This window comes from Tasmannia lanceolata, unplaced genomic scaffold (genome assembly GCF_043159265.1).
Source record: "Tasmannia lanceolata isolate RefF3 unplaced genomic scaffold, GAP_Taslan_0.1 ptg000012l, whole genome shotgun sequence".
Lineage (NCBI taxonomy): Eukaryota > Viridiplantae > Streptophyta > Magnoliopsida > Canellales > Winteraceae > Tasmannia > Tasmannia lanceolata.
Genome location: NW_027518689.1, coordinates 21,533,307 through 21,659,532, shown reverse-complemented (window position 1 = coordinate 21,659,532; position 126,226 = coordinate 21,533,307). Strand labels below are relative to the sequence as shown.

At 38.7% G+C, this 126,226-nt stretch overlaps 4 protein-coding genes, 1 long non-coding RNA gene and 1 pseudogene across 7 annotated transcripts in view; 1 reads left to right on the top strand and 5 right to left on the bottom strand.

The window, feature by feature from the left end:
- Positions 1 to 18,351: 18,351 nt before the first annotated feature.
- LOC143887114 (uncharacterized) lies at positions 18,352 to 25,945 on the bottom strand. Its single transcript, XM_077391222.1, has 3 exons — positions 25,751 to 25,945; positions 18,651 to 21,898; positions 18,352 to 18,538 (listed from the first exon to the last, which is right to left on the bottom strand). The coding sequence occupies exons 2-3, from the start codon at positions 21,726 to 21,728 to the stop codon at positions 18,530 to 18,532; spliced, it is 3,087 nt and encodes a 1,028-aa protein (XP_077247337.1). The 5' UTR covers positions 21,729 to 21,898; positions 25,751 to 25,945; the 3' UTR covers positions 18,352 to 18,529.
- An 8,101-nt stretch (positions 25,946 to 34,046) lies between these two features.
- Positions 34,047 to 41,640, bottom strand: LOC143887113 (uncharacterized). The gene is made up of 3 exons (XM_077391221.1): positions 41,446 to 41,640; positions 34,346 to 37,593; positions 34,047 to 34,233 (listed from the first exon to the last, which is right to left on the bottom strand). The coding sequence occupies exons 2-3, from the start codon at positions 37,421 to 37,423 to the stop codon at positions 34,225 to 34,227; spliced, it is 3,087 nt and encodes a 1,028-aa protein (XP_077247336.1). The 5' UTR covers positions 37,424 to 37,593; positions 41,446 to 41,640; the 3' UTR covers positions 34,047 to 34,224.
- Positions 41,641 to 45,619: 3,979 nt separating this feature from the next.
- On the bottom strand, positions 45,620 to 61,616 carry LOC143887111 (uncharacterized). 2 transcript variants are annotated; one of them, XR_013254047.1, is made up of 7 exons: positions 61,582 to 61,616; positions 61,274 to 61,430; positions 59,461 to 59,697; positions 58,867 to 59,342; positions 53,759 to 53,858; positions 50,785 to 50,933; positions 45,620 to 45,859 (listed from the first exon to the last, which is right to left on the bottom strand). It is a non-coding gene; the product is annotated as an uncharacterized LOC143887111 (long non-coding RNA). The 2 variants fall into 2 exon arrangements; XR_013254046.1 differs by lacking the exon at positions 53,759 to 53,858.
- On the bottom strand, positions 55,086 to 57,559 carry LOC143887888 (tubulin beta-1 chain pseudogene; annotated as a pseudogene).
- A 13,699-nt stretch (positions 61,617 to 75,315) lies between the features above and the next one.
- Positions 75,316 to 76,851, bottom strand: LOC143888625 (uncharacterized). Its single transcript, XM_077393064.1, has 2 exons — positions 75,733 to 76,851; positions 75,316 to 75,621 (listed from the first exon to the last, which is right to left on the bottom strand). The coding sequence occupies exons 1-2, from the start codon at positions 76,849 to 76,851 to the stop codon at positions 75,316 to 75,318; spliced, it is 1,425 nt and encodes a 474-aa protein (XP_077249179.1).
- Positions 76,852 to 110,418: 33,567 nt separating this feature from the next.
- Positions 110,419 to 126,226, top strand: part of LOC143887711 (serine/threonine-protein kinase VPS15-like) — a 20,731-nt gene continuing 4,923 nt past the window's right edge. Inside the window, exons 1-9 of one of the 2 annotated variants that reach the window (XM_077391861.1) lie at positions 110,419 to 110,746; positions 110,884 to 110,958; positions 111,081 to 111,203; positions 111,482 to 111,527; positions 111,643 to 111,803; positions 114,937 to 115,016; positions 124,326 to 124,431; positions 124,543 to 124,719; positions 125,342 to 126,226. The exon at positions 125,342 to 126,226 is cut by the window's right edge and continues 2,229 nt beyond it. In XM_077391861.1, the coding sequence (XP_077247976.1) occupies positions 110,549 to 110,746; positions 110,884 to 110,958; positions 111,081 to 111,203; positions 111,482 to 111,527; positions 111,643 to 111,803; positions 114,937 to 115,016; positions 124,326 to 124,431; positions 124,543 to 124,719; positions 125,342 to 126,226 (1,851 nt within the window). In that variant the 5' untranslated portion in view covers positions 110,419 to 110,548. Of the gene's footprint in view, positions 110,747 to 110,883; positions 110,959 to 111,080; positions 111,204 to 111,473; positions 111,528 to 111,642; positions 111,804 to 114,936; positions 115,017 to 124,325; positions 124,432 to 124,542; positions 124,720 to 125,341 lie in introns of those variants that run through there. The other variant, XM_077391862.1, reaches the window with a different exon arrangement.

Sequence of the window (126,226 nt, the reverse complement as noted above, 5' to 3'; positions counted from 1 at the left end):
GGATAGGACAATAGTGTAACCAAACATGCGAGGAAGCAAATTAGCTCTAATGACAAGAAAATCTTGAGTAAATGCTCACTTTAGATTTAGGAGATTTAAGAGATTTTGCAGTATCATTGGTGTCTACTTTGTTGCACCTTTGCTCCTCTTCCTACAAGACATGGAAATGAAATTTGGTAAACAAAAAAACAAGAAGCTCAAATTACAAAAAGAAAATGAGGTCATATCCCAAAAACAAGATTTTAGGAGAAAAACAAAAATGCTTAAGTATATAAATCTTAGAACTAGATAATGTATCGGTAGCACTATTTGCTTCTAAACTAGACATTTAAGCTACAAAACCAAGGTTTATGTGTTTGCATGCGAAAAATCAATTAAGCAAAACACAATTTTTATTAACAATTTTCAAAGATAATAATTATCATAGTTGGTGTTGTTGTGCTTGTTGTTAGTACTATGATTGTTGCAATTGTTAGTCATAAGTAATCTGATAATTATCAGTGTCATAGTGAACTTCTTCCAAGGTATCAGGTTTCAAGCATTGAAGGTGTATGGGCACCTCAAAATCGGACACGTATAAATAATACAGAATACATTTTGTCGATACAACTAATAAACTTTCAATACACCTTAATTAAAATACAAAAACATAGATATAGTTATAGCTTAAATCCTAAGATAGGAAAAATAATAGAACAAAAATCCGTCCAAGCAGGTTCCATACATTAGATTCATGAAAGAAATTAAACTAACTAGAAAGAAAATCAGATCTCAAATGCATCTAACATAAATAACAAATCTAAAGAAAAAGGTCTAAACTGGCCCAAATCAATGTCTAAATAGTGGTATAAAGGGGAACATAATAAGGGTGATGGGATCGAGGTATGTTAGTAACGATAACAAAGGGTTATGATCTGCCCAATTCTTTGGGTCTTTCGATATAATCAAACAGGTTAAATTAAAAAAAAGAAAGATATAATCAAACAGGTTATCACAAGGGCACCATATTCTAGGAGCCTATGCAATGCGATCAAATAAATCCTCCTCTATCTATTGCAGGCTGCTGGCTCTTTCTCCCCTTCTTCGAACTCCAAATTCTCAAATGATGTCAGACATTTTTTCAGTCATTGTGTAAATTCTTTTCTCACTGCGATTAGTGTCTCCCCTAGAATAAAAAGAAATAGCAAAATTTCATATATGATCTATTGGCGTCCTTTTTTTCCTTGAAAGATGGTTAGAACTTTATTTGGGTTCAAATCCTATTGAGAGGTCCGCTAGAGATCAGAAATTGTTAAAGAAAAAACAAGATATTTCTTTCAACCCAATTGAAGTTCAATTGCTCAGATACCTCTCTCTCCTATCTAACCTCTACTGTCTCTCTTTCTGTGAAAGAATTGGGAACCGCCCTAATTATGAGTTGCAACCTGGAAAAATGTGGTGTAGATACGATCGGAATAAAAATAAAATAAATAATTTGAGATTGGCTTTCTCGTCCCCATCAAAACATTGAACTAGTAACATGCCTGTAGCTTTTCCTAATACAACCTTGCTTGCTTGCGATTGAATTGGCTTGTATTGTGATTGTTAGAGGTTTTTCCTATAACTTGCATATTTCTGCCTTTTCATTCAGTTTTGTACTATGGAACTTTCTTCTTTTGCAAATTGATATATCAAATTTATGGATTATTAGGCAGCGTGGGTTGCGGGACAGTATGCCCATATCAACTTTTCGGATCAGAACAATTTCCGCAAGGCTTTAAATTGTGTTGTTGCTGGATTGCGTGATCCAGAGCTCCCAGTACGTGTTGATTCTGTCTTTGCATTGCGCTCTTTTGTGGAAGCTTGTAAAGGTATGTCTTTCCTTGTTGTCCTCTGTTCTATACACTAACTTCTTTCAATGCTAAATAATCCTATCTTTTCTTGCAGATTTAAATGAAATCTGTCCTATTCTTCCTCAATTACTCGATGGTATGTGCTTTGTCTTTTATCATCACTACTATTTGTATGTGTTGCCAATTTGTTTTATACACATTTCAATGGCCTATGCACAGAGTTTTTTAAGCTCATGAATGAGGTTGAGAATGAGGACCTTGTGTTCACCCTTGAGACTATTGTGGACAAATTTGGGGAAGAGATGGCACCTATGCTCTTGGATTATGACAAAATCTGGTAAAAATACTTTCATAACCATGACTTTTATCTATTTGGGTACTTGAGTTTATTTTCTTCTAATCTACTCATTGTTTTTTTTTTTTTACTTCCTTCACTTTTAGGCTGCTGCATTTTGGAAGTGTATGATACTTCTGAAGCCGATGATGACACTGATGATCCAGGTGCACTGGCGGCTGTTGGATGTCTGCGTGCCAGAAGCACGATTCTTGAATCTGTGAGCAGGCTACTCCATCTTTTCATTCAGATTGAGCCGACTCTATTACCTATAATGCGTAGAATGTTAACTTCCGATGGACAAGGTATTTATTTTAGTCCGAGGAAGCCTTTTTTACTGATATATGTGAATGCTAAATCTAGATTGTGCTTTCAAATTCTGATTGTGTATTTTTCATACCATTTACTACTACTGAATGCAACATCGACTACTTTGTGGCAGATTTTGTGTTTATTCTTCCAAATGAGCTACATGCCTCACCTATTTTTACCTGTATGCATAGGCATGCACTCTGCATATGCATTTACAAATAAGAATTCAACACGAATCTTAGATTTAGTTGATAAAAGATGGAGATTGAAAAAATAGAATGTTTATTATTTTGGAAACTTTAAAAAATATCAATCTTTTGGACATAGGAGATCCTAGGGATAGTGTCAATGAGCTTTTAGCCGAGTTTTGAGATGAGGATGAGATGGTATTAAATCTTAAATTTAGTTGAAGAATGATGGAGATTGAAAAAATAGAAAGTTTCTTATTTTAAAAACTTTATAAAACATCCATCTTTTAGACATAAGAATTCCTAGAGATGGTGGGAAGGAGCTTTTAGCCAAGTTTGGTGATGAGGTTGCGATGGTAATGAATCTTAGATTTAGTTGATTAAGTTTCTTATTTTAGAAACTTTATAAAACATCCATCTTTTAGACATATGAAACCTTATAGATGGTGTCAATGAGCTTTTAGTCGTGTTTTGAAATGAGGATTTGATGGTATTGAAGCTTAGATTTAGTTAATCAAGGATTAAGATTGAAAAAATAAAAAATTTCTTATTGTAGAAAATTCATAAGACATCAATCTTTTAGACATAGGAAACCCCCCATAGATGGTGTCAAGGAGCTTTTAGCCAAGTTTTGAGATGAGGATTAGATGGTATTGAATATGAGATTTAGTTTCTTATTCAGTTGATAAATGATGGAGATTGAAAAAATAGAAAGGTTCTTATTTTAGAAACTTTATAAAACATCCGTCTTTTAGCCAAGTTTTGAGATGATGATCCGAAACTTTATAAAACATCCATCTTTTAGACAGAGGAAACCCTAGAGATGGTGTGAAGGAGCTTTTAGCAAATTTTTGAGATGATGATAAGATGATATTGAATCTTAGATTTAGTTGATGAATGATGGAAATTTAAAAAATAGAAAGTTTCTTATTTTAGAAACTATATGAGTCATCCATCTTTTAGACATATGAAAACTTAGAGATGGTGTTAAGGAGCTTTTAACCAAGTTTTGAGATGAGGATGAGATGGTATTGAATCTTAGATTTAGTTGATAAAGGGTGGAGATTGAAAAAATTGTAAGTTGCTTATTTTTGAAACTTTATAAAACGTCAATCTTTTAAATATACGAGACCCTAGAGATGGTGTCAAGGATTTTTTAGCCATGTTTTGGGATGAGGATAAGATGATATTGAATCATAGATTTAGTTAAAGAAGTATGGAGATTGAAAAAATAGAATGTTTCATATGTTAGAAATTTTATAAAACATTCATCTTTTAGACATAGGAGACCCTAGAGATGGTGTCAATGACCTTTTAGCCAAGTTTTGGGATGATGATGAGATGGTATAAAATCTTAGATTTAGTTGATTAAGGATGTAGATTGAAAAAATAGAAAGTTTCTTATTTTATAAACTTTATAAAACATCTATCTTTTAAACATAAGAAACACTAGAGATGGTGTCAATGAGCTTTTAGCCAAGTTTTGAGATGAGGATTAAATGATATTGAATCTTAGATTTTGTTGATCAAGGATAAAAAATTGAAAAAACTGAAAGTTTCAAATTTTAGAAACTTTATAAAACATCCACCTTTTAGACATAAAAAACCCTATAGATGGTGTGAAGGAGCTTTTAGCCTTGTTTTGGGATGAAGATGACATGGTATTGAATCATAGATTTGGAATATGAAGGATGGAGATTGAAAATATAGAAAGTTTATTATTTTAGAAACTTTGTAAAACATTAATCTTTTAGACTTAGAAAACCCTACAGATGGTAGCTTTTAGCCAAGTTTTGAGATGAGGATTTGTTGGTATTGAATCTTAAATTTAGTTGATATAGGATGCAGATTGAAAAAAATAAAAAGTTTATTATTTTAGAAACTTTGAAAAATATCCATCTTTTGGACATAAGAGACCCAAGAGACAGTGTCAATGTGCATTTAGCCAAGTTTTGAGATGACGATGAGGTGGTATTGAATCTTAGATTTAGTTGAAGAAGGATGGAGATTTGAAAAGTAGAAAGTTTCTTATTTTAGAAACTTTATGAAACATCCATCTTTTTTACGTAAGAAACCTTAGAGATGCTGTGAAGGGGCTTTTAGCCAAGTTTGGGATGAGGTTGCAATGGTACTGAATCTTAGAATTAGTTGATTAAGTTTCTTATTATAGAAACTTTATAAAACATCCATCTTTTAGATATAGGAAACCCTATAGAAGTTGTCAAGGGGCTTTTAGCCATGTTTTGAAATGAGGATTTGATGGTATTAAAGCTTAGATTTAGTTGATCAAGGATGGAGATTGAAAAAATAAAATATTTCTTATTCTAGAAAATTTATAAGACATCAATCTTTTAGACATAGGAAACCCAATAAATGGTGTCAAGGAGCTTTTAGCAAAGTTTTGAGATGTGGATTAGATGTATTGAATCTTGGATTTAGTTGATCATGGGTGGAGATTGGAAAATCGAAAGTTTCTTATTTTAGAAACTTTATAAAACATACATATTTTAGACATAGGAAACCTTAGATATGGTATGAAAGGGCTTTTAGCCAAGTTTTGAGATGAAGATGAGATGATATTTAATATTAGATTTAGTTGATTGAGGATGGAAATTGAAAAAATTTAAAATTTCTTATGTTGAAAACTTCAAAAGACATCTATCTTTTAGACATAGGAAAACTCGAGATGGTGTTAAAGAGCTTTTAGCCAAGTTTTGAGATAAGGATGAGAACGTATTGAATCTTAGATTTAGTTGATAAAAGATAGAGATTGAAAAAATAGAAAGTTTCTTATTTTAGAAATGTTATAAAACATCCATCTTTTAGACATAGGAAACCCTAGAGATGGCGTCAAGGAGCTTTTAGCTAAGTTTAGGGATGAGAATGAGAGGGTATTGAATCTTAGAATTAATTGATTAATGATAGAGATAGAAAAAAATAGACAGTTTGTTATTTTAGAAACTTTATAAAACATCAATTGTTTAGACTTAGTAAACCTTAGATATGGTATAAAGTTACTATTAATCAAGGTTCTGAAATAAGGATGAGATGATATTGAATCTTATATTTAGTTGATAAAGGATGGAGATTGAAAAAATAGAAAGTTTCTTTTTTTTTCAAACTTTATAAAACATCCATCCTTTAGACGTATGAAACCCTAGAGATGGTGTCAATGAGCTTTTTGCCAAGTTTTGAGATGAGGATGAGATGGTATTTAATCTTAGATTTAGTTGATGAAAGATGGAGGTTGAAACAATAAAAAGTTTGTTATAATAAAAACTTTATAAATTATCAATCTTTTAGACTTAGTAAACCCAAGAAATGGTGTGAATGAGCTTTTAGCCAAGTTTTAAGATGATGATGAGATGGTATTGAATCTTAGATTTAGTGTATGAAGGATGTAGATTGAAAAAATAGAAAGTTTCTTCTTTTAGAAATTTTTTAAAATATCTATCTTTTAGACAGTAAAAACCGTAGAGATAGTGTGAAGGAGCTTTTAGCTAAGTTTTGAGATGAGGATGCGATGGTATTAAATCATAGATTTTGTTGATGAAGGATGGGGATTGTAAAAAAAGAAAGTTTTTGAATTTAAAACTATATAAAACATCCATCTTTTAAATATAGAAAACCCTAGAGATGATTGCAACGAGCTTTTAGCCATATTTTGAGATGAGAATTAGATGGTATTGAATCTTAAATTTAGTTGATTAAGGATGGAGATTGAAAAAATAGAAAGTTTCTTATTTTAGAATATTTCTAAAATATCAATCTTTTAGACTTAGTAAACCCTAGAGATGGTGTGAAGGTGCTTTTAGCCAAATTTTGAGATGATCATGAGAGGGAATTGTATCTTAGATTTAGTTGATTTTTGAGATGATGATGAGAGGGTATTGTATCTTAGATTTAGTTGATTAAAGTTGGACTTTTAAAAAATAGAAAGTTTCTTATTTTAGAATATTTATAAAACATCCATCTTTTAGACATAGGAGACCCTAGGGATGGTGTCAAGGAGCTTTTAGCCAAGTTTTGGGATGACGATGAGATGGTTTTGAATCTTAGATTTAGTTGAAGAATGATGGAGATTGAAAAAATAGAAAGTTTCTTATTTTAGAAACTTTATAAAACATCCATCTTTTAGATATAGGAGACCCTAGGGATGGTGTCAAGGAACTTTTAGCCAAGTTTTGGGATGACGATGAGATGATTTTGAATTTTAGATTTAGTTGATGAATGATGGAGATTGAAAAATAGAAAGTTTCTTATTTTAGAAATTTTATAAAAGATCATTCTTTTAGACTTATTAAACCCTAGAGATAGTGTAAGGGAGCTTTTAACCAAGTTTTAAGATGAGGATGAGATGATATTGAATCTTAGATTTAGTTGATTAAGGATGGAGATTGTAAAAAAAGAAAGTTTTTTATTTTAGAAACTTTACTAAACACCCATCTTTTAACGTAGGAAACCCGAGAGATGATGTCAACGAGCTTTTAGCCTTGTTTTTGGAAGAGGATGAGATGGTATTGAATATTAGATTTAGTTGTTAAAGGATGGTGATTGAAAAAATAGAAAGTTTCTTATTTAAGAAACTTTATAAACATCCATCTTTTAGAAATAGGAAACTCTAGAGCTGTAGTCAAGGAGCTTTTAGCCAAGTTTTGAGATATTAAGAGGGTATTAAATCTTAGATTTAGTTGATTAAAGATGGAGATTGAGAAAATAGAAAGTTTCGTATTTTAGAAAGTTTATAAAACATCCGTCTTTTAGACTTAGAAAACCCTAGAGATGTATCTTGGAGCTTTTAGCCTAGTTTTGAGATGAGGTAGTGTGGGCCCCGATCCCGCGAGAGGGGTGGTGGCGCGAGAGCCGCCACGCACTATCTCTTGGTCTCTCGTACCCACGCGATTGGCGTGTGCCTTTTATTATTAATTTTAATTCATCTTTTATGTGAACTTGGAATCACTAAGGCAATCCGAATTCCACACAAAAGAGACTGACAGAGTCGCCACCTAGATGTGGGATCTAGGACCCATAATTAACCAGAAATCTAGACTCGCTACCTGGTTACAAGAATGGAAGGTATGGGGATTTATCCACCACATGCACCATTCCTGCCCGATAATCGGTCTTCAATTCCAAAAGTTAACTCTTTTAAATTCATTTTAATGGCTCATTCAACTCTCTGTTAATGTGCTATCTATGTGACATGCATCCTAAAATCTAATTTCAATGGGAATCCTAAATGTGTATCTTGATTTATTAATTTGTCTGGGTTCAATCTAAGTGAAAGTTCTCCTAGAATTCTAATTTCATGGAAAGCCCTAAATGATTTGATTAAGCATTTATAAAAAAATTAATATCCAAAACACCACAATTTGTTGTGGTGCCGACTCGCGGGTGGTATGCCGTCAGACATCCAAGCTGCCTACGTACCCAAGCCTCACTGGGATCAGAGTCGACGTAGTTCGGTGCACCTAAGCTAAGCTACTTATGCCTAACTCAACTAGGACACCGACCTAGACAGAACTGACTGTTTCAACAGTTTTGAGAGAAGTTATTTAATTCAAGTTGAGGATTTTATTATCTTAGGATTTCATCTGAGATGCTATATGATTCTTATCTAAATGCAAGTTGTTCCTTAGACTAATGTAAGTTAACCTACACCATAGTTTACTAGGCTCGTCTTAAGGAAAGATTGGGCAACTAGTGTAACGAGACCTATGGCACGGTTGCTATACATAACAAACGTCCGTGATGAGGCTGGACTCCTAACTCTAGGACTCCCTAAAACCTAGGACACGACCTGACACCAGGGTTCCTAAATTGGGCTCTAATGTTTCTTAGATCGGAAACCATGATCCAATGGTTCCGAAAGATACAAGCTGAATCGATTTAAGTTCTTGAGGTTAACGAATTTCAGATTTTAAGGATTTTCAGTTTTTGGGCACTTAAGGAATACCAATGGTTCTAGGGTTCACCAATTTCGGCCCAGAATGGCATCCAAGGGAGGGAATCGTGCGCTCTTTCCTTGTGCAATTTAATACTTAGGTTATAGCATCTTATTGCCTGGCAGATCTCAGGATTTTCGTGGACAGTAACCTCGGAGCCAACAACATGCTATAGCTTAAATATTCAAATTGTCAAAGATCAAGTTGCAATTGGGATACGATTATGGATGCACTGGCCATTTTTCCAGGAAAATCTAAAGATCCTAAAATTTCCGTTTCAATGGATTAAGGAGTGAACATGTGACAGATTTTTAAAGTTCTTTAGGAATTTTTATATGATTTTCAATTAATTTCGAATTTTCCATGGATTTTATCAATTTTAAGCATATGAGTGGTTTTACAAGTGAAATTGTTGCAAACAAATTCGAAATGAGTTGAAATTTTTACAGCAGCAATATGGGAATGTATGTAGCTTACTGTATGAGTTTTGCAGATTTTTACATTAATTTCACATTTAATCTGGATTAAACAATTAAATGACCAGATTGCACAATTAACACAGAAACTAGTAGAAATATAAATCTAAATTCTATGAAATTTCTACAGAAATAAAATATGAATATAAATAGCATGCAGTGAGATTTTCATGAATTTTAGAAATTATTTACTACTGACTTCGGATTTTTCAATTTTCAGCCCAGATTATGAATTAACACTACACCACACATGAAACAAGATCCAAATCACTTGAAACTTTTATAGCAGAAAGAAATGTGAAATATAAGACTTATGTAAAAATGTTATGAATTTTAATGATGATCTGATGTTAGTAAAAATTCTCCTAAAATCTGATAATTTTCAAAGAAAGCATAAAATAATAACCAAACAAAGTCCAAAATTTATGAAAAACTCATGGTAGAATGTATTAGTACCATATTAGTTTTCCATGAAGTTTCATTAATTTTGGAATCCGTTTAATATATATTTTATTTTTCTTGGTCAAAAAGATATTTTTGAAGAGTTTTCTATTTTTAAAACACGCTTTTCGAGAAAATTATGATTTCGGAAAACATCCTCCAACCTTGTTCCGATGTGATGAACACAAGAAAAATTTAAAATTCCAAAAAATAGATCATCCTGAGATGACTATTTTTTCGAATTTCATAATTTCTCAGCCCATATTTTAAATAAAATACCACTCTTCACTCAAACTCGAAAGAACTGTTGATCCAATGCCCGATCTGATCCGATAGTTATGGTACTCTATTTAGATCAAACATTGTATTAACTTTCGGGATGAAACGGATTTGGAAAGCTTACGCAGATCATGACTTTAAGCACACGCAATTAATATTCAATTAAATTCAATTAAATGCTTAAAAATCATGCAAAATACATAAAAAATATCAAACGATCCTGAAAAATCCGAGAACAGTGTACTTACCTCTGATGGAGTCTTCGCCGAATCCGAAAGCCGCGGAGTCCGAAAAACCTCGCCGTTGTACGATTCGCCTTGCTTTCTTCTTCTTCTCTTTTTCTTTGCTTTTTATTAGATGAGCCACACTCCTTTTTTCTCCTCCTTGTTTTTGAGAATACAAGCCATATTTATAGCTGCATATAGGAACACTATTTGAGATAAAAAGACATTTTTAATAGCCATCATAAATGACTAAATTTTAAACATGTGTGGTATTGGTAGCCACCATGGGTGACCATGACCAACCACCATAGATGACCATGACTAGCCATCATTGATGACCAAGGAAAGAAGGGAGAGAGAGAGAGAGGGGCCTCCAAAAAAGATTAAATTTTTTTCTTTTGTTGACTTTGGTGTGGGAACATGAGGTGTGGGAACATGAATGGCAACTTTGGAAACAATATAGTTTCTTCCCTGGTGGGTCCCACTTATATTGCATGTGTATGGTTGTAATAATTAGAAATTACTATTTTCCATATGAGAACACATGGGCTGCTGTTGTGTAGAGAACAAGCTTGCACGTAAATGCAAATCCAAGTGGGTCCCATTTTTCTCAAGCTTGCACGAATTGGTCAAGGCACTCCTCCAAAAATTCCACTTGTCCAATTGATATGTGTAGCCAAATCATTTCCTCAATATAATCCGGATCTTCCAATTAATGGGCCACAATGATAATTGACCATGCTTTCTAATTTATTCCATAATTTGATCCAAACCGTTCATTTAATGGGTAAGGGGGAAAGAGAAAGAAACGACCAAGGGAATCCAACAAGGGAAGTGAACTAACCAAATATGGGGGTGGTTTTACCAAAAATAAATTTCGATTTCCTCCCTCTTGCTTTGTTGATTTCAATCTCAACCATTGAATTTAGGAATTTCACTCTTCTTTGTTCTTTATCTAACCTTTGAAATGCTTGAAACTTTCAAAGAAAAATAACGGTGTGACGTTTTCAACTTGGACCCAAAAAGAATTCTTAAATATTTGGCCTACTAAGATATCTTGAAAATTTTGGATTTTCTTCTTTGATCTTGACCATCCAAATTGGAACCCACACACAATTTTCTACTTAGATTGTTCCACAATTGCAATTTTTCGTAAAATTTCATCCTTTTAGCATATTTTCCTCGGAATTCCCTCAATATAAACCTGAAATACCAGAAACAAAGAAAATACCTTAGTAGTACGGCTTTAAATGAGAAAAATAAATGCGCTCATCAACATGTTCATGGTGGGCCCACTTAGTGGGTACAAACTCTCTCTCGCCTGGCTAATATAACCATTCTCAACACTTGGCGAAAAGAAAATGCGGAACATTGCAGAATAGATCGGAACGATTGAGAAAGCATAAGGGACGAACACGGGAATGAAAAACACTAGACTCCGACAACATCACACTAACTTCTTTGTTGATTAAAACGAATCAAAATGGGGTGTCTACAATAGCGAACTTGGGTCCGATCAAAATGGGGTGTCTACAGATGCCCCTCTTTGGCAGAGCGTGTGTAACACGCGAATGGCAAAGCTGAACAGACGACACATTTTGACTGACCCAAAAGCAAAGCAAATTTTTGGGTTCTCGGGTTCTAAGGGTGGTATTCACAAGGGCACACAACAAAGTAACATTAAGAGACTCATAAACAACAAGCAAATGGGAGATAACCTCTCACCGACCCGTAACTCGGCAATCACGACATCTCAATGAGATGGCTTCTCTCTAATACTCACAACTCAACTATTTAAATCAATACGCAAAGACTCTTTTAAAGCAAACACAAACATACTCTGTTAAAATAAAGCTTTTAAGAAAACGAACCCAATGAAATTACCTCAAAGAAAGCAGACCACTATCGATGCAGACGTAAATCAACCCTTCAAACAATATCAAATCAAATTACTCAAAGAGTATGTAACACTCATAGAGTCTCAAATCAAACACTCAGAGAGCTTCAAACACATAGAAATCTTTATACTCAAAGAGCCTCAACTACCCGAAGAGTCTGTAACACTCAAAGGGCCTTAACTACTCAAAGAGTCTCAAATTAACGCAAAACATTTATACTCAAAAAGTCTCAACTACCCGAAGAGTCTGTAACACTCAAAGGGCCTTAACTACTCAAAGAGTCTCAAATTAACGCAAAACATTTATACTAAAAAAAGGTCTCAACTACCCGAAGAGTCTGTAACACTCAAAGGATCTCAACTACTCAAAGAGTCTCAAATCAACAAAGATCATTTATACTCAAAAAGTCTCAACTACCCGAAGAGTCTATAACACTCAAAGGATCTCAACTACTCAAAGAGTCTCAAATACATCACAAAAACATTTATACTCAAAGAGTCTCAACTAACACTCAAAGGATCTCAACTACTCAAAGAGTCTCAAATCAACAAAGATCATTTATACTCAAAAAGTCTCAACTACCCGAAGAGTCTGTAACACTCGAAGGGTCTCAACTACTCAAAGAGTCTCAAATCATGGCGAAACATTTATACTCAAAGAGTCTCAACTACCCGAAGAGTCTGTAACACTCAAAGGGTCTCAACTACTCAAAGAGTCTCAAATCAACACAAAAAAACATTTATGCTCAAAGAGTCTCAACTACCCGAAGAGTCTGTAACACTCAAAGGGTCTCAACTACTCAAAGAGTCTCAAATCAACACAAAAAACATTTATACTCAAAGAGCCTCAACTACCCGAAGAGTCTGCAACACTCGAAGGGTCTCAATTACTCAAAGAGTCTCAAATCAACACAAAACACATTTATACTCAAAGAGCCTCTACTACCCGAAGAGTCTGCAACACTTGAAGGGTCTCAACTACTCAAGGAGTCTCAAAACATTTATACTCAAAGAGTCTCAACTACCCGAAGAGTCTGTAACACTCGAAGGGTGTCAACTACTCAAAGAGTCTCAAATCAACACAAAACATTTATACTCAAAGAGTCTCAACTACCCGAAGAGTCTGTAACACTCGAAGGGTCTCAACTACTCAAAGAGTCTCACATCAACAAAGGAATTGCTAAATTATCTCATAAGATCCCAGATTTATATGCCCGTGGTGTAACACGGTTCCATATAAATCCAGATTTGTATGCCCGTCATGCAACACGGATCCATACAAACCCCCTCGCAGGTATGCCTGACTCCCAACTTGTTAGGTAGGGACACACTGCGGACACTTAAAAGTTCCAAATGCCAAAGAGTCATTCTTCTTATTATTATTATTATTATTATTTTTTTTTAGAGATTGAAGCTTTACCAAAGCAACACGAACCAAATACTCGACAGGAGAGCTTGAACCAAAAGAGCATGTTCAAACTCTCTAGTCTCTATTTGAGGAGAATGTCCATTTCAAATATCAATGTGTATTTGACATCTTTTATGACGTGAGTCATAAAAGATGCCCCTAGTATGATTACTTCCATAACAAAATTCATTTGGAGAGCAACACAAGAAAAATGGGCCAAAGGCTTTCATTAATGTACACTTGGGGTTACAAACTTTTCTGATGAACACTTGGGCTTATAAGGCTCTTAAAAATACAAGAACATGGTTCTGCTCAAAATCCTGCTTCATCACTGCCATCTGCTAACGTTGGAACTGGGCTAAAAGCCTATCAATCTTCCGAACTCTGCTCTACTTTGTACTTGTTCACAAAAGCCACAAATTCTCTGCTTCTCCTGAGAGTTCTGCTTTACCCTTTATTTTTCTTGCCACCCCGGCTTGGGGAGGGATTTTAACTAAACAGGATTCTGACAACTGACCTCGACTCAATCAAGGAAACACTTTGACAAACCACGAACGAGACAACTGACGAACACACGACTCGAACATTAAGAGAGACTGAAATCTGCTTCTTAGTCTGATAAGATTTTTTTTTTTTTTTTTTTTTAAATGGTAAAAGTCAACCACTCTTGGAATCTTTTGAATACCGCGTTTAAAGGTACTTCAACCCCCTTTTTGGTATTTTCGTCATGGCTATTATCCCTTTAGATTGCTCGGTTTCAACCTCTCTAACTCAAAGAGTATCAGAAGAAGTCTTGATGGCGCCTACTTAGACTTTGAGAAGGTGCCAAAGAAGCTGAAAGTTAAGCTGGCTTTTAAAGCTCTGCCATCTCCTCATGAAGTCACTGCCATGACCAAATCGCCTTTTCAGGTTTTCGATTCGGCGGACCGCATGCCTTAATTTTTGCCTGGACTGTCTGCCCTTGCAGATTTTCCATCCAGCAGGCTCAGTACCCTGATTTTTGCCTAAGCCGCCCTTTCGGGTTTTCAGCTTAGCGGGTGAATGATCCTAACTTTTGCCTAGACCGCCCTTGTGGGTTTTCAGTCTAGCGGGTCTAAGACTCCATCATTTTTCTTTATTTCTGTTTCTCTACAAACCTGGGCCTGAGTACACTAGAAGGACTTTCGGGTAGGCTTAGGTTCAAACCGGTTAGAATTTTGGTATGTTTGCATGTATTTTGACCGAATCCGGATCCTTCGGACTGCCTACGTATCCCCAAAGAAATTGGGAATCAGGTCACGTGTAGTTCGGACGTAAAATCTTTTATGACGAAAAGTCATAAAAGATGCCCCTGGTTTAAGTTTAACAAATAAATTTTGACTTTCTTTCGGCTCAAAGGTTCTTTTAGCAAAAGGGGGTTTCATCATTCATTCTTTTCTAGGCCCAAAGGGTTTGCAAATAGTTTAAAATATTTGGGTATGGCTTGAAGCTTAAATCGTCCAAGGATGGCCTCCTAGTGTATTTAAGCATAATATTTCTTTAATTGATCCAGGTTTGTAGGTTCATTTAATTTTTCTCCATTTTCATTGAGGAGTCTTACGGCTTTTCCAGGCAGGACTTCATCAACAATGTAAGGACCAGACCAGTTTGGCCTGAATTTTCCTCTTGGGTCAAATACCGGTGCCCTGTAGGACTTCAATACAAGATCTCCAGGCTTCAAATCTCGGACACGAACCTTCTTATTGAAAGCTCTCTCAATCCGTCTCTGATATCCCTGGATATGATACAAGGCTCTCAGCCTCTTCTCATCTATCATCTGTAGCTCATTGTGTCTGGCCTTTGCCCATTCTGACTCTGGCAGATCGGCCTCCACCATCACTCTCAAAGAGGGGATTCTTAACTCAACAGGGAGAACAGCCTCCATTCCGTACACCAAAGAATACGGAGTCACGCCTGTTGAAGACCTGATCGATGTTCTATAAGCCCATAAGGCATAAGGAAGTTTGTTCGACCAGTCCTTATATGTCTCAGTCATCTTACTGATAATGACTTTGATGTTCTTATTTGCTGCTTCAACGGCCCCATTCGTCTGCGGCCTGTAAGGAGACGACTTGTGATGCCTTATCTTGAACTCTTCACACAGGTGTAACACCTCTTTCTTGAAATGTGATCCATTATCTGAAATCAACTCGTGAGGTACTCCGTATCTGCAAATTATATTGGTACGGATGAACTTCGCAACTGTGTTCGAAGTGATGGAAGCATAAGATGCAGCCTCTATCCACTTTGTGAAATAATCAATAGCCACCAGAATGTACTCATGTCCGCTCGAGGATCTCGGATAAATCTTCCCAATGATGTTTATTCCCCATACCGAAAACGGCCACGGCGAAGTCAGGGAGTGCAACTCCGAAGGAGGAACATGAATAAGATTCGCATAGACTTGACACTTATGGCATTTTTTTACAAATGCGAAGCAGTCTGTTTCCATTGTAGGCCAATAGAATCCAAGTCTAAGGATCTTTCTAGATAGCATCTTCCCGTTCATATGAGGTCCACAAACACCCTCATGAGTCTGCTCAATAAGCTCCGCAGCTTTATCTTCATCAACACAAAGGAGTTGTATGCCATCAAATGACCTTCTATACAGCTCTTCACCGCAAATGATGAAATTCGCAGATAACTTCTGGAGAGTTTTCCTTTCCTTGCTTGAAGCTTCCGGAGGATGACCCTTGCCTGAAATGAGGTTTCTGATATCTGTGTACCAAGGCTTCCCATCTGGACATCTAGCTGAAATCTCTATAGCATTTACGTGCGCAGGTGCCCATTGCAGTCTGATGGCTAACGGTTGAACTTCCATTGTAGCGGAGATATCTAACATCGAGGCCAAAGTGGCCAAAGCATCAGCAAAATGATTTCTGGTCCTTGATAAGTGAGTAAATGTGACGCTCTTGAATTTCTGGACTAGAGATTCCAAATACATATTATAAGGGATCAATCTATCTTCTCGAGTTTTCCATTGCCCATTAATCTGGTAAATGATCAGGATGGAATCCCCGAACACATCAATATCTTGAATCTGCAAAGCTAAGGCTGCTTCAAGTCCGGCAATACAGGCTTCGTACTCTGCCATGTTGTTGGTGCACTCGAACTGCAACTTGATGGAGATAGGAATGTATTCTTTCTTCGGGGAGACCAAGACTGCACCTACTCCTTGCCCACGACTGTTTACGGCTCCATCAAAGTACATTAACCACTTGGTGCTGAGAACCTCTTCTTCTTCGATATCCATAATTTCTTCATCAGGGAATTCGGCTTTTAGAACAGCATTCTCCTCAACTGGAGCATCGGCCAATTGTTCAGCTATAACCCGCCCCTTAACTGATTTCTGAGCGACATAAGTGATGTCGAACTCAGACAATAACAATAACCACCTTGCAGTCCTTCCTGTAAGGGCAGGTTTCTCAAACAAGTACTTTAGAGGGTCCATTCGTGAAAGCAGAAGAACCTTGTTTGAAAGCAAATAATGTCTAAGCCTCTGGGTTGCCCAAACTAATGCGAGACAAGTCTTCTCCAAAACAGTGTATTTTAATTCATACTCTAGCATCTTCTTGCTGATGTAGTAAATGGGTCTTTCTTTCTTAGACTCAAGATCCTGCTGAGCAAGCATGCAACCCATCGCTGTATCCGTGATAGATAAGTACAACAGCAACGGTTGGCCTGGAATAACTGGCGAAAGAACAGGGGGCAATGATAGGCATTGCTTAACCTTTTCAAAAGCCTCCTGGCACTCTTCATTCCACTTGTTCGAGGAATTCTTCTTCAGAAGCTTGAAAATGGGTTCACACGTCATCGTCAGATGTGCTATGAACCGTCTCAGATACTGAACTTTGCCAAGGAAACCTCGGATCTGCCTTTCTGTCGTCGGCGGCTGCATTTCTTGAATCGCCTTGATCTTTTGCGGGTCCACTTCGATCCCTCTTTCGCTGACCATAAACCCCAAGAGTTTTCCTGACGTAACGCCAAATACACATTTACTCGGGTTCAGACGAAGCTGATACTTCCTGATCCGCTCAAAAAACTTTCTCAGGGCAACAGTGTGCTCAGGCCGAGTCTTCCCCTTTACGATCATGTCATCAACGTAAACTTCAACCTCTTTGTGAATCATATCATGAAGAAGAGTCGTGGCAGCTCTTTGATATGTAGCACCAGCATTTTTCAAGCCAAACGGCATCACTCTATAGCAATATGTACCCCACTGAGTGATGAACGCTGTCTTCAACATGTCTTCAGGTGCCATTTTAATCTGATTGTACCCTGAGAATCCGTCCATAAAGGATAAAAGAGCATGTCCAGCAGTGTTATCCACCAGGAGATCAATGCTTGGAAGAGGAAAGTCATCTTTAGGACTTGCTTTGTTTAAATCTCTAAAATCAACACACATTCTGACTTTCCCGTCCTTTTTGGGCACCGGTACTATGTTAGCGAGCCATTCAGGATATTCCACCACCTGGATGAATTTTACTTCTAACAATTTCTTCACTTCTTCATAGACTTTCAACTCCCATTCTGTTTTGAGCTTTCGGAGTTTTTGCTTCTTTGGCTTAGCACCAAGGATTAAGGGTAATCTGTGCTGGACGATTTCCTCACTTAATCCTGGCATATCATCGTAAGACCAAGCAAAAACTTCTTTGAACTCTTTAAGCAGGGTGATCAATTCCTCACGTTCTTCAGGAGATAAAGTTTTGCCGATCTTTATTTCCTGAATTGAGGTTTCATCACCAATGTTCACAGTTTCAACTTCCTCATCAAGTGGTTTTGCTCGGCGACTCTCCTCCTGTTGGATCATATGTCTGATTTCAGGGGGAGTTTCGTCGGCATCCTCATCAGAGGGGGAGTCTTGATTGTTATTTTTAAGATTATCAGATTTTAGAGCAGATTCAGCAGATGAAATAGAGACAGGAATGTACTCAAAAGAAGAATCCTTCATTTCATTGGAATTTGAATCATATACATCAACAGACGAATTACCCTCATCGGGGGGTACAATGAACTTTGGACTCATTTTTACAGACTCGATGGAAATGTTGACACCTGCGTCAACTGACTCAGGACTATAAAAGGAAACAGCAACAGATGCTTTATTATGAACAGACTCCAACTCAATCTCGCTTGAAAAGGAAGAAACGTCGCCGATCTCAGGTGAATGGTCATCTATGGTACCTGCATCAAAAGACTCATTAGAAGATATAGACTCTGAATCAAACCCGGAGACTGACACGTATTTATGGACGACTGACTTTTCTGAAGGGATTCGTTTGTACTGGAAAATAACCTGGGGTAGGACTTGAGAAGTCCAGTTAGTCAGAGGTTCCTCAGCCGGGGTGATAAGACGAGTTGGGTCCAGTATCAGCGGGCTCCTGCCAATCACGGCCACAGTCTGTGACCCTTCTTGAAAAAGTGAATTCAGAAGACTCGGCTCTATGTGCTCTGTCCAATCAGCCTCAGACTCTGTCTCTACAATCTGCATACCCACTGGCTCATCTTCTAGCTCAAGATCGAAGAAAATCTCAAACCCCGGAAGCATCTGCCCTGTGCTCTCATCCAACCAAAATTCTGCAAAGCCACAGAAAGGAAAGGCTGCGCCTTCTTTTCGGAATCGGCCGTTCATTTTCAAATCAATGGGTGCCATTGGTAGCCCCAAGCCCCGACGACGGTTTTCTGCCCATTTCAGCATCAACTGTTTCATCTCTACAATTTCCTTCTTTGTAGGCTTGTAACCCAGTCCGAACAAACCATTGAATGTTTTGAACACAGGAAACTCGGTCAAACCCTGATGATATTTGCCTAACCCGGCGCCTGGCATATAGCCCTGTCGGCGAATCATTCTGATGACATTCGAATTCGTACTGGTCAGGAAACAAATTTCCTCATTCAAAGCCTCTTTGAAAGTGATCGTAGTCACCTCTAGTGAAAACCCCGTCAAATTGATATCTTCGGATCTTTCCCCAGTTATGTCCGGAGTGATCTGTCCTATCTCGAGATCAGGATCCCCCTTTACCGTTATCACTCTGTTCTTGCGAATGAACTTCAGTTTTTGGTGGAGAGTAGACGGAACAACCCCGACCTTGTGCATCCAAGGACGGCCAAGCAACAGTAAGAATGAAGCTTTAATATCTAAGACTTGAAATTCTACCTCAAAGTCTTCTCCGCCAATCTGTATCTCAGTGACCAAAGTCCCGATTACATCTCGGCGAGTGCCATCATATGCTAGAATACCCTGCTCGGATGGAATAAAATTCTCAGGACTGAACCCTAGGGTTGCTGCGGTGCTTAATGGGCAAACATTCAGTGCAGAGCCGTTGTCAACCAACACCTCTGGCACCTTCTTCTTGTTACAGAAGACTGTGATTTTAAGAGGCTTAGTATGGTCTCGGCCCTCAGGAGGTAAATCGTCATCAGCGAATGACAATGTTTTCGCAGCTCTGGCCATGGCTACGAGACTGACAAGCTCGTCAGGTGAGGTATTAACAGAAACTTGTGCTGCATTAAGCTCTTGAAGGACTAGCTTTCTGTGCTTCGATGAGGCCATTAGTAAACCCCATACCGAGATATTAGCCTGAGTCTTTTTCAGCTGCTTTAACAGGCTCTCATCTTCTTCGTCTGCGCTCACTTTATTCTGCCTCTGATTTTCTGAGTTTCTTGCAACCCCTGCCGGGTTTTCTACACTCAATTCTGGTGGTTTGAACACTCGCCCACCTCGGGTCATGTGACGCATCTCGTTACACTGATCATCCAGCAACAGCAGTTCGTCTTCGTCCGTTCTGAAAACATAAGGTGCATTACTTACATCCTCTTCAAAGTCCTCCATCCTTAGAACATAGGTGGCTTCCTTTGCTTCTTCCAGACCAACATTCTGAAGCGCATATGACTGGGCTGAAGATGACTCAGCGAGTTCAGCATCGTCAAACGACAGCACATAAGGTTCTTTTTCTCTGAATTCTCTGAGCTCTTCATCGTCAAACTTCAAAACATATGTTTTATCAGATGTAATAGCGCAAATGAGAGCAGAGGGATCAAGGATGGGCTCATCTACAAAGATAGCGTTTGTAGTGGGAGGAGCAACAGCACGGTGGTTGGGGAGAGGATTCTGAGTGATATTCGGCCTTTCAACTGCAAGCTCATCTTTATCGATCATGTTCTGAATCGCGTGCTTCAAGGCCAAACAGTTCTCAGTCATGTGTCCCGGGCCCCTGTGATATTCACAGTATTGATCCCTTCTCCAGTTTCCGGGCAGCGGATTAGGTACAGGTTTGACATCCGGAAGTCTGATCTTCTTGTCTCTGATCAACTTCTTAAGTATCATGGGCAGTGGAAATGGTAATGGGTCAAACTGCCTGAACTGCTTCGTCACCATTGGTCTAACAACTTCATCAACAGGCTTGGCCACTGGTCTGGTATAACTGACTGCTTGTACTTCCTTCGGTTGGATCATAGGCCTCTTCCCCTCTCGGACATCAGATAGCGTTTTGGCTCGGAGGCCCTTAGCAATAGCATCCTCGATCTGGGTGCCGGTCTTAATCAAATGATCGAAATTCTGATAGTGCTGCGGCGCCATGAAGTGAAAGTACTGCGGGGACAAGCTCTTGAGGACCAACTTTATCTGGTCTTCCTCTGACATTCTATGGCTCAGTTGGGCAGACTTGCGCCTCCAGCGCCTAATGAAAGATGTGAATGTCTCCTGAGGATTCTGCTTCAACAGCTTCAGATCTCTTTTAGTGACCTCGATCCCTTCCTCCATGGAGAATTGTTCTACGAATCGGTTAGAGATTTCTTCTAATGTCCTAATCTCTTCTGGTTTCAACCTCAAAAACCATCTTTTGGCTACCCCTATAAGAGACATAGGAAACAAATGAGCCATCTGCTCTCGACTTAAGCCATGCTGCTGGGAAAGAGTGATGAACCATCTGACGTGGTTTCTCGGACACCCAGTTCCATCATATTTGTCATAGTCTGGTGCCTTGAACTTAGGCGGGAATATGGCATTAGGGGACACCAGAAATTCAGAAATATCGAATCCCTTGGACGCTTGAACCTTCATGCTCTCAATGTCACGAGCCATCTTCTCATACTTATCGAACAACTCATTCTCCTTGTTAACCGGAGGGACAAAGTATTCCCCAGCATATTGCTCATCTTCTAGATCGATCTCTACGGGAGAGATGACTGGTCTGGTGAGGTTAGGAGATGTGGCCGGAGGAGGCTGAATGGTGGGATCTTTAGAAGTAGAGACCTTTTGAGTACTCTGGTCTTTTAGATGAGTCACCTCATCTTTCAACCCTGCTATATCTCGACACATATTTCTCAACATTTCCTGTATAGTTATCATGGGGTCCACTGGATCATTAGCCATTTGGTTGACTTCAAAAGAACCTGACAACTCTGGTGAAGATGGTAAAGGTGCTGTTGGTGACACAGTGGGATCAAAATGACGAACAAGTCTAGACACTGAGGTAGGTCTAGACCAGGTAGGTTTAGCTTGGGTGCCCTTTTTTGAAGCGATGGTTGCTATCTTTCAGAATCCTGATTGGAAGTTAACATACTAGATCAATAATCATGAGATAAAGATTCTGAACAAATAGAGAAAAGAGTAATCTTGAAATACATCAACGGGTATGTTAATTTGGAAAGAATCCTCAATCTATTCCTTAAGGTGTTCTTTGGGTATAACCGTTCTTCTTTTGGGAATGAAAGAGTCAGGAACGATAAACATCCTTAATCAAAATAAGTTTCGATCTCAGCAACGATCATGCACTCAAAGAATACAGGTGAGATCAAACTTTTCCATCAATGATTTCGATATGATCCAAAGGTAAAAGATATATGATAGGTAAACATTGATCAATGAAAAATCAATGGCTCAGATAATAGACCATGGCCATAAGAATGACAAAAGTAGAGTCCAGGGCCAGATCTAAAATCTGAATGATGGATATCAACAACTGTAGATCAATATGATTAGATCAAGATGAGATGAGATAGCATAAGATTGCTTTCAACGGATGGATCATGAATGACTAATCCTATGAGATCTTTGGAAATGAATGGGATTTACATCCTAACCCCAAAGGAAAAGTTTTTTTAATCTTCGCACATTTTATCAGTGTTACCTGAAGGCATCAATCCTAACCCTAATCTAGCGGAGTGGAGAGAGGATCTCGACTCATGACTTTGTTTGTGTACCTAGGACCGATCGTAGCCATTGAAAGATGGACTACGGCCTAATCTAGACACAAATGGGTAGGATATCCTAAACTAGGCTCACACACACAATTGGGTAAGATATCCTAAACTAGGCTCACACACGTGATGCACATGTGTTCGTATACTACATGCATGTGTGGGTTAATCTAGGGGTAAGGCCAAGAGTTCCCTTAGCGCGAATCTATGTTCGATATACTGTACCAGTGTCCGGTGTATCAGTACGTGAACAAGAGATCCGTTTACGTACCATAAAGGTACTAGGCTAAGGGTGGAATGCTTCTCTAGCACAGAGGCACCAGGTGATGAAATCCCAGTCAACCATGCTAGATAACACTCCGGGTTCCTAAAATAGGACGTGTGTGCATGTGAGATGCAGGGTTTAGATGCAAGTGATGTAAGTGTGTGCAATAAGTTCGCGCAATCTATGATGCCTTCAGGTTTTGTTAGATTAAGTTTGAGTAAATGTGATGAGAAAATAAAGCATACAAACTAATCTAACAAGCATAAAAGAGATAGAGTTTTCATGAGCCAGTTAAAATAGATTCAAATGAGTTATCCTTTGGAATTGTAATGAAGTTAGGTGGTCCCCAGCAGAGTCGCCAGTCTGTGGGCCCCGATCCCGCGAGAGGGGTGGTGGCGCGAGAGCCGCCACGCACTATCTCTTGGTCTCTCGTACCCACGCGATTGGCGTGTGCCTTTTATTATTAATTTTAATTCATCTTTTATGTGAACTTGGAATCACTAAGGCAATCCGAATTCCACACAAAAGAGACTGACAGAGTCGCCACCTAGATGTGGGATCTAGGACCCATAATTAACCAGAAATCTAGACTCGCTACCTGGTTACAAGAATGGAAGGTATGGGGATTTATCCACCACATGCACCATTCCTGCCCGATAATCGGTCTTCAATTCCAAAAGTTAACTCTTTTAAATTCATTTTAATGGCTCATTCAACTCTCTGTTAATGTGCTATCTATGTGACATGCATCCTAAAATCTAATTTCAATGGGAATCCTAAATGTGTATCTTGATTTATTAATTTGTCTGGGTTCAATCTAAGTGAAAGTTCTCCTAGAATTCTAATTTCATGGAAAGCCCTAAATGATTTGATTAAGCATTTATAAGAAAATTAATATCCAAAACACCACAATTTGTTGTGGTGCCGACTCGCGGGTGGTATGCCGTCAGACATCCAAGCTGCCTACGTACCCAAGCCTCACTGGGATCAGAGTCGACGTAGTTCGGTGCACCTAAGCTAAGCTACTTATGCCTAACTCAACTAGGACACCGACCTAGACAGAACTGACTGTTTCAACAGTTTTGAGAGAAGTTATTTAATTCAAGTTGAGGATTTTATTATCTTAGGATTTCATCTGAGATGCTATATGATTCTTATCTAAATGCAAGTTGTTCCTTAGACTAATGTAAGTTAACCTACACCATAGTTTACTAGGCTCGTCTTAAGGAAAGATTGGGCAACTAGTGTAACGAGACCTATGGCACGGTTGCTATACATAACAAACGTCCGTGATGAGGCTGGACTCCTAACTCTAGGACTCCCTAAAACCTAGGACACGACCTGACACCAGGGTTCCTAAATTGGGCTCTAATGTTTCTTAGATCGGAAACCATGATCCAATGGTTCCGAAAGATACAAGCTGAATCGATTTAAGTTCTTGAGGTTAACGAATTTCAGATTTTAAGGATTTTCAGTTTTTGGGCACTTAAGGAATACCAATGGTTCTAGGGTTCACCAATTTCGGCCCAGAATGGCATCCAAGGGAGGGAATCGTGCGCTCTTTCCTTGTGCAATTTAATACTTAGGTTATAGCATCTTATTGCCTGGCAGATCTCAGGATTTTCGTGGACAGTAACCTCGGAGCCAACAACATGCTATAGCTTAAATATTCAAATTGTCAAAGATCAAGTTGCAATTGGGATACGATTATGGATGCACTGGCCATTTTTCCAGGAAAATCTAAAGATCCTAAAATTTCCGTTTCAATGGATTAAGGAGTGAACATGTGACAGATTTTTAAAGTTCTTTAGGAATTTTTATATGATTTTCAATTAATTTCGAATTTTCCATGGATTTTATCAATTTTAAGCATATGAGTGGTTTTACAAGTGAAATTGTTGCAAACAAATTCGAAATGAGTTGAAATTTTTACAGCAGCAATATGGGAATGTATGTAGCTTACTGTATGAGTTTTGCAGATTTTTACATTAATTTCACATTTAATCTGGATTAAACAATTAAATGACCAGATTGCACAATTAACACAGAAACTAGTAGAAATATAAATCTAAATTCTATGAAATTTCTACAGAAATAAAATATGAATATAAATAGCATGCAGTGAGATTTTCATGAATTTTAGAAATTATTTACTACTGACTTCGGATTTTTCAATTTTCAGCCCAGATTATGAATTAACACTACACCACACATGAAACAAGATCCAAATCACTTGAAACTTTTATAGCAGAAAGAAATGTGAAATATAAGACTTATGTAAAAATGTTATGAATTTTAATGATGATCTGATGTTAGTAAAAATTCTCCTAAAATCTGATAATTTTCAAAGAAAGCATAAAATAATAACCAAACAAAGTCCAAAATTTATGAAAAACTCATGGTAGAATGTATTAGTACCATATTAGTTTTCCATGAAGTTTCATTAATTTTGGAATCCGTTTAATATATATTTTATTTTTCTTGGTCAAAAAGATATTTTTGAAGAGTTTTCTATTTTTAAAACACGCTTTTCGAGAAAATTATGATTTCGGAAAACATCCTCCAACCTTGTTCCGATGTGATGAACACAAGAAAAATTTAAAATTCCAAAAAATAGATCATCCTGAGATGACTATTTTTTCGAATTTCATAATTTCTCAGCCCATATTTTAAATAAAATACCACTCTTCACTCAAACTCGAAAGAACTGTTGATCCAATGCCCGATCTGATCCGATAGTTATGGTACTCTATTTAGATCAAACATTGTATTAACTTTCGGGATGAAACGGATTTGGAAAGCTTACGCAGATCATGACTTTAAGCACACGCAATTAATATTCAATTAAATTCAATTAAATGCTTAAAAATCATGCAAAATACATAAAAAATATCAAACGATCCTGAAAAATCCGAGAACAGTGTACTTACCTCTGATGGAGTCTTCGCCGAATCCGAAAGCCGCGGAGTCCGAAAAACCTCGCCGTTGTACGATTCGCCTTGCTTTCTTCTTCTTCTCTTTTTCTTTGCTTTTTATTAGATGAGCCACACTCCTTTTTTCTCCTCCTTGTTTTTGAGAATACAAGCCATATTTATAGCTGCATATAGGAACACTATTTGAGATAAAAAGACATTTTTAATAGCCATCATAAATGACTAAATTTTAAACATGTGTGGTATTGGTAGCCACCATGGGTGACCATGACCAACCACCATAGATGACCATGACTAGCCATCATTGATGACCAAGGAAAGAAGGGAGAGAGAGAGAGAGGGGCCTCCAAAAAAGATTAAATTTTTTTCTTTTGTTGACTTTGGTGTGGGAACATGAGGTGTGGGAACATGAATGGCAACTTTGGAAACAATATAGTTTCTTCCCTGGTGGGTCCCACTTATATTGCATGTGTATGGTTGTAATAATTAGAAATTACTATTTTCCATATGAGAACACATGGGCTGCTGTTGTGTAGAGAACAAGCTTGCACGTAAATGCAAATCCAAGTGGGTCCCATTTTTCTCAAGCTTGCACGAATTGGTCAAGGCACTCCTCCAAAAATTCCACTTGTCCAATTGATATGTGTAGCCAAATCATTTCCTCAATATAATCCGGATCTTCCAATTAATGGGCCACAATGATAATTGACCATGCTTTCTAATTTATTCCATAATTTGATCCAAACCGTTCATTTAATGGGTAAGGGGGAAAGAGAAAGAAACGACCAAGGGAATCCAACAAGGGAAGTGAACTAACCAAATATGGGGGTGGTTTTACCAAAAATAAATTTCGATTTCCTCCCTCTTGCTTTGTTGATTTCAATCTCAACCATTGAATTTAGGAATTTCACTCTTCTTTGTTCTTTATCTAACCTTTGAAATGCTTGAAACTTTCAAAGAAAAATAACGGTGTGACGTTTTCAACTTGGACCCAAAAAGAATTCTTAAATATTTGGCCTACTAAGATATCTTGAAAATTTTGGATTTTCTTCTTTGATCTTGACCATCCAAATTGGAACCCACACACAATTTTCTACTTAGATTGTTCCACAATTGCAATTTTTCGTAAAATTTCATCCTTTTAGCATATTTTCCTCGGAATTCCCTCAATATAAACCTGAAATACCAGAAACAAAGAAAATACCTTAGTAGTACGGCTTTAAATGAGAAAAATAAATGCGCTCATCAACATGTTCATGGTGGGCCCACTTAGTGGGTACAAACTCTCTCTCGCCTGGCTAATATAACCATTCTCAACACTTGGCGAAAAGAAAATGCGGAACATTGCAGAATAGATCGGAACGATTGAGAAAGCATAAGGGACGAACACGGGAATGAAAAACACTAGACTCCGACAACATCACACTAACTTCTTTGTTGATTAAAACGAATCAAAATGGGGTGTCTACAATAGCGAACTTGGGTCCGATCAAAATGGGGTGTCTACAGATGCCCCTCTTTGGCAGAGCGTGTGTAACACGCGAATGGCAAAGCTGAACAGACGACACATTTTGACTGACCCAAAAGCAAAGCAAATTTTTGGGTTCTCGGGTTCTAAGGGTGGTATTCACAAGGGCACACAACAAAGTAACATTAAGAGACTCATAAACAACAAGCAAATGGGAGATAACCTCTCACCGACCCGTAACTCGGCAATCACGACATCTCAATGAGATGGCTTCTCTCTAATACTCACAACTCAACTATTTAAATCAATACGCAAAGACTCTTTTAAAGCAAACACAAACATACTCTGTTAAAATAAAGCTTTTAAGAAAACGAACCCAATGAAATTACCTCAAAGAAAGCAGACCACTATCGATGCAGACGTAAATCAACCCTTCAAACAATATCAAATCAAATTACTCAAAGAGTATGTAACACTCATAGAGTCTCAAATCAAACACTCAGAGAGCTTCAAACACATAGAAATCTTTATACTCAAAGAGCCTCAACTACCCGAAGAGTCTGTAACACTCAAAGGGCCTTAACTACTCAAAGAGTCTCAAATTAACGCAAAACATTTATACTCAAAAAGTCTCAACTACCCGAAGAGTCTGTAACACTCAAAGGGCCTTAACTACTCAAAGAGTCTCAAATTAACGCAAAACATTTATACTAAAAAAAGGTCTCAACTACCCGAAGAGTCTGTAACACTCAAAGGATCTCAACTACTCAAAGAGTCTCAAATCAACAAAGATCATTTATACTCAAAAAGTCTCAACTACCCGAAGAGTCTATAACACTCAAAGGATCTCAACTACTCAAAGAGTCTCAAATACATCACAAAAACATTTATACTCAAAGAGTCTCAACTAACACTCAAAGGATCTCAACTACTCAAAGAGTCTCAAATCAACAAAGATCATTTATACTCAAAAAGTCTCAACTACCCGAAGAGTCTGTAACACTCGAAGGGTCTCAACTACTCAAAGAGTCTCAAATCATGGCGAAACATTTATACTCAAAGAGTCTCAACTACCCGAAGAGTCTGTAACACTCAAAGGGTCTCAACTACTCAAAGAGTCTCAAATCAACACAAAAAAACATTTATGCTCAAAGAGTCTCAACTACCCGAAGAGTCTGTAACACTCAAAGGGTCTCAACTACTCAAAGAGTCTCAAATCAACACAAAAAACATTTATACTCAAAGAGCCTCAACTACCCGAAGAGTCTGCAACACTCGAAGGGTCTCAATTACTCAAAGAGTCTCAAATCAACACAAAACACATTTATACTCAAAGAGCCTCTACTACCCGAAGAGTCTGCAACACTCGAAGGGTCTCAACTACTCAAGGAGTCTCAAAACATTTATACTCAAAGAGTCTCAACTACCCGAAGAGTCTGTAACACTCGAAGGGTGTCAACTACTCAAAGAGTCTCAAATCAACACAAAACATTTATACTCAAAGAGTCTCAACTACCCGAAGAGTCTGTAACACTCGAAGGGTCTCAACTACTCAAAGAGTCTCACATCAACAAAGGAATTGCTAAATTATCTCATAAGATCCCAGATTTATATGCCCGTGGTGTAACACGGTTCCATATAAATCCAGATTTGTATGCCCGTCATGCAACACGGATCCATACAAACCCCCTCGCAGGTATGCCTGACTCCCAACTTGTTAGGTAGGGACACACTGCGGACACTTAAAAGTTCCAAATGCCAAAGAGTCATTCTTCTTATTATTATTATTATTATTATTTTTTTTTAGAGATTGAAGCTTTACCAAAGCAACACGAACCAAATACTCGACAGGAGAGCTTGAACCAAAAGAGCATGTTCAAACTCTCTAGTCTCTATTTGAGGAGAATGTCCATTTCAAATATCAATGTGTATTTGACATCTTTTATGACGTGAGTCATAAAAGATGCCCCTAGTATGATTACTTCCATAACAAAATTCATTTGGAGAGCAACACAAGAAAAATGGGCCAAAGGCTTTCATTAATGTACACTTGGGGTTACAAACTTTTCTGATGAACACTTGGGCTTATAAGGCTCTTAAAAATACAAGAACATGGTTCTGCTCAAAATCCTGCTTCATCACTGCCATCTGCTAACGTTGGAACTGGGCTAAAAGCCTATCAATCTTCCGAACTCTGCTCTACTTTGTACTTGTTCACAAAAGCCACAAATTCTCTGCTTCTCCTGAGAGTTCTGCTTTACCCTTTATTTTTCTTGCCACCCCGGCTTGGGGAGGGATTTTAACTAAACAGGATTCTGACAACTGACCTCGACTCAATCAAGGAAACACTTTGACAAACCACGAACGAGACAACTGACGAACACACGACTCGAACATTAAGAGAGACTGAAATCTGCTTCTTAGTCTGATAAGATTTTTTTTTTTTTTTTTTTTTAAATGGTAAAAGTCAACCACTCTTGGAATCTTTTGAATACCGCGTTTAAAGGTACTTCAACCCCCTTTTTGGTATTTTCGTCATGGCTATTATCCCTTTAGATTGCTCGGTTTCAACCTCTCTAACTCAAAGAGTATCAGAAGAAGTCTTGATGGCGCCTACTTAGACTTTGAGAAGGTGCCAAAGAAGCTGAAAGTTAAGCTGGCTTTTAAAGCTCTGCCATCTCCTCATGAAGTCACTGCCATGACCAAATCGCCTTTTCAGGTTTTCGATTCGGCGGACCGCATGCCTTAATTTTTGCCTGGACTGTCTGCCCTTGCAGATTTTCCATCCAGCAGGCTCAGTACCCTGATTTTTGCCTAAGCCGCCCTTTCGGGTTTTCAGCTTAGCGGGTGAATGATCCTAACTTTTGCCTAGACCGCCCTTGTGGGTTTTCAGTCTAGCGGGTCTAAGACTCCATCATTTTTCTTTATTTCTGTTTCTCTACAAACCTGGGCCTGAGTACACTAGAAGGACTTTCGGGTAGGCTTAGGTTCAAACCGGTTAGAATTTTGGTATGTTTGCATGTATTTTGACCGAATCCGGATCCTTCGGACTGCCTACGTATCCCCAAAGAAATTGGGAATCAGGTCACGTGTAGTTCGGACGTAAAATCTTTTATGACGAAAAGTCATAAAAGATGCCCCTGGTTTAAGTTTAACAAATAAATTTTGACTTTCTTTCGGCTCAAAGGTTCTTTTAGCAAAAGGGGGTTTCATCATTCATTCTTTTCTAGGCCCAAAGGGTTTGCAAATAGTTTAAAATATTTGGGTATGGCTTGAAGCTTAAATCGTCCAAGGATGGCCTCCTAGTGTATTTAAGCATAATATTTCTTTAATTGATCCAGGTTTGTAGGTTCATTTAATTTTTCTCCATTTTCATTGAGGAGTCTTACGGCTTTTCCAGGCAGGACTTCATCAACAATGTAAGGACCAGACCAGTTTGGCCTGAATTTTCCTCTTGGGTCAAATACCGGTGCCCTGTAGGACTTCAATACAAGATCTCCAGGCTTCAAATCTCGGACACGAACCTTCTTATTGAAAGCTCTCTCAATCCGTCTCTGATATCCCTGGATATGATACAAGGCTCTCAGCCTCTTCTCATCTATCATCTGTAGCTCATTGTGTCTGGCCTTTGCCCATTCTGACTCTGGCAGATCGGCCTCCACCATCACTCTCAAAGAGGGGATTCTTAACTCAACAGGGAGAACAGCCTCCATTCCGTACACCAAAGAATACGGAGTCACGCCTGTTGAAGACCTGATCGATGTTCTATAAGCCCATAAGGCATAAGGAAGTTTGTTCGACCAGTCCTTATATGTCTCAGTCATCTTACTGATAATGACTTTGATGTTCTTATTTGCTGCTTCAACGGCCCCATTCGTCTGCGGCCTGTAAGGAGACGACTTGTGATGCCTTATCTTGAACTCTTCACACAGGTGTAACACCTCTTTCTTGAAATGTGATCCATTATCTGAAATCAACTCGTGAGGTACTCCGTATCTGCAAATTATATTGGTACGGATGAACTTCGCAACTGTGTTCGAAGTGATGGAAGCATAAGATGCAGCCTCTATCCACTTTGTGAAATAATCAATAGCCACCAGAATGTACTCATGTCCGCTCGAGGATCTCGGATAAATCTTCCCAATGATGTTTATTCCCCATACCGAAAACGGCCACGGCGAAGTCAGGGAGTGCAACTCCGAAGGAGGAACATGAATAAGATTCGCATAGACTTGACACTTATGGCATTTTTTTACAAATGCGAAGCAGTCTGTTTCCATTGTAGGCCAATAGAATCCAAGTCTAAGGATCTTTCTAGATAGCATCTTCCCGTTCATATGAGGTCCACAAACACCCTCATGAGTCTGCTCAATAAGCTCCGCAGCTTTATCTTCATCAACACAAAGGAGTTGTATGCCATCAAATGACCTTCTATACAGCTCTTCACCGCAAATGATGAAATTCGCAGATAACTTCTGGAGAGTTTTCCTTTCCTTGCTTGAAGCTTCCGGAGGATGACCCTTGCCTGAAATGAGGTTTCTGATATCTGTGTACCAAGGCTTCCCATCTGGACATCTAGCTGAAATCTCTATAGCATTTACGTGCGCAGGTGCCCATTGCAGTCTGATGGCTAACGGTTGAACTTCCATTGTAGCGGAGATATCTAACATCGAGGCCAAAGTGGCCAAAGCATCAGCAAAATGATTTCTGGTCCTTGATAAGTGAGTAAATGTGACGCTCTTGAATTTCTGGACTAGAGATTCCAAATACATATTATAAGGGATCAATCTATCTTCTCGAGTTTTCCATTGCCCATTAATCTGGTAAATGATCAGGATGGAATCCCCGAACACATCAATATCTTGAATCTGCAAAGCTAAGGCTGCTTCAAGTCCGGCAATACAGGCTTCGTACTCTGCCATGTTGTTGGTGCACTCGAACTGCAACTTGATGGAGATAGGAATGTATTCTTTCTTCGGGGAGACCAAGACTGCACCTACTCCTTGCCCACGACTGTTTACGGCTCCATCAAAGTACATTAACCACTTGGTGCTGAGAACCTCTTCTTCTTCGATATCCATAATTTCTTCATCAGGGAATTCGGCTTTTAGAACAGCATTCTCCTCAACTGGAGCATCGGCCAATTGTTCAGCTATAACCCGCCCCTTAACTGATTTCTGAGCGACATAAGTGATGTCGAACTCAGACAATAACAATAACCACCTTGCAGTCCTTCCTGTAAGGGCAGGTTTCTCAAACAAGTACTTTAGAGGGTCCATTCGTGAAAGCAGAAGAACCTTGTTTGAAAGCAAATAATGTCTAAGCCTCTGGGTTGCCCAAACTAATGCGAGACAAGTCTTCTCCAAAACAGTGTATTTTAATTCATACTCTAGCATCTTCTTGCTGATGTAGTAAATGGGTCTTTCTTTCTTAGACTCAAGATCCTGCTGAGCAAGCATGCAACCCATCGCTGTATCCGTGATAGATAAGTACAACAGCAACGGTTGGCCTGGAATAACTGGCGAAAGAACAGGGGGCAATGATAGGCATTGCTTAACCTTTTCAAAAGCCTCCTGGCACTCTTCATTCCACTTGTTCGAGGAATTCTTCTTCAGAAGCTTGAAAATGGGTTCACACGTCATCGTCAGATGTGCTATGAACCGTCTCAGATACTGAACTTTGCCAAGGAAACCTCGGATCTGCCTTTCTGTCGTCGGCGGCTGCATTTCTTGAATCGCCTTGATCTTTTGCGGGTCCACTTCGATCCCTCTTTCGCTGACCATAAACCCCAAGAGTTTTCCTGACGTAACGCCAAATACACATTTACTCGGGTTCAGACGAAGCTGATACTTCCTGATCCGCTCAAAAAACTTTCTCAGGGCAACAGTGTGCTCAGGCCGAGTCTTCCCCTTTACGATCATGTCATCAACGTAAACTTCAACCTCTTTGTGAATCATATCATGAAGAAGAGTCGTGGCAGCTCTTTGATATGTAGCACCAGCATTTTTCAAGCCAAACGGCATCACTCTATAGCAATATGTACCCCACTGAGTGATGAACGCTGTCTTCAACATGTCTTCAGGTGCCATTTTAATCTGATTGTACCCTGAGAATCCGTCCATAAAGGATAAAAGAGCATGTCCAGCAGTGTTATCCACCAGGAGATCAATGCTTGGAAGAGGAAAGTCATCTTTAGGACTTGCTTTGTTTAAATCTCTAAAATCAACACACATTCTGACTTTCCCGTCCTTTTTGGGCACCGGTACTATGTTAGCGAGCCATTCAGGATATTCCACCACCTGGATGAATTTTACTTCTAACAATTTCTTCACTTCTTCATAGACTTTCAACTCCCATTCTGTTTTGAGCTTTCGGAGTTTTTGCTTCTTTGGCTTAGCACCAAGGATTAAGGGTAATCTGTGCTGGACGATTTCCTCACTTAATCCTGGCATATCATCGTAAGACCAAGCAAAAACTTCTTTGAACTCTTTAAGCAGGGTGATCAATTCCTCACGTTCTTCAGGAGATAAAGTTTTGCCGATCTTTATTTCCTGAATTGAGGTTTCATCACCAATGTTCACAGTTTCAACTTCCTCATCAAGTGGTTTTGCTCGGCGACTCTCCTCCTGTTGGATCATATGTCTGATTTCAGGGGGAGTTTCGTCGGCATCCTCATCAGAGGGGGAGTCTTGATTGTTATTTTTAAGATTATCAGATTTTAGAGCAGATTCAGCAGATGAAATAGAGACAGGAATGTACTCAAAAGAAGAATCCTTCATTTCATTGGAATTTGAATCATATACATCAACAGACGAATTACCCTCATCGGGGGGTACAATGAACTTTGGACTCATTTTTACAGACTCGATGGAAATGTTGACACCTGCGTCAACTGACTCAGGACTATAAAAGGAAACAGCAACAGATGCTTTATTATGAACAGACTCCAACTCAATCTCGCTTGAAAAGGAAGAAACGTCGCCGATCTCAGGTGAATGGTCATCTATGGTACCTGCATCAAAAGACTCATTAGAAGATATAGACTCTGAATCAAACCCGGAGACTGACACGTATTTATGGACGACTGACTTTTCTGAAGGGATTCGTTTGTACTGGAAAATAACCTGGGGTAGGACTTGAGAAGTCCAGTTAGTCAGAGGTTCCTCAGCCGGGGTGATAAGACGAGTTGGGTCCAGTATCAGCGGGCTCCTGCCAATCACGGCCACAGTCTGTGACCCTTCTTGAAAAAGTGAATTCAGAAGACTCGGCTCTATGTGCTCTGTCCAATCAGCCTCAGACTCTGTCTCTACAATCTGCATACCCACTGGCTCATCTTCTAGCTCAAGATCGAAGAAAATCTCAAACCCCGGAAGCATCTGCCCTGTGCTCTCATCCAACCAAAATTCTGCAAAGCCACAGAAAGGAAAGGCTGCGCCTTCTTTTCGGAATCGGCCGTTCATTTTCAAATCAATGGGTGCCATTGGTAGCCCCAAGCCCCGACGACGGTTTTCTGCCCATTTCAGCATCAACTGTTTCATCTCTACAATTTCCTTCTTTGTAGGCTTGTAACCCAGTCCGAACAAACCATTGAATGTTTTGAACACAGGAAACTCGGTCAAACCCTGATGATATTTGCCTAACCCGGCGCCTGGCATATAGCCCTGTCGGCGAATCATTCTGATGACATTCGAATTCGTACTGGTCAGGAAACAAATTTCCTCATTCAAAGCCTCTTTGAAAGTGATCGTAGTCACCTCTAGTGAAAACCCCGTCAAATTGATATCTTCGGATCTTTCCCCAGTTATGTCCGGAGTGATCTGTCCTATCTCGAGATCAGGATCCCCCTTTACCGTTATCACTCTGTTCTTGCGAATGAACTTCAGTTTTTGGTGGAGAGTAGACGGAACAACCCCGACCTTGTGCATCCAAGGACGGCCAAGCAACAGTAAGAATGAAGCTTTAATATCTAAGACTTGAAATTCTACCTCAAAGTCTTCTCCGCCAATCTGTATCTCAGTGACCAAAGTCCCGATTACATCTCGGCGAGTGCCATCATATGCTAGAATACCCTGCTCGGATGGAATAAAATTCTCAGGACTGAACCCTAGGGTTGCTGCGGTGCTTAATGGGCAAACATTCAGTGCAGAGCCGTTGTCAACCAACACCTCTGGCACCTTCTTCTTGTTACAGAAGACTGTGATTTTAAGAGGCTTAGTATGGTCTCGGCCCTCAGGAGGTAAATCGTCATCAGCGAATGACAATGTTTTCGCAGCTCTGGCCATGGCTACGAGACTGACAAGCTCGTCAGGTGAGGTATTAACAGAAACTTGTGCTGCATTAAGCTCTTGAAGGACTAGCTTTCTGTGCTTCGATGAGGCCATTAGTAAACCCCATACCGAGATATTAGCCTGAGTCTTTTTCAGCTGCTTTAACAGGCTCTCATCTTCTTCGTCTGCGCTCACTTTATTCTGCCTCTGATTTTCTGAGTTTCTTGCAACCCCTGCCGGGTTTTCTACACTCAATTCTGGTGGTTTGAACACTCGCCCACCTCGGGTCATGTGACGCATCTCGTTACACTGATCATCCAGCAACAGCAGTTCGTCTTCGTCCGTTCTGAAAACATAAGGTGCATTACTTACATCCTCTTCAAAGTCCTCCATCCTTAGAACATAGGTGGCTTCCTTTGCTTCTTCCAGACCAACATTCTGAAGCGCATATGACTGGGCTGAAGATGACTCAGCGAGTTCAGCATCGTCAAACGACAGCACATAAGGTTCTTTTTCTCTGAATTCTCTGAGCTCTTCATCGTCAAACTTCAAAACATATGTTTTATCAGATGTAATAGCGCAAATGAGAGCAGAGGGATCAAGGATGGGCTCATCTACAAAGATAGCGTTTGTAGTGGGAGGAGCAACAGCACGGTGGTTGGGGAGAGGATTCTGAGTGATATTCGGCCTTTCAACTGCAAGCTCATCTTTATCGATCATGTTCTGAATCGCGTGCTTCAAGGCCAAACAGTTCTCAGTCATGTGTCCCGGGCCCCTGTGATATTCACAGTATTGATCCCTTCTCCAGTTTCCGGGCAGCGGATTAGGTACAGGTTTGACATCCGGAAGTCTGATCTTCTTGTCTCTGATCAACTTCTTAAGTATCATGGGCAGTGGAAATGGTAATGGGTCAAACTGCCTGAACTGCTTCGTCACCATTGGTCTAACAACTTCATCAACAGGCTTGGCCACTGGTCTGGTATAACTGACTGCTTGTACTTCCTTCGGTTGGATCATAGGCCTCTTCCCCTCTCGGACATCAGATAGCGTTTTGGCTCGGAGGCCCTTAGCAATAGCATCCTCGATCTGGGTGCCGGTCTTAATCAAATGATCGAAATTCTGATAGTGCTGCGGCGCCATGAAGTGAAAGTACTGCGGGGACAAGCTCTTGAGGACCAACTTTATCTGGTCTTCCTCTGACATTCTATGGCTCAGTTGGGCAGACTTGCGCCTCCAGCGCCTAATGAAAGATGTGAATGTCTCCTGAGGATTCTGCTTCAACAGCTTCAGATCTCTTTTAGTGACCTCGATCCCTTCCTCCATGGAGAATTGTTCTACGAATCGGTTAGAGATTTCTTCTAATGTCCTAATCTCTTCTGGTTTCAACCTCAAAAACCATCTTTTGGCTACCCCTATAAGAGACATAGGAAACAAATGAGCCATCTGCTCTCGACTTAAGCCATGCTGCTGGGAAAGAGTGATGAACCATCTGACGTGGTTTCTCGGACACCCAGTTCCATCATATTTGTCATAGTCTGGTGCCTTGAACTTAGGCGGGAATATGGCATTAGGGGACACCAGAAATTCAGAAATATCGAATCCCTTGGACGCTTGAACCTTCATGCTCTCAATGTCACGAGCCATCTTCTCATACTTATCGAACAACTCATTCTCCTTGTTAACCGGAGGGACAAAGTATTCCCCAGCATATTGCTCATCTTCTAGATCGATCTCTACGGGAGAGATGACTGGTCTGGTGAGGTTAGGAGATGTGGCCGGAGGAGGCTGAATGGTGGGATCTTTAGAAGTAGAGACCTTTTGAGTACTCTGGTCTTTTAGATGAGTCACCTCATCTTTCAACCCTGCTATATCTCGACACATATTTCTCAACATTTCCTGTATAGTTATCATGGGGTCCACTGGATCATTAGCCATTTGGTTGACTTCAAAAGAACCTGACAACTCTGGTGAAGATGGTAAAGGTGCTGTTGGTGACACAGTGGGATCAAAATGACGAACAAGTCTAGACACTGAGGTAGGTCTAGACCAGGTAGGTTTAGCTTGGGTGCCCTTTTTTGAAGCGATGGTTGCTATCTTTCAGAATCCTGATTGGAAGTTAACATACTAGATCAATAATCATGAGATAAAGATTCTGAACAAATAGAGAAAAGAGTAATCTTGAAATACATCAACGGGTATGTTAATTTGGAAAGAATCCTCAATCTATTCCTTAAGGTGTTCTTTGGGTATAACCGTTCTTCTTTTGGGAATGAAAGAGTCAGGAACGATAAACATCCTTAATCAAAATAAGTTTCGATCTCAGCAACGATCATGCACTCAAAGAATACAGGTGAGATCAAACTTTTCCATCAATGATTTCGATATGATCCAAAGGTAAAAGATATATGATAGGTAAACATTGATCAATGAAAAATCAATGGCTCAGATAATAGACCATGGCCATAAGAATGACAAAAGTAGAGTCCAGGGCCAGATCTAAAATCTGAATGATGGATATCAACAACTGTAGATCAATATGATTAGATCAAGATGAGATGAGATAGCATAAGATTGCTTTCAACGGATGGATCATGAATGACTAATCCTATGAGATCTTTGGAAATGAATGGGATTTACATCCTAACCCCAAAGGAAAAGTTTTTTTAATCTTCGCACATTTTATCAGTGTTACCTGAAGGCATCAATCCTAACCCTAATCTAGCGGAGTGGAGAGAGGATCTCGACTCATGACTTTGTTTGTGTACCTAGGACCGATCGTAGCCATTGAAAGATGGACTACGGCCTAATCTAGACACAAATGGGTAGGATATCCTAAACTAGGCTCACACACACAATTGGGTAAGATATCCTAAACTAGGCTCACACACGTGATGCACATGTGTTCGTATACTACATGCATGTGTGGGTTAATCTAGGGGTAAGGCCAAGAGTTCCCTTAGCGCGAATCTATGTTCGATATACTGTACCAGTGTCCGGTGTATCAGTACGTGAACAAGAGATCCGTTTACGTACCATAAAGGTACTAGGCTAAGGGTGGAATGCTTCTCTAGCACAGAGGCACCAGGTGATGAAATCCCAGTCAACCATGCTAGATAACACTCCGGGTTCCTAAAATAGGACGTGTGTGCATGTGAGATGCAGGGTTTAGATGCAAGTGATGTAAGTGTGTGCAATAAGTTCGCGCAATCTATGATGCCTTCAGGTTTTGTTAGATTAAGTTTGAGTAAATGTGATGAGAAAATAAAGCATACAAACTAATCTAACAAGCATAAAAGAGATAGAGTTTTCATGAGCCAGTTAAAATAGATTCAAATGAGTTATCCTTTGGAATTGTAATGAAGTTAGGTGGTCCCCAGCAGAGTCGCCAGTCTGTGGGCCCCGATCCCGCGAGAGGGGTGGTGGCGCGAGAGCCGCCACGCACTATCTCTTGGTCTCTCGTACCCACGCGATTGGCGTGTGCCTTTTATTATTAATTTTAATTCATCTTTTATGTGAACTTGGAATCACTAAGGCAATCCGAATTCCACACAAAAGAGACTGACAGAGTCGCCACCTAGATGTGGGATCTAGGACCCATAATTAACCAGAAATCTAGACTCGCTACCTGGTTACAAGAATGGAAGGTATGGGGATTTATCCACCACATGCACCATTCCTGCCCGATAATCGGTCTTCAATTCCAAAAGTTAACTCTTTTAAATTCATTTTAATGGCTCATTCAACTCTCTGTTAATGTGCTATCTATGTGACATGCATCCTAAAATCTAATTTCAATGGGAATCCTAAATGTGTATCTTGATTTATTAATTTGTCTGGGTTCAATCTAAGTGAAAGTTCTCCTAGAATTCTAATTTCATGGAAAGCCCTAAATGATTTGATTAAGCATTTATAAGAAAATTAATATCCAAAACACCACAATTTGTTGTGGTGCCGACTCGCGGGTGGTATGCCGTCAGACATCCAAGCTGCCTACGTACCCAAGCCTCACTGGGATCAGAGTCGACGTAGTTCGGTGCACCTAAGCTAAGCTACTTATGCCTAACTCAACTAGGACACCGACCTAGACAGAACTGACTGTTTCAACAGTTTTGAGAGAAGTTATTTAATTCAAGTTGAGGATTTTATTATCTTAGGATTTCATCTGAGATGCTATATGATTCTTATCTAAATGCAAGTTGTTCCTTAGACTAATGTAAGTTAACCTACACCATAGTTTACTAGGCTCGTCTTAAGGAAAGATTGGGCAACTAGTGTAACGAGACCTATGGCACGGTTGCTATACATAACAAACGTCCGTGATGAGGCTGGACTCCTAACTCTAGGACTCCCTAAAACCTAGGACACGACCTGACACCAGGGTTCCTAAATTGGGCTCTAATGTTTCTTAGATCGGAAACCATGATCCAATGGTTCCGAAAGATACAAGCTGAATCGATTTAAGTTCTTGAGGTTAACGAATTTCAGATTTTAAGGATTTTCAGTTTTTGGGCACTTAAGGAATACCAATGGTTCTAGGGTTCACCAATTTCGGCCCAGAATGGCATCCAAGGGAGGGAATCGTGCGCTCTTTCCTTGTGCAATTTAATACTTAGGTTATAGCATCTTATTGCCTGGCAGATCTCAGGATTTTCGTGGACAGTAACCTCGGAGCCAACAACATGCTATAGCTTAAATATTCAAATTGTCAAAGATCAAGTTGCAATTGGGATACGATTATGGATGCACTGGCCATTTTTCCAGGAAAATCTAAAGATCCTAAAATTTCCGTTTCAATGGATTAAGGAGTGAACATGTGACAGATTTTTAAAGTTCTTTAGGAATTTTTATATGATTTTCAATTAATTTCGAATTTTCCATGGATTTTATCAATTTTAAGCATATGAGTGGTTTTACAAGTGAAATTGTTGCAAACAAATTCGAAATGAGTTGAAATTTTTACAGCAGCAATATGGGAATGTATGTAGCTTACTGTATGAGTTTTGCAGATTTTTACATTAATTTCACATTTAATCTGGATTAAACAATTAAATGACCAGATTGCACAATTAACACAGAAACTAGTAGAAATATAAATCTAAATTCTATGAAATTTCTACAGAAATAAAATATGAATATAAATAGCATGCAGTGAGATTTTCATGAATTTTAGAAATTATTTACTACTGACTTCGGATTTTTCAATTTTCAGCCCAGATTATGAATTAACACTACACCACACATGAAACAAGATCCAAATCACTTGAAACTTTTATAGCAGAAAGAAATGTGAAATATAAGACTTATGTAAAAATGTTATGAATTTTAATGATGATCTGATGTTAGTAAAAATTCTCCTAAAATCTGATAATTTTCAAAGAAAGCATAAAATAATAACCAAACAAAGTCCAAAATTTATGAAAAACTCATGGTAGAATGTATTAGTACCATATTAGTTTTCCATGAAGTTTCATTAATTTTGGAATCCGTTTAATATATATTTTATTTTTCTTGGTCAAAAAGATATTTTTGAAGAGTTTTCTATTTTTAAAACACGCTTTTCGAGAAAATTATGATTTCGGAAAACATCCTCCAACCTTGTTCCGATGTGATGAACACAAGAAAAATTTAAAATTCCAAAAAATAGATCATCCTGAGATGACTATTTTTTCGAATTTCATAATTTCTCAGCCCATATTTTAAATAAAATACCACTCTTCACTCAAACTCGAAAGAACTGTTGATCCAATGCCCGATCTGATCCGATAGTTATGGTACTCTATTTAGATCAAACATTGTATTAACTTTCGGGATGAAACGGATTTGGAAAGCTTACGCAGATCATGACTTTAAGCACACGCAATTAATATTCAATTAAATTCAATTAAATGCTTAAAAATCATGCAAAATACATAAAAAATATCAAACGATCCTGAAAAATCCGAGAACAGTGTACTTACCTCTGATGGAGTCTTCGCCGAATCCGAAAGCCGCGGAGTCCGAAAAACCTCGCCGTTGTACGATTCGCCTTGCTTTCTTCTTCTTCTCTTTTTCTTTGCTTTTTATTAGATGAGCCACACTCCTTTTTTCTCCTCCTTGTTTTTGAGAATACAAGCCATATTTATAGCTGCATATAGGAACACTATTTGAGATAAAAAGACATTTTTAATAGCCATCATAAATGACTAAATTTTAAACATGTGTGGTATTGGTAGCCACCATGGGTGACCATGACCAACCACCATAGATGACCATGACTAGCCATCATTGATGACCAAGGAAAGAAGGGAGAGAGAGAGAGAGGGGCCTCCAAAAAAGATTAAATTTTTTTCTTTTGTTGACTTTGGTGTGGGAACATGAGGTGTGGGAACATGAATGGCAACTTTGGAAACAATATAGTTTCTTCCCTGGTGGGTCCCACTTATATTGCATGTGTATGGTTGTAATAATTAGAAATTACTATTTTCCATATGAGAACACATGGGCTGCTGTTGTGTAGAGAACAAGCTTGCACGTAAATGCAAATCCAAGTGGGTCCCATTTTTCTCAAGCTTGCACGAATTGGTCAAGGCACTCCTCCAAAAATTCCACTTGTCCAATTGATATGTGTAGCCAAATCATTTCCTCAATATAATCCGGATCTTCCAATTAATGGGCCACAATGATAATTGACCATGCTTTCTAATTTATTCCATAATTTGATCCAAACCGTTCATTTAATGGGTAAGGGGGAAAGAGAAAGAAACGACCAAGGGAATCCAACAAGGGAAGTGAACTAACCAAATATGGGGGTGGTTTTACCAAAAATAAATTTCGATTTCCTCCCTCTTGCTTTGTTGATTTCAATCTCAACCATTGAATTTAGGAATTTCACTCTTCTTTGTTCTTTATCTAACCTTTGAAATGCTTGAAACTTTCAAAGAAAAATAACGGTGTGACGTTTTCAACTTGGACCCAAAAAGAATTCTTAAATATTTGGCCTACTAAGATATCTTGAAAATTTTGGATTTTCTTCTTTGATCTTGACCATCCAAATTGGAACCCACACACAATTTTCTACTTAGATTGTTCCACAATTGCAATTTTTCGTAAAATTTCATCCTTTTAGCATATTTTCCTCGGAATTCCCTCAATATAAACCTGAAATACCAGAAACAAAGAAAATACCTTAGTAGTACGGCTTTAAATGAGAAAAATAAATGCGCTCATCAACATGTTCATGGTGGGCCCACTTAGTGGGTACAAACTCTCTCTCGCCTGGCTAATATAACCATTCTCAACACTTGGCGAAAAGAAAATGCGGAACATTGCAGAATAGATCGGAACGATTGAGAAAGCATAAGGGACGAACACGGGAATGAAAAACACTAGACTCCGACAACATCACACTAACTTCTTTGTTGATTAAAACGAATCAAAATGGGGTGTCTACAATAGCGAACTTGGGTCCGATCAAAATGGGGTGTCTACAGGTAGAGATGATATTGAATCTTAGATTTACTTAATAAATTATGGACATTGAAAAAATAGAAAGTTTCAAAATTTTGAAACTTTATAAAACATCAATCTTTTAGACACAAGAGACCCTAGAGATGGTGTGGATGAGCTTTTAGCCAAGTTTTGGGATGACGATGAGATGGTTTTGAATCTTAGGTTTAGTTGATGAAGGATGGAGATTGAAAAAAATAGAAAGTTTATAAAACATCCATCTTTTTGACATAGGAGACCCTAGAGATGGTGGCATGGAGCTCTTAGCCAAGTTTTGGGATGATGATGAGTTAGTTTTCAATCTTAGATTTACTTGATGAAGGATGGAGATTGAAAAAATAGAAAGTTTCTAATTTTAGAATCTTTATAAGAATCCATCTTTTAGACATATGAAAACCTAGAGATGGTGTGAAGGAGCTTTTAGCCGTGCTTTGAGATGAGGGTGAGATGGTATTGACTCTTAGATTTAGTTAATAAAAGAGAAATCCTGCATCAAAATCAATTTCAAAATTAGAAACAATATCGTCAGGAAAGGAATGCAACATATTGATTTCTTCATGAAAATTTGGTTGCTTACCCAATCTAAAGACATTAAAATCAACCGATGTGTTTCCAAAAGACAATTTCATTAATCCATTTCTATAATTAATTAGAGCATTGCTGGTGGCAAGGAACGGCCTACCAAGGATGATAGGAATTTGATCCTTGATATTAGCAACATGCTCGGTATCTAGCACAACAAAATCTACGGGAAATAAAAAATCACCTACTTTAACTAACACATCCTCAACCATCCCTTTGGGTGTTTTAATTGATCTATCCGCCAATTGAAGAGTGATAGTGGTTGGTTTGAGGTATCCTAATCCTAGTTGTTTAAATACAGAAAAAGGCAAGAGATTTACACTTGCACCCAAATCCAAAAGAGCATGTTCAATATTTGTGTTACCAATAGTGCAAGAAATAGTAGGACATCCTGGATCCTTATACTTAGCCACCATTTGTTGAGACAAGATGGAACTTTTATTTGCGGCTAAGAAAGCTTTCTTGGGCACATTAGTTGTGCGCTTTTGTGTGCACAAATCTTTCAACACTTTGGCATAAGTAGAAACCTGAGAAATCGCATCTAATAAAGGAATGTTTATTTGCACTTGTTTAAACACATTTAAAATTTTATCCATGGCATCCACCTTCTTATTATTAGCAAGTCTCCTTGGAAAAAGGAGCTTTAGGCACATACTCATTTTCAGGTGGAGAAACAGCCTGCTCTTCACTTACCTGGTTGGGTTCCGTAATCGAGCCTGTTGGAGGGGAGTCTTTTCTTACCTCTTTGGATGTATCTTGTATATCTATAGAAGGTTCAGATCTGACCTCCTCCTTGTGGTAATCTCTACCACTCCTTAAAGCATATACGGCATTACATTCGTTGGAAGGCTCTTGCGGCGGCAAAATTGGTTGAATGGCATTCAACTGATTTGGCGGTACCTGTTGATTCACATTCATATTCACGTTCCTTGAATTAGGAACGGGTTGACTTGGCATCTTCCCCTTTTCCCTCTCATGCAATGCCATGGCAAGTTGGGAGATTTGCTTCTCCATGTTGTGTTGGCTTGTCATGAAAGTGCTAGTGAGAAGTTCTATGCTTTTTTCTAAGGAAGCTATGCGTGCCGACTCTCCTTGTTTTTGAAAACCCGGCGGTTGCTGATTTGAAACATTATTAATCATGGGATTTTGAAAAGTAGGAGGGGAAGGGGATGGCCGAACAAAAGTGGGAGGGAAGGTGGGCCTAGGTTGGCCGAATTGGCCTTGGCCTTGGAAATTAAATGGCCCACTTTGACTCCATGAAAAGTTGGGAGGATTTCTCCATCCCGAATTATAAGTGCTAGAATAAGGATTATTAGCATAAAGAGCACTCACATTCTCATTAGTATTACCAAATTTAGTAAGAGTTTGACACTCTTCCATGACATGGTCCGTGGCTTGACACCAATTACACATGGGAACACTATATGCAATTTGAATGACTTGTGAGGGTCCTTTGACAACTATTGCTTCTAGCCTTTTGATTAGGCTATCAAGATGGGCCTCTTTTGCCACATCACCCTCTATTAGAAATCCCTTGCTTGAAGTGGCTCTCTCACCGTCTTGAGTGGATTCCCACTCTCTCATTTTTTCCGCCAAATCAAGTAAGAAGTTCCATGCCGCGGCCTCAACCGTGAAAGATGTAAAATCATTAGGACACATGGACTCAAGAAGTTGCTTTGTTTGGTAATCTATGTCCTCATAAACAATTTGGCATAAGTGCCACAAATCAATTCCATGGTGAGGAAACTCTTGGAGTAGGTCTTTGAACCTCCATAAACCTAAAAAATAACTCTAATGGCTTTTGTTTGAATTGTAAAATATCGTTCCTAAGCTTATTAGTTTTATGTAATGGGAAAAACTTTTTTAGGAAAGCGACGGCAAACTCCTCCCAAGTGATGATGGAGTTCGTTGGTAAGTCATAGAGCCACTTTTTGGCTCCATCCTTGAGCGAAAACGTAATAAACCGCAACTTTACCCCATCATCGGTAAGTTGTTGCAACTTAATCAAAGCACATACATCTTCAAACTCACGCAAAAATAGATAAGCATCATCCGAAAGGAGGCCTTGAAAATGAGGAAGCAAAGAGATAAATTGTGATTTTAGCTCAAAATTATTGCCCTGTGCAATCGGCAATCTAATGCAAGAAGGTTGCGCGGTTCAGGCCGGATAGAAGCGATCGCGCAAACTCTTGGGTGGCTCTTGTTCTTCCGCCATGACTACTTGATTTGGATTTGATGCGATGTCTTCCGCCGTCTCTAACCGGTTTGCTCTTTCTAGTCGATTGGCCGAGTTCCGCACCCAACCTGCACTAGTAAACACAGGAAAACCAAGTAAGAGGGATGGATAGGCAAGAAACCAAAATTATAACTAAACTAAAAATAACTACCAATCTAACACTTCGAATAATTAAGATTCTAATGCAACTCTCTTCCCCGGCACCGGCGCCAAAAACTTGATTGATTTATTAAATAACCGCAAGGGCACGGATCGTGTAAATACGTGTCGAACTCAGGGAAGAGAAATCTAGTTGTCAATCCTATTCTTGTACCGATTAGAATACTAGCTATGATATAATGTTGCCTGGAACGGACTCAGGATTTCCGTGGACTTGACCTCGGAGCCAACACTATATATAAGCGTATATTCTAATCAATCTAAGAATCAAATTTAACTAAGATCTTTTTTATTTAAAATCCTAATTTAGGCAAAGTGTACCAAGGTTCTAATGATCTCTTTTAACTACTTATCTAAGTTAATTGGAAAATTGCAAAAGTAATTTGGAATAGTGTAAAAACCTTAATTCAATATAAAAGATTACTTAGGGTTAGAATCCACAATGGGTTTGGATTAGATTGATTAATTCAAACAACTCTTGAATTGGGTTGAAAATTCGATTAACTAGTCAATAAGGAATAAGGTCAAAGGGATGTCATTCCTTATAAGTAATTAATCAAATCCACTCTCCAATTTACATTGATTATGTAGAACTTTATATTTGTTAATCAACAATCATTCATACGAAAGGGGAAAGCCAATGGCATGAATGATTAGGATTTTCCAAACACAAAAATCCTACACAAATTTTCAATTGAGCAGATTGAATTAATTATAAATATTTCACTTTCCCCATGGCTTCAACTAAACCCTAAGTAATTAGGATTTAGTTATTCATGAAGAAGTAAAAAAATAAAATAAAAGAGATAGATGGGAGAAGAATTGCCATATAGAACTTGAAAGGAAATGAAACAAAAGCAAATTACTTCTTCACTAACTTGAATTGAAACAAAATTACATCAAATTGAACTTAAAATAAATAACAAAAATTAAATAGAACTTAGTCTTTTTCTCCTCCAACTTTGGCCAAATCCTCCTCTTCAAGCTTTAGTGTCACCTTGGATTGAACGGTGGATGATTGATCCTTGGTTGAGAGTAGAAAAGAAAAAAAAAACATGAAAAAGAGCAAGAGAAAATAAGAAAACCTAAGAGAGAGAGAGAGAGCTTGAGAGTGGTAGAGAAGTAGAGAGAATGGAGAATGTCTTCTTCACTCCAATATGTAGCTTTCTTCCCCTTCTCTTTTCATCTCCAAGAAAAGACACAATCTTGGCATCTTTTTGTATTTTTGGAAGCCACCACCTTTCCTTGGCAATTTTTGAAATTCGACCCTTTGTTTATAATGCAAACTTCTTATTTTATTTTCTCACAATTTAAGCTTCTTGGCACTCCCTTTTGGTAAATTTTTGTTGACTTTTTCTACTCTTCTTGCTCTTACGTGGTAATTGGTGCTATTTTGCTACAAGACAAAATAGCATGATTATGCATTTATTAGAAACCATATAAAATCTCATATAAATAGGGAATGAATTTTAACAAATGTAAGTGGGTCCCACATAATTATATATATATATAAATTATATGCAATTTAGAAAATACCATTTTCCTATACAAAACGTCACCCACTTGTTAAATATGGCTTGTTGCCATTAAAAGTCAAACTTCTATAAAAGAAAAACCCTTGTTGGATTTCCCATGCACATGCATATGTATGCTTCTTCTTTTTTTATCATCCAGCCCCTGCAAATATAGAAATAACAAGACGACGAAATTGCTTTCCACAACAGTGCTTTCCAAAAACCCAAGTGGGTCCCACATCACATAAGACAATCTCTATTTTGGTTCAAAAATTCCCAACATGGCTACGGCTTTGCCTATTTTGAAATCAGCCATGATGTCATGCTCATCTCAACGGTTCAGATTATCCCATGGGTTGCAATATTTAGAAATAGTGGGAGCAAGTGCAAGTAGGTGAAATAGAAATTACTATTTCATGCAAAAACGTGTACAAAATCATGAATAGAGAGGGTCACTGCAAAAGAACACCATCCTCCTTCCATGAAGTATTGCACAATAACACTTAAACCCATTCCCATGTGATGTTCCAAACGATCCAATTATTGTGTTGATCTAAATCGTTCAAAATTGATGGATACATTGGCATATAAATTACTTACACCCCTAAACCATCCTTGTAAGTTGATATAAGCCGTTCAAACATTGGTGATAAAAACCAACTATAGGGGTCACTTGTTCACTAATCCAAACTATCCAATTTGTGAGCCCTGATGACCATGGCCCAAACCATTTCTATTGGATGATCTAAACTGTTCATTTCATAGGCCTTAGCTCTATTTTCCGTAAAAATCCGAAGTAGCCATGAAATACCAAAAATAATAAAGTACCTTAGTAGTACCGCTTTAAATAACAAAAATGCATGCTTTTCCTACCTACAATTCACACATAAATGTGCTCATCACTCAGCTTGGGTCTGGAGATCCGTCTTATGGAGATTCTCTCACAGGCGAAAGCCCCTAAAATCCATTATGGAAGACGAATAGATTAGAACGAGGCATCAAGGCTCAACTCAGTTTTGTAAGACAATGAAAATCGCTCTCACTGCCTCCATTCACTGTATTTGGATGGAGAGAAACAAAAGAACCCATGGGCCGGAGACACAAGAAGCAGATTTTAAAAGAAATCATTGATGCCGTTAGGTCTAGATGTATCTTCCTCAAGCTTGATAGCATCATATCCACCCGAGATAAGTTTCTCGCTGAAATTCTCGGGCTTCCATACTTTGAAAAACCAAAAATAGTCAAGCAATGTCAATGGAGGATCCCAATCAGTAATACAATTAAGCTAAACCCAGATGCATCCCTAGCGGGTTTGAATGTAGGTATTGGAGGGATTCTGAGAAATTCAAAGGGGGAAGTGATTTCTGCATTTTCTATCCAAAAGAATCTCAAAACCATTCAAGAGTTGGAGCTCCAAGCAATTCATCATGGAATTAGCCTCGCATCTCACCTGGGAATTAAACACCTGTGAATTGAGTTAGAGTCATTACTTGCTGTCCACATTGTCACTGGACTAGTCCCATGTCTTTGGAGAAAGAAACCCCTCCTAACGAAAATTCAAAGAAATCTCTCTATGCTTGATCAATGGACCATCACTCACGTCTGGAGCGAGGCAAATCGAGCCACGGATTTCCTATCCAAACACGACTGCCCCATTAAGGGAGGCTCTAACCCATCCCATTTGATCCCCCCTCCTCTTCTTGCAATTCTCAAGGAGGACTTCGATGGAATGATATATAATCACTTGTAACTTTTTCTCTTTTTTTTTTCTTCCTCTGTATCTGGTTTGGGTCTTGCCTAACCCTAATTACAAATAATAAAAAATGAAAAAAAAAATTTGACATTCTACGAATTTTACCTTGTGGAATCATTTTAACGTTCTTAAAAATAATCCTTATAGTCAGCCCGTTAGGTATTTCGAATCATTATAGAAATCTAAGAATCAGTTCTTCACTATCCAAACTCTACTGTAATCATTGTCAATACATGTGCATGCAATTCAATAATCATTATAGTCTGGTGTTAGGTATTTCGAAATCCTTATATGAATCTAAGAATCAGTTCTTCACTATCTGAACTCTTCTCTATTCATTGTCAATATATGCCCCGAATAAGCAATTAGAATAAAATGGAATAGATTTGCATGCCAAGAGAAAAGAGAAGTACTAAATAGAAGGGATTAGACTATTTGTGACTTTTACCTTGTGAAATCATTTTATCATTCCTAAAAATAATCCTTAGAGTCAGGTGTTAGGTATTTCCAAATCCTTATAGCAATCATCGAATCAGTTCTTCACTATCCGACATTCCGACCTCTTCTCCAATCACTGCCAATATATGCCATGCTCAAGCATTTAGAATAGAATGGACTAGACTAACAAGCCAAGAGAGAAAAGAGAAGTACTAAATAGAACTATCTAAAACCATCTAAGACTTTTGCCTTGTGGCATCATTTTGTCCTTTCTAAAAATAATGCTTGCAGTCAAGTGTTAGCTATTTCGAAATCCTTATATGAATCTCAGACCTCCTCTCAAGTCACTGTCAATATATGCCGCCTACAAGCAATTAGAATAGAATACATTAGACTAGCATGCCAATAGATAAAAGACAACTACTAATTGAATGGAATAGAATATCTATGACTTTTACCTTGTGGGATAATTTTATCATTCCTAAAAATAATCCCTATAATCAGGAGTCAGGTATTTCCAAATCCTTATGGGAATCTTAAAATAAGTTCTTCACTATCTGACCTCTTCTCTAGTCACTGTCAACATATGCCACCTTCAAGCAATTAAAACAGAATGGACTAGACTAGCAATGCCAACAGAGAAAGAGAAGTAATAAACATATGTATGCAATCGGGATCAATGCCAACTTGCAAGATATATTCCACCATCTAGAACTCTTCTCTTCGGCACAGATGACTAACAAGAAAATGGAACTTATTAAAACTATCTATGACTTTTACCTTGTGGGATCATTTTATCATTCCTAAAAATAAACCTTGTAGTAAAGTGTTCGGTATTTCCATATTAGATAAGAGTAAACACATCCCGACAGGGCTTGATGATACCAAATCTCAAGGGGTGAGAGGGTTAGCCCTCATCCTTTATGAAGTAAGAATAACAGTAGGCATTCACATAAATATTTAACACAAAGTTTTTCAATTCTAGTCAGTGGGCGACCATCTAGTTACCTACAGAGTTGGTAGAATGCCAAGATGAAAAATTACAGAAATGGAGACCCAAATGATAAGAATGTGGTGGCAGGCAATGAAAAGTGAAGTAAAAAAACAAAGAAAAAAGGGTTGAACTCACCTTCTACCAAACATTTGATGAAAGGAAGAGATCAACCAACTCTGGTCCTTCTCTTGATATCTGGTTTGAGCACTAGAATCCAACCCATCTTCCATGGGATTGTCGTCAGTGTTGTCGTCAACTATGAAATTGAATCTATTTGTCGTAATCTAAAAGAGAAAATTAATCCCACAATTTAGAAAAAGGAAAAGGGTTTGGAAAATACACTAACTGTAATTGTCAGACATACATTATGGTAAAACATGAGAAAAATATCATTCACACAATTAGTCACTTTGGACCCTTTTGAAGACTACTACAAGCATGCAATTGATTATACAACACAGTATAGGCAAAAACATCAACCATGGCTAGGTTTCGAGAATTATTATATTTAATGCACACCAAATATAATTCGAACATTTCACTTTGGAACCTTTTGAAGACTACGAAAGCAAAGAAACTAATTGTACAACAAAATATAGACTACAAAATAGACCATAACTATGTTTCCATAATTAGTATCTTTAATGCGCACCAGTATAAGTATAACCACTGAATAATGTCTTCTAATTCTTAATTTGGTTCACTAGTTGCGATTCATGAAAGGGAAACAAACAGCAGAAACACGAAAAATCTTGATACAATTTGAAATCGAGAAAATGGAATTTTGCTTTCCATGAAAAGTCTAAAGGCGCTTGTTTATGTCCCAAGTTAAAAAGTGACGGAATTGAAGCTCATTAATGAAGTAAGGTATATTCAAATCTAGAAAACAGGAAACACAAACCATCTAACACCTTAATTCTAATAACTTAAATCCTCCTCCTCAAGTTGCAGTAAGTAAATAAAGCATTCCTATCTTCACAGAAAAGCTGATCTAAACCTGCCCATTATCTTTGGTTAAGGCATCTGAAAGTTCGCTTCTAATATCACATTACAATTGAAAAAAGTTACAAATAAATTCAAAATTCAAACAGAGGAGGGGTTTGATAATCAAACCCTACCTACTGTATCATACGGTCAATAGAGCAAAGTGCACAAAAAATTCAATCTCTCAAATAATATGAATTTAAAAAGATCTTTCGAAAGATTTCCTATCGCTTGGAAAACTTTATATGCTCAAACCCAAAAGGCAAATTACCAGCTTCTCCAAAACTTGATATTCTCAAAAGCTCCTTCCAAACATCTCTAAAAGTCTCAGAGTTATAACACTTCTAAGTCAAAATTACCAGCTTCTCCAGATCCTTGGCACATCAAATATTCTATAGGCAGACTTGTTGCTGATAGCAACATTGTTATCATGGTCTACATCAAAAAAAGGATTTGGCAAGAATTCCAAGATCTAATGATGACAAGAACTTAACAACATGCTTTTGTGCGTTGATTGTAGGTTTTTTGGTAGGGTATTGTTAGTGTCCATCGCAAAAGGCATTTCGCAGGTGGTCGGTCGCATGTCAGGCCACCCACCTCTTGGATGGAGACAAAAGTTGTTGTCTTCATTCACGAGGTGGGTGGTCTGACATGCGACAGACCACCTGGGAATGCCTTTTGCGATGGACCCTAGCAAATCCCTTTTTGGTAAGATTACCTAATAATTTTATTATCTAGAATGGAACACGACAAAGAAGTCAGTGAGACATTCTGCATATAATCATCCCAAATTAATCTTCTCCAATATGGATACATGGGAACTTGTGAAATAAGAAGTCCATTACCAAAAAAATTTACAAGAGATCGTGCATATAATCATCCCAAATCAATCTTCCCCAATATGGATGCAAAGAAACTTGGGCAATCTGAAATCCATTAGCAAAGACCTTTAGCATTAGGGTAGACTACTAAAAGGGCACGGCGTTGCACGTGAAACTGATGAGAGGATAACAAATGTAGAAGTTTTAGGCATTAAAGAAGCATACCATATGTTTATGCTTAACAAAACTTGGAGTGGTGGTATTTGAAGAAGGGCCCATTTTCATCACTTGGGACACCCAGCAGAGCAGAGTAACAATGACTACATCAGGGCTGATGTACTTCACGTCAGAAGGATTCAACGGATATGATTGCCACATACACTGCAGTTGGGTGTCCCATGTGATGAAAAGGGGCGCATTTATCATTTCCCTTGAAGAATCATAATCATTCAAGAATCGACATCTTACAAAATGGAGATAAGGAAATTATAAGGTTTAATGACCAACAAAAGCACAGGGAAAAAACACTTGACATCAATGTCCTTGAACTTTCATGCATTACTAATACATTTAATCACCCGAGGGAATAGACTTTCTAGGCCATAGCATTATTAAGGCTTTCTAATACCTTCTAAAAATTACGAACTTTGGTACAAAAAATGTTTGACCCTGATAGGCCACAAGTATAATACCATTTCAATAAAGAAGGGACCTGAAATAGAATATTATGTGACCGGCGGATCACGAAAGTTATGAAAGATCTCCCACCAAGCCGTACATACGGCTTTCCACATTCATTGGGTCCACAATGTACCTCTTTACTTCATTGCCTATGTTTCTTACCACATTTCTCTTCTGTGTAGAGATGTTGAGGATGCGATCTTCAATGCTTCGCTTCTCATTCTCGGAATAGAAAAATTGCAAAAGCATTACTGTGGTTAAAGAGTGTTGGATGATGAATGAAAAAATGCAAAAGCACTCTTGGAATATTGGCTGATGAATGAAACCTATATTCTTTTAATTGTGTTGAGTGGATTAAAATAAAACCAACAAGTGTAAAGACTGCAGGAAATTTTTTTTACAGAAACAACCAAATATGTAGATCTCTAAGATTCCAATTTCAAAGTAGAATACAAGCATCAAACACTATAGTGAAGATAATCAATGGGTAACAATTAGTATGTTTTGTGAAATGTGATTTATGAGGCAAACAAATGGCAACATAAGAATTTTGTTTAATGGTAGGCAGCATAATTAGAAAAGCCTTAAAAAGGATTGGGGACAGAAATAATAAGTAAACATACCATCACAATCCTTGGACATCTCAAATTCTCTAACATACTTGAGGAGGGTAACTTGAGTAAATTTGAGCTTCACCTTGGCTTGTCAGTTCACTCACTTATCCTGCACATAGCAACTATTATTAGTTCTCATAAATTAATAAAAAAGCACGCACAACCTGCTTTTCAAATTTCAAACCAGCTTGAAGCAAGATGTCTCAAATAACCCATGGTGAATATCCACAAACAGGGACTTGTAGTTCTTCTAGAGCTCAAAAGTGATCCTAGGAAGAAGTAAAGTCCTTCATAGGACTTGCTCAAAGAGTTTGATGCATGCATCCAGCCCTAACTGGTCTGAAATATTCTTTTGCATTATGTAATAGAGAAAAGGCCATAAAAGACAGGCAAATTGTATGTCTAAAAAAGATAAAAATTTGAAAAGTGGAGCACTTATGAATACCATATTATCTGATGCAACATGTTTACAGGACGAGCGATTAGCAGTAGAACTGAAATTGAGCATCATATCTGGTTATTCAGTTTCATGGTTTTGGCAATGATGAGGATCTTTACATGGAGGGAACCTTAGTAAGGTAGAATGTTCCATGAGACAGGTAAGCTTCTGTCCTTGGTGGACAACTTACAAAATCCTTGGCCCCATAGAGATGCCCTATCACCTATGTATTTTCAAGAAATTTTTCGGGTGGACACCGCACAAAATCCTTGGGATCGGGTTGATTCCAATTCACATTTTAGAAAAATCTCAATCCGACCCAACCCAACTTTGACTTATTGATCATGCAATCCACCTTTTCCTATTAAGGACTATAAATTTTGCAATATTCCTAAGGTACTACCCATTGTAGAAGAGTCAGAAACCTTTTTAGGGAACTTTTTTTTACAAATGAATTTTGTGACCTTCATCGCCATTTTTTCTCATCGTTTCTTAATTATCCATTGTGATATCAATGACGTATATGACCAATGAACTTACTCTCTCCAAGAACAAAAGACTACGCACAATGTACCCATTAACAGTAACCATATATATAGGGAAGTGATAAATCGACCACCAAATATTGTAAATCGACCCCCTATGTGTTTCTCTCCATCAATTCTACATGTTCTTAAATGCCACTTTAGTTTCTTATTGTTTTATTTGTAGTAAGCATATATTGGCTCTCAAAGTCAACATCAACATTTCTCAGATATCTTTGATCTATCTCCAAGCATCAACTAACAAAGCTCTATAAAGAGCCAGAATGCATTACCCCTACCTAAAGCCCCATCTCCTCCCACAACCATCCAAACTTTCAAGTTGGGATAAGAGGATTTATCAAAGCATCAGCATTCATAGAGCAGCTTCATTCTCACATATCAGCATTACCACCAATTTCATCCCTTTTTCAAAGACCTCACATCTCTTGAGCCCTTCTTCTGCCTCATATTCATAATCACCTTCGTCTTCGGCTATCGCATCCTGACACCGCTGATATTCTGACACCAGATCGTTCATGAGGCTGAATGCTGTCGCATCCTGATACCGCTGACATTCCGACACCAGATCGTTTATGTTGCTTTCAGCCTCCAAAAATTCCATCTCGTCCATCCCCCCTCCAGTGTACCAATAGAAGAAAGATTTCTGTCTAAACATGACAGTAAACTGGTCTGACACTCTGTGTCAGTCGGTAACATCTCCTGGATTGAGTTTCGAATAAAAGTTGCAGCCATGGGCAGCCCCCGAGGGGGGATGTCACATAAACTTGACTTCACATTGTTGGGGATCCATTGACCTTCAACGAACTTCAGTTCTTGTTCTGCACGTTGATCATGATCTGCTCATCTACTTGGTGCTCATCTTGCTTCTGAACATGGCAGAGGCAATCAAATAGCAACCATGGCAGGGGTCATCCGCATACATCATGTTCTTTGAATCCTACATTCGCTGGGTTAGCTCAGGGACAGAGGGAGGTACTGCTGAGACACCCCTGAGGTTAGAGGGGCAAAACCAACCATGAAGAAGTGGAGACGGAGGAATGGGATCAGGTTTACTACAAGCTTTCGGAGGTCGGAGTTCAACCGACCAGGGAACCTCAGGCAGCAAGTAACACCACTCATTGTTGCAGAGATCAATTGGTTCAGATCACCGAGAGAAAATTCAGTAAATAGGTTGTCATTATAGAAAAGAAACATGTCCAATGAGAAAGCATTAAATGAGAATACGAACTTCAGTGATCCTAGACTAAAAACACATATGAAGGTTAGCCAATTACATTAACAGCTTATGTGATTTTTCCTCCACTGTCCAGGACAAGCAACTTAGATCAGTTGTGTTTCGAAGGCCAATCTTCATGTCATCAACTGAGTATTCGAGCTTAAGATAGAACAGAAGCTTATAGTGAAAGTTTGAAATCCTCCGAAAATAAACTTTGGATTAGCATATCAAATGCTAAGTTTCTTTACCCATGGCTTTAGCAAGCAGAAGAGATCAAGTAGAACTGTAAATATAATCAACACGAGTTTTAGCATTTCTATTAGGGCAGGAGGCAATTTAATCCATATTTTGGGTAGGGATGTCACTGCCAATTCTATTATCCAGCCTGATACGTGGCGTCGTCCTAAACCTCATAAAGAAAAGTCTTAAATCTCATAAAGAAGCACACTTAACTCATAAAGAAATCAAGTATGTAAATACTTTACTTTATATCTAAGAATTGTCATGGGGCGTAAATTATGTTGTTTAATATACACCTTGTAGCATCATCGTCCAATAAACCATGTGCATTGTGTTGACCTACTGACTGCTTGGTCAGTCTACTGCCACATATTCATTTAGTCCAAAGATATCAAGTTCCAGAGAAACAGGCCAGTAGAGGGCCCGTCCCTTTCAAATTCTGATTACAAAACCACTTGAATCTACATATTACATGGGGAAATGTCACTTTTAGATTTGAGTACCGGCTTGGAAAAGAGGGCATTTTATGGACGACAATCCGAGAAAATTATATGGCAGTCATTTTACTTCTAATAAGCACATCATATGAAAAATTAAACAATGGCAATTTCAAAATTAATGGGTTTTCCAGATAGCCAGAAATACAGATTACCAACATCCAAGTCTACATAAAATACCCTAGTAAGAAATAAACAACCCCATGTAATGCACTGGAGCAATAACCAAGCAAAATAAATTATTGAGGATACTTCTTCATGCTGGTTTTCCAAGTTGCTTTTCAGTTCCAGCAAAAATAAAAAAAGTTGTCTTATACTATAGATGGTTTCCTTGTCTTATTTTCCCAACAGGAGCTTCCACTCAAGCCGAAAGTGATAGCTGCCATAATCCCAACATGAGCTTTCCCAACAAGTGCAATTTAAATATATAATACAACATCATCTCACTTTGTTAAAAACATGAATATAAAAATCCATCTTACTGAAAGATAACAAAAATCGTTTAAATCATTACTTAATAAACAGTGTAGTTACAGTGACTATAAATAAAAGTAACCCATTTTTATAAACTAAGAAAAAAACACTCATAGAAATATCGAAGACCAAAGAAAAAATTCATAAAAATCCATATAATACTCTAAACAAGGCCCATTAAAATGATATTTATGTAAGTATTTGAAGCATATGTGGCACACTTACAGCTACCAGCTTGAGAGTTCTGAAGTAGGAGAAATTATATGATGACAGGGCGTACAAACATGTAAATTATATCATAGAGGGCCTCGTTATCCAGAACCATGCACTCATTGGCCTTCTCCCCAGCTGATGAACACAGAGAGTGTCAATGTATGGCTCAACCACTGTATCCAAAACCAACCAAAAATGTTAAAGAAACAAATCAAAGGATAAAACATAGATATCCAAACAGAAACCCTAAGTCCCTAACTACATAAGGAAAAAAAACCCTGTATAAATATGAAGGGTTTTACGTTGTCTGGAACAAGAAATTAGCAATGGGGTTTAATTGATTTGAGAGGGATGAACATCGACCTGCACCACTGGAACAAAAAAGTTTGTGAAGTGTCAAAACGAGTACGGAAAAAATGATCTGAGAAGCCCAACCTGCTTTGAGTAACAGGAGCTAATGAAGACTCTCTACCATCCATCTCCTCAAGTCCCCATCTCAAATCATACAAAAAACTACCATCCTTGAAAAAACAAGAGAAAAAGTTCAGAAAACCTTCAAGACACCCAAAACCCCAGAAAAATTTCTCTACCTGCCAACAAGAAACTAAAAAACCCTGAGATTTCAGAACACAATTTTAATAATGCAAAGGAAAATTATCTGAGAAGAGACGAAGAACAAACCCCTAATCAAGGTCTCTATGTGAGAAACAGAGGAACAGATGCAAAAGAAAATTCTCTCTCTCTCTCTCTCTCTCTCTCTCTCTCTCTCTCTCTCTCTCTCTCTCTCTCTCTCTCTCTCTCTCTCTCTCTCTCGTTTGACGTAAGCTTGCCTCTGCTCCAGGGGAAAACCATTTTGACGATAGATGGAGGGTTCAATTTTGATCAACAGGTGGGGCGCTTGACTGAAAATGAGCAACAAGTGTGCTTCTTCTTCACGGGTAATTTAGGCGGTTCGATCGACAGGTGTGATGCTGGAGGAGAACCGAGCAATACGTGTTGTGTCTTAGTGGTGGGTAGTTCAACGGATGAAAAGACGAAAATGGGCATACACAGCGGACGCATGAGACGATTTTTATGATTGAATTTGGAAATCTAGCGTAGTGAGAGTTAGACGTGGTAGGATACAGTAGGAATTACAAAGGAAGATGGTTGATGAAATTACACGATTTAGGCTTTTAGAATAGGATGGATTAACAAATAATATGGTTTTGCAATCTAGTGTGGGACTATAGACTTCTGAGCTTATTTGGCTCAGACTGTTTCTCAACAAAAGGAATACATGGAAGTATGTTAGAACTTTTAAAATTTGAAATTTTCTTAGTTCCCCATCACATTATATATGACATAGCTATTGATGTCACAACTGCAAAGAATTTTGAACCGAAGTACCCTTAAAACACTAAGGCTGAGAGAAACAGATGAAGCACAAAGTATTCAATGCACGAATAATAGAAGAATTTCCCATTAGAAAAAACTTTAAGTAGTGCACTTACTTGAAAGATTGCTCGTATAATCCTCAATGGCCAGACCATCAATGAGGAAAGTTAAAGAAAAATTCTTTCATCAAATTCACTTGGCATCAACCAAGGGGCTACTGCTGATGCATTTTGAACAAAATTCCTGTCATTTGCACCTTCAGATTCTGTAAAATCTATTGGGCCAGGCAAAGGTTCACTCGGCACTAGCTGATTTTCCTGACTGTTCTGTATCATGTGTTTCACCCTCATAATTATCAGGTTTTGTCTACTTATCTTCTTCATTCCCTTCGTCCCTTGAGATTGTTTCTGCCATCAGAATAGAAGCAGTTCAAAAACCCTCAGGGTCATTTGTATGACAAGTGATGTTTAAGTTGCAGTAGATGATCTCCAGAATTAGCAGCAGCGGCCAAATAGTCAGATCGTTCGTAGTTCCTTCTCAAACATCTTCTCATTCTCACAGAACTTTCCATAAAATCCAACTTCCAGAAAACCTGCATAAGTGAAGTAAGCAGCACACCCTGAAGCCTTCAACAGAAAATTAAAATCGAATGCAGAATTGTGTGAACTAATCTGAAAACATATTGTTAAACAATGAATAACTTAAGATACCTGTCATTAGGAACAGATGATGGCTTGTTAGGTGTGTCAGGGGGCTTCTGAAAGCTTTAAAAAGTGTGCAGCCTAATTGTTTTTCTCTGAAGCAATGAATTGTCACGTCTAAGTTGCAAGTGTCACAGTTTCACTACCAGCAATTATTGCCAATGCCAACAGAGGAGGAGAAGCAAAAGCAGATGTCCATCCAATGGATATCATCGGAAGAGCGGCCTCACACAGATATAGCTAATACTGATTCTCAATGACAAGAGTAATTTGAAATTTAGAGAGAGAAGTTATGACAACAAAGCGAATGTAGGACGAAAGAGTCAATACTCAACAAACACATATATGAGTATAATTTTTCATATAATAGAAACATCAACTATTGGTAAGTAAGAACCAATTTAATACTAATGTATAGGACGAAGGAGACAATACTCAACAAGCCTATATATTAAATACTATAATTTTTGTATACCAGAGATGTCAATAATTGACAAGTATGAACCAATTTCATACCAACAACAGTGAGACTTCTCATAATTGACATTAACTATTACTATTCACCAATCTTGAGCATTTCCTTCATGAAAAATGCTGAAGACAATTGATGGTTTTACATGCTAGAACTCTAAAAGCAAATCCATTGCAGAATAAAATATTATTTTATCAACTACTAAATAGACGCATTTTTATGTCTACCATCTCAAACATTTTCTTTTCTTAACTCTAACAAGGAAATAGAGCTTCTTATAATGAACATGCATGACACAGATACCAGTACCCAATATGAGTAAAACATGAGTATGGTTCTCATCCAAAAGTGTTGATAACACGGCTTTTTTAACATAAATTTTCTTATAATTCTTCAATTCTCACTGAAAACTAAAATAAGCATGCAATAACTATGAAACCCTGAATTATAATAGAACCAATAATGATTCAATATAGATTAAACATAGGAATCAAAAAGTTAAATAAAACTAAAATGGCATAAATTCAAATGACCACAATTTACATGTACTACAAGCATAAGAAAATGCCTTATTAAGTAGTTACGAAGAAAAAAATTGCACGAGTTCGAAAAACCATTGTCAAAATCCATAACTGTTGAATAAGGTTGTGTATGTGCGCACCCCCCCCTCCCCCTCTTTATAGGGGCAGTCCTGTCTTTTCCCATGTATACACATACACACACATATATCAATAAAAACAGTGCGTGGTGTGAGACTCACCTCATTCACTCATTTTTCTCTTCTCTATCTCCATCATCTTCATCTCCAATGGAACGTAACAACAACTTTAATTTCCTACAACCTATAATAATCTAAAGAGGAGTGGTAGAAGATGCCCTTGTAACATTGGCAAGGTCGTGACTACTAGTCTAACTTACATATGAGACAAGCAGAGACTGGCAAACCTACTGTCATCCTACAAGGGTGCCCTCAAATAGCTGAGGCCAATACTCATACAAAAAAAATTTAGCATCATGATGACTGGATCTCAAACCATAAACAATAAAGTAAAACTTAAGGAAGAAAATAAATAAAAGAAGGGCCGGAAGATTTAGCCATGTATATTGTCCATTTATACTGCAATTCCAAAAATAAAAGATGGAGTTTCTCCTTCCGACTTTGATTGGTATAAAAAGAAAGTAAAGATAAAATATGTGTTGTTTTGTAGATGGCCAAAGCATAAACAATGTTTTAAGATCAAATACAAGTTTTTATTCAAATTGGGATATGAAAGAGGAAAAGGGGGTGTATACAGGCATAGATTTAAAAAAAAAAAGTCAACAAGAACTGAAATAGGAATGGGCGTTTACCTGAAGAATGTCCCAGCAAACACTGCCATAGAGATCTACATTGGGATGGAAGCACAATGTCTTGAATTTCACCTTTGGAGGCACGATTGGATAATCAATGGGAAAGGAAAGCCATTCCTTCCAGTGATTGTCCCTTTCCAACCATAGACGTTATACCCTACAGGGAAAGCAAACCCTTTAGAATCCAGAGACATCTAAAAAAAATGTGGAAGAAATGAATATGAGTACTATACAGAATTCTTTCAGAAGCAAGGGTTACAATATTAGGTATAAGGGGTGTTGACGAGAAATTTTGGCATGCTTCTTACCATTAAGGCCATTACCTCAGGTTGTAGTCCGTTCCATCATAGATGAATATAAAAAAGAAGACTATCAGAAACAAGAATAACAAAATAAAATCAACTGAAGTCTGACAAGGCAAATGATAAAGTACCTTAGTAGTACCGCTTTAAATAACAAAAATGCATGCTTTTCCTACCTACAATTCACACATAAATGTGCTCATCAGATTTCCCCATACTTAAATTTTGCTTGTCCTCAAGCAAACAAAAAGAAAATATACAAAAATAAAAATAAAAACAAAAACAAAATCCTAACTCACTTTCGTAGCAATCACGATTGCACTTAGCATGTGCAACAAGCCTTTAAACCCCTAGGTTACCCTAGTGGACGAGTTTTGTCTCGTGTGTGTTTGCTGTGAATATACACACAAAATTCTAAAAATAAACTTTTCTTTCCAAATCTCACTATAGAATAAAGCCAAAAAAATTCTAATCATTTTTCTTTGATAAATTACTCAAAATGAAAGAACAAGAATACCCCCATACTTAAACTTTGCATCCTATCACAAGTTGAAAAAAATTAGAAAAATATTTTAATCAAGGAATCCTCTTTTGAATATGTCCTACTTTGCTCCCTTAAACTTGCCTCTAATGTAATCGTACCATAAAAGAAATTTAATTTTGAAACTTAATAGAAAAATTACAATCTTATATGGTCCACCATCCTTTACACTTTTCCATTACTTTCTAAGAATAGAACTCAGTTTTTGTAATCCTCTAGTGCTTTTGGCGTGAATGACATGCAGGGCATGCACCAGACACTCAGGCTACTAAACAGTGCCCGGCTAATCTTTGATTTGCATATGTCATAGACATTGATGCATATGAGTTTTTAAAACTTTACCTTTGATTACGTGCAATGCTTTGATTTATTAAGCTTTCTAATTGACCCGTGTTTTGAGTTTTCAGTCAGTTGCTCTCAAGCCAGTTGGCGTCAAGGAACTAGGCGTAAAAACCCTTCAGACTTAATAGCTCAAGTCAAAAAGGCTACAGATCAAAACTATAATCAAGAAGCAAATTTTCTAAAAATCATTCATTCTTTCTTTTGTTTCAACCTTTCTTTCCTTTTTATCCATACCATATAAAAAGCAAGTTTCTATTTCTATTTCCTATTCAAATTCTTTAAAAAGAAAGATTCCAAAAGAAAACAAAACTAAGAAATGAAAGTATTATTTCTAATTTTTCAAATTCCAAAATTAAAATATCTACTAACTTTCTTTCTTAAAATAGGAAAACAACTTTCTTTCTAAGAATACCAAGTTCTTTCTAATTTGAGAGAAATACCAAAAACAAAAGGAAAAGAAACTTTCTAACTTTAAATTATAGAAAAGACTAGAGAAGGAAAGTTTCTAAAAGCTACCCCCCATACTTGAATTATGCATTGTCCTCAATGCGTTAAAAATAGAAAGAAAAATACGAGGACTAAAAATAGAAAGGAGGGTACTTACCGTATTTGTTTAGGCAAGATTCGAAATAGGAATGGGCATTTACCTGAAGAATGTCCCAGCAAACACTGCAATAGAGATCTACATTGGAATGGAAGCACAATGTCTTGAATTTCACCTTTGGAGGCTCGATTGCATAATCAATGGGAAAGGAAACAGAGACCTTGTAAGCCATTCCTTCCAGTGATTGTCCCTTTCCAACCATAGACATTATACCCTACAGAGAAAGTAAACCCTTTAGAATCCAGAGACATCTAAAAAAAATGTGGAAGAAATGAATACGAGTACTATACAGAATTATTTCAGAAGCAAGGGTTACAATACTAGGTATAAAATGTGTTGACGAGAAATTTTGGCATGTTTCTTACCATTACGGCCATTACCTCAGGTTGTAGTCCGTTCCATCATAGATGAACATAAAAAAGAAGACCATCAGAAACAAGAATAACAAAATAAAATCAACTGAAGTCTGACAAGACGAATGATAAAGTACCTTAGTACTACCGCTTTAAATAACAAAAATGCATGCTTTTCCAACCTACAATTCACACATAAATGTGCTCATCAGATTTTCCCATACTTAAACTTTGCTTGTCCTCAAGCAAACAAAAAGAAAATATACAAAAATAAAAATAAAAACAAAAACAAAATCCTAACTCACTTTCGTAGCAATCACGATTGCACTTAGCATGTGCAACAAGCCTTTAAACCCCTAGATTACCCTAGTGGACGAGTTTTGTCTCGTGTGTGATTGCTGTGAATATACACACAAAATTCTAAAAATAAACTTTTCTTTCCAAATCTCACTATAGAATAAAGCCAAAAAAATTCTAATCCTTTTTCTTTGATAAATTACTCAAAATGAAAGAACAAGAATACCCCCATACTTAAACTTTGCATCCTATCCCAAGTTGAAAAAAATTAGAAAAATATTTTAATCAAGGAATCCTCTTTTGAATTTGTCCTACTTTGCTCCCTTAAACTTGCCTCTAATGTAATCGTACCATAAAAGAAATTTGATTTTGAAACTTAATAGAAAAATTGCAATCTTATATGGTCCCCCATCCTTTACACTTTTCCATTACTTTCTAAGAATAGAACTCAGTTTTTGTAATCCTCGACTGCTTTTGGCGTGAATGACATGCTGGGCATGCACTAGACACTCAGGCTACTAAACAGTGTCCGCCTAATCTTTGATTTCCGTATGTCATAGACATTGTTGCATATGAGTTCAAACTTTACCTTTGATTACGTGCAATGCTTTGATTTATTAAGCTTTCTAATTGACCCATGTTTTGAGTTTTCAGTCAGTTGCTCTCAAGCCAGTTGGCGTCAAGGAACTAGGCGTAAAAACCCTTCAGACTTAATAGCTCAAGTCAAAAAGGCTACAGATCAAAACTATAATCAAGAAGCAAATTTTCTAAAAATCATTCTTTCTTTCTTTTGTTTCAACCTTTCTTTCCTTTTTATCCATACCATATAAAAAGCAAGTTTCTATTTCTATTTCCTATTTAAATTCTTTAAAAAGAAAGATTCCAAAAGAAAACAAAACTAAGAAATGAAATTATTCTTTCTAATTTTTCAAATTCCAAAATTAAAATATCTACTAACTTTATTTCTTAAAAATAGGAAAACAACTTTCTTTCTAAGAATACCAAGTTCTTTCTAATTTGAGAGAAATACCAAAAACAAAAGGAAAAGAAACTTTCTAACTTTAAATTATAGAAAAGACTAGAGAAGGAAAGTTTCCAAAAGCTACCCCCCAAACTTGAATTATGCATTGTCCTCAATGCGTTAAAAATAGAAAGAAAAATACGAGGACTAAAAATAGAAAGGAGGGTACTTACCGTATTTGTTTAGGCATGATTCAAAATAGGAATGGGCATTTACCTGAAGAATGTCCCAGCAAACACTGCCATAGAGATCTACATTGGGATGGAAGCACAATGTCTTGAATTTCACCTTTGGAGGCTCGATTGGATAATCAATGGGAAAGCAAACAGAGACCTTGTAAGCCATTCCTTCCAGTGATTGTCCCTTTCCAACCATAGACGTTATACCCTACAAGGAAAGTAAACCCTTTAGAATCCAGAGACATCTAAAAAAAATGTGGAAGAAATGAATACGAGTACTATACAGAATTCTTTCAGAAGCAAGGGTTACAATACTAGGTATAAGGGGTGTTGACGAGAAATTTTGGCATGTTTCTTACCATTACGGCCATTACCTCAGGTTGTAGTCCGTTCCATCATAGATGAACATAAAAAAGAAGACCATCAGAAACAAGAATAACAAAATAAAACCAACTGAAGTCTGACATGACGAATGATAAAGTACTTTATTAGTATCGCTTTAAATAACAAAAATGCATGCTTTTCCTACCTACAATTCACACATAAATGTGCTCATCAGATTTTCCCATACTTAAACTTTGCTTGTCCTCAAGCAAACAAAAAGAAAATATACAAAAATAAAAATAAAAACAAAAACAAAATCCAAACTCACTTTCGTAGCAATCACGATTGCACTTAGCATGTGCAACAAGCCTTTAAACCCCTAGATTACCCTAGTGGACGAGTTTTGTCTCGTGTGTGATTGCTGTGAATAGACACACAAAATTCTAAAAATAAACTTTTCTTTCCAAATCTCACTATAGAATAAAGCCAAAAAAATTCTAATCCTTTTTCTTTGATAAATTACTCAAAATGAAAGAACAAGAATACCCCCATACTTAAACTTTGCATCCTATCCCAAGTTGAAAAAAATTAGAAAAATATTTTAATCAAGGAATCCTCTTTTGAATTTGTCCTACTTTGCTCCCTTAAACTTGCCTCTAATGTAATCGTACCATAAAAGAAATTTGATTTTGAAACTTAATAGAAAAATTGCAATCTTATATGGTCCACCATCCTTTACACTTTTCCATTACTTTCTAAGAATAGAACTCAGTTTTTGTAATCCTCTACTGCTTCTGGCGTGAATGACATGCAGGGCATGCACCAGACACTCAGGCTACTAAACAGTGTCCGACTAATCTTTGATTTGCATATGTCATAGACATTGATGCATATGAGTTCAAACTTTACCTTTGATTACGTGCAATGCTTTGATTTATTAAGCTTTCTAATTGACCCATGTATTGAGTTTTCAGTCAGTTGCTCTCAAGCCAGTTGGCGTCAAGGAACTAGGCGTAAAAACCCTTCAGACTTAATAGCTCAAGTCAAAAAGGCTACAGATCAAAACTATAATCAAGAAGCAAATTTTCTAAAAATCATTCTTTCTTTCTTTTGTTTCAACCTTTCTTTCCTTTTTATCCATACCATATAAAAAGCAAGTTTCTATTTCTATTTCCTATTCAAATTCGTTTAAAAGAAAGATTCCAAAAGAAAACAAAACTAAGAAAGGAAATTATTCTTTCTAATTTTTCAAATTCCAAAATTAAAATATCTACTAACTTTCTTTCTTAAAATAGGAAAACAGCTTTCTTTCTAAGAATACCAAGTTCTTTCTAATTTGAGAGAAATACCAAAAACAAAAGGAAAAGAAACTTTCTAACTTTAAATTATAGAAAAGACTAGAGAAGAATAGTTTCTAAAAGCTACCCCCCATACTTGAATTATGCATTGTCCTCAATGCGTTAAAAATAGAAAGAAAAATACGAGGACTAAAAATAGAAAGGAGGGTACGTACCGTATTTGTTTAGGCATGATTCGAAATAGGAATGGGCATTTACCTGAAGAATGTCCCAGCAAACACTGCCATAGAGATCTACATTTGGATGGAAGCACAATGTCTTGAATATCACCTTTGGAGGCTCGATTGGATAATCAATGGGAAAGGAAACAGAGACATTGTAAGCCATTCCTTCCAGTGATTGTCACTTTCCAACCATAGACGTTATACCCTACAGGGAAAGTAAACCCTTTAGAATCCCGAGACATCTAAAAAAAATGTGGAAGAAATGAATATGAGTACTATACAGAATTCTTTCAGAAGCAAGGGTTACAATATTAGGTATAAGGGGTGTTGATGAGAAATTTTGGCATGCTTCTTACCATTAAGGCCATTACCTCAGGTTGTAGTCTGTTCCATCGTAGATGAACATAAAAAAGAAGACCATCAGAAACAAGAATAACAAAATAAAATCAACTGAAGTCTGACAAGACGAATGATAAAGTACCTTAGTAGTACCACTAGAAATAACAAAAATGCATGCTTTTCCTACCTACAATTCACACATAAATGTGCTCATCAAATTTCCCCATACTTAAACTTTGCTTGTCCTCAAGCAAACAAAAAGAAAAATATACAAAAATAAAAATAAAAACAAAAACAAAATCCTAAATCACTTTCGTAGCAATCACGATTGCACTTAGCATGTGCAACAAGCCTTTAAACCCTTAGGTTACCCTAGTGGACGAGTTTTGTCTCGTGTGTGATTGCTGTGAATATACACACAAAATTCTAAAAATAAACTTTTCTTTCCAAATCTCACTATAGAATAAAGCCAAAAAAATTCTAATCCTTTTTCTTTGATAAATTACTTTAAATGAAAGAACAAGAATACCCCCATACTTAACCTTTGAATCCTATCCCAAGTTGAAAAAAATTAGAAAAATATTTTAATCAAGGAATCCTCTTTTGAATTCGTGCTACTTTGCTCCCTTAAACTTGCCTCTAATGTAATCGTACGATAAAAGAAATTTGATTTTGAAACTTAATAGAAAAATTGCAATCTTATATGGTCCACCGTCCTTTACACTTTTCCATTACTTTCTAAGAATAGAACTCAGTTTTTGTAATCCTCTACTGCTTCTGGCGTGAATGACATGCAGGGCATGCACCAGACACTCAGGCTACTAAACAGTGTCCGACTAATCTTTGATTTGCATATGTCATAGATATTGATGCATATGACTTCAAACTTTACCTTTGATTACGTGCAATGCTTTGATTTATTAAGCTTTCTAATTGACCCATGTATTGAGTTTTCAGTCAGTTGCTCTCAAGCCAGTTGGCGTCAAGGAACTAGGCGTAAAAACCGTTCAGACTTAATAGCTCAAGTCAAAAAGGCTACAGATCAAAACTATAATCAAGAAGCAAATTTTCTAAAAATCATTCTTTCTTTCTTTTGTTTCAACCTTTCTTTCCTTTTTATCCATACCATAAAAAAAGCAAGTTTCTATTTCTATTTCCTATTCAAATTCTTTTAAAAGAAAGATTCCAAAAGAAAACAAAACTAAGAAAGGAAATTATTCTTTCTAATTTTTCAAATTCTAAAATTAAAATATCTACTAACTTTCTTTCTTAAAATAGGAAAACAACTTTCTTTCTAAGAATACCAAGTTCTTTCTAATTTGAGAGAAATACCAAAAACAAAAGGAAAAGAAACTTTCTAACTTTAAATTATAGAAAAGACTAGAGAAGGAAAGTTTCTAAAAGCTACCCCCCATACTTGAATTATGCATTGTCCTCAATGCGTTAAAAATAGAAAGAAAAATACGAGGACTAAAAATAGAAAGGAGGGTACGTACCGTATTTGTTTAGGCATGATTCGAAATAGGAATGGGCATTTACCTGAAGAATGTCCCAGCAAACACTGCCATAGAGATCTACATTGGGATGGAAGCACAATGTCTTGAATATCACCTTTGGAGGCTCGATTGGATAATCAATGGGAAAGGAAACAGAGACCTTGTAAGCCATTCCTTCCAGTGACTGTCCCTTTCCAACCATAGACGTTATACCCTACAGGAAAAGTAAACCCTTTAGAATCCCGAGACATCTAAAAAAAATGTGGAAGAATTGAATATGAGTACTATACAGAATTCTTTCAGAAGCAAGGGTTACAATATTAGGTATAAGGGGTGTTGACGAGAAATTTTGGCATGCTTCTTACCATTAAGGCCATTACTTCAGGTTGTAGTCCGTTCCATCATAGATGAACACAAAAAAGAAGACCATCAGAAACAAGAATAACAAAATAAAATCAACTGAAGTCTGACAAGACGACTGATAAAGTACCTTAGTAGTACCGCTTTAAATAACAAAAATGCATGCTTTTCCTACCTACAATTCACACATAAATGTGCTCATCAGATTTCCCCATACTTAAACTTTGCTTCTCCTCAAGCAAACAAAAAGAAAATATACAAAAATAAAAATAAAAACAAAAACAAAATCCTAACTCACTTTCGTAGCAATCACGATTGCACTTAGCATGTGCAACAAGCCTTTAAACCCCTAGGTTACCCTAGTGGACGAGTTTTGTCTCGTGTGTGATTGCTGTGAATATACACACAAAATTCTAAAAATAAACTTTTCTTTCCAAATCTCACTATAGAATAAAGCCAAAAAAATTCTAATCCTTTTTCTTTGATAAATTACTCAAAATGAAAGAACAAGAATACCCCCATACTTAAACTTTGCATCCTATCCCAAGTTGAAAACATTAGAAAAATATTTTAATCAAGGAATCCTCTTTTGAATTTGTCCTACTTTGCTCCCTTAAACTTGCCTCTAATGTAATCGTACCATAAAAGAAATTTGATTTTGAAACTTAATAGAAAAATTGCAATCTTATATGGTCCACCATCCTTTACACTTTTCCATTACTTTCTAAGAATAGAACTCAGTTTTTGTAATCCTCTACTGCTTTTGGCGTGAATGACATGCAGGGCATGCACCAGACACTCAGGCTACTAAACAGTGTCCGACTAATCTTTGATTTGCATATGTCATAGACATTGATGCATATGAGTTCAAACTTTACCTTTGATAAGAATGCCGCGAGGGACTTTGAAAAGGATGCCGCAGGGGACTTTGGTAAGGATGCCACAGGGGACTTGGGTAAGAATGTCGCGAGGGACTTTGAAAAGGATGCCGCAGGGGACTTTGGTAAGGATGCCTTGGGAAGGTGGTTGAACACAGCCTGTCTGCTAAATTGACTTGTCAGCGAAATTGACTTGTCCGCGAATGAGACGCGGTCAGCGGGACTGGAGGTCAGCGAAACGGGAGCTAAGGAAACTTTGATTTGTCTGCGAGATTGACCTCTCTGCGAAATTGACTTGTCTGCGAATGAGACACGGCCAGCCAGCGGGACTGAGGATCAGAGAAATGGGAATCAATAAAGACTGGCCTTGACGGCCGGACGAAAATAGCTTGTCTGCGAAATTGGCCTGTCTGCGAAATTGACCTGTCTGCGAATGAGACACGGCCAGCGAGACTGAGGGTCAGCGAGACGGGAACTAAGGAAAATTTGATTTGTCTGCGAGATTGACCTGTCCGCGGAGTTGACCTGTCTGCGAATGAGACACGGCCAGTGGGACTAAGGGTCAGCGAGACGGGAATCAATAAAGACTGGCCTTGACGGCCGGACAAAAATAGCTTGTCTGCGAAATTGGCTTGTCTGCGAAATTGACCTGTCTGTGAATGAGACGCGGCCAGCGAGACTGAGGGTCAGCGAGACGGGAACTAAGGAAAATTTGATTTGTCTGCGAGATTGACTTGTCCGCGAAGTTGACCTGTCTACGAATGAGACACGGCCAGCGGGACTGGAGGTCAGCGAGACGGGAATTAAAGAAGATACGATTTGTGTAGATTCGAATTGAGAATAGGATTTTGACTGATTCCCTTGGGGATTGATTGATCATCTCTTGCCAAGAGAAATTAGGAGTGCGTGCTCTCTGCTGAGAACAAGACTTAGATGACTTGCTGAGGGATTGATTTTGATGGAGAGTTCACTGTATTTGAGAATGGACTCAGCTGGAGATACTGATTTCGCTAAGGAGTAGATTTTGTTAGAGAGTGGACTCGGGTGGGAGTTGACTCAGTTGGGGATTTGGAGGCTTGACTCGAGATGTGCTCATGCCTCTCTCATCTCAACTTGCTGGAGATATTGACACTGATTATCTTTGTGTGCTTGACATCTTTTATGACGCGAGTCATAAAAGATGCCTCTAGTGTATTCGTGCTTCCATGACAAGAGTATAACAAGGCAATGTAAAGTTGATATTTCATTTCATGAACACTGGGATTACATGAGCTTTTGCTTCTTCTCTTTTTTTTCTTTTTTCTTTTTTCAAGAGGGAAAGAAACAAACACATTGCTGATGTAGCCTGAGAGTCTTCTTTCTGGTTCTGTTCGTTTCTGATGCTGAGATCTCTGACAGACCTGGGCAAGGTAATCTTCAACACTTCTGGATCATGCTCTGACTTGCTCTGGTCTTTGAAGATGCCGGCCTTTCTCTGCATGTCACCCCAACTTCAGGAAGGGACTAACTAAACTAGACTTTAACGACTTACACTCGACCCGACACACAAAAGACTGAGACTTCAAAGAGAAACTCGATTTGCTTCTGGACCTGATGAAACCAACGAATATTTTTAGCATTTTAAATGGTAATGGTCGCCCTCTCTTAGAAGATTTCAAATACCATGTTTAAAGGCATTATTTTCCTCTCTCGGTATTTGCGTCATGGTCATTATACCCTTTAGATTGTTCAATTTTAAATGCCCCTAGTATAGAGCAGCCAAAGAAGATCTTGCTGGCGCCGCTCAGACTCTGATGATGCCAACTCTGATGCTGAAGGCTGCGCCCATTTTCAGATACTCTGAGCTTCATGTGGGAAGTCACTGCCATTCGACCAGATTACCCAAGCGGGTTTTCGATCCAGCGGACCGCTCTGCCTTGATTTTTGCCTGGATCACATTTTTCAGGTTTTTGGTCCAGCAGGCTAACACCCTAATTTTTGCCTAAGTCGCCCTTTCGGGTTTTTGACTTAGCGGGTGAATGACCCTAACTTTTGCCTAGACCGCCCTTTCGGGTTTTCGGCCTAGCAGGTCTTCAGACTCCATCACTTTTTTTCTTTTTTTTTTCTTTCTCTCTCTCTCTCTCTCTCTCTCTCTCTCTTTATGCCACAAACCTTTGCCTAGTGCACCAAAAGGACTTTTTAGGTGGGTTATGGGTTCAAAGGATAGGATTTTGCTTTGGTTTTCAAGGTTTGAAGGTGATTGATTTTTGTTTGGAAGAGCGACCGGACCTGGATAAACCAGGTTGCCTACGTACCCTGGAAGAATAGGGATCAGGTCGGGCGTAGTTCAAGGCAAAAAAAAATGCCCCTTGTTTGAGGTTTTGGAAGACTTTTGATTTTGTTAAGGCTCAAAAGGGCTGCGAACGATTGTTGTATTGTTTTTTTTTCAGGATTTTTTTTTTGAAGGTTCTGGCTGGCCAAAGGAGGCCTTCTGGTGCTCTAAGCATAATATTTCTTGAGTTGGTCCAGGTTTGTTGGCTCTGTTAATTTTTCACCATTTTGATCGAGGAGTCTGGCGGCTTTTCCTGGCAGGACTTCGTCCACAATATAGGGGCCAGTCCAATTGGGCTTAAACTTTCCCCTAGGATCATAGACTGGTGCCCGAAAAGTTTTCAACATGAGGTCTCCTTTCTGCAGGTCTCTGATGCGAACTTTCTTGTTAAAAGCTTTCTCGATACGGTGCTGATATCCCTGGACATGATATAGAGCTTTCAACCGCTTCTCATCAATCATATGAAGCTCCTGGTATCTAGCTTGTGCCCATTCTGATTCTGGCAAGTCAGCCTCCATCATCACTCTCAAAGAAGGAATTCGCAGTTCTACAGGCAGGACAGCTTCCATTCCGTACACCAGTGAATACGGCGTTGCACCTGTGGAGGCCCTAATTGACGTCATGTAGGCCCATAGAGCATACGGAAGCTTGTTTGGCCAATCTTTGTAGGTTTCGGTCATTTTGCTGACGATAACTTTGACATTCTTATTGGCCGCCTCGACAGCTCCATTGGTTTGGGGCCTATAGGGCGAAGACTTGTGGTCCTTAATTTTGAACTCTTCACATAATTGTGCCACCTCCTTCTTGAAGTGAGACCCGTTATCTGAGATCAGCTCATGTGGTACTCCATATCTGCAAATGATGTTTGATCTGATAAACCTTGCAACTGAAGCAGAGGATAATGAGGCATAGGAAGCTGCTTCTACCCACTTGGTGAAGTAGTTAATGGCAACCAAAATGTACTCATGTCCGCTCGATGACTTCGGTGATATCTTCCCAATAATGTCTATTCCCCATACTGAGAAGGGCCAGGGTGATGTAAGAGAATGCAACTGAGATGGCGGCACGTGAATGAGATTAGCATAAACTTGGCATTTGTGACACTTCTTTACAAAAGCATGACAATCTGCTTCCATCGTCGGCCAGTAATACCCAAGTCTTGTGACCTTTCTTGATAGCATTTTTCCATTCATGTGCGGTCCACAGACACCTTCATGAATTTGTTCTATGATTTCAGCGGCTCGATCTTCATCTATACACAAGAGCTGGATCCCGTCGAACGATCTCCTGTATAATTCTCCACCACATATGATAAAATTAGAGGCCAACCTCTGAAGTGCTCTCCTCTCTTTTCCCGAGGCTTCAGCTGGATGCCCCTTGCCCGAAATGAGATCTTTTATATCTGTGTACCATGGCTTGCCGTTTGGACACCTTGCTGCTATTTCTATTGCATTAACATGTGCCGGGGCCCATTGCAATCGTACTGCCAAAGGCTGAACCTCCATTGTCGCAGATAGTTCCAACATTAAAGCTAAAGTAGCAAGGGCGTCAGCGAAATGATTCTTCACTCGAGACAGGTGAGTAAATGAGATGTTTCGAAATTTGCTGACCAGAGACCCCAAGTACTCGTGATACGGGACCAATTTATCTTCTTTTGTTCTCCAACATCCTTTGGTTTGACAAATAATCAGGATTGAGTCTCCGAATACATCGATGTCTTGGATGTTTAAAACCAGAGCTGCTTCAAGACCAGCAATGCATGCCTCATACTCCCCCATGTTGTTTGTACACTCAAATTGTAGCTTGATTGATATAGGGGTATACTCCTTTCTCGGTGATACCAGTACTGCCCCTATACCATGACCTTGCTTGTTCACAGCTCCATCGAAGTACATAGACCAAGTCGTCTCTGGGGCTTCGTCTTCTACGGTCATTATCTCTTCATCCGGAAACTCTGTTTTCAAATACTCAACCTCTCCTACGGGTACTTCAGCCAGCTGCTCCGCTACTATTCGCCCCTTGATTGATTTCTGAGTGACGTAAGTGATGTCAAACTCAGACAATAATAACAGCCACCTTGCAGTTCTTCCAGTGAGAGCTGGTTTCTCAAACAAATGCTTCAAGGGATCCATCCGTGAAAGGAGCATGACCCTATTTGATAACAGATAATGCCTCACCCTTTGAGTAGCCCAAACCAGCGCCAGACAAGTTTTCTCGAGCAGGGTATACTTCTGTTCATACTCAAGCATCTTCTTACTGAGATAATATATGGCCTTTTCTCGCTTAGACTCTGGATCTTGCTGAGCCAACATGCATCCCATCGCTGTATCAGTCACAAACAGGTACAACAACAATGGCTGGCTCGGCGTAATTGGTGACAACACTGGAGGCGAGGTCAAACACAACTTGATCTTTTCAAAAGCTTGCTGACACTCTTCATCCCATTTCTTTGATGCATTCTTCTTCAAAAGCTTGAAGATCGGCTCGCTAATAGTAGTCAACTGTGCTATGAATCGTCTCAAGTATTGCACCTTGCCAAGAAATCCTCTGATTTGCTTCTCCGTTTTTGGTGGAGTCATTTCTTGAATAGCTTTTATCTTCTGAGGATCGACTTCGATTCCTCTCTGACTCACTAAGAAACCCAATAACTTCCCGGATGTAACACCAAACACGCACTTGTTTGGGTTAAGACGAAGCTGATACTTTTGGATACACTGAAAGAACTTCCTCAATGACACAACATGCTCTTCTCTGGTCTTAGCCTTGACTATCATGTCATCCACATAAACCTCTACTCCTTTGTGCATCATATCATACAACAAGGTAGTAGCAGCTCTCTGATAAGTCGCTCCTGCGTTCTTGAGTCCGAACGGCATCACTTTGTAACAATATGTTCCCCATTCAGTTATGAAAGCTGTTTTGATCATATCTTCGGGCGCCATCTTGATCTGATTGTATCCTGAAAACCCATCCATGAAGGAAAGCAATGCATGACCAGCTGTATTGTCCACCAGGATATCTATGTGCGGCAGAGGGAAGTCATCCTTCGGACTTGCCTTATTCAGGTCTCTGAAGTCTACACACATACAAACTTTTCCATCCTTTTTAGGCACCGGTACTATGTTTGTAAGCCATTCAGGGTATTCCACCACCTCGAGAAAACCCACTTCTAGCTACTTAGTAACTTCATCTTTAATTTTCAAAGCCCACTCAGGTGTCATTCTCCGAAGCTTTTGCTTTTTCGGTTTGGCACCCGGGATTAAGGGAAGCCGATGTTGGACAATGTCTTCACTTAATCCCGATATGTCTTTATAGGACCAAGCAAAGACTTCTTTAAATTCCCTAAGCAGGTCAGTTAATTCCTCCTGTTCCTCAGGGGATAATTTTTTGCCAATTCGTATTTCTCGAGTTTCGGTTTCATCGCCAATATTTATGGTCTCGATTTCTTCTTCAAGTGGCTTTGCTCGACGCTCCTCCTCCTGTTTAATCATATACTTGATTTCAGGGGGAGTTTCGTCAGCATCCTCATCTTAGGGTTCTTTATTATTATTATTATTATTATTGAATTCATCAGATAAAGAAGCAGACACAGAGACATACTGAGAAGAGATATTCATTTCATCAGAAACTGCAAGTACATTCTCGGACGCGCCTAACTCAGGCTCAACATCGGACTCGATAAGGGAAGAAACAGACTCGGCATCAGTCCCATCAGCGGACTCGAGCTTAACAGTAGCTACATCAGACAACTCAAACTCAACTTCCGACACATCAGCAAACTCTGACTCATAACCAGACTCCATAACATTGGAAGACTTATTGACAAGAATGTCATCATACTCCATAACAACCTGAGGAAAGACATAAGAACTCCAGTTGGTGAGGTCTCCTTCAGCTGAGGTGATCATGGCTTGCGGGTTCAGAAGCGGCGCATCTTCTCCGATCATAGCTACAACCGGTGAATCGATCTTAAACAGAGACTCCAGAAGGTACGGTTCTATAAGGTCAGCCCGGTCTGATTCAGATTCCTCTTCATTTGGTAGTTCCATCTCAAAGAAGATCTCAAACCCTGGCAGCTTTTCATGGGTTATTGTATCGACCCAAGGCTCAGCAAAACCACAAAAGGCGAAATCCTCCCCTTCTTTCCTGTAATGTCCATTTCTCAACAAACTGTAAAACCTGCTCGGCTCATCTATCCCCAAACGATGAAGTTCAACCTTTCTGCGCATATACTTCTTCATCTCACTGATCTCTTCATTTGTAGGTTCATAGCCCAAACCAAACAGTCCAATTGCTTTGCCCATATTCGGCCACTCAGCTACACCCTGATGGTGGCGACCTAACCCGGCTCCTAGAACATAGCCATGTTTGCACATCATACGGACTACTGCGGGGTTCGAGCTTGTAAGGAAAGTGAGAGATTCATTCATAGCTTCTTCCACTGATATAGCTGTGACCTCCAATGAGAAACCAGTCAGACTGACATCTTCATTCTTTTCTAATGTGGCCGGGATGATGAGCTCCTGAGAAATTTGGCCAACTTCTAGATCTGGGTCTCCTCTAACTGTTATCACACTGTTGCCCTTGATGAATTTCAGCTTTTGATGCAATGATGAAGGTATAACTCCGTATTTATGAAGCCAAGGTCGGCCCAAGAGCAAATTGAATGATGGCTTAATGTCTAACACTTGAAACTCAATTTCAAACATTCCACCTCCAATCTGGATTTATGTGACTAAAGTTCCAACAACATCACGCCTCGTACCATCATAAGCTAAGATGCCTTGTTCAGAAGGGATGAAATCACCAGGTTCAAATCCTAAGGCAGTAGCGGTACTCAGAGGACAAACATTCAAAGCGGATCCATTGTCAACTAAGAAATATTCCGTCATTGCCATAACCCAAGAGGAAGGTTTGCGAAAATTGACAGAATTCCTAAGCTCACACATCTCCAATGCTTGACAAAAAGTCCATGAGAGAATTAAAAAGACAATGACATGGGGTGCAGATTTAAGACAGCTTTATACAGACCAGCTGAAAGAGGAGCATTAAAGTTACAAAAATAGTTCATGCAATGGGAGATAATGACCAGAGACTATGCATGTTCTATCTTAGCCTCACTAATCGACAAATCTGAATACCAACATAACTGCTACCATGTTCTAACTATTTCCTCCAGTCAAATCAAATATACTATCCAACCCAACACAATGTATTCATGCATTACCGCCTGCTTTGGGCAAGCGGGGCTTCTGATCAAAGACAGGGACTCCAAAACTTCCTAAGGTCCGGACTAATAAAGATTTACAACTTTCCATGACATCCAGAAATGCACATGGGCAATCATAGATAGAAGATATTGACTCAGGAGTGGCAAAATCAGCCCATAATAATAAAGACTGCAAAATTTCCCTCTTCCTTTGATAGGATAAACCAGCACCCAGGATGAAAATGACCAGTGCTCCTTGAGAACCTTTTCAACGGGACCGTCCTGATACTCATTTATGAGCTTAATGCTACTGAAAAGTTAATCAAAGCACAAGGACTAAAAATTTAGACAAGAAGACTCATCTTACAACAATTTTTCATCAGATCTCCTTCTCAAAGCATATGAGATGAGTGACTTCAACAAACACAATACAGAATCAAGAAATGCCGCATCAGAATAGCAGCTTTTACATAAAGATGATAATATTTTCACAACCCTTGGTATTTCAGCTCAGAGGAATTGCTTAAAGATCGAATATCATATGCGAATTTTGCTAAGGAATTTCATAGGGAGGCATTCCACAGCCAACAGAATTCATAGAACAAATAGTGAAGCAATCAAACAAGCTCCATGAAATGAACAAGCTAGAATAGAAACTTACCTTATTCTGATCTGTAAATTATTTGAATTAGTAGATCGAGATCTCCTGAAGGATTCAAACCTTAGAACATGGCCGGAATCCGGTTAGATCTTGGTCGGAGCCGTGACAGAACGGTCGGAGAGTTAGGGCCAGAGATGGTGGAGAAGATGGTGGTAAATGGTGGTTGATGTGGGTTATAAATGGCAAAGAAGAGTGCCGGTGCCGGATGGGGTATTGGCCGGAGCTCGAGATTCTACCGGAGAGGGTTTTCTATGAAGAAATGTGAGATGGGTTTGGGCAATGGAGGGATAGGCAAATGGAAGGGTGATGGTTTTTTTTTTTTTTTTTTAAATCTGCAAAAAGGGGTGAGAAGGATGGTGAATAGAGGAGATGGTTTCGCCAGATTCCGACGGGGTGTGGTCGGAGAAGAAGAGATAGGGTAGAAGAGGGTTTGGGTGTGGGGAATCCAAATGGGTTTGACAAAAAAATAAAAATGAAAATAAAGATGAAGACGATGGCTGTGGTGGTAATGGTGGTCGGAGGTGACTAAGGTGGCCGGAGAAGGAGCCAATGAAAATGGGTTTCAAGGTGGATGGGGTTGCCGGATTTAACGGGGTTGGCCGGCGGAAATGGGTTGGCCGGAGCTAGTGGTGATGATCGGAGATTAGGTGGTGAAGAGGGTTTTGGATCGGATTCCGGTAAGATTGCCTGAATCAATGGAGGTGGTGGCCGGAAGAAAGAAAAAGAAGAGAAAGAAAAGGAAGAATAGGAAGATGATGATGGTGATTGAGCGTGGGTTTTGGTCGCAGCTCCGGTTGGAGGTGGAATCTGTCGAAGATGGTGGTGGATTTAGAAATGGAGAAAAGGGGGTTGAGGAGAAAACGAAGTTGGGGTTTCGAGGTGGAAGATGGTGGGGTAGATGGAGGGGATAATGGGGGTAGAAAAATGGTTTTCTCCTTCTTCTTCTCCTTCCTATCTCTCTCTGCCTCTGGTTTTCTTCTCTCTACGAAGAAAATCAGGCTCTCCTCTTCCCTTTCTTTTCTTTCTTTCTGTTTCGGTGGTTTTTTTTTTATACAGAGAAAAAGATGTATTTAAACCCGCCCCTTTTCTACCTGGACAGCCACCTCTAGTTTTCTTTTTGCAACTTTTATTCTGCAAGGGGTGGCCCAAGAAGAAAAAGGGAAATGATATATTTGTACCCCTAAACCTTCCAGGACAGCCCCCTTGGCAAATTTATGACAATTATTATTCTATAAGAGGCGGCCCAAGCAGAAAACAGGGGGAAAAATTTTGCAAAAAATATCTTCTCTCCCTTTGATCTCAACCCTTCAAATCACCTTTTGATTCAAGGGTTAAGATCAGAGAAATCTTAACCACCTAGGAAGCTCCAAGGAAGCTTCCTAAGATTCTCCCCTAACTAATTTTGTTACACACTAATCCGTATACCCCCGGTATCTCCCTGGACAACCCATTACGGAAAATTTGAACTGGTTTTTCAGGTTCTAGCGCACCCCTGTTTCTGACTAAATCGCCACCCTTATAAACTTGCACCACGACACTTACCTCGGCTCGTTTACTTGGCAAACGTGCTCGGATTCTGACAAAATTTTACGGGAAATTTAGTGGGACCCTAACCTAGCTTGGGAACAAATTTGGGACATTAAAACACTAGTTTATTAGGGTAATTATTTAAAACAAAATGTAAAAGGGTTCGGTCAAAATGGGGTGTCTACAATAAGTAATTGGAAATCCACAGATCTGGCAGTTTCCTTCACCCTCTTTGCTCCCCAACCTCTCCCCTCCACTAGGAAGTAGCCCCTTCCCTCTCTGTCTCCCTCAACATGAGCTGGCGGATCTATTCATTTTGTATTCAAAACTCAAATCCAAATCCAATACAAAATATGAGTGTGGATCCCGATCCGAGAAGAGGCAGGGGGACGAGCCCCACACTGAATCTCAGGATCATCCACGTGAATGGAGAGCTCTACCGAGGAACTCTCGAAAGAAGTGCCCCTCATAGTATGAGTGGCGATAAAAGGTGAGATACCTCTCGATTCGGGGACTAGCCCAAATTCGAGGCGTACCTTAAACAAAGAAGAGTCGTCATCCAAGGAAGTAGGCCCTGGATCCCATACTATGCTCTGTTGCAATGGATAACCAGAGATTATAAAAGAAAGGTTTGTGCCTGGTTACGAATTTGGAAGGTCCGAAGGGCACCTCATCCGCCCAAGTGCAAACACCTGATCTCTTATGCCATTTACTTATTGATTTTGAAGAGTTTTGGGCAAAATTCATGTGAAATGGGAACACATATCTCCGAGAAGACGTATATCTAATCATGCATGTCTCGGAGGAATAATAAGCACACATAAAAGAAATGAAATAAGTCTCACCTGAGAATAGCTAGGTTATGAGTGTCATACCTAATTGGTGTCTAAATTTTGGTGTACAAACACATGCATGCTACAGCTAAAGGTATAAGGTCTGTACATGAAAGTAAGAAAACATAGCAAAACACATGGCACAATTCAATTCGATACATGATTGGACAAGAAGAATCATAAAACTCTAATGCAATACTTGACTCGGACCAAGATGGATGTCCATCCCAACTGCTCTACGTATCCCGGCCACGGGAAGAATCGGAGTCAACGTAGTTCGATGACCTATTCTAAACTACAATGCCTAACCATCTAGAACCACTATCCTCGACTCGATCCACTAGACTCGACTGATTTTTAAAGCTTTTTGTACAATTACTTAAATTCAAGTGAATTGTAATTTTTAGGACTCTCTATATGCCCTAACTACGCAACTTGATTAGCCTTAAGCTAATGCAGGTGGGCCCTATATCCTATGTGTATCTAGGCTGTGCAACCTAATGAAAATCATGGGCTGACTATATGCTTCCTAGTCTAGCCATCAGCTCGACTAAATGTCTAACCGATCAACTTAAGGCCTCCTAACTCTAGGGACACTCACGCCACAGGACACACCATATTAATACAAATGAGGACAGCCTCCTAACTCTAAAAACACCCCAAATATCTAGGACAGATTCCTAACTCTAGGGGAAGATCTTTTTGAAAAGGTTTTGAATATTTTTTGTATTTTTGGAGGTTATAAAATTCTTATTTTAAAAGGTTTGGCTGGACCTGGGATGTGGATCCCAAGCTGCACTACGTACCTCGTGGAAGAGGATCAAGCCAACGTAGTTCGGAATAGAATTTTCCTGATTACTCCTAATGACTCAAAGCTTTTGAGATTTTTTATTTTATTTTTCAAATGTTTTTGAGTTTTTTAATGTTTTCAAGTGTTTTTGATATTTCAAATTTCTGATATTTTGGATTTTCAAAAGTTTTTTAAAGTTTTTAATTTTTTCAAGTGTTTTTTATATTTCAAATTTCTGATATTTTGGATTTTCAAAAGTTTTAACCCTTTTACCCAAAGGGAAACAAGGAGACAACCAGAAAGAAAAGAACACTCCTGTGATCCATAGCCTGGAGAAGTGTCAGATGAAAAGACGAAACCCTTTTAGCCTAAGGGTCGTCCTAAACAAGCAATTTGGTGTCTCGAATAGATGATAGAATGGAAGGAATCCCAAGAAAGGTGAAGTTCTGAGAAGACTGAGCTAGTCTCCTATGGATTGACTCACTGATGAGACAAAGTCTGTCTCCAAAGGGTTTGACTTTTCTGCTGAGACATAGCTTGTCTCCCTAAAGGTGGGCTCTAGATGACTCTTTCATTGCCCTTGCTATGAAAGATAGGTTAAGGTCTATGGTTTAAGGTTACATATCTAAAAGGTTTCTCAAAGACTGGGCTAGTCTTGAAACTAGAGAGGGGAGTGTTACTCGGACTAAGCAAGTCCCCTAAGGATGTCAAGTCAGGAAAGAAAATATAAGTACTTGAGAACAAAGATATAAATATCAAAATCAAATAAACAAAGAAATTTTTTTATATTGTCATATTTGCATAGGAATAGTCGCATGGAAACAATAAGAATATAATTAGCTTTTACGTTTGCATAGCTTATATGCGCAGCAACATCACACAAGTATACTTTCTATATTGAGGCAAGTACTGATCTCAACAACAATGCCAAGATATGAAACAAAAATATCTTATTAATGCAAACCCTTTCCAAAACTTACTTCATTCATTTTTCTTTTAAACTCATTTAAAATATTGATCCTCGAAAATTTTTCATGCAACCTGTCCATGCATTCCTCACAACAAAAGGGATCTTTCCAGCCACGTAACAAGGCATAACCCCTAGACAAATTGGTCTTAATGAATCCATCTAAAAATAAATTAATTAATAAGGTCCTAACTACATTTCTGCAAGGGCCAATGACAATCACTAAATTACTAAAATATAATAACCCAAAACAAATTTAGAAGCAACAGCATTTAAGAAAATCTCTAACACTTTAATGATGTGTACCAGAAACACTATAACAGCTATGGGCATTGTAACAGCCATTAATAAAACATTTGACATCAGATGCTCAAAGACATAACCATACAATCAATAAAATGAGGAATACCAACATGCCTTTATCATTGCAATGCATCATTAAGGAAAGAAAATTATAAGGCAAGTACAACCATATGAGAACACGAAGCATAGTTGTTTATACATAGAATTTGAATAAAATTAAAACCAAATATTATAAAAAAATGAGGCACTTTTGGTGGTAGGCCCAAGAATAGAATAGGCTATAATAGCTACCATTATCAAGTAAATAGCTGCCAAAGCAAAGCCTTAAGGACTGCTTATTATAAAAAATGCATGGGGGCTGCCATTATCAAAAGGGATGGGGCTGTACATATCAAATGGAATGGGGCAGTGCCTATCAAATGGGACATGAGGGCTGTACATATCAAATGGAATGGGGCTGAAATTATCAAATGGGGCATGAGGGCTGTGCCTATCAAATGGGATGTGAGGGCTCTACATATCAAATGGAATGGGGCTGAAATTATCAAATGGGATGGGGCTGTGCCTATCAAATGGGATGTGAGGGCTGTACATATCAAATGGAATGGGGCTGAAATTATCAAATGGGATGGGGGCTGTGCCTATCAAATGGGATGTGAGGGCTTCAATTATACACACAGACATGAAACATTGCCCACAAAGACAATCCTCATACTATTCTGTAATCCCTATTGCATTTACCTATAAGAAATTATCTAATGAAACTTGTGAACAATGGAAATTCAGTACATCCTTCACTAGAATGTCAAAGACCTCGTGCACTCCAATCAAACAGGTTAAGGTGTTGATATCTATAAAACTTATTTCCCATTCTAATAAGATGCAATTAAATTCATAGATACTACCTAAAACATTCAACATTTCTTTACCAAATCATGGATACAATATGTGCACAGTTCAACATTTCTTAAAACAAAATGGACTATAAATAAGACAGATCAAAGTTCTACAGTACAATTTGAACATAATTGTATGAGATCAGTGATCAGCCTACTATTCCTATTGGTTCTTGATTCTTCCCAATGAACAAGTGGTCTTGGAGTTACAATAACACTTAATATCCTCTTTCAAGAGTATCAAGGAAACAATATAAAACCTTGGTGATATAACCTAGTATGATAATATTTTGACAACACATGCTACCTTAAATATGAAAGTTATAAATCAGCTATCTAAACTCTCATAATTTTGAAAAATATACCATGAAAACTAATTAAAGTAAAAATAAAATAAAATTAAAAAAATGACAATTTAGTTTCGTTCTAAGAACAACTACTTGACCACCTGTTTATATACAAATTGTGCCACACACCCAATCACTCCCAACCCAAATGGCCATCATAGCTTTCCTTTATTTTTATTTTTTTAAACTTCGACATAAATATTCAATATAGTAAGAGTGATTCGAGGGACAGGTATGGTCTTGCGTCCTTTACAATACCACATGACATGAGTAATTATTAGGTAAGTATATGTTATACCATTAGAGCAAGCCTAAGAAATTACTTGAATAGCTATATAATTAAAGCCCTTAATAGCACAACAACGAAGAGGACAGTTACCTTTGAATCACTTGCAATCCATTTTTTTTTCGGGGCTCAAAACATTTATTGTCTATCTATAAAACCTTATCTCTTATTAAAGAAATACTATCAAACACCATTATGCACCTGACTATTCAATAAAGACAAACAACAACAAAAAAAATGACTCAATGCCCTGTTGCGGAGAACGTGAGACTAAGGAAATCAGAGCCAATCTAATGCCAAAGCAAAGAAATAGTACATCTACTTTGTTCTTTTCAACTACATCAAAATCCGCATGAAATATATTATTATATTAGTTCAGGTGATCGAGAAAACAAGTAAAACAAAATCCAAACAATATTCATATAATTTCTAAACATTACTCTAATTTTTTTTTTTTTAAATTGAAGATTCACAACTATACCGGATAATCATATTTATATAACAAGCGAATAAACAAACAATTAATGACTTAATAATAGTTTTTCTTGATAAATCAATACTGACCTTGTTTGATAAAACCTGCTTTAGCTGAAGAAGAACCAAAATTCAAGGAAATCCACCGTAGAATATGAGAGATCACCGGATCTGTTCGGATCTAATGATTTTGCGCTCCGACCTTATAGGATAGTGAATGAAGATGTTCTTCTTCTTTTTACCCTTGTAAAATATTCACAGCCTTTCCAATAACTAAAATCGGAGCTTGCCGGAGCGGAATAGGATCGGAGAAGAGGAAGTAAGATGGAATCTAGAGTTTTTTTTTTTTTTTTGGGAAATTTCAAATCTATAGATCTCAAGACAAAACACAAATTCGAGCTCAAATCTAGGAGAAAGAATTGAAAAAGCTATCTAATCTAGGGATTTCAGGCTATGAAAACAGATCTCAGCTCAAATCAGATGAAAACAGAGGTTAATCCTATATAAAAAAAACGATAGTATAAAGAAGAAACCAGCAAGAAACTTGCCAGTGATCGGCCAGGGAAGAAAGAGTAAAAAAAAAATAGGGTTTGAACTTTTGTAGTTATGGTTTGTAGATGAGAGAACACAAATCCAATGGAATCAAGAGACACAAAACATTGATATGGAAGGTATCTAGCTAACAAAACATTCGGCCGGAGTTCCGATTACTTCACCGGAGAAGAAGGATTGAACGGATTAGGGTCGGATCACACGAGATCTACTCTCTCTCTCTCTCTCTAGCTTTTCCCCCTCTCTCTCTCTCTAAAAGATTAGAAAATCTTGATTTTTTCTTTAATGAGCTTTGAGTTGGTATTTATAGAAAATTTTGGGAGTTTATAATGGCACTCCAAATTTGATGGGCTCGAGGTTGCGCGAAAAGTTGATGGGTGCACCACGGATTCGTGTCCTATTCGGCCAATGCACGCACCGTTCCAGGATAAATTCTCCCCTCTCTCAGGATAGACTCACCCCCCTTTCTAGTTTACACTACGAGCATTATCTTGGCTCGTTCGCTAGGCAAACGTGCTCGGATCTTGACGAAATTTTACAGGGAGCTAGCTGGGACCTTAACCTAGCTTAGGGTAAAGTTTGGGACCCTAAATCATTGATTTGATGGGGTTTTGCATGAAATTGGAAGGCTTAGGGCACGGTCAAAATGGGGTGTCTACAGATGCCCCTCTTTGGCAGAGCGTGCTTGTCACGCGAATGTCAAAGCTGAACAGACAACTCATTTTGGCCGACCCGAAAACGGAACAGATAAAATTTTGGTTTCTGGTTTTGAAAATGATATTCACAAAGATAAATTGGTGAAATAGCCTCTCTCCGGACTTTAACTCTGCAAGCATTGGTGAGATAATCTCTCTCCAACTCGTAACTCAACAATTGATATATGGGCGAGATAGCCTCTCTTACAAAATATTTAAATGATAGATTTGATTGTAAATGATCTTGAAATTTGGAGAAAAAATGGATTTGAATGCCGTGTAGAAACGGACTTAAATGCCGTGTGAAAATGGACTTTGAATGCCGTGTGAAAACGGACTTGAATGCCGTGTGAAAACGGACTTTGAATGACTTGAATGCCGTGTGAAAACGGACTTTGAATGACTTGAATGCCGTGTGAAAATGGACTTTGAATGCCGTGTGGAAACGGCCTTGAATGCCGTGTGAAAACGGACTTAGAATGCCGTGTGAAAACGGACTTAGAATGCCGTGTGAAAATGGACTTAAAATACCGTGAATGCCGTGTGAAAACGGACTTGAATGACTTGAATGCCGTGTGAAAACGGACTTAGAATGCCATGTGAAAATGGACTTGAATGCCGTATGAAAACGGACTTAGAATGCCATGTGAAAATGGACTTGAATGCCATGTGAAAATGGACTTGAATGACTTGAATGCCGTGTGAAAACGGACTTAGAATGCCATGTGAAAATGGACTTAAAATACCGTGAATGCCGTGTGAAAACAGACTTGAATGACTTGAATGCCGTGTGAAAACGGACTTAGAATGCCATGTGAAAATGAACTTGAATGCCGTGTGAAAACGGACTTAAAATGCCATGTGAGAATGGACTTAAAATACTGTGAATGCCATGTGAAAATGGACTTGAATGCCATGTGAAAATGGACTTGAATGCCGTGTGAAAACGGACTTAGAATGCCATGTAAGGTGAAGTGAGGACGGATGCTGTAGAAAGCAAAGGTTGAATGATTAAAGAAACCGAATTGGATTCAAAATCAAAAAAATGATTTTGACTGACTTAATTGGGGGATTGATTGATCATCTCTTGCCGAGAGAAATAAAGAGTTCGCGTTCTCTGTTGAGAACAAAATTTGAAAAACTTGAAAGGATTTTGGGTAAGCCCTCTTCCATTTTCAAAAATAGAACTGCAAATTAAAGGTTATTTTGAAAATTGTTTTGAAGAAAACTAATTTTCGCAAGTATTGACTTTACTGAAAAGCATTTGACTGAGAAGCCGGATTCAAAGAATGCTCAAGCTCCTCTTGTCTTTATTTGATGAGAATAGCCATCTCAATCATCGTTATTTAATCGATATCTTTTATGACCTGATTGCTCAGGGCATAAAAGATGCCCCTAGTATAATTTTACTTCCATGACAGATTCATAAGAGACCAAAACACAGGGAAATGGTTAAAAATTTTCATTTCATTGAATACTTGAGGTTACAAAGCTTTTAGGTTTACAACAGACTGTATCTGCCCGACAACCGCCTTTCATTTCTGATGATCTCTGCCATTTCATATGGGTTTGAAAGTCTGCCATACGGACTTGAGAATCTACCATCTTTTGAACTTCGCGCTGCTGTGTATTACCTTTGAGGAGACACACCTTTAGCATTTTTTCTCATCACCCTAGCCTTGGGAGGGGTATTAACCACATAGGACTTTAGAGTTTGACCTTGACTCGACATAGAGAAGACTTGGACAACCAGCAAACGAGGACTTCGACGGACACAATGACTTAAACTCTAAGAGAGACTGAATCTGCTTTTTAATCTGATAAGTGTTTTAAAATGGTACATTTTACCACTCTTAGATTCTTTTGAAAACCATATTTAAAGGTGTTTCATTCCTCTTTCCGGTATTTCCATCATGGTTATTATTCCTTTGGATTGCTTAGTCTTAACCCCCTTAGCCTTGAGAGTGTCAGAAGAATTTATGCTGGCGCTCACTCAGACTTTGGAGTAGTGCCGCTGAAGAAATGAAAGTCTTGCTGGCTTTCAGAGGTCTTGTCCTTTATGAAGTCACTGCCATGACCAAATCGCCTTTTCAGGTTTTTGATTTGGCGGACCGCATGCCTTAATTTTTGCCTGGACTGTCTGCCCTTGCAGATTTTCCATCCAGCAGGTTCAGCACCCTAATTTTTGCCTAAGCTACCCTTTCGGGTTTTTAGCTTAGCAGGCGAATGACCCTAACGTTTGCTTAGACCGCCCTTGCAGGTTTTCAGTCTAGCGGGTCTGAGACTCCATCATTTTTTCATTTCTTTCTGTTTCTCTACAGACCTGGGATTAAGTACACCAGAAGGACTTTTAGGTAGGCTTGGGTTCAAACAGGTTAACCTTTGGTAAGTTTTCATTTATTTGACCGAATCTGGCCCTCCAGATTGCCTACGTATCCCTAAAGAAATGGGAATCAGGTCTGCGTAGTTCGCCCATTTGGGTTTCAAGGATTGTTTGTTTTGTTTCTTTCTTTCCTTTTTTAACGATTTGAAATATTTGAAGGATTTGACCGAACCTGAATTGATCAAGCTACCTACGTACCCTGTAGAGAGGGATCAGGTCATGACGTAGTTCAGGTTCAATATCTTTTATGACGCAAGTCATAAAAGATGCCCCTGGTTTGAGTTTATCAAAGAAAGAGTTTATATATATATATATATATATATATATATATATTAAGCCCAAAGGGTTTGCAAATGATTTTTGGCTTTGAGGTTGTTGGCTTTTAAGCTCTAATCGATCAAAGACGGCCTCCTGGTGTATTTAAGCATAGTACTTCTTTAGTTGGTCCAGGTTTGTAGGTTCTGTTAATTTTTCTCCATTTTCATTGAGGAGTCTTACGGCTTTTCCAGGCAGAACTTCATCAACAATATAAGGACCAGACCAGTTTGATCTGAACTTTCCTCTTGGATCAAATATTGGCGCCCTGTAGGATTTCAGGACAAGATCTCCTGGTTTCAACTCTCGGACCTTGACTTTCTTGTTGAATGCCCTTTCGATTCTTCTCTGATACCCTTGGATGTGATACAAGGCTCTCAGCCGTTTTTCATCAATCATCTGTAATTCCTGATGTCTGGCTCTTGCCCACTCAGACTCTGGCAAATTTGCTTCCATCATGACTCTTAAAGACGGAATTCTCAGCTCAACAGGGAGGACTGCTTCCATTCCATACACTAGAGAGTACGGAGTTACACCTGTAGAGGACCTGATCGATGTCCTGTAAGCCCATAAGGCAAAAGGAAGTTTGTTCGACTAGTCCTTATAAGTCTCGGTCATCTTACTGATTATGACCTTAATGTTCTTATTCGCTGCCTCTACAACCCCGTTGGTCTGCGGTATGTAAGGAGATGACTTATGATGCTTGATTTTGAACTCTTCGCACAGGTGCACTACCTCCTTTTTGAAGTGAGATCCATTATCAGAAATTAATTCATGAGGTACTCCATATCTACAAATGATGTTAGCACGAATGAACTTCGCAACTGTATTGAAAGTTATGGAAGCATACGAAGCGGCTTCTATCCACTTCGTGAAATAATCAATGGCCACCAAGATGTACTCGTGTCCACTTGACGATTTAGGATAGACTTTGCCAATGATATCAATCCCCCATACTGAGAATGGCCATGGTGAGGTCATAGAGTGTAACTCCGACGGAGGCACATGAATAAGGTTCGCATAGACTTGGTATTTATGGCATTTCTTCACAAATGCGAAACAGTCTGCTTCCATTGAGGGCCAATAGAAACCAAGTCTAAGGATCTTTCTTGAGAACATTTTACCGTTCATGTGAGGGCCACAGACACCTTCATGTGTCTGTTCTATAAGCTCTGCAGCCTGATCTTCATCAACACACAGAAGCTGTATTCCGTCAAACGACCTTCTGTACAACTCTTCACCACAGATAATGAAGTTGGCAGCGAACCTCTGAAGAGTTTTCCTCTCTTTGCTGGAAACCTCAGGCAGATGCCCCTTGCCTGAAATGAAATTTCTAATGTCTATATACCACGGCTTTCCGTTTAGACATCTAGCAGATGGTATTCACATGCGCGGGAGCCCATTGCAACCTCACAGCTAAAGGTTGAACCTCCATTGTCGCAGAAATGTCTAACATTGACGCCAGAGTGGCTAGAGTGTCGGCAAAGTGATTCCTTGTTCTCGACAGATGAGTAAAGGTGACATTCCTGAATTTCTCGACCAGAGATGCAAGATAAGTGTGATATGAGATCAACCTCGCCTCTTTTGTTTTCCAATCCCCATTTATTTGACAAATGATCAGGATTGAATCCCCGAATACATCAATGTCTTAAATTCGCAAAGCCAAAGCTGCCTCAAGTCCTGCGATGCATGCTTCATATTCTGCCATATTGTTGGTGCATTCGAATTGCAACTTGATGGATATCGGGATGTATTCCTTCTTCTGAGATACCAAAACTGCCCCTATTCCTTGACCATGATTATTGACAGCTCCGTCAAAGTACATAAGCCATTTGGAACTCAGAGTCTCCTCTTCAATGTCCATGATTTCTTCATCAGGAAAATCAGCCTTCAAAAAAGCATTCTCCTCAACAGGAGCATCAGCCAGCTGTTCAGCGATTACCCGCCCCTTAATTGATTTCTGAGTGACATAAGTGATGTCAAACTCAGACAACAATAGCAACCATCTAGCTGTTCTTCCTGTAAGAGCGGGTTTTTCGAACAAATATTTCAGCAGATCCATCCGTGAGAGCAAAAATACCTTGTTCGACAGAAGATAATGTCTAAGCCTTTGAGTCGCCCAAACCAATGCTAGACAAGTCTTTTCCAAGACAGTGTATTTGATTTCATACTCTAGCATTTTCTTGCTAATGTAGTAAATGGGCTTTTCTTTTTTAGATCCCGCATCCTGCTGAGCAAGCATACAACCCATTGTCGTATCCGTGATGGACAAATACATTAACAATGGTTGACTATGAATGACTGGGGATAGGATAGGAGGCAAGGACAAGCACTGCTTGACTTTTTCAAATGCTTCCTGACATTTATCATTCCATTTCTTGGAAGAATTCTTCTTTAATAACTTGAAGATGGGTTCACACGTCATAGTTAAATGAGATATGAATCTTCTCAAGTATTGCACTTTGCCAAGGAATCCACGGATCTGCTTTTCCGTCTTTGGTGGCTGCATTTCTTGGATTGCCTTGATCTTCTGAGGATCCACTTCGATTCCTCTGTCGCTGACCATAAATCCGAGCAACTTTCCTGATGTGACCCCAAATACACATTTATTTGGGTTCAAGCGAAGTTGAAACTTTTGGATTCGCTTGAAGAACTTTCTCAAAGCGATTGTATGCTCTGGCCGAGTCTTGCCCTTGACAATCATGTCATCTACATAGACCTCGACTTCCTTATGAATCATGTCATGAAGAAGAGTAGTCGCAGCCCTCTGATAGGTAGCACCAGCATTCTTGAGACCAAACGGCATCACTATGTAGCAATATGTCCCCCACTGAGTAATAAATGCCGCCTTCATCATGTCCTCAGGCGCCATTTTAATTTGGTTATACCCTGAGAATCCATCCATAAAGGATAAGAGTGCATGTCCAGCGGTATTGTCTACCAGGAGATCAATGTTCGGAAGTTGAAAGTCATCTTTTGGACTTGCCTTGTTCAAATCTCTGAAATCGACACACATCCTGACTTTTCCGTCTTTCATGGGCACCGGTACAATATTTGCAAGCCATTCGGGGTATTCGACTACTTCAATGAATTTCACTTCGAGTAGTTTCTTAACCCCATCATGAACTTTCAACTCCCATTCTGTTTTAAGTTTCCGGAGTTTTTGCTTCTTCGGCTTGATGCCAGGGATTAGAGGTAGTTTGTGTTGGACAATGTCCTCACTCAATCCTGGCATGTCATCGTAAGACCAAGCAAAAACCTCCTTAAACTCTTTTAGCAAGGTGATTAATTCTTTGCGCTTTTCAGGAGATAAAATTTTGCCAATTCGTATTTCCCGAATCAAGGATTCATCACCGATATTTACGGTTTCAATTTCCTCTTCGAGTGGTTTAGTTAGGCGACTCTCCTCTTGTTGAATCATATGTTTGATTTCAAGGGGAGTATCGTCAGCTTCCTCATTTGAGGAGGAGTCTTGATTATTATTATTAGTTACTTGATCAGGTTTAGAAGCAGAATCAGTAGAAGAGACAAGTACAGGAATATACACAAAAGAATCTTTTATTTCATCAGAATCAATGATTACATCAGATGACTCGCCTACATCAGGCGTTACAGACTTTGAAATAGAATGAAAAAATAAGTCGACATCAGTATCGACATAAACCAGAAATATGTACAGACGAAGAATCAATGAAGATGTCCTTAGACTCGGACTCGACGCCACCAAGGACAGACTCGTCACCCACTCCAGAGGTAGACCCGACCTCTACAGTACCTGCATCAAAAGAAAAGTTAGAAATGACAGACTCTGGGACGAACTCAGAAACTGACACAAATTTTGAAACGACTAACTCTTTTGAAAGGACTGGAATATACTGAAGGATTACTTGGGGTATAACCTGTGAGGTCCAGTTATCCAAAGGTCCCTCGGCTGGGGTGATGCAATTCTCTGGGTTCACAAAAGATGCGTCTCCCCCAATTACAACAATGACTGGTGCCTCATCCTGAAACAGAGAGTCTAGGAGCTCTGATTCAAGGTTCTCAACCCAGTCTGAATCTGGTTCCTCTGCCACTGCTGCCTCTGCAATCTGTTTAGTGTAAAAATTGGCTGGCAGCTCATCTGCTAAGAAGATCTCAAGACCCGGCAGCTTTGTCCCATTCTCATCATATCATGGCTCTGAGAAACCGTAATAAGGGCAATCAGCTCCCTCTTTTCGGAATCTGCCATTCATGATCATACTGAACGGTCCCATTGGAAACTCTAAGCCTCTGCGACGACATTCGGCCCATTTGAACATGTAAGCTCTCATTTCCTGCATCTCCTTGCGAGTTGGCTTGTATCCCAACCCAAACAATCCGTCAGATGCTTTTAACTCTGGCCGCTCAGTCGGACCTTGCATATTCTTTTCCAGACTAGCCCCTAGGATATATCCAAATCGGCGCATCATCTTGACTACCCGAGTATTGGTGCTAGAGAGAAACATAATTTCTTCACTCATAGCTTCTTTCATGGTGATAGCTGAAACCTCCACCGAAAATTCCGTCAAACTAACATCTCTTGTGTTTTCAGTAACAAGCTCCTGAGATATTTGCCCGACTTCAGGTTCGGGATCTCCCCTGACTGTGATCACCCGGTTGTTTCGAATGAATTTCAATTTTTGGTGAAGCGCGGAAGGAAACTCCAACCTTGTGCAGCCAAGGTCGACCAAGCAAGAGACAAAAGGAAGTCTTGATATCCAACACCTAAAATTCAATGTCAAAGGTTTCTCCTCCGATGACAATCTCAGTAGCCAATGTTCCAATTACATCCCTTCGGGTCCCATCATATGCCAATATGCCTTGCTCAGACGGTATGAAGTCTTCAGGCCCAAATCCCAGAGTAGTGGTAGTGCTCAAAGGACATACGTTCAGAGCTGACCCATTGTCTACCAGTACTTCGGAAACTTTCTTTCTGTTGCATAGTAGGGTAATCTTGAGAGAACGAGTATGGTCCTTTCCTTCTGACGGCAAATCCTCATCTGAGAAAGATAAAGCTTTTGAAGCTTTGGTCATGGCTACCAGACCGACCAACTCGTCTGGAGTAATCTCAACTGATACTTGGGACGAATTCAGCTCACGAAGCACAACCTGTCTGTGCTTTGGGGACGCCATCAGTAAACCCCAAATGAAAACATTAGCTTGGGTTTTCTTAAGCTTATTCAGCAGGTTATCTTCCTCTTCATCAAGTCTCTGCTTCTGCTTCTGACTGTCAACTGCTCTTGCAACCTCAGCAGGATTCTCGACTCTGAGCTCGGTCGGCTTGAAAACTCATCCACCAGGTGTGACGTGACGGAGCTCATCGCATTGATCATTTAAGAGCAACAAATATTCATCTTCTATCTTAAGGATGTATGGAGTTTTTATCTCTTCTTCCTCATCATCACTCACCCTTAAGACGTACCGAGATTCGTTTTCTTTCTTTTCATCCTCACAGTGGAGAATGTATGACCGGTTTGATGGCCCAGCCACATCAGGGTCGTTCCGGGATAATACATATGGCTTTTTCTAGATTCTGCCCACTGATCTTCTTCCTCAAATTTCCAGACATAGGCTTCTTCAGATTCAATAGCGCATATGAAGGAAGTCGAATCAATGATAGACTCCTCAGTGCAAATGACATTGACCGAGGGTGGGGGCGGCATTGCATGCGTCGAAAGGGGGTTTCTAGTTACATTCGGCAACTCAATTGCATGCTCCTTCCTATCGATCATGTTCTGTATTTGGTGTTTCAAAGCCAAACACCTATCAGTAATATGACCTGTATTACGATGATAATCACAGAACTGATCCTCTCTCCAGGACCTCGGCAACGGGTTAGGCAAGGGCTTGATGTCAGGCAGTTTGATCTTCCTGTCCTTCAACAGCTTCTTCAAAGCTAAAGACAAAGAATATGGGAGGGGATCAAAGTGACGAGGAGGCTTCTGCTCCATCGGCGGCCTTCTTACTTCAGTGATTACGCTGGGCGGTGGTCTGACATAATTGACATTATGTACTTCTTTTGGCGCCATCACAGGTCGCTTCCCCTCTCGGACATCAGACGAAATTCTTGATCTCAGGCCTTTAGCCAATACATCTTCTATCTGGGTCCCAGTCTTAATAAGATGGTTGAAATCGAGGAAATATTGAATAGCCATGTGATGATAATATTGCGGCGACAGATTTTTCACCACAATCTTAATTTGATCCTCATCTGACAAACGATGAGTCATCTGCGCAGCTTTCCTTCTCCATCTGCGGATGAAGGAAGTGCAGGTTTCATTGTGGCCCTGTTTCAATGCTTTGAGATCTCTTTTTGTTACGTCGATCCCCTCTTCCATGGAGAACTGCTCGACGAACCTATTAGCGATATCTTCTAAGGTTCTGATCTCCTCGGTCTTTAAACTCAAAAACCACTTCTCGGCGGTTCCAACAAGTGATCAAGGAAATAGAAGAGCAACCTACTCAGGAGACAAGCCATGTTGTTGCAGAAGCGGAAGAACTGACATCAAATGGCTTCTAGGACATCCTGTCCCATCATATTTATCTATGTCCGGAACTTTGAATCTAGGAGGCAGTGTGACTCCCGGATAAATCATGAAATCAGCCATGTTCAACTTTTTCGGGCCTTAGAATTTTATGTTCTCCATCTCTTGGGCCAGCCTATCCAGTCTGTTTGTAAATACCTTGCCCTTATCAGCTCTTTCTGGATGAGGGTGACAATTCTCTTCTGCATACTGCTCATCCTCAAAATCATCCTCAACATTCAAAACAGCAGGCCTGGCCATCGCAGGAGGTGGAGGAGGTAAAACTGAAGGGTGCTGAGCTACATGCTCTTTGGAGGTAGACTCTCTGTCATTTTTCAAACGGGCTATCTCCTCATTCATATTATTCATTTGCTGGAGCATAGCCTTCATCATCTCACTCATCTCTGCCAAAGCGCTTCCAGATTCAGCCATTTGTTCAGGAATAAATTGGACGGGCAAAGGGATTTCCTAGAGATTGGAGAAAGGTAATGCAGGGGAGGTAAAAGAAATTGGTGAGGAAGAAAATCGACTCAGCCTGGAATCAGAGGACTGATGGGACCAGGTTGATTTTAAAACGAGGATTTTCTTAGGAGCAATGGCTGCTCAATCAAGAATCCTGTTATGGAAATATAAACACTAGATTAAAAATTTGATAATCGAGATAAACTATTTTGATCAAACAGTGACAAGAGAAACAGAAATACACTTTCATTAATAAAATTCAAATTGTGATTACAACGAATGAACAATATTAACCTCTTATCACAACTGGATAAACAGATTGACAATAATGGGAAATGCAGAAATCAAAATAACAAAACATGATATGGATCTTCAAGGCTCCTCAATTCGAGCTCTCCGATATTTCTCCATGTCGACTTTTGGATGATAAACTGAACCTTCTTTCCATATTTTTGTTTCCCCAAGCAGCCACAATGGATCGAACAAGATCAGGAGTGAGATCATCACAAAGAGGAGGGACTATGGCTCCGGGAGGACATGGAATTCCCGTAACCTGATGGAGAAATCGCATGGGTGCATAAAAAGAAGATTTCTCGGTACCCATGAGGTAAACAAACGGATGTGGGTAAGTGCTAGTAAAAATTTGGAAGCATGAATGACTTACCCAACGAAACTGGCTCTCCTCTACATGCTGCAACCAACTGCGTCATTCATCGATGGATTGAGGTTGATTGGCTATTGGTTTCCATGTACAAGAATTCTTCAGGGTACACGGATTTTGGTTTTGTCGCTGAAGAATTTGAAGTTTTTCACCAAGCCAGACATACAACAACTTGACACACCCATAGAAATTGTCTTTGATCTCTTCGGAAGCAATAAGATCTAGTCTCAAGAAGGTCTCTGCTAACATGGTGGGTATAGGATTTCTCCCCTCATTGATCTGATCTACTACTCCTGGTAGGGTCAAAGATGCAACATGGGAATTTCTGTGAAGAACGTGACGTGCGAAGACCATAAAAATTAAAGCACTACGTCGGCAATCCTGAAAACGAGAGTTAGTAGGATCGACGTTTTCTGAAAAAAGTTTAACAAGGTCTTGAATTTTCACGCACGTATCCGTTAAACACGGTAGAACATCAACAGTCTCATTTTTGAATAGTTTGCAAAACAGACCATGAGGAGATTCTATTCTTGAAGGTTTAATCCAGAGTCCCTCAGATGGGAGCTCTAGCAGGGTACACCAATCCTCAAATATGGGACAGAGTTCAAAACGGCCAAATCGAAAGACATGAAGAACAGGATCCCAAAGTCCAGTAGCTGCTTAGAGAAACTTTCGATTTATATCCCGACTATTCAAATAGGTGAACGAATTGATGAAATGATCAGCCATATTTCTCTGTGACTGTTCACGCGGTTTAATGGTATCGGCTATCCAGTTGTCCAACAAAAGGTTTGCCATAATCAGACCTGACACAAAGATATGACGGGATAATGAGGGAATGAAGATAACTTGGAATAAACAAAGAATAGAGATAAACTTAACGATCAATCATAAGAAGGATACAATTGACGACATCGAATGTTCCACTGCTGATCAAAGATGATCATAAACTCATAAACGAGACCGCGGTCACAAAATGACAAAAGTAGATCATTGACCGGATCTAAATCTGGAAGATGGATGTCAAAACTGAATAATCAAGGAGATCAATAATAATAGACTATGGCCATAAAGACAGCAGACAAACTGTCGACCATATCTAAAGACAAGACAAGCAAACAATCTGAATAATATATGACACAACAAAGAATGGATAAATGAGGTTTGAATCTGAAGGATAAAAACAGGTAAGATTTATCATCACTGAGTTAAGGAATAAACCGTAGCTATGAGTGTGACAAGTAGAAGCCACTAGCCAGGTTTAGATCCGAGAGATGAATAAACAATAACGGATTGACTCAAACCAGGAATCTCTACTAGAAAGTAGGTCCTAATCTTATAATCAAGAGATATATGGACAAAATCTCAATGAATAGAGCAAAAGATAGGCCACGACCATAAGAGGGGCAAGTAAAAGCCACTGGTCGGGTCTAAATTTGAAAAACGGACTGATACGACTGATTAGATTAGACAAGAAAACCTCACTAAAGAGTAGGCCCCCAATCTGATAATCAATATATAGATATATACATATATATCCTAACCAGGGGCACCAGCCCTAAATATGATCCCACAGAGTCAAGACACTTGACTCAAGACAGACATGTGAGTGCACTAGGACTGCGTTGTAGACACATAAGGTGAGCTACAATAATCTATGGATAGGACATGGCTCCTAAATCTAGGCTCCAACATGTATAAGCAACACATGTTCATCTTTATATGAATGCAATATATATATATAAGCACATGCAGATCCTAATTGGGTTTTACTAAGTCAGCAAATATATTCATATACATAATATATGTAAAATGAAAGTAGGGCTCCGGACTCAATATATCGGGTACTATGCTTATGATCCATACTTAAAATGTATAACACAAGTACGCCTAGTGTTATACATAGTATGCTTCATTGCTCATTGGCTACTGTAAACACAAGTACGCCTAGTGTTTACGGCTGCAGCACCGGCGCATAGATTGGTAATAAATACAACAATCCCATCCAGGTAATGACATCCCAGCTGGCATGTACTGTATCTATCCCATGGAACCAATAATAATAAAATCAATAAAATAAAAATAAAAATAAAATGATGTATGCTGTGCAGTCTGTGAATCCTTTGTTTTAAACACCTATTTGGTGCCCCTCGATTCTAATCGATTAAATTCCCATTTATAATGATTTTCGCCCAAAATTCTTCAAAATTAGTAAAAGATGGCATTTTAACAGAGTTAGGCAATATCTCGAAAGAATTTACCCAGCAGAGTCACCAGCCTGTGGACCCCGATCCGAGAAGAGGCAGGGGGACGAGCCCCACACTGAGTCTCAGGATCATCCACGTGAATGGAGAGCTCTACCAAGGAACTCTCGAAAGAAGTGCCCCTCATAGTATGAGTGGCGATAAAAGGTGAGATACCTCTCGATTCGGGGACTAGCCCAGATTCAAGGCGTACCTTAAACAAAGAAGAGTCGACATCCAAGGAAGTAGGCCCTGGATCCCATACTATGCTCTGTTGCAACGGATAACCAGAGATTATAAAAGAAAGGTTCGTGCCTGGTTACGAATTTGGAAGGTCCAAAGAGCACCTCATCCGTCCAAGTGCAAACACCTGGTCTCTTATGCCATTTACTTATTGATTTTGAAGAGTTTTGGGCGAAAGTCACGTGAAATGGGAACACATATCTCCGAGAAGACGTATATCTAATCATGCATGTCTCGGATGAATAATAAGCACACATAAAAGAAATGAAATAAGTGTCACCTGAGAATAGCTAGGTTATGAGTGTCATACCTAATTGGTGTCTAAATTCTGGTGTACAAACACATGCATGCTACAGCTAAAGGTATAAGGTCTGTACATGAAAGTAAGAAAACATAGCAAAACACATGGCACAATTCAATTCGATACATGACTGGACAAGAAGAATCCTAAAACTCTAATGCAATACTTGACTCGGACCAAGATGGTTGTCCATCCCAGCTGCTCTACGTATCCCGGCCTCGGGAAGAATCAAAGTCAACGTAGTTCGATGATCTATTCTAAACTACAATGCCAAACCATCTAGAACCACTATCCTAGACTCGATCCACTAGACTTGACTGATTTTTAAAGCTTTTTGTACGATTGCTTAAATTCAAGTGAATTGTAATTTTTAAGACTCTCTATATGCCCTAACTAATGCAACTTGATTAGCCTTAAGCTAATGCAGGTGGGCCCTATATCCTATGTGTATCTAGGCTGTGCAACCTAATGAAAATCATGGGCTGATTATATGCTTCCTAGTTTAGCCATCAGTTCGACTAAATGTCTAACCGATCAACTTGAGGCCTCATAACTCTAGGGACACTCACGTGACAGGACACACCATATCAATACAAATCAGGACAGCCTCCTAACTCTAAAAATACCCCAAATATCTAGGACAGATTCCTAACTCTAGGGGAAGATCTTTTTGAAAAGGTTTTGAATATTTTTTGTATTTTTGGAGGTTTTAAAATGCTTATTTTAAAAGGTTTGGCTGGACCTGGGATGTGGATCCCAAGCTGCACTACGTACCTCGTGGAAGAGGATCAAGCCAACGTAGTTCGGAATAGAATTTCCCTGATTACTCCTAATGACTCAAAGCTTTCGAGATTTTTTATTTTATTTTTCAAATATTTTTGAGTTTTTAATGTTTTTCAAGTGTTTTTTATATTTCAAATTTCTGATATTTTGGATTTTCAAAAGTTTTTTAAAGTTTTTAATTTTTTCAAGTGTTTTTTATATTTCAAATTTCTGATATTTTGGATATTCAAAAGTTTTAACCCTTTTAGCCAAAGAGAAATAAGGAGACAACCAGAAAGAAAAGAGCACTCTTGTGATCCATAGCCTGGAGAAGTGTCAGATGAAAAGACGAAACCCTTTTAGCCTAAGGGTCGTCCTAAACAAGCAATTTGGTGTCTCGAATAGATGATAGAATGGAAGGAATCCCAAGAAAGGTGAAGTTCTGAGAAGGCTGAGCTAGTCTCCTATGGATTGACTCACTGATGAGACAAAGTCTGTCTCCAAAGGGTTTGACTTTTCTACTGAGACATAGCTTGTCTCCCTAAAGGTGGGCTCTAGATGACTCTTTCATTGCCCTTGCTATGAAAGAGAGGTTAAGGTCTATGGTTTAAGGTTACATATCTAAAAGGTTTCTCAAAGACTGGGCTAGTCTTGAAACTAGAGAGGGGAGTGTTACTTGGACTAAGCAAGTCCCCTAAGGATGTCAAGTCACGAAAGAAAATATAAGTACTTGAGAACAAAGATATAAATATCAAAATCAAATAAACAAAGAAATTTTTTTATATTGTCATATTTACATAGGAATAGTCGCATGGAAACAATAAGAATATAATTAGCTTTTACGTTTGCATAGCATATATGCGCAGCAACATCACACAAGTATACTTTCTATATTAAGGCAAGTACTGATCTCAACAACAATGCCAAGATATGAAACAAAACTATCTTATTAATGCAAACCCTTTCCAAAACTTACTTCATTCATTTTTTTTAAACTCATTTAAAATATTGATCCTCGAAAATTTTTCATGCAACCTGTCCATGCATTCCTCACAACAAAAGGGATCTTTCCAGCCACGTAACAAGGCATAACCCCTAGACAAATTGGTCTTAATGAATCCATCTAAAAAAAAAAACAATTAATAAGGTCCTAACTACATTTCTGCAAGGGCCAATGACAACCACTAAATTACTAAAATATAATAACCCAAAACAAATTTAGAAGCAACAACATTTAAGAAATTCTCTAACACTTTAATGATGTGTACCAGAAACACTATAACAGCTATGGGCATTGTAACAGCCATTAATAAAACATTTGACATCTGATGCTCAAAGACATAACCATACAATCAATAAAATGAGGAATACCAACATGCCTTTATCATTGCAATGCATCATTAAGGAAAGAAAATTATAAGGCAAGTACAAACATATGAGAACACGAAGCATAGTTGTTTATACATAGAATTTGAATAAAATTAAAACCAAATATTATAAAAAAAATGAGGCACTTTTGGTGGTAGGTCCAAGAATAGAATAGGCTATAATAGCTACCATTATCAAGTAAATAGCTGCCAAAGCAAAGCCTTAAAGACTGCTTATTATAAAAAATGCATGGGGGCTGCCATTATCAAAAGGGATGGGGCTGTTCATATCAAATGGAATGGGGCTGTGCCTATCAAATGGGACATGAGGGCTGTACATATCAAATGGAATGGGGCTGAAATTATTAAATGGGGCATGGGGGCTGTGCCTATCAAATGGGATGTGAGGGCTGTACATATCAAATGGAATGGGGCTGAAATTATCAAATGGGATGGGGCTGTGCCTATCAAATGGGATGTGAGGGCTGTACATATCAAATGGAATGGGGCTGAAATTATCAAATGGGATGTGAGGGCTTCAATTATACACACAGACATGAAACATTGCTCACAAAGACAATCCTCATACTATTCTGTAATCCCTATTGCATTTACCTGTAAGAAATTATCTAATGAAACTTGTGAACAGTGGAAATTCAGTACATCCCTCACCAGAATGTCAAAGACCTCGTGCACTCCAATCAAACAGGTTAAGGTGTTGATATATATAAAACTTATTTCCCATTCTAATAAGATGCAATTAAATTCATAGATACTACCTAAAACATTCAACATTTCTTTACCAAATCATGGATACAATATGTGCACAGTTCAACATTTCTTAAAACAAAATGGACTATAAATAAGACAGATCAAGGTTCTACAGTACAATTTGAACATAATTGTATGAGATCAGTGATCAGCCTACTATTCCTATTGGTTCTTGATTCTTCCCAATGAACAAGTGGTCTTGGAGTTACAATAACACTTAATATCCTCTTTCAAGAGTATCAAGAAAACAATATAAAACCTTGGTGATATAACCTAGTATGATAATATTTTGACAACACATGCTACCTTAAATATGAAAGTTATAAAGCAGCTATCTAAACTCTCATAATTTTGAAAAATATACCATGAAAACTAATTAAAGTAAAAATAAAATAAAATTAAAAAAATGACAATTTAGTTTCGTTCTAAGAACAACAACTTGACCACCTGTTTATATACAAATTGTGCCACACACCCAATCACTCCCAACCCAAATGGCCATCATAGCTTTCCTTTATTTTTATTTTTTTAAACTTCGACATAAATATTCAATATAGTAAGAGTGATTCGAGGGACAGGTATGGTCTTGCGTCCTTTACAATACCACATGACATGAGTAATTACAAGGTAAGTATATGTTATACCATTAGAGCAAGCCTAAGAAATTACTTGAATAGCAATATAATTAAAGCCCTTAATAGCACAACAACGAAGATGACAGTTACCTTTGAATCACTTGCAATCCATTTTTTTTTCGGGGCTCAAAACATTTATTGTCTATCTATAAAACCTTATCTCTTATTAAAGAAATACTATCAAACACCATTATGCACCTGAGTATTCAATAAAGACAAACAACAACAAAAAAATTGACTCAATGCCCTGTTGCAGAGAACGTGAGACTAAGGAAATCAGAGCCAATCTAATGCAAAGCAAAGAAATAGTACATCTACTTTGTTCTTTTCAACTACATCAAAATCCACATGAAATATATTATTATATCAGTTCAGGTGATCGAGAAAACAAGTAAAACAAAATCCAAACAATATTCATATAATTTCTAAACATTACTCTGAATTTTTTTTTTAAAAAATAATTGAAGATTTACAACTATACCGGATAATCATATTTATATAATCAGCGAATAAACAAACAATTAATGACTTAATAATAGTTTTTCTTGATAAATCAATACTGACCTTGTTGATAAAACCTGCTTTAGCTGAAGAAGAACCAAAATTCAAGGAAATCCACCGTAGAATATGAGAGATCACCGGATCTGTTCGGATCTAATGATTTTGCGCTCCGACCTTATAGGATAGTGAATGAAGATGTTCTTCTTTTTACCCTTGTAAATATTCACAGCCTTTCCAATAACTAAAATCGGAGCTTGCCGGAGCGGAATAGGATCGGAGAAGAGGAAGTAAGATGGAATATAGAGTTTTTTTTTTTTTTTTGGGAAAATTTCAAATCTATAGATCTCAAGATAAAACACAAATTCGAGCTCAAATCTAGGAGAAATAATTGAAAAAGCTATCTAATCTAGGGATTTCAGGCTATGAAAATAGATCTCAGCTCAAATCAGATGAAAACAGAGGTTAATCCTATATAAAAAAAACGATAGTATAAAGAAGAAACCAGCCAGAAACTTGCCGGTGATCGGCCAGGGAAGAAAGAGTAAAAAAAAAAAGGGGTTTGAGCTTTTGTAGTTAGGGTTTATAGATGAGAGAACACAAATCCAATGGAATCAAGACACACAAAACATTGATATGGAAGGTATCTAGCTAAGAAAACATTCGGCCGGAGTTTCGATTACTTCACCGGAGAAGAAGGATTGAATGGATTAGGGTCGGATCACACGAGATCTACTCTCTCTCTCTAGCTTTTCCCCCTCTCTCTCTCTCTCTCTCCAAAAGATTAGAAAAACTTGATTTTTTCTTTAATGAGCTTTGAATTGGTATTTATAGAAAATTTTGGGAATTGATAATGGCACTCCAAATTTGATGGGCGCGCGGTTGCGCGAAAAGTTGATGGGCGCACCACGGATTCGTGTCCTATTCGGCCAATGCACGCACCGTTCCAGGATAAATTCTCCCCTCTCTCAGGATAGACTCACCCCCCTTTCTAGTTTACACTACGGACATTATCTTGGCTCGTTCGCTAGGCAAACGTGCTCGGATCTTGACGAAATTTTACAGGAAGCTAGCTGGGACCTTAACCTAGCTTAGGGTAAAGTTTGGGACCCTAACTCATTGATTTGATGGGGTTTTGCACGAAATTGGAAGGCTTAGGGCACGGTCAAAATGAGGTGTCTACAATGAGGTATCCAAACAGGCCCTTAAAGAATATTCCTAGTTAACATTGAAGCATTAATAGAACAATTAAATACGGGGAGTGATAAATCGACTCCATTTGTCTATCTCTCTCCTCTTTCTCTCTCTAACCAGAGGAGAGAGAAAGAGACATAGGGAGTCGATTTAAGATATTTGGGAGTCGATTTATCACTGCCCTTAAATACAATGTTATATTATGTTTGGAGTCATCATGACTTGAGAAAGTGACCAAAGTTGAACCCTTGGGCTAACTGCCCGTATAGTCCAGAATTTTTCACCAAGTACTACACGAATTACACCATAGGATGATTCAAACCGTCCATTTGATCGCACATAAATTAGGTTGTGCCAACAAAAAAAAAAATCCACAGGAGAGCGGATAGCCCTTCGATTTATGAGGAATATACTATGGAAACCTTTATAGATCGAGTGTCGGGATCATCATATGGAAAATATTTTTGGGGCACAACCTATTTAAGTTGCAGCCCATCAAATAAACAGCTTGGATCATCCAATGGTGCAAGCTGTACAGTTCCTTAAAAAAAATACTGGACTGTACGGGTTTACAACATATAAAAACTCACCATGGTGTAAGCCCGTATGGTCAAGTATTTTACAAGAGTATTTTACAAGAAGCACTGTAGGCTTACACCATAGGCTGATTCCAACCGTCCATTTGATGATCCACAACGTACATAGGTTGTGCCCAAACAATCATTTCTATAGGGTGATCCTAGACCTAAGATCGATAGGGGAGCTGCATATCATGGAAACTTCTATCGATCGGAGGGTTGTGATCATCCTAGGGAAGTGATTTCTGGGGCAGAACATAAATACGTTGTGGCCCACAAAATGGACGGTTTGGATCATCCAATGTTGTAAACTGTAGGATACTCTTTTACCTCATATAAATTTACGCAATTTTATATGGCGTAAGCCCCTGCTTACATTATTTTTCAAAATAGTAAGGCCTTGTGGTCCGTTATTTTTCAAAACAGTATTGTACGGTTTACACCATAGGATAATCCAAACCGTCCATTTGACAGGCCACAACGTACTTATGTTCTGCCCAAAAAATACTTCCCGAGGTTGATCTCAACCCTCCGATCTATAAAGGTTTCTATGATATGCGGTTCCTCTATCGATCCTAGGTCTAGGGTCACCCTATAAAAATGATTTTTTGGGCACAACCTACGCACATTGTGGATAATCAAATGGACGGTTTGGATCATCCCATGGTGTAGCCGTACAGTACTTGTTGAAAAATACTGGACTATACGTGCTTACACTGTATAAAAACTCATCGTCTTTTTCTTAATTTCTTTAACAGTGATATGCATAGGGCAATGATAAATTCACACCCCCTATAGGATAATTCGCTCCCCTGTAAAGTGAATTGGCGTAAAGAAGCGTTAAAGTCCGCCCCTACACTCCTTTAATTGTATGCGAATTATCCCACATTGGGTGCGAATTTACATAGCCCTCTATGCATATTAAGGAATAAATTCCTAGTGCTGTGTTCTGTTTTTTTCTTTCCTGTTGGGTTTCCGAGGAAACCCCTGTTTTTTTCCGCGGAAACTGATATTTTTGGTGTTTGGAAACTATTTTATCAAACGTGAAAAATGAAATAAATGACGTGGAAAAGACTTTTCCGCAACTTTTCTCCCGTCCCATTTCCGATACAGACTATCGGAAAACCCTACTTTCTCTCAAGTTTCCCCGATCGTAGCTGTGTGTGGAGAGAAAAAAGAGACACAAACAACTTCGTCGTCTCCATCCTCGCCTCGTCTTCGACCTCGCCTCATCTCCGACCTCGCTCATGGTACGTCCTCTCACTCTCTCTTCTCTGTTTCTTGTCTCTCTTCCCCATTCTTTTTTTTTTTTTTTAAACCCTTGTGCTCATCTTCTCAAATCTGAAATAGGGTTTCTATAAACCTGATTTAGTAAATCTGAAATAGGGTAAATAGCTCTGTAAAATTGATTTGAGAAATCCTATTTCGTGGTTTTGAGAAACCCTATTTGAGAATATTTACAGAGACCCTATTTCGGGTTTCATAAAATTGAAATAAAGTTTCATTTCTCCCTCTTTTCCGAGTCTAAGAACCGATAATTTTTTAGATTTAGGGATTTTTTTTATTGGGAGTTTTGGTTGTTTTTATGGATTTTTTTATTCAAACTCTCTCTCTCTCTCTCTCTCCCTCTATCTTTCTCTCCATGTGTTGGTTTTTTCTTTTTACATATTTTTTGTTATTTTTTGCTTATTTGATATGGTTTTTCAGCAAAAGCTCAACTTGACCGGAATTTGATATGGATTTTTTTTTTAACTTTTTTAGTGCAACTCGGTGTTTTTAGGGGTTTAGTGGTTTATGGTAGTGAGATTCACATTTCTGATTTTTTTAACACAGAATTTGGGTTTAATGTATTAGTTACTCAGAATTTATTAAGTCATGATTTGTTTGATTTATTCTTTTGCAGGTAACCATCCTACTGTCGATTTCTTTCCTAACCTTCTTGAGGTTTGTTCTTACTTTGCGTGATATTGCGTTTAATGTGTTGTAAGCCCCATTCTATGTCGTGTTTTGGGTTTCTTTTATTTGTTATGTGTTGTTGGTTGTTATGTGTTGTAAGCCCCATTCCATGTCGTGTTTGGGATTTCTTTTATTTGTTTCATGTTATTGCTTGTTATGTTCAGCAGTTGGTGCGAATTTGGGGCTTGTTCTTCTTCTTGTTGAGTACTAACCATTTGTTGTTAGATGGACGATCAGAGACTTAGAATCGAGGATGTTGGTTGTCTAATCGGAGGCTGGTTCTTCTTCTTCTTGAGTACTAACCCCATTCCATGTCGTGTCAAGTCTATGTTGGTTGCCTGATTTATATCTTGGCAACTCTATATTTGTGACAATTTTATGTCAAGTCTATGTTGGTTGCCTGATTTGTATCTTGGCAACTCTATATTTGTGACAATTTGATTGGCATTGTTATTGTTCAACTTCTGTTTGTCATGGTTTTTCTTATTTTGATTGACTTCAGAGGGTTGGACCCACTTATTTTAGACTAGATTCTATGTTGGCATCATTCTGCATGTCAGTTTGTCACAGTTTCTATTTAACAGGTTTCTATTGAGTTTCCCTGCAACGAAACACATATTTTTGTAGTTTCTATGAGGTTTCTGTGAGATTTCTGTGCAACGAAACGCTCATCTGACAGGTTTTCTGTCAGGTTTCATTTCCTTCACTTTCCTTTCTGCCACATCAGTATCTTTCCCTTCACTTCCCTTTCCTTTCCTTTCCCGACGAGAGAACTGAGCATAGGTGACCCTAACCCTTTGTTTTCTCCTCTCTCTTTATTTTCTATTTCACAATTTTAGTTTCAATCAATCGAAAGAAGAGATCAGCGCGAATAAGAACAAAGGAGAATAGTAGAAGAAGAAAGATATTGTGTGTCCCTTCTCCAGCAAAGGACCGTTAAAGGGGGGCGATTAGGAAATCTTAGGGGGTGAATTTATGAGTGCCCTAATTTTACTCACAAAGCGCATAGTTTTCGTATAATCACTCCTTACAAGGTAAAAATTGTTCAAAATCCTCTTGAATTCGTCTTTATTTGTTTTATTTTTAATTCATTCTGATTTGATTTTCTTTTCCATGGATCGTTTGATCAATTTTCTCAATTACGTGCTTCTAACCTGCTGCTAATTTACGATTTCAGACAACAAAAAATCTGCTGGAAATATATGGATTTCGCTTTGAAATTTAGGTTTCAATTTTGGCCTCAGCTGAAAACAAAATTTCCGTGTAAATCTTATAATTTCGTCCGAAAATTTTAAATTTCGGTTTTGGTTTTAAATTTTGGTCCCAGCTGAAATCCCAATTCGGCCGAAATTCAAAATCATGGTTGTAATCCTGTTTCCATTTTAATTGGGAAGTTTGTGCTTTTAAGTCATTGTTACTTGTTTGACATGCTGGAATGCTAGATTCACTCTGTTGTAATTTTAGGGTTTTTAGTTTAATTTGCATTTGTGTAGCTCTTAGGTTTTTTTTTTTTTGAATTGTTGTAGTTCTTAGATATTTAATGGCTTTGATTTGTAGATCATCTGTTGAGTTCTTCTCTCAAGTCCTAATTTGAGGGATATTTATCAACTTCTTTGGCTTACATCCGATTAGGTTTTTAAGATACTAAAATGTTACTTTCTTCTCGATTTATTGTTTCTATTATAGGTTTTTAAGTTTCTATGAATGATATTTGTATTTGTCATAGTTTTAAAACTCCCCTGCATTCGTGCCGACTCCCTTTTACCTTGGCGGTGTTCCACGTTGCATCGTATCCACGTTCCGCATTTTACCCTACTGAGTCAATATAAACTCCTTTTGACTCTCGAATTATGACCACGTCAACCGAATACTTAGCTGCGTCAATTGAGTACTTGAACGCGTCGTGCCGAGTCGAGTAGGATTTTCTTCAGCTTCGTTCCGCGTCGCATCCGCGTTTTTAAACACGGGTATTTTTAAGGTTCTCAGAGATTTAATGCCTTTGTTTTTCCCAAGGAAGCAGGATTCATTCTCACAGGTGGGGAATCGCGATTCCCCGATTCGCGAATCGGATTAGGATTCTGTTCGATTCCCAAAAATAGGGGAATCCCGAATCCTTTTTCATTAGAAACATGAATCCCTATTTGAGAATCGCAATTTCTTTTCCACCGGAATCGCGATTCTTCATTTATGGATTCGCGTTTCATTGATAATAAAACTCGCGGATTCACATTACCCAAAACCACGAATCCCATTCTGTGAAATCCGTTTCCCAGACGACTCCCTGTTTATAACCCCCCCCCCCCCCCCCCCCCCTTCTTGAACGGTTTCTGTGTGAATGGTTAACTACTTGAGAGGTTTCCGGGCTTGAGAATGGTTTAGGGGAGTGATATTTACGCCCATTTTGAACACCCAGCGTCAGTGGCAATGGCTGAGAAAAATTCAGTGGCTTTGATTGCAAGGGGGGCTAATGTACATGATGTGAGAAAAATCCAGCGGCTTTGATTGCAAGGTACACTGGCAATGGGTGTCCCCGACGACTCCCCTACGAATCTCCAGTGACTCCCCGATGATTCGCTGGCGAAATTTCGAATCTTGCTCTTAACCATCCCTGGAGTCTTCGAATCCCGAATCGAATCCCGTTATCGATTCCCGCCCTGGCAACCTTGGTTTTTCCTATAGTGTATCGAGCTCTTCGTTATTATGAATTATGCTGAGCTCTATTTCTTCTTATTTTTTTTGTCTAAACTCTAAAACGAGAGATTTTGATATCAATACTTAATGCTTATGAATTTCAAATGAGATCTCAATCATAGTAAGATCTATTGGCCTTACCCAAAAAACTTTAATAAGGTCTGCCTGCAATTATCTTGTACCTTTTCCGTGTAAGAGAAATTGATGGCCTTTCTGCTGGTTAAATGACGTATTGGATAAAAATGGGAAGATATAGAATGTTCATTATTTTAATGTTGGTGTGCTCTATAATGAATGCATTCCACGAGAAGAAACGACTAGTTTTGCTCTTAATTTTCATTGAAGTGTCATGATGTATATTTTAGTCTTGATAATTGGTCCTTCGGGAAAATGCAGTATACTCAATTTTCTTATGTTACTCCATCAAGATTTGTAGAAGATTCTTGTGACTTTTTCCACTGTTTTTTTTTTCTTATATTCAGGTCTTGTTTTTTGCACTAAGAACAAACTTTCAGAATTGAAAAACATACCCAATAACTGAAAAAAATCAGTTCTTTTTCTTAATGCTTCGAAATTCTTTGAGATTTGCTGTTTTTTTTCTTCTTGTTACTCAAATTCATTGAGGTTATTAGGTATTTTTGGCTGCATGAATATGAATCATTGACTGTTTTAGCTGCTTGAATGCTATGTTGTTAAGGTCTGAAGTGATGTGAATACATGTGTTTCTATTTTGTTGAGGCTGGATTTTCCACATGTGGGCTCCACATGATGTATGGAGGCCACCATGTTTAGGGACCACATAAATTTGAGGGTTCTACTTGGCCCAACATGTGATGCTCCATATAATTTGTATATATGGTCACATGCGGGCCCACTTATTTTTTGGGCTATTGCGGTGTCTACCATATTTGGACCTCATATTTGATTACCTAGATGGCCACATGTGGGCTCCACTTGATGGATGGGATCAAGTAGGTGTCCACTCAATAAACTTTCTGTTTATTTTCTATCCAAGTACTATACCCACACATTTCTATTTTTTGTTTATTTTCTCTATAGTTTCCTGACAACTATTCACCTATGCCATAGGTTTTCCATTCCATTTGCTACATCATATCCCTACACTTTCCCAGTCAAGCAACCAAACAAAGCCTTAATATAGGGCAATGAGGTGGAAGAAGAATACACGCTCTCCCTCTCTCTGAGTAAAAAATGTCTCCAAACTGAATCCATATGAGAGAGAAAAGGAGAATAAGAGAGTAGAATGGGGAATAAGATAGCTCGAACAACCCAAGTTTCAGCATCGGAATACTACCTCCATGACCTCCCATCCTCCTACAACCTTGTCCTCAAGGAGGTCCTAGAACGTGGGAGGTTCCTCAAATCCATACAGTGCAAGCATGATGAGGGTCTCGTCCTCGTCAAAGTCTACTTCAAGCGTGGGGACTCCATTGATCTTAAGGTGCTTTTTTTTCTTCTCTACCCCTCCCATCTTGATTCAAGTTTTCACATATTTAGGGCGTAATGCTTCTCTCCCCTTTCACATTATGCTCTCCATCCATGATTTTTGTCTTTTCTTTTATATCTATGCTTTTGCAGGACTATGAGAGGAGGCTATTCGAGATTAGGGAGATCTTCCGTGGCATCCAACACTCCCATGTCTGGCCATTCCAAGTATGTACTTTTGTCTCTATGTGCACATATACAATGAGGATTTTCTCTCATCATCATTATCCACAATTTCTATCATCTTTCAAATTCTTTACTTATTTCCTCAAGTTTTTGTTAATTTTTAGTACTGGCTAGAGACGGACAAAGCGGCATACCTTTTGCGTCAATATTTCTTTAGCAATCTTCATGACCGATTGAGCACCCGACCCTTCCTCAGCCTCATTGAGAAGAAATGGCTAGCTTTTCAGGTAAGGGAAAGCCAATATGTTCCCCACCCCAATATGTGCCCAGTGATTTAAATTTGATTTTTTTTTTCTTGCAAATTTCGGTCATTTCGGACGAAATTATTACAATTTCGGTCAAAATGACCTAATTTCGGGCAGAATTGAAACCAAGATTCGAAATTTATTCATTTAGGACCCAACCGAAGTCCGAAATTTAAAACAGTGGTTGTGCCTTAGTTCTTTTATACAGATAATTTTTATGTTCCCTATATTGTTGTTAACATAGTGCTCTAGTTGTGCAGCTACTCTATGCAGTGAAGCAGTGCCACGAGAATGGTGTTTGCCACGGTGAGCATCTTGAAGCCAATACCCATGTTTTGCAATTCTGTGATCCGTGTTGATGATAACATACACAGTGTGGAAATATGGCCTTCTTAGAAATTGGTACTTTACTCCGATACAGGAGATATCAAGTGCGAGAATGTTGTGGTCACATCTTGGAATTGGCTCTACCTCACTGACTTTGCATCGTTCAAGCCCACATACATACCCGATGATGATCCCTCAGATTTCTCATTTTTCTATGACACTGGAGGGAGGAGGCGTTGTTACCTTGCTCCAGAGGTTAGTTCCTTTCTTCGTATTCGTTCTATTATCTTTTATATAAATTTGTGATTTTGGTAGATTTTGTTGGTTCAGAGCTTATGATAGTGATTTTGCTTTGAGTGCTATGCAATAAGCCATCGATCACCCCTATCCCAAACAGGTTGACTCATTTTTTAGCATCTCTGGCTGAGCAAGTCAGCGGTGTTTCACATTTTTAGCTTGTAAACCCTCACGTTTCCATCCTCCAAGCCTATTTTTCACATTTGTTGGATATTTTGCATTATCACTTGAAAAATGAATGCTTTGCCCATGCTAGTGACTGCGGAACATCGATAAACCCGTATTCTCCAATATTTTCAAAGGAGACACCAATATGTTGACACAGCCATGTTCATATTTATGTTTATGTTGGTATATTTAAGAAAATTCAACTGCTAAATGAATCTTATGTCTAAAGTTCCATTTATCATAGAGAACTTGAAGATGAAATGCGTTTACCTTCAACTTGGCCTATGCGTGAATAACCAATAACTTGCGACTGATGCTCCTTGGATTTTTGATGCACTTATAGTAGGTTATGAAACAAACCCTTGTGTGGTTCGAGGTAATTATTCAGAATTTGGTTCATAAGCCAATGCAACACAAACCCATAGGTTCTTCGAACCATAAATTAGAAGAATGATGGCTTTTGAAGAGAGATTTTTATGAATTTATGTTTTTTATTTGAAAATTGTGAAATATTTTAAGTGGAAGTTTTAATTTAAAAGTAGGAAGGTTCGAAATTGAGCATAAAAGGAGGGAATTAAATCATGACTTGATTTTGTACTGACATTATCACACAGACATTAACAGCACCCATTTTTGGGCTTGTGTTGCTCTGAATGGCTTAAGGAATCTGTTATGTTGATTTGCATTAGTTAGTAGTTTTGCTAGAATTTTCTAAAGTTCAAAATTATGTCGAATAAAGGTTGACTTGTAAGTTAAATTAGCTGCAACACAAACCCATAGGTTCTTCGAACGATAAATTAGAGGCATACTCATCTGACTAAAATAGCTCTCGTGTTCACAAATTGGTAGAGAATATCTTCTTGTTGCAGCAGGGTAGCAAGACTCTACCATAGTACTTTGAGGTATGTGGGAAGGGCTGGATGTGCATCAATCCCTGTCTAATGATTTAAAGCTGCTGAAGGGGGAACTAGAGGAGTTTAGTCTTTAGAGTGACCAAATTCCTCTCATTTCTCACTCTTAGTATCACTCAATTTGTGGACATATTTTGGCTAGTAAAAAGCTTCCTTATCTTACGGCATCTATTAGTGGCTTCAGCATATTGGAATGTTATTGAATATCTATGGTAGCATTGGTGATGAATTTGCTCTCATGAGTTCTACCATAAAATAAGATAGCGGAAGGGGAGGAGGCAGTGCCTTTCGTAGAGGCTCTGTTGGCCTTGATCTAGGGGGTGCATGTGGTAGAAGCCATGGTGTTAGCAAGTGTGTTCGTTTCGATGAAATAACACTATTTCAGCTAAGTGTTGGAGTCACTTTGTCAATCCTGCGTGTGCCAATTATTTTTCTTATACAGTAAGAGGGTGATGATATGCAGCCAAGTAGTTTTATCGAAAATCAAACACGCAATTTCATGAGTCAAAGAGGTTGATTCTTATGATAGCGAGGGGGCTGAAGCCACAGAGAAACCACCTTTTCTTCATAATCTTTGGTATTGTTGGATAACGTCTTTAGCAGGTCTATTGATTCATTTAGAAAGCAACTACATCAGGAGGTGAGTGGCAAACAAGTATGGAATTGGTGTCTTAGGGTTATTGTAATCAAATTCTTTTATTACTGACTACTAGGTGCCACTGAGATTGTGGCTCCAATGTTCTGGTTGTGGTCTTTCATGGCCCTCTTGATTGTTTTTTGCTGGACTTCAGGTATTGATTTTTTTTGGGCAATTGACCCCTTGATTCATCGGCTGTGGCAAGTACCCGAGCGATATAAGATGTGCTACGCATCATAAGAGGCTGTCTACGACCTCACCCATTGCCTGCTTGCATCAGATTTATGAAGCCTCGTGATTTCTAAGTTTAGCATAATGTGGTCATTCCATGATTGATGGAGGAATTTCTAGACCTCTTCGCTCTTTCTTCCCTTCCTTTTAAGGGAAGATCTCTTTGGAAGATAATTCTACTAGCCATATTCTGGACTGTACAGAAGGAATCAAGGAACAAAGTAATAGAATATTTCGGCGTAAGAGCAAAAGTGTAGATATAGCCCATGTTTGAAATTTTAGTTTCGGTTCAGGTCACGGAAACGGAAACTTTCTTGTTTTAGTTGGAAATTTTAGAGGAAATTCTGTAAAATCACTAAAATGTATGAAAACATATGCAAATGGTAGAATTTTAAGATGAAACTTTGGGAAATGCTAGATAAGTACAATTACACACTTAGAAACTATCATATAAGCAAGACAAGTATCCATAATGGTTTAATAACATCAAACACCTAGTGACGTGTGTTGGATGTTTGATAATTTAGTACATACGACATTTCACCTGCAATTCATATAAATATTTATATATAATATATAAATGATAAATCACATTGCACATGCAATTCACAATAAAACAATTATGTAATATGGAATAATATAGTATACCACTAAAGCAATTATGATTTTGATTTCGATATGCTTTTCGGCTTTAGTTCGGTATCGTTTCGGTGGGGCGGTCATTTTGTATCTGTTACGGTGAAAATTTAGAACCTTGGTTTTAAATTGGGGCTTTTTTGGGGTGGAGACTTTCTAATTTTAATTTGGAAAGCTTACTTGGTTTTGGAAAGTTATTTATATGGCCATTTTCTGACTAAGATTGGATTGAATATATATTTTATTGTTCTTAGTCGGCTAATTATCTGAGTCTATTGTACTCTCTTTTTTGTTTTGATTAATTTTCCGTGGTGTTACTGTGTTCTCACGTGAATTTAGTTTATATCTGCTGCAGTTTTCAATCTGCCTTGGTTAGAAAATGGCCTCCTATACACATGAAGTTAATTATTTCTTGAAGGAGCTAATATCTGGCACTTCACATTCAAACTTTCCTTTTTTAATTTTTTTTTGACAATTAATGATTTTGTGTAAGTTAACTGACTTTCAGAGATTTTATGAGCATGGAGGTGAGATGCAAGTTGTACCAGATGCACCTTTAAGGCCATCTATGGACATCTTTTCTCTTGGGTAAGTGTTTTCTGCAAATTATGGCCAAAATGCCTAGGATCATTTTCCTGGATGTTTACTAGGTCATGTTTCTTTTATGGACTTTAGCATGACTGTAATTGTTTCTAAACCATATAGCTTCCATTTGAGGACTATTGTTATTTTAGTTCATGCTGATAGTGCTCTAGAAGAGATTTATATATTGAAGACCTTAAGCATTCCTGGTCATTATCATAATCTGTAGCATATCCCAAAGCCGTAATGGAAGCGACTGATCATTTGCCTTTTTATTCATCCTATCATGCTACATTTCAGTACCAATCTCCAACATGCTCTGGTGGTTAGAGGGAATAAATTTCCTATGCCATGAGGTCTAGGGTTCAAAATTGGTACGCCGATTAAATCATGCTACATTTCAGTGAAAAGTTAATTTGGCATTGCCTAAACTAAATTTTATAATTTCTGCAAATGCTGCAAACAGTTTTTCTAGTGCATCAATATTTATGTGAAAACTAAAAGTAGATTTGGACTTCATAAACTACACTCAGACTCCATTAACACACAGGCCACATTTTCACTTGTACACACACCTGTACATCATATATGCACATATTACAGATCAGCGAATATATTGTCAATCTCATGTATATAAAGCCCTTTTTGGGAAGTGTTTTTGAAGGTTTGGTGAAGAGAGAAGTCATCTCTAGCCAAAGGTAATCAAAACAAAGTATGGTTCATGTCCTGGTAATTGGATATTGGCAGGGGCGGAGCTACATGTTGCATAAGGGAGGAAGCTGCCCCTGTTGAGTTGGGCCAAACTTCTTAATAGGCCCAACTCTATTGCGCCAAGCCTTATGTATAACCTGCCCCCCTTATGTATAACCTTGCCCTCCTTATGTATAAATCCTGGCTCCACCGCTGGATATTGGATGACAAATTTAGGCCCAAAGCTCTCACGGTTTGGAGGGACATCTTGAGGCAGAATCTCAACTTCCAAGGATTTCCATCAACAAATACTGGAGGGAAAAATGCCACTGCATCGAAGACTGGAAGTAAACCATGTTACGTGGATTTGAAAAGCATAAGTTTGAGTTTGACTGCACCTTTGAATCTTTCAGTTTTTGTAGAAGAGAGGAATTAGGCAAACTGGAGGGAAAAATGCCATTGCATGGAAGTAAACCGTACTGCATGGATTTCAAAATTATACTTTTTTGAGCTTTACCACAACTTTCCATCTTTTCAGTTTTCCGATATTGCATGCAACATAAATCTCTGTTTAGCCATAAAATGTTTCGGGGTTGACTCGTCAAGCCTATCTGAAATTTTATAATCTTTAGTTTATAGGGTTTCTAAGAATATTTTTTTTCTGGAAGGTGAGAATTGAGATTAGCATATTCTCAACACCATGTTGTCGTTCACCATATTATATCTGCAATGATTTGTCCTCGTATCTCTTTTAGTCAATTATAAGCTTGTTTACCTAATTTGGGGCTCTATTTTCTCTTCAAGTGCTACAATTTACTTTTTGTTGAGTGAAATCAATAGAGAAATAGAGTAAATCTCGTCACCGGAGGGCCATACTAAGCGTATTTTCTGTTGATTTCGGTATTCTTTTTGCCTTCATTCCTTTGTGACGGAAGGTCTTTATGGCAAGTCCAAGATGAGAAATGTGGTTTCGACTAAGGGGTGCAAAGACATCGACATTTAGAAGATCAATCTAGGTGGGAGGGAGTACGTAAGGCAGAGAAGGTTGTTCACCATCGGGGTGGAGGCTTGTATTTTGTTGACAGTAGTATTTATTATAATGAATGGCTGTCCTAAATGTTACTTTAGCACTTCAATGGGCCTATTGCAGTAGCCATGGTCACCTTTCCATTTTGTGATTGTTGGTGAAGCTTTCAGCAAGGTGTTTTTTCGATTTGAGGTGGGTAATCTTGTCCCGCCTATATTGCACCTTCAATTTGCGAATATCCCTTATTTTATTTTGCACCGCTTTAATGTAATCTAAGAGTATGATTCGTGCTAGGTGCTTGAAGAATCTTTGGGTCTAAGCATTCATCTTAGGTAAGAGTATAACAATGTACATTGGTATGGAAGTAAAAATGTGGAGTTTGTTTGAGATGGTTTGGAATGTTGGCCATTATAGATAACATGCATAGACTTGTCTTTAGGATTGAGTCTCCCATCAAAGTCTTGGACAAATATGTTTGGATGTTTTCTAAAGAGGAAGCTTTATTAGCTCCCTAGGAGGCGTTTTCTCCCTCTCGTCTCCCTCTTCTCATCCCCCCTCTCTCTCTCACATCCCTCTCCCCCTCTCCCTCTTCTCATCCTCCCTCTCTCGTCTCCCTCTCCCTATCCCTCTATCTCTCTCGTCTCCCTCTCCTCTCTTTCATTCTCGTCTCCCTCTCTCTTTTGCTCGTCGCCCCCTCTATCTCTCTCTTTTTTGGAATCTCGCCCTCTCGTCTCTCCCCATTGCTGCTTTTTTGAGTCTCACCCTCTTTTTCTAGTCTCTCTCATTGATGGCAAAAGATGAGCCGCGGAGGCCGAATCAGGATCCTTGGAGGCCAGATCTGGAACATGGCTCTTTCATGAAGGCTAGATCTGGGGCCGTGGAGGTAGGATTTGGGGCCGTGGAGGCAGGATTGGGAGCCGTAGAGGCCGGATCTGAAGCCATGGAGGCCGTTATGAAACGTCGTGGGGTGTTTGACTTGAAGCCGTGGAAGGCCAGCTATAGGCGCTGCGAGGCCGTAGAGGGCATGGATTATCGGAGCCAGAGGCCATGAGGGATATGGGAGGCTGTAGATCGACGGATCTAGCAATGGCTGTAGGAAGCTGTGGTCTTCGGAATCAAGATCATGGGTGGCCCGAGGACGGGAGTGGAGGCCAGATCTGGAGCATGGCTCTTCCGTGGTGGCTAGATCTAGGGTTGTGGAGGCAGGATCTGGGGCCGTGGAGGCCGCATCTGAAGCCATGGAGGCCGTGAAGCTAGATCTGGAGCAGAGGAAAACCATGGAGGTTTCCGAAGGCCGTGAAAGGCCGTGAGGTGCTGGACCTGGAGTCGTGGAGGGCCAACTATAGCTTGATGATGATGGTGATGGCTGAAACTCCCCTCGCGGAATTGACTTTTGTGGAATAGACGTAGAAGGGATTGGAGGATGACCCACAGGATTTTGGTGGTGGTACAAGGTGGAGGCCGCCGGAGAACCGACGGCGTTATTGGGTAGTCGGCTATCGTGCACTGTTAGGGGCGCACAATAGCTCTTGGCCTTTGAGCGGGATTTTTAAAAATCGAATTCGGATTGTGGTGGAGAAGTCTGTGTGACGTGGCAGGTGACGATTTTGACTTTGTGGGCCCCACAATAGGGCATTTTTGTTGGATTCGTTACAATAAAGGCTTGGGCCAAGGAGAATGCTCCTAGGCAATTCATACTATGTAAATCTGGTGGGACTACTGGTCCCCATTGTAAATTTGGCTAGTAGGAATATATTTGTCAATTTTCAAAAAGAAAAGAAAAAGAGGAAGCTTTAATGAGGAGGTTTATATTGGTTGGATATGTATTGGAAGAGGGATTTGAAGTGGGATTGTGGGCTTCTAGCTAGAGCTACTAGCTCGTGTGTGCATACTTGGAGGTTCATGAGTAATTCTGGAGAACTTATGAGCTTAATGAGTCATTTTTTCAATTAAAGTAACTCAAACCAGCCACAACTCAGACCAAGCATTCAAACTTAATCAAACCACACTAACAAATTTACTTTGAGTTAGCCTTTGAGTTAATTCACAACTAACATGAAAATCTACCTCAAGCATGCATTGTCAACAACAAATCACATCAAGGGTAGGCAATATATAAATATGGTTGTAATAAGATAAGTCTAAATACAAGTTTAGAATAAGGCTCAAAACAAACAAATCCTAGGGCCCGAAGAGAATCATCTAACTGTGATAAATAAACTCAAGTATGAAGTAGGCTCAAAGGTGGGTGGATGATGGATGTCGGTGAACCAAAATCAAGGCTACTGACTGAAAGAATAAATATGGTTAGATCTTATGTGTCACCCTCGGATCCCGTGTGTCGGAGGTTCAAGAGAATGGTTGAGAAGCTGGGAAAGTCCGTAAACACTCCAAGATAACCACAGTCCGCAATGGATGGAATCGGAGTGGGGAAATGCCCTCGTGTGCAGCCCGGACATCGAAATCAATGAGGAAATATGTATAAGGTAGTAATGTGCTGATTTGTAGGGAACTAGGGATGAACATGAAGAAATCATGAAGAAAAGTGTAAGAAAGGCAAGGAAAGGGCTGTGACCAGCAGGATTATCAAGTGGATAGAAGTAATAGAGAAAGAAGAAAATCAAGAAGCCAAGAAAAGGGATAGAAGAGACTGTTGTGAGGTTAAAATCACTGTATATGGCTGTAATAGTCCCTGATATAGCAAAAAAAAAGCAAGAAGAAGATTGGAATATGATAGGTAAAGATGGAAACTGGCTGCAATCATTGACGAAATTAGGGACCTGGTCGAGGCAATTGCTCCTACATTTCTGCCTAGAAGGCGCTTGTCAAATGAGGATGTGGATGAGTTGGCCAAAAATTGAGCGGATAGGGAGGAGATGTTGATTGTACAAGGCGGCACATAATGGTTTCTTTCCTCGGCTAGCTGGTATGGTCGGGATTGGGGAAGTAGAACCAGCTTGTACAAAGTTTTGTTTTCGGCTTTGGGGCCTTGTATTTTCTGCTTCTCAAGTATTCAGGTGGCGAGTCAGCTGGCCTATGTATCTTCACTGACCAGTAGCCTTGCAAGTTTGGGAAAATGTCGGGTTGCCTCTCTGTTTCAGTTGATGGATTTCTGCAGTTTTGAGCGACATTGTTTTTATCTTTTAAGGGTGTATTTTCAGGTGGCCATGGCTTGTTGATGTACAATTGTTGCATTCGTGGGACTCCTAGTCCCCGTGATGTAAACCGGTTTCATATATATATATATATATATATATAGCCCCTCATACTCACTTAATGAGGTGACGAATTGAAACTCATGTGGGCCCACATTTTTGGGGTGATCCAAACCATTCATTTGATAGACCCTGACATAGATAGGGTGTGCCCAAAAAATCAGCTCCATAGGATCATTCCAACCCTTCGAACTAGGGAGGTGAAAATGGGAGTTATAAATTTGCCCAAAATTTTCCAATTTTCACCTCCACAGTTCGAAGGGTTAGGATGATCCTATGTAGCTGATTTTTGGGGCACACCCTATCTATGCCAGGGGCTATCAAATGAATGGTTTTGATCACCCCAAAAATGTGGGCCCACCGTGTTTCTAGCCGTCACCTCATATAAGCTTATATGAGGGGCCACTCACAAACACCTTCCCCATATATATATATATAAGCTCACCAAACTTATGAATGGTTTGGATCATCCTAACAAAGTGGGCCCCCATGTGATTGGGCAAGCTAGCTCACCAACAGTTTCCTCATATATATATATATATATATATATATATATAGGAAAAGGATTGTACACTCGAGCGTACCAAGCTTATGGTACGCTCGAGTGCCCAATCACATGGGTCCCACAATTTTTGTGGTGATCCAAAGCATTCATTTGCAAGGCCCTATCATAGATAGGGTGTGTACCAAAAATCAGCTCCATTGAATCATCCTAACCCCTTCAAAAGTGGAGGGCAAAAATGGGCAAATTTGTGGACAAACAGTGTCCGTCCAATTTTGACGTCCACAAATGGATGGGTTAGGATGATCCTATGGAGCTGATTTTTGGTACACACCCCATCTATGTAAGGGCCTTTCAAATGAATGCTTTGGATCATCCTAACAAAGTGGGCCCACATGTGATTGGGCACTCGAGCGTATCATAAGCTTGGTACACTAGAGCGTACAATCTTTTTCCTCATATATATATATATATATATATATATATATATATATATAGGGAAAAGTGAGCGTACTCGGTCGAGTAGATAAGCTTATCTACTCGGTCGGCCAAAAACAGTATTGAACTTGACGCATGGATATATATATATATATATATATATATATATATATATATATATATATAGAGAGAGAGAGAGAGAGAGAGAGAGAGAGAGAGAGAGAAAACGGTTCCTACACATATGTGTAGAGAGTTCTCTACACACTAGCTTAAAATACAGTGGGGGCCCACATTGTTTGGGTGATCCAAGCCATCCATTTTAAAGGCCCTCACATAGATAGGGTGTCTACAAAAAATCAGATCCATAGGATCATCCCAACCCTACGATTTGTGGAGGTAAAATGGATGTCTTTAAACCTTCACAAAGTAGTCCATTTTTCGCCTCCACAGTTCGAATGGTTAGGATGATCCTATGGATCTGATTTTTTGTGGACACCCTATCTATGTGAGGGCCTTAAAAATGAATGGTTTGGATCACCCAAATAATGTGGCCCCCATTGTATTTTAAGCTAGTGTGTAGATAACTTATCTACACATATGTGTATGAACCGTTTTCTCTCTCTCTCTCTCTCTCTATATATATATATATATATATATATATATATATATATAGAGAGAGAGAGAGAGAGAGAGAGAGAGAGAAGTGTTGGTGCGCTTGAGCGCAAGCCCATATGATGTGCTCAAGTTGTTTAAAACGTTTCCTATTGCGCTAAATGTTTGGGTCCTACATATAGGACCCAATAGGAAACGTTTTAACAACTTGAGCGCACCATTTTGGGCGTGCGCTTGAGCACACCAACACTTTTCTCATATATATATATATATATATATATATATATATATATATATATATATATATATATATATATATAGAGAGAGAGAGAGAGAGAGAGAGAGAGAGAGAGAGAGAGAGAGAGAGAATAGAGTTGCTAAGGTGTCACCTCATATAGCTTATATGAGGTGGCGCTTAAAAACATAAGGGGCCCACTTTGTTTGGATGATCCAAAGCATTCATATGATAGGCCCTCACATAGATAGGTTGTGCCCAAAAAATCAATTTCATAGGATCATCCTAACCCTTCCATTGGTGGAGGTTGAAATGGATGGGTATAAACCTCCATAAATCTGCCCAATTTTAACCTCCATAAATGGAAGGGTTAGGATGATCCTATGGACGTGATTTTTTGTAGGCACCATATCCATATAAGGGCCTTTCAAATGAGTGGTTTCGATCACCCCAAAAATGTGGGTCCCTTATGTTTTGTGAGCGCCACCTCACAAAACATAAGAAAAGTGTTTCTAGTCTGCCGACTAGAGATCATTCTCTAGTCCGGTGACCAAAAACACTTGGGCGTGTCCATGTTTCTGCCCATTTTCCCCCTCCACAATTGGCAGGGTTAGGATGATCCAATGCGGCTGATTTTTGGGCCACACCCTATCCATGGAAGGGCCTTCCATATGAATGCTTTGGACCCCCAAAAAAATGGGCTCCCACCCTGTTTTCGCAAACGTGTGCAGGTAAGCTTATCTGCACACGTTTGCAGGAACCCTTTCCTCTCTCTCTCTCTCTCTCTCTCTCTCTCTCTATATATATATATATATATATATATATATATATATATATATATATATATATATATATGAGAAAAGTGTTTCTAGTCTGCCGACTAGAGATCATTCTCTAGTCCGGCGACCAAAAACACTTGGGTGCCACATTTTTTGTGGTGATCTAAAGCATTCATTTGATAGGCCCCATCATAGATCGGGTGTCCACAAAAAATCAGCTTCATAGGATCATCTTAACCCTTCCATTTGTGGAGTTAAAAAATGGACAGATTTGTGCCGATTTATAGCTGTCCATTTTAAGCTCCACAAATCACAGGGCTGGGATGATCATTCTCTCTCTCTCTCTCTCTCTCTATATATATATATATATATATATATATATATATATATATAGAGAGAGAGAGAGAGAGAGAGAGAGAGAGAGAGAGAGTGGTTTCTGCGCTCGAGTGCAAAAACAGAGGGGGGGCATTTTTTTTTTTGTTTTTTGGGGGGGGTGATCCAAACCATTCATTTGGAAGGCCCCATCATGGATGAGGGGCCTAGCACAGAAACAAGTGGGGCCACATTTTTGATGGGATCCAAAGCATTCATTTGATGGGCCCTTTCATGCATAGGGTGTCCACCAAAAATCAGCTCCATTGGATCACCTCAAGGTGTCCATTTGTGGGGCAAAAAATGGACAGATTTGTGGACAAACAGTATCTGTCCATTTTTGGCCCCACAAATGGACACCCTATGGTGATCCAATGGAGCTGATTTTTGGTAGGGCCCCCATCCTTGATGGGGCCTTCCAATGGATGGGGGGCCTAGCACAGAAACAGGTGGGGCCACATTTTTGATGGGATCCAAAGCATTCATTTGATGGGCCCTTTCATGCATAGGGTGTCCATTTGTGGGGCAAAAAATGGACAGATTTGTGGACAAACAGTATCTGTCCATTTTTGGCCCCACAAATGGACACCCTATGGTGATCCAATGGAGCTGATTTTTGGTAGGGCCCCCATCCATGATGAGGCCTTCCAAATGAATGGTTTGGATCACCCCCCTAATGCCCCCTCCCCCCTGTTTCTAGCACTCGAGTGCAGATAAGCTATCTGCGCTTGAGCGCAAGAACCCTTTTCTCTCATATATATATATATATATATATATATATATATATTAATGTGTATTTATGTGACATTTATGTATAGTAATATGTATTTATCCTTTATTGAAAAATTGCAGAAGATGAGACAAATCTTCAAACATTCATGCAGAGGAATCATAACAAGAAAAACCTCATCCACAACTATAATAATCTCAATTGAAGATTTAGAGTGTAAATTCTATTAGTGGTTATTCACATATTCTTATTTAAGTTACCACACCCAGTTGGCTGGGAAACATTATTTCGATGTTAGATGGTTAGCATGTTGCTGTGTTTACAGCTTCATGCGCTGTATCCTGATCAACTGGGCCATGCAACTGTGATCCATATTAATCAGGAGCCCTGTTTTAGCTTGTAGTGATTACACACGAGTGAATAAATCGTCTGAATGTACTCACGTTTAGAAATACAATCTGCAGTGGTTCTACTTTACTTCTGTGGCAAAAGAGCTTGCTCTTACACGTAATTCTAAATTAGTCTAATGGAGTCCGCAAAGTAATAAATTTCTGTCGGCATTAGTGTGGCTTGGCATTTACCCTTTAAAACAGCATGATTCTCTCAATCATTTTTTATTACACATTATTTCATGCACTTGGGTTCTTCAAAAGGTTGTTTTTACCCTCCAAAAGGTTGTTTTTACCCTGCTTGCTTCCATCTTCACTTATTTCAGTTGTGTTCTTGCGGAGCTTTTCCTCGAGGGGCAGCCATTGTTTGAATTATCCCAGCTACTTGCTTACCGCAGAGGGCAATACGATCCTAGCCAATACCTTGAAAAGGTGTTCTACTTTAATTTTCCCTAGCTACATTCCCACACTTTGTTGTATTCATTTTAGTTCTTATTCACAGTCATCATATGAGCTGGATTGGTGTATGTTTTCTGAGTGTAGATACCGGATTCTGGAATTCGCAAGATGATTCTTCATATGATTCAATTGGATCCCGAGTCAAGATTGTCTTCCGAAAGCTACTTGCAGGACTATGCATCTGTTGTCTTTCCGAGTTACTTTTCGCCGTTTCTTCATAAATACTTTTCCTGCTTGACTCCTCTTGATTCTGATACAAGGGTAAGTACTTTTAGCAAGTGATAGAGTGCTTTCTGTGAGATGCATAGTATTTCACATAAGATTTTTGAAAAAAAAAAATACTGTTACACGCACATAAGAATTTTGAAACATAAAAATAGGTTAATTTCCAAAATCTCTACATGGGTGTTTATTTTTACATGGACCAAGATACCCGTGCTATAATTACCATATTGCCCTCATTTTTTTTAAAATATTGATTTTTATTACTCTTCTTTTCAATATTATTGTGGAATTTGGGTTCAACCAAGTGGTCCCCACATTAAGAGCCTCGTGTGCGTCGAACCACCGATAGGCTCAACCCTCAAATTAATGTAGACTCTAATCTACATTTCCATTCCAATTAAATGAAGAGAAAATAGCTTACACTTGCTAATTAGTTTTCTCTATCTTTGTTAGTGAGGAGGTTAGATGGACTTAATAATTTGTGTGAACTTGGTTTCAATCCTATAGACTGCAGTGTTATATGTGGCTACTACTATCCTTTGACCATGTAAAATACAACAAAGTTTAGCAAAAGCATACTTAGATATGTATAAAGATTAGGGTTTGACATAATATTATTGCTGAACTATTCTTTTTTTTTTTTTTTTCCATTTTGTAGGTTGCAGTGACACAGAGTGCTTTCTGTGAGATACATAGACAAATGATGAGTAGTGGGCCGGGTGAGGAGATGGTTTCTAAATCAGGCACATCCTCCAGAAGCGATGAACCTTCTCAACAGAGTGACAATGAGAAACCAAATTTGAATTTGCTAAACGGATCCTTAAGGAAGAGAGTTGAGGTAGAGAAGGGCATGTTTGGAGACCCGTTTCTCCTTGTTGGTGATATCACTTCTCTCTTTCGCGGTGTCGAACAAAGTAGCAATTATTCTTCTACAAAGGATAAGCATGAAAATATACCTGGTGATGTTACAAAGACTCCTGCATTTGTTCAAAATGTTAAATACTATAGCAAGCAATCTAGAATCAAGCAACCCCATAATATTCCAATAGGACTCAAGGGAAATGATTTCCCATCTTTCAGAAAGATCTCAAAAGCCGACTTGAATTCTTTAATGTCTGGATATGACACTCAATCCGACACTTTTCGAATGCCTTTCTTTCCAGAGCCAGAATATAATTTGAGCTGTGAAGGAATGGTCCTGATTGCATCACTACTTTGTTCATGTATACGGAGTGTCAAGCTACCCCAGTTGAGAAGGGTAGCTGTCCTTCTTTTGAAGTCGTGCTCCTTGTATATTGACGATGAAGACCGCTTGCAACATGTTCTTCCCTATGTTATTGCAATGCTTTCTGATCCCGCCGCAATTGTGCGTTGTGCCGCTTTGGAGACATTGTGCGACATTCTGCCCTTAGTCAAAGATTTCCCTCCTAGTGATGCAAAGATATTTCCCGAGTATATTCTTCCTATGCTCTCAATGCTACCAGAAGACCCAGAGGAAAGTGTCCGAATTTGTTACGCTAGCAGTATTTTCAAGATTGCCCTA

Coding starts and splice junctions, on each gene's coding strand:
- LOC143887114 (XM_077391222.1), bottom strand. CDS start 21,728: ATGGCTAATGATCCAGTGGACCCCATGATAACTATACAGGAAATGTTG.
- LOC143888625 (XM_077393064.1), bottom strand. CDS start 76,851: ATGTTTGAAATTGAGTTTCAAGTGTTAGACATTAAGCCATCATTCAAT. Junction 75,622..75,732: donor TCTCTTCTCAGTATGTCTCT/GTGTCTGCTTCT, acceptor ATGATTAAACAG/GAGGAGGAGCGTCGAGCAAA.
- LOC143887113 (XM_077391221.1), bottom strand. CDS start 37,423: ATGGCTAATGATCCAGTGGACCCCATGATAACTATACAGGAAATGTTG.